A 144,179-nucleotide genomic window follows, 5' to 3' on the forward strand; every position below is an offset into this window, starting at 1 on the left:
GTTCACCATCAAGGAGCAGATGTTGACTTCTCCAGCCTCAGTTTCCACACCAGTAACAGTACACCTTCTTCCAAAGAGTCAGTGAAGCCACAAAAAAGTTCATAGCTCAAAATGGTAGCCATACTGGACCTTCTCAGCAAGAAGTCAAAATAAGACAAAGTTCCTTTCTATTCCTGAACCCAGAGCTCTTTGTATACAGAGAAAAGAAGACAAGATGAGTTGGTGGGGGTGGTTGCTCGTCTTCCCAGTCCAGGTCTAATGGGCCATCAGCATTTCTCTTGGACACTGATAAAGGAGGAAAACTCAAAGCTCAATACAAGGCATGACATCTCAGCCACTGCCAGCCTCCCCACAGGGAACAAACTTTGTGTGCTTCAGTAGCCACCCACCTGTCACTTCCCCTCAAGCCTTTTTCAAGCCCACTTGAAGCTTCTTAGCTTCATGATCTAATCCTCTGGTTATCTCTGCTTTCTCTGATGTAATTTCCAAAACATGCCCAGTTTTTCTGCTGTCTACTCACTTTCCATCCTGGGCAAGGACCCTTTGGGAGGCTTCTACCTGGCTGTCCTTTGCTGCCCCCAGATCAGTCCATATCCACCACCCCCCTCCAGAGTGGTGAAGACTCTGCCTCACTCACCCAGTGCTATGGAGGGTCTCCTCACCTCCACCCTTGATGCGTGGAAATGGTTCCTATCAAGGTCCCAGGACTTGTAAGTAAACCCAACCCATGCACACATCTAGACCCTCAAGTCTCTGGACAGTGCACCACCTTTCACATCTGAAGGCACATAGAGATCAAAGGGAAAGCTGTTTTCACCTGGAGGTGATTTGCCCCCTCCTCCAAGGTTAGAGGAAGCCAACATTTCTGCCAGCAGAGCCTCCCAGCACCTGGGGCTCAGGTGGGAAGCTCTACTCTGCAGCATCCCAGATGCTCACCTGCACCTCCCTTGAAAGTGCTTCTCTCCCAGAGGGTGGGGCCCTACACTCCCTACCTTTCTCCAGGAGGCAAAGCCAGGCTTACATGATTAGGGACAATCCTCCACATACTATTTATTTTTTGTATATGGACTACAGAATTAATAAATTTTAGACATTATAAAGCACATGCAAAAATTATGTTAAAGAGGAAGATGTGCTCAATCGTGTCCAGCTCTTTGCAGCCCTGGGAACTGTAACCTAACAGGTTCCTCTGTCCATGGAATTCTCCAGGCAAGAATACTGGAGTGGGTAGCCATTCCCTTCTCCAGGGGATCTTCCTAATCCAGAGATTGAACCTAGGTCTCCCACATTGCAGGCAGATTCTTTACCATTTGATCCACCAGTGAAGCCCTGGTAAAGCATAAAAAGGCTTTATTTTCTCCATCCTTGTCTTCAGTCAGACTCTGTCCCTGCAGGACATCTCAAGCAGATGTCCAATCCTATTAAAAGCTTTAGTCTCATATCCATTTAGTGACTATTTCCTCTGCCCTTGGCCAGCCCAGGCCAGGCCTCTGGGTTCTGCAGAAAAATGAGTACAGGGGCTCTGCACTTCACGCCCCTGCCTCTCTCCAGTAAGTCCTTTTCTCCCTCAAAGGTTGGCCTCCAGAGGAGGGTGAGGGAGAGGCGTGACCATCACTTGCTGACCGGGTGCTATGCTACCCTCTCTCAGGCCATCTGTGTAACCAGGCACCTACCACATCTCAGGCACTCTGCTCTGTGCTGGGGACAGCACTGGGCAGTAGGAAGAGGAGGTGACCCAGACAGATAGCAGCACATCCTTGCTCTTCACCAGCTCCTGGAACGTAGGAATATCTTCAAGCAGGGAGGCTAAGCCATATTGTAGGGAGGCAGGCATCCACTATCAGGGTTATTTCCTGCCACTCCACATACTGTCCCCACACCCTTTGCCCCATTCTTCGACCATCTGGAGGCTGCAGGCAGCTCTGTGAATACAGACTCATCGCATACTGCCCCCCAAGATTCCTTTTGAGCAAAAACACATCATCACAGGCACCCATGCTGCAGGACGAGTGACCCACAACACCACCCATAAAGCCACATATGAAAGATTAGATTAAATAGCTGAACACTCTCTCCTGAATTAGAAGACTCAATATTGTTACAATGCCCATACCAAAAATCCCAATGACACTTTTAACAGGGAAAAAAATACCCTAAAATTCATATGGAATCTCAGGGGAGACCCAAAAGTCAAAACAATCCAGAAAAAGAACAAAGTTGGAGAGCTCACATTTCCTATACTACAAAGCAACAGTAATCAAAATGGTGTGGTACTGTCAATGAAACTAAGCCATGCCCATGGGGCAACCCAAGACGGGCAGGTCATGGTGGAGAGATCTGACAGAATGTGGTCCACTGGAGAAGGGAAAGGCAAACCACTTCAGTATTCTTGCCTTGAGAACCCCATGAACAGTATGAAAAGGCAAAATGTTAGGATACTGAAAGAGGAACTCCCCAGGTCAGTAGGTGCCCAATATGCTACTGGAGATCAGTGGAGAAATAACTCCAGAAAGAATGAAGGGATGGAGCCAAAGCAAAAAGAATACCCAGCTATGGATATGACTGGTGATAGAAGCAAGGTCCAATGCTGTAAAGAGCAATACTGCATAGGAACCTGGAATGTCAGGTCCATGAATCAAGGCAAATTGGAAGTGGTCAAACAAGAGATGGCAAGAGTGAACGTCGACATTCTAGGAATCAGCGAACTGAAATGGACTGGAATGGGTGAATTTAACTCAGATGACCATTATATCTCCTACTGAGGGCAGGAATCCCTCAGAAGAAATGGAGTAGCCATCATGGTCAACAAAAGAGTCTGAAATGCAGTACTTGGATGCAATCTCAAAAATGACAGAATGATCTCTGTTCATTTCCAAGGCAAACCATTCAATATCACAGTAATCCAAGTCTATGCCCCAACCAGTAATGCTGAAGAAGCTGAAGTCGAACGGTTCTATGAAGACCTCTGAGATCTTTTAGAACTAACACCCAAAAAAGATATCCTTTTCATTATAGGGGACTGGAATGCAAAAGTAGGAAGTCAAGAAACACCTGGAGTAACAGGCAAATTTGGCCTTAGAATATGGAATGAAGCAGGGCAAAGACTAATAGAGTTTTGCCAAGAAAATGCACTGGTCATAGCAAACACCCTCTTCCAACAACACAAGAGAAGACTCTACACATGGACATCACCAGATGGTCAACACCGAAATCAGATTGATTATATTCTTTGCAGCCAAAGATGGAGAAGCTCTATACAGTCAACACAAACAAGACCAGGAACTGACTGTGGCTCAGATCATGAACTCCTTATTACCAAATTCAGACTTAAATTGAAGAAAGTAGGGAAAACCACTAGACCATTCAGGTATGACCTAAATCAAATCCCTTATGATTATACAGTGGAAGTGAGAAATAGATTTAAGGGCCTAGATCTGATAGATAGAGTGCCTGATGAACTATGGAATGAGGTTCGTGACACTGTAGAGGAGACAGGGATCAAGAACATTCCCATGGGAAAAAAAAATGCAAAAAAGCAAAATGGCTGTCTGGGGAGGCCTTACAAATAGCTGTGAAAAGAAGAGAAGCAAAAAGCAAAGGAGAAAAGGAAAGATATAAGCATCTGAATGCAGAGTTCCAAAGAATAGCAAGAAGAGATAAGAAAGCCTTCCTCAGTGATCAATGCAAAGAAATAGAGGAAAACAACAGAATGGGAAAGACTAGAGATCTCTTCAAGAAAATTAGAGATACTAAGGGAACATTTCATGCAAAGATGGGCTCGATAAAGGACAGAAATGGTATGGACCTAACAGAAGCAGAAGATATTAAGAAGAGGTGGCACGAATACACAGAAGAACTGTACCAAAAACATCTTTATGACCCAGATAATCACAATTGTGTGATCACTCACCTAGAGCCAGACATCCTGGAATGTGAAGTCAGGTGGGCCTTAGACAGCATCACTACAAAAAAAGCTAGTGGAGGTGATGGAATTCCAGTTGAGCTATTTCAAATCCTGAAAGATGATGCTGTGAAAGTGATGCACTCAATACGCCAGCAAATTTGGAAAACTCAGCAGTGGCCACCGGACTGGAAAAGGTCAGTTTTCATTCCGATCGCAAAGAAAGGCAATGCCAAAGAATGCTCAAACTACCACACAATTGCACTCATCTCACATGCTAGTAAAGTAATGCTCAAAATTCTCCAAGCCAGGCTTCAGCAGTATGTTAACCGTGAACTTCCAGATGTTCAAGCTGGTTTTAGAAAAGGCAGAGGAACCAGAGATCAAATTGCCAACATCCACTGGATCATCGAAAAAGCAAGAGAGTTCCAGAAAAACATCTATTTCTGCTTGATTGACTATGCCAAAGCCTTTGACTGTGTGGATCACAATAAACTGTGGAAAATTCTGAAAGAGATGGAAATACCAGACCACCTGACCAGCCTCTTGAGAAATCTGTATGCAGGTCAGGAAGCAACAGTTAGAACTGGACATGGAACAACAGACTGGTTCCAAATAGGAAAAGGAGTACGTCAAGGCTGTATATTGTCACCCTGCTTATTTAACTTATATGCAGAGTACATCATGAGAAATGCTGAACTGGAAGAAACACAAGCTGGAATCAAGATTGCTGGGAGAAATATCAATAACCTCAGATATGCAGATGACCACCTTTATGGCAGAAAGTGAAGAGGAACTAAAAAGCCTCTTGAAGAAAGTGAAAGAGGAGAGTGAAAAAGTTGGCTTAAAGCTCAACATTCAGAAAATGAAGATCATGGCATCCGGTCTCATCACTTCATGGCAAATAGATGGGGAAACAGTGGAAACAGTGTCAGACTTTATTTTTCTGGGCTCCAAAATCACTGCAGATGGTGACTGCAGCCATGAAATGAAAAGACGCTTACTCCTTGGAAGGAAAGTTATGTCCAAGCTAGATAGCATATTGAAAAGCAGAGACATTACTTTGCCAACAAAGGTCCGTCTAGTCAAGCCTATGGTTTTTCCTGTGGTCATGTATGGATGTGAGATTTGGACTGTGAAGAAGGCTGAGTGCCGAAGAATTGATGCTTTTGAACTGTGGTGTTCGAGAAGACTCTTGAGAGTCCCTTGAACTGCAAGGAGATCCAACCAGTCCATTCTGAAGGAGATCAGCCCTGGGATTTCTTTGGAAGGAATGATGCTAAAGCTGAAACTCCAGTACTTTGGCCACCTCATGGTAAGAGTTGACTCATTGGAAAAGACTCTGATGCTGGGAGGGATTGGGGGCAGGAGGAGAAGGGGATGACAGAGGATGAGATGGCTGGATGGCATCACTGACTCGATGGACGTGAGTCTGAGTTGAACTCCGGGAGTTGGTGATGGACAGGGAGGCCTGGCGTGCTGCGATTCATGGGGTCACAAAGAGTCAGACACGACTGAGAGACTGAACTGAACTGAACTGATGGTACTGTCATAAGGAGAGACATGTAGACCAATGGAACAAAATAAAGAGCCCAGAGATAAACTCTTGCATATATGGACAAATCATCTTCAACTAGGGTGTCAAAACCACACAGTGGGGAAAGGAGAATCTCTTCAATAAATGGTGTTGGGAAAACTGAATATCCTCATGAAAAAGAATGAAGTTAGACCCTTACCTTGTGCCATATATTGATAGAAAAATTAATTCAAAATGGATTAAACATCTAACTTTAAGACCTAAAACTGCAAAATTCTTAAAAGAAAAACACAGGGAAAAATTCTAGATTAGATTTGGCAGTGATTTCTTGGATTTGGCAACAAAAGCACAGGCAAAAAAAAAAAGTATATATATACAAGTGAGATCACATCAAAGTTAAAAATTTCTAACAGTAAAGGACATGGTTGACAAAAAGAAAAAGCAACCAGATTTGGATAAAATATTTGCAAACCATGTATCTGATAAGGGGCTAATATGAAAATTATATAAAGAACTCATAAAACTTAACAGCAAAAACACCCCCAAACAACCTGATTTTAAAATGGGCAGGATTTCCCTGGTGGTATAGGGGATAAGAATCCACCTGTCCTTGCAGGAGACACAGGTTTGATCTTTGGTCCTGGAAGATTCCACAACTAACCCTGTGCGCCGCAACTACCGATCCTGCTCTCTAATGCCTACAGGTCACAATTACTGAAGCCCATGCACCTATAGCCCATGCTCCACAAAAGAAACCACCACAGTGAGAAGCCCACACACTGCAACAGAGTAGCCCACAAGTAGAGAAAGCCCGGGCACAGCAACAAAGACCCACTGAGTACCCGTTTTATTGGAGTACAGTTGATTTACGTATTGTGTTAGTTTCAGGTGTACCCAGAGTGATTCAGTTATACACACATGTGTAATTCATTCTTTTCAAGATTCTTTTCTCATATCAGTTCAGTTCAGGTCAGTCGCTCAGTCGTGTCCGACTCTTTGTGACCCCATGAATCGCAGCACGCCAGGCCTCCCTGTCCATCACCAACTCCTGGAGTCCACTTAAACTCACGTCCATCGAGTCGGTGATGCCATCCAGCCATCTCATCCTCTGTCGTCCCCTTCTCCTCCTGCCCCCAATCCCTCCCAGCATCAGAGTCTTTTCCAATGAGTCAACTCTTTGCATGAGGTGGCCAAAGTACTGGATAGGTTACCCCAGAATACTGAGCAGAGTTCCTTGTGCTATGCAGTAGGTCCTTGTTGGTTATCTATCTTTTATATGGTAGTGTGCATGTGTGTTCATCCCAAGCCCCTGATTTATCCCTTCCCTCCCACATTTTGTTTGACTTTATTTAAAATGGAAGAATAGTGGAGGGAGGCAGGAGGCCATGGAGATCTATAGAGGAAGTAACTGAGGCTCTGAGGGGTGAAGCAGCTCTATAGCCAGGGCTCGCACCATTGCCACCAGCCCCGGCCCCACCTCCGCAGACCCTCTGGATGCCTCAGATTAGGGTGGAGGCATACACAGGAGGATGTTGGTTCCAGGTTGCCTTGCCCTCCCAGCAACAGCATTGGCAATTTCCCCTCTTCCAAGAAACTTTATTTTCTTAAAAGATCTGAACTTTTCTTTCTTTCTTTCTTCGGCTGTGCTGGCTCTTTGTTTCTATGCACACTTTTTCTCTAGTTGTGGCAAACTGGGGCTACTCTCTAGTTGCAGTATGTGAGCTTCTCATTGTGGAGGCGTCTCTTGCTGCAGAGCACAGGCTCTAGGGTGTGTGGGCTTCAGTAGATGTGGTGCATGGGCTCAGTGGTTTTGGCTCCTGGGATCTAGAGCACTGACTCAGTAGTTGTAGTACACAGGCTAGTTGCCCAGCAGCATGTGGGATCTTCCTGCATCAGGGATTGAACCCATGTCTCCTGCATTGACAGGCAGATTCTTTACCACTGAGCCACCAGGGAAGCCCCTGAACTTTATTTCTATAAAGAGCATTACACCCTGAAATTTTGAAAGTAAAATGACAGCATAAGAAAATAAAAGTCAAATGGGTTGAAAAAAATTATTTACAAAGTTTTCCACTTTACTATGCCAAGAAGATGACTTCTCTAATTAGCCTTCAAGTAAGGAAATATCAAAGAAGATAATTGCTGTCCTAATTCTATAATCACATAGCAGGGGGAAAAGGGAAAAGGGAAGAATTTACAACATATGATGATGCATTTGAAAAGGAAGTAGGTGTGTGAGCATATATATTTGTATATGCATAGAATATTTCTAGAAGAATGTACAAGAAATGGTGACATTCATTGCCTCTGGGGAAGTGGTGAACAGGCTGGTGGGAGGAGCAGGGAGACAGGTAAAAAAGGACTGATTTTTCATTATAAACATTTTGTAGTGTTTGGTTTTTCTGTCATGTGTATTATTTTTTTCCTTTGAAGGAGATTTTGGTTTAGTTTGTTCTATTTTGTCTGAGAAGGCAAATATTATCAACGAAAGAAATGGCAATGACTTAGTCATAGTCTCACATCATATCAGCAGATTTACTGGGAGTTTAAATGCAAATGAGAGGTGGCCCTCGACTTGGCTACTTAATGGCACAACTATATTACCAAAGACCAGGTCCTTTCTATCCTACTCTACTAAGTGTGTAGACTTAATTCTCAGACTTCCTGTTCTTAAGAGCCAGGCATATGATAAAAGAAAACAATTCCCCAAGGTAGAATAGATGCTATCTCTTCCTTTCATTAAAGTCCCTCAGCAGATGTACCCATATATCTCACTGGCCAAATTACTCCACATGTCCACACCCAAACTAGCCACTAGTTTGGCTTGGTTTTTTATATATTGAATACCTTTTGTATATATGTGATACAAATTCTTCGTGTGAAACTATCTAAGCTCCTTCACCCAGAGTCCTAGTGGTCATACAAAATTCAGAGCATTCAAGGATTTGAGGGTTGTACAATAGGAAATCACTTTGATCAAAGGATATTCATAAGATGTCTCATTTGATCAAATGTACTGTTGACCAAGAAGTTCATTTCATCAAATGTACTGCTGACCAGCTTGTTAGTGTCCTCCATCAACTTCTTTACATATGAATTCTTCATCAGCTCCTCTCCACTCTTTGACTGAAGGCCTTTCCTTCAACTTGTATAGCTTTTGGCCAAAGCTCTGGGGGCCCATGATAACAAAGTGTTCCATGTCACTAGTAAGGAAAAGGGACCACCTCAAACATCTTAGACTTCGGCTTCCCTCGTGGCTCAGTGAAAAAGAATCCGCCTGCCAATGCAGGAGACATGGGCTCGATCCTTGGTCTGGGAAGATCCCACCTGCCTTGGAGCGACTAAGCTCATGTGCTACAACTGCTAAGCCTGTGCTCTAGAGTCCAGGAGCTGAAGCTACTGAGCCCACATGCCACAACTACTGAAGCCTGTGCACCCTAGAGCCCATGCTCTGCAGCTAGAGAAGGCACGGCAATGAGAAGCCTGCTCACTGCAACTGGAGAGTAGCCCCCACTCACCGCAACTAAAGTCCAAGTAGCAGTGAAGACCCAGCACAGCCAAAAATAAATAAGCAAAACATCTTAGACTCAACTAGCCCTTGTGAAAATAGTCATTCTTTAACAAATGTTCTTCAATCCAGAAACAAAAGTTGTAGATAACAATTTTTATATGTACCTGTATGTGTGTATATATATTATATATGTAATATATAGATATATTTTGCTGCACCACCCTACTTGTAGGATCTCAAGTCTCTAACCAAGGATTGAACCCAGGACAGCAGTGAAAGCCCAGAAACCTAACCACTAGGCCACCAGGGAACTCCCCCTAAATATGTATTTTTAAAGAGATTCAAAATGTTACTTGTAAAGAAGACATTAATAATTTACAACAAATTAAATCAGCCCTGGGATTTCTTTGGAAGGAATGATGCTCAAGCTGAAACTTCAGTACTTTGGCCACCTCATGCGAAGAGTTGACTCACTGGAAAAGACTCTGATGCTGGGAGGGATTGGGGGCAGGAGGAGAAGGGGACAACAGAGGATGAGATGGCTGGATGGCATCACTGACTCAATGGATGTGAGTCTGAGTGGACTCCGGGAGTTGGTGACGGACAGGGAGGCCTGGTGTGCTGCGATTCATGGGGTCGCAAAGAGTCGGACATGACTAAACGACTGAACTGAACTGAACTGAATATGTCTCTTACTAAGCAAAGACACAGGCAGCAGTTTTATCAAGTAGGTTGTGATAAAGCAGTGAGATGCTGGCAGCTACACATGGAAATGCCAAGGCTGCAGACAGATGCAGAAGATGACTCAACTAGCACAAGGCCACTGCCATTTACAGCACGATTTTCTAACATGGTGAACAACTCTTGATAACCTTTCAACAAACTACAATGCAGTCATTCCTTGATTTATACAATAGTTACATTCCTAGGAAAGTCAGGTTATGTTAAAAAACATGCACAAACCAGGGAGGGGGGATGAAATGGGAGATCAGGATTGACGTATACACATTTCTATGTATAAAATAGATAACTAATGAGAACCTACTGTATAGCACAGGGAATTCTACTCAGTGCTCTGTGGTGACCTAAATGGGAAGGAAATCCAAAAAGAGGGGGTACGTGTATATGTATCACTGATTCACTTTGCAATACAGCAGAAACTAACATAACATTGTAAAGGAACTATACTCCAACAAAAATTAATTTAAAAACGTGCAAAGAGATATCTAGAGTATGTTTATGTCAAATGGATGAAGTTTCAGTCTTAGAAATGGGTTTTTCACCTGCATCAATGTCTCTGCTGCTGCTGCTAAATCATTTCAGTCGTGTCCGACTCTGTGCGACCCCATAGACGGCAGCCCACCAGGCTCCTCCGTTCCTGGGATTCTCCAGGCAAGAACACTGGAGTGGGTTGTCATTTCCTTCTTCAATGAAGGAAAGTGAAAAGTGAAAGTGAAGTCTCTCAGTCATGTCCAACTCTTCATGACCCCATGGACTGCAGCCTACCAGGCTTCTCCATCCACGGGATTTTCCAGGTAAGAGTACTAGAGTGGGTTGCCATTGCCTTCTCCCATCATTGTCTCAGTTCAGTTCAGTTCATTTCAGTTGCTCAGTCGTGTCCAACTCTTTGTGACCCCATGAATCGTAGCACACCAGGTCTCCCTGTCCATCACCAACTCCCAGAGTTCACTCAAACTCACGTCCATCGAGTCAGTGATGCCATCCAGCCATCTCATCCTCAGTCATCCCCTTCTCCTCCTGCCCCCAATCCCTCCCAGCATCAGGGTCTTTTCTAATGAGTCAACTCTTCACATGAGGTGGCCAAAGTATTGGAGTTTCAGCTTCAGCATCAGTCCTTCCAATGAACACCCAGGACTGATCTCCTTTAGGATGGACTGGTTGAACCTCCTTGCAGTCCAAGGGACTCTCAAGAGTACTCTCCAACACTACAGTTCAAAAGCATCAATTCTTTGGTGCTCAGCTTTCTTCACAGTCCAACTCTCACATCCATACATGACCACTGGAAAAACCATAGCTTTGACTAGACGGACCTTTGTTGGCAAAGTAATGTCTCTGCTTTTGAATATGCTATCTAGGTTGGTCATAAATTTCCTTCCAAAGAGTAAGCGTCTTTTAATTTCATGGCTGCAATCATCATCTGCAGTGATTTTGGAGCCCATAAAAATAGTCTGACACTATTTCCACTGTTTCCCCATCTATCTGCCATGAAGTGATGGGACCAGATGCCATGATCTTACTTTTCTGAATGTTGAGCTTTAAGCCAACTTTTTCACTCTCCTCTTTCACTTTCATCAAGAGGCTTTTTAGTTGCTCTTCACTTTCTGCCATAAGCGTGGTGTCATCTGCATATCTGAGGTTATTGATATTTCTCCCGGCAATCTTGATTCCAGCTTGTGTTTCTTCCAGCCCAGCGTTTCTCATGATGTACTCTGCATATAAGTTAAATAAGCAGGGTGACAATAAACAGCCTTGACATACTCCTTTTCCTATTTGGAACCAGTCTGTCGTTCCATGTCCAGTTCTAACTGTTGCTTCCTGACCTGCATACAGGTTTCTCAGGAGGCAGGTCAGGTGGTCTGGTGTTCCCAGCTCTTTCAGAATCTTCCACAATTTATTGTGATCCGCACAGTCAAAGGCTTTGGCATAGTCAATCAAGCAGAAATAGATGTTTTTCTGGAACTCTCTTGCTTTTTCCATGATCCAGCAGATGTTGGCAATTTGATCTCTGGTTCCTCTGCCCTTTCTAAAACCAGCTTGAACATCTGGAATTTCACAGTTCACATATTGCTAAAGCCTGGCTTGGAGAATTTTGAGCATTATTTTACTCACGTGTGAGATGAGTGCATTGTGCAGTAATGTCTCATGGGACATCAAAACATCATATGGAATACTGGGCCCTTCTCTCAAGCACTGTCCCATACCCTGTAAGATATTTGGCATTCCTAGACCCCTCTCATTCAATACCTACAGCAGGGCCCTCCTGCCCAAAATAAAAGTCCCCACTAATTTCCAGAACATACTTAGGGAATGATATTGCCTCCTTGGCTCAGACCAACCAGCTCTCCTGGTCCATGTGACTTCAGAGCTGGGTGATACCAGAGCAAAATTGGGTTCTGTAAGAAACACAGAAACACCAGGGTTTCCCTGGTGTCTCAGTGGTAAAGAATCTGCCTGCCAATGCAGGAGATGAAGGTTCAATCCTTGGGCCCGGAAGACTCCCTGGAGAAGGAAATGGCAACCCACTCCAGTATTCTTGCCTGAGAAATCCTATGGACAGAGGAGCCTTGTGGGCTACAGTCCATGGGTTTGCAAAAGAGTGGGACACAACTTAGCAACTAAACAACAGGAAACACAGAGGTTGACAGGTAACATGCAGTCTGCTAATCACAGGTAACATTTGGACATAGTTGCTTCAGCATTGACAATATATATGTACTTTTTTCAAATAAGTGCAAATAAGAATATCTGATTTACTGAATGGGCAGAACTCAGTGGGCACAGAGAAAAACAGCTCTATTTTTTCTCCCAGTGCTATATTTTCAGCTCTGCCCTGTCAGCGCACTTTTCCAAGACCCACAGCTTTTCCGTCACACTGAGCTTCCAGAACTGGAGTAGTATTTTTAAGAATGAAAGTGCAGCCTTGTCTGCATCAGGACTCAGTCTGGTGTCAGCTTCTTCTCTCCGCCAGCTCAAACCACCCCTGTGGTGCAGAGGGAAGGATAGGCCTGCTCTCTCACATCTTCTCTACCTCCCTCCCTTTCGGAGCCTGACTCCCAGGTTCAAGGTCAGGAAGAAGGAGGTGAGAAAGAGGGGCCAGGCTTAGAGGAGTGGTGGTGGGTGATTTGTCCCCCAAATCAATTGGACTACCCTGGTGGCTCAGATGGTAAAGACTCTGCCTGCAATGCAGGAGACCCAGGTTCGATCCCTGGGTCAGAAAGATCCCTTGGAGAAGGAAAAGGCTAGCCACTCTGGTATTCTTACCTGGAGAATTCCATGGACAAAGGAGCCTGGTGCTATAGTCCATGGGGATCACAAAGAGTCAGACACAACCACGTGACTAACACTGTCACTTTCCAAGTGGGTTTGGAGGAATCACCTCCTCAAAACACCCAGGGGATGTTTGTCCTCCATAAGAAGTTCATCAACATGAATGATGTGCTCGATGACTGATCTTTGGTTCATGCTCACAGCCTTTTCCTGGGGAACCCCTTCCCCCAGCAGGCCATATTCACAAGTGGGCTTTTTTGAGGGCAGCTTAGCCTGGCTTCTGGGAGCTCCATTTAGCTCCTGAGAAACAGCAAATCTTTGCCTTGCCCAAGAGTGAAAGTACAGCTTCCCAGCACTGGCCCTCCCTGCTCACCATCACGGCTGCTCCAAGGCAGATCTCCACCTTAAGAATTCTCCACAAAGGAAGCAAGAGTCTACTCAGGTTTCATTCCCAACTTTCAGGCACCCTTGCCAACAGGTAAGGGAAGTCACTTCAGTCGTGTCTGACTCTGTACGATCCCATAGATGGCAGCCCACTAGGCTCCCCCGTCCATGGGATTCTCCAGGCAAGAACACCGGAGTGGATTGCCATTTCCTTCTCCCATGCATGACGGTGAAAAGTGAAAGTGAAGTCGCTCAGTCGAGTCCAACTCTTAGCGACCCCATGGACTGCAGCCCACCAGGCTCCTCCATCCATGGGATTTTCAAGGCAAGAGTACTGGAGTGGGGTGCCATTGCCTTCTCCACCCTTGCCATGCCTTCCCTCAAATTTCTCATTGGTCAGTCACCCTGGTTCTCTGTGGGGATGATCATTCAGCTAAAAGGGACATATACCATTCTCTCCTTGTACACACCCCAGACTCCACAAGTTATTCTCTCAGAGCCCCTTGGCTTGGCTTAGCTTGCTCCCTTTGCTTCCTTGTCCCACAGGAAGAGAGGGGGCAAACAAACACATTCTGTCCATTAACTTCAGCAAATTTCTTTTTAATCCTCTGTTTTTAAGGCTTGGGAGATAAAGAAAGGTTAGAAAATTACAGAAAAAAACTCTGAGACAACCCCATCTCCAGTCTAGATCTCTTTCCTCTGAAGTAGGTATATAAAAATCCAATACTTTTTTAGTAGTAATCTTGTATGTATATACATAACACATGCTTATATACATATGCACCTACACACATATTTATATAAATCCATTTAAAAGAATTTATTTTATGCCCAGAAAATATATACTATTGTTTTGGTGGTTTTGTTATTTCCATAAATGGTATCTTGCTGTATGTATTCTTCTGCAACCTGGTTTTCCCATACAATGTGTTGAATATGTTTGAGGTTTTGAGGCCTCATCTCGCATTGTCTTGGCCAGGCTTCTGTGTAATAGTTGCTGTGGCAACCAGGAGCTCCCAGGTGTAGCCTGACAACTTCGCCTCAGCTGCACTTCACATGTCTTCAGCCCCGGGTGTTCTGGTGCACTGGTTAACCCTCCCTTGGGCAATCCTTGACCAACGGGAGATGGGAGCCAATGGATCAATAATCCATACTTTCAGACCTCCGGCACACAATGATTTTATAGTATATCCTACTTGGTTTCTCAGGGGGTCCCCGATTCACCCGAGCCTCAGTTGCCAACAGAAATCATCAACTTAATAACACACCCCCGTATTGGCTTTCCTGCTTCCCCATTTCATTCTTCTCAGTCCCCCAACTCCTAATCCCAGAAATCACTTCCCACAGTAAAGTACCTAAATGTAATCATTTGCTTCAGCTGTTTGGTGGAAACCAAGCTAAAACACTAAATTAAAAATACTGTTAAAAATAAGTCTATATGGATCTACTTGACTGGTTCTCAAAATGTGGTCTGGGGACAAAGTTCCTGAGACCATTTCTGGAGGTCCCTAAGGTCAAAGTCTTTCATAATCACACTAAGAATTTATTTGCCTTTTTCCACTCTTACTTTCTCACAAGTCTACAGTGGAGTTTTCAAGAAACTATATTATATATGGAAGTGCAATAGTCTGAATTCAGAAGCAGGTATAAGAATCCAGCTGTCTTCTAGTAAGCCAGAATTTGAAGAGATTTGGGGAAAAAAATGTAATATAAAGCAATACCACTCTTCTCACTACATTTTTTTTTTGCTTTGGAAAATACATCCAGTTTTCATTTAAATGTTGCTTATATTATTATAAATACTATGTTAACATCAAATGGGCTTATTTTTATGAATTGATAAGTATTTTAAAACTTTCTCAGCCTTATCATTTCCAGTGCTGTAAATATTAGTAGATATAACCCACATAAGAGCTTCCCAGGGGGCACTAGTGGTAAAAACATTGCCTGCCAGTGCAAGAGACAAGAGAGACACGAGTTCAATCCCTGGGTCAGGAAGATCTCCTGGAGGAGGGCACAGCCACCCACTCCAGTATTCTTGCTGGGAGAACCCCGTGGACAGAGGAGCCTGGAGGGTTACAGTCCATAGGGTCGCAAAGAGTCGGACATGACTAAAGTGACTTAGCACAGCACAGCACACATAACCCACATAAAAGCTTTTTGCTGCTGCTGCTGCTGCTGCTAAGGTACTTAAGTTGTGTCCGACTCTTTGCAACCCCATGGACTGTAGCCTGCCAGGCTCCTCTTTCCATGGGGATTCTCCAGGCAAGAACACTGGAGTGGGTTGCCATACCCTTCTCCAGGGGATCTTCCCGACCCAGGGATTGAACCCAGTTTTCCATATTGCAGGTGAGTTCTTTACCATCTGAGCCACCAGTGAAGCATCCTATATCAGATATGTTTCCTATATCAGTACACAAAGAACACATTTCTTTACACCTGCTCTCATCAACAATTTATACTATCCAACTTCAATTTTAACCAATACAATGGCTGAAAATTTTTCTCACCATCATTTTTATTTGCATTTCCCTGATAACCGGTGAGGTTGGTCCTCTTAATGTAATTACTGGCCATTTGTACCTTCTATTTTATGATTGCTTGTTTGTATCCAATGCTCATTTTTCTATCAAATGGTGCTCTTTTTCTTCTTGGTTTGTGGTAGTCAGTCCTTCATATATTTTCTATGTTAAATCTTTATTATATCTGTTGCCAATATGCTTTTTCATTTTATTACTTATCTTTTAGCTTTGTGTTTTCTTTTGACATGTCAAAGTTGTTTGTCATAATTTCAAATTTACCAGTTTATTCCTGTAAATCTTTTCTTCAAGTTTGAGTTTTGTTTAAAAGTCTTTCCTATCCCTAAACCATAAAAGTGTTTTCCTGTATTATTTTCTAATGCTTTTTATTGAAGTATCATTGACATATAACATTATGTTAGTTTCAGGTGTATGATATAATGATCCAGTATTTGTATATATTTCCAAATGATTATTATAATACTTCTAGTTAACATTTGTCATCATATATAGTTACAGAATTTTTTTTATTGTGATGAAAACTTTTGAGATTTACTCTATTTTTTTTTTAATTGGAGTATAGTTGCTTTACAATATTGTGTTAGTTTCTGCTGTACAACAAAATTAATCAGCTATCAGTTAAGTTCAGTTCAGTCGCTCAGTCATGTCCGACTCTTTGCGACCCCATGAATCGCAGCACGCCAGGCCTCCCTGTCCATCACCAACTCCCGGAGTTCAACTCAGACTCACGTCCATCGAGTCAGTGATGCCATCCAGCCATCTCATCCTCTGTCGTCCCCTTCTCCTCCTGCCCCCAATCCCTCCCAGCATCAGAGTCTTTTCCAATGAGTCAACTCTTCTCATGAGGTGGCCAAAGTACTGGAGTTTCAGCTTTAGCATCATTCCTTCCAAAGAACACCCAGGACTGATCTCCTTTAGAATGGACTGGTTGGATCTCCTTGCAGTCCAAGGGACTCTCAAGAGTCTTCTCCAACACCACAGTTCAAAAGCATCAATTCTTCAGCGCTCAACTTTCTTCACAGTCCAACTCTATGTATGCATATATCCCTTCCCTTAAAAAAAAACTACACTCTTTAGCAACTATCAAATATGCAGTACAGTATTATTATGTATTGTCATACTGTATATTATATCCCCAGGACTTGCTTATTTTATAACTGGAAATTTGTACCTTTTGACTCCCATATCCCATTTTACCATTTATAATATTTTTAAATATTATTATTTAACAATTAAGTTTTTAATGTGCTTGGAATGTTTCATTTGTTTACAGTATAGGTTAAAATCTAATTTAATTTTTTTCCATGTGGCTATTCAGTTATCCCAATATAATTTATTAAGAGCCTGTCTTTACCTCATTGATTTATGATGCCAAGCTCTAACATATAACAAATTCTCATGTATACGTAGCTTCTCTATCCTATTCCATTTATCCATTTGCCTAAAGCTGCTCAATATTATACTATTAGGGTTAAATAACTTTGTAACAGTTCTTTTTATTTATTATTTTTAATTGGAGGATGATTGTTTTACAATGTGTGGGTTTCTGCTATACATCAACATGAATCAGCCATAGGAATACAATGTCCCTTCCCTCTTGAACCTCCGTCCCACCTCCCACCCCTTCCCACCCTGTCACACCTCTCTAGGTCGACACAGAGCGCCAGGCACATGACATAGCAGGAGAAGGAAAGGGTGTAACAGGGCTTCTTATCTGATACATTCACTTTTCCTCATTATTCTTATTTTTCAGAATTATCTTACTAGCTTTTGCCCACTCAACCTTTTAGATTAATTTTAATGTCAATTTGCCAAGTGGTGTTAAAAATTTTGTTGACAGTATCATTTAGGATCATATTAAATTTATAGATTAATTTGGGAATAATGATTTTTTACAATATTGAAACTTCTAAATCATTTATTTGAATCTTCTTTCAATTTCTTCAATAAACTTCAAAAAATTTTTACATAAAGTTGTTACACATTTTTGGCTAGGTTAATTCCAAGATCAGTTCAGTTCAGTTCAATCACTCAGTCGTGTCTGACTCTTTGTGACCCCATGGACAGCAGCACGCCAGGCTTCCCTGTCCATCACCAACTTCCAGAGCCTACTTAAACTCATGTCCATCGAGTCAGTAATGCCACCCAACCATCTCATCCTCTGTCATCCCCTTCTCTTCCTGCCTTCAATCTTTCCCAGCATCAGGGTCTTTTCAAATGAGTCAGCTCTTCGAATCAGGTGGCCAAAGGATTGGAGCTTCAGCGTCAGTCCTTCCAATGAACACTTAGGACTGATTTCCTTTAGGACTGACTCTCAAGAGTCTTCTCCAACACCACAGTTCAAAAGTATCAGTTCTTCGGCACTCAGATTTCTTTATGGTTCAACTCTCACATCCATACATGACTTCTGGAAAAACCGTAGCTTTGACTAGAGGGACCTTTGTTTGCAAAGTAATGTCTCTGCTTTTTAATATGCTGCCTAAGTTTGTCATAGCTTTTCTTCCAAGGAAAACGACAATGTAACTCCAAGATACATTATAGTTTTGGGGGTTTTGCTGTTTGCTTTTTTAACTATAGTTTTGATTGTGTTTTTTCCTATTGTCTTATTAGTTGATTATAGCTTGTATATAGAAATGCTATTGGTTTCTCTATGTTGGTTTTATATCTAGTCATTGTTTTAATCTTAAACTTTCCTTTTATTTGTTGTGAATTCTTTGAAGATGATAAAATCACCTCTAGATCATAATACTTTGTCTTTTCTTTCCATTTCTTTATACCTGTATTCCTTTGTTCTGTCTTATTGCATTATTTAAACAACATTCATTAGTAGTGATTGAGGATGTTATTATCCTGATGGGAATCAATGGTGGTCAAGGCAGTGGAGAACTGAGTGCTTTCAACTTGGTCATTAGAGTTCCTAGTGCCAACAGGGTTCCTCTATCAAGAGTAGACTGAGGGACTCCCCTGGTGGCCCAGTGACAAAGACTCCAAGCTCCCAATGCAGGGGGCCTAGGTTTGATCCCTGGTCAGGGAACTAGATCCCACATGCCGCAACTAAGACCCAGCACAGCCAAATATATGTATAAATTTTTTTTTTAAGAGTAGACCAAAAGAAAAGAAAAAAGAGTAGACAGAGAAGCAGAAATTTATTCTGAACAACACTGGGACCATTGCCTGGAACTATAGAGGAAGGAAGTAATGGCATTTAGGGAGCTGTCACAGACACAGCCTACCTCTTGAGACTTCTACCGTAGAGAAGCCTGAGAGGACCAGTGTGAGATTTGTTCTTACTTCATGAGCCAGGTCTCAGGAACAACAACCACAGGTGTTTATGGACTAAATCGGTGAATGTTTATCGGACTTTGTAAAGAAGAGGGCTCACTGCCTTTGAAGACTAGGATAGATTTCAAACTATCTAGAGAGAATGAGGGCTTGGGGGCAGTTCTTGTCTTTCCCTGCATCACCTAAGGTCTGTCTTCTTTCTGAGCCTCTGCTGAGCTGGCTGTTCTCTGCTCAGCTCTGCTCCCTGCCCCTGCTTCAGGATTCACCGGCATGTTCCACCACACCGCCTTGACGTTTTATTTTCCTATGTCAGTCTCTCCTCAATGTTTCTTTTCCTGATGCTGAGGAAGCTGGGTGAGAGGTTCTATTTCCGCTTCTCCTTTTTCCCCTCTTTTTTCTCCTTCATCTTCTCCTTACTTCTATCTTGTCACATCTTTCCTCTGGTTTTTACTATCCTGCTTGCTCAAGGGTGTCCCCAGACTGTGACTAAGCTGGTACAGGGTCAAGTATAATGTGCAAGGATTAAAAGCAGGCTAGCACTAGTGGAAAGCCAGTTTGATCTAAAGCCAGCAAGGGGTTTGGAATCACAGAGAACTAAGTTCAAACTCCAACTTTGCCAGGTACTAGCTGGGGGACCTTATGCAAGCCACTTACCTTCACATTTAACATCTGTAAAACGGGGATAATAAGAACAACCTTGGACTTCCCTGGTGATCCAGTGGTTAAGAATCCATCTGCCAGCACAGAGGACAGTCGATCCCTGGACTGGGAAGATTCCACATGCCTCAGAGCAACTAAATCCATGCTCCATAACTGAGTCTGCACTTTAGGGCCCATGCACCATGACTACTGAGCCCGAGTGCAGCAACTACTGAAGCCCGCACACCCTACAGCCCATGCTCTGCAACAAGAGAAGCCATTGCAATGAGAAGCCCGTGAACCACAATGAGGAGAGGCCCCTGCTTGCTGCAGGTAGAGGAAGCCCACTCACAGCATCGAAGACCCAGTGCAACCAAAACAGAGTAATTTTTAAAATTAAAAAAAGAATAGTCTCATTCTAGGATTGAGTTAATCACGTGAAATGCTCAGAACAGTGCCTAGTATAATTGTAAGTGATCAATAAATGTTAGCCATTGTTATTTCACTCCGCATGGGCAGACTAGAACACTTTTCAGAAAAACGAAGTCATCCCTCTATTAGTTTCCTAGGGCTGTCACAACAAAGTACCACAAACTGGATGGTTTAAACCAACAGAAACTTATTCTCTTACAGTTCTGGAGGGTAGAAGTCCAAAATCAAAATGTTGGCAAAATCCTTCCTTGTTTCTTCCTAGTTTCTGGTTGTGGCCATCAATCCTTGGCATTACTGACTTTCAGCCCCATCACTCCAATCTCTGCCTCCACTATTATATGGCATTCTCCCTGTGCATCTGTGTCCAAATTTCTCCTTTATTATAAGGACACCAGTTATGTTGGATTGTTGTTGTTTAGTCGCTTAATCATGTCCAACTCTTTGTGACCCCATGGACTCTAGTCTGCCAGGTTCCACTGTCCATGGGATTTCCCGGCCAAGAATATTGGAGTGAGTAGCCATTCCTTTCTCTAGGGGATCTTCCTGACCCAGGGATGGAACCTGTGTCTCCTGCATTGGCAGGCAGATTCTTCACCACTGAGCCACTAGGTAAGCCCTATGTTGGATTAGGACCCATTCTAATGACCTCATCTGAACTACAGAAGACCCTATTTTTAAATAAGGTCACATTAACACATACCAGGGTTTACAGATTTAATGTATCTTTTGAGGAAAAACAGTTCAACTCATAACTCTCTCCAAATGTTTTTATATTCATCTTCTTGGCACACAGGTTGCTATCACTAGGTGAGCTGGGATGGAGGCCTGGACTGAGAAAGCAAACAACTCTTTCATTTTCAACTTTGGCATTCCCACCCACCACCAATTCCTAGACTTCCAAAACTGCCCTGGGGAGTTCACCCATTTTTAAGGTTGTCACCTGCTTGCAATGACTCCAGTAATATCTATTTCCAGGACTGATATTATTTTGCAAATGTTGTCACTCAGATTTTAGATACAATCAGACCCATTGAGGGCAGTATGGCTGTAAACAAGATATTAGAAGATAAAAGTCTTTCCCAATTGCTTCCTGTAGGCTTCCTTCTGAAGATTCCTCCTTCATCTCTACTTTTCCATGTCTAAAGCTAAACTCAGCATTCCCCCAGTCCTGCTTGTGCCCTATACCAGCCTCTCAGGACACAATTCTTCCAGACCAGGCATCTTGGAGTCACCCCGACTCCTCCCTTATTATAATAGTTCCCAGTACTTATAGCTCCGAGACCCCAGTGAGGGAATGTCCACAAGTTTTATCTTCAATCTTTCAAGAAGCTAAATGGAGTCCGTGTCCATTATAAGTTCTCCAAATTAATCAGAGTTCAAGTTCTTTATTGTTGTCTGATAAAGTGTCAATTCTTGGAAATAACACAGCTATGTAATGATGATCAGAACCCCTGATTGGCTGTATTTGAAACAGAGTTCAAGCAGAGTTCCCTGCTGTCTGTGTAGGTGGCAATGCTCCTGGTGGACAAAGGGTGTCACAGATGCAGGACAAGACAAGAAGGCCAACTTCTTGTTGCTCGATTTCTTCAGCAAGCTGCTCAACTTCCAGCAGAGGAACTCTGGGACTCCAGGACCCAGGATTTTCTCCTCCCTGACTCCGTCCCCCAACCCTCTCCCCCTCACACACATACATTCCTATTCAGTGAAATCTGCCCTTCAGTTCTCTATGCTCAGATCTGATGATTCTCCCAGTCCTTTGTGGGTCTTTCAGTCTGCCCAGATTTCTCCAAGACAGCATCCAGAAATGGCCTAAGCCACTGAGACTCCCCAGCAGGCTTTGGACTCCAGGTTCCATCTGATTTTACCTTAACCTGCTCTCTGAGCTTCTAGGCTCGACTATCTCCACAAAGATGGTCCCAGTGGGGGCTGACCAAGTGATTATAAGCTGTTCCCACCTATTTCCTTCCCTGTCTTCCTTCTCACCATCCCTCCCCACTCCCATTCATTCTCCTTGCCTAGATTCTCCACACCCTGATTATGCAAAAGGACTTGGATCCAGAGGCTCCAGGCTGTCCTCACTTAAGGGGGTGAGTTCGAGATAAGATAAATTAGGATCCTCTATGTGGGGTCGCACAGAGTCGGACATGACTGAATGGACAAAGCAACAGCAACAGCAATCAACTGAACTGAATTGCGGTGAGCCCGGGACTAACTGCCTTTCCTTCTCTGGATGTTTGAACCAGGAGATTTAGGTCTCTCCTAACTGACAGGCCATGCGGAACAGATCTGGGGCTTAGAGGTAGGAAGTATATGGAGTACTGAAGTCCTGATTTGTCCCTAGACTCAGTCTATAGGCAGGGGGAAAAGGCCCCAGAGGGAACCTGCATCGAGCGTACCTCCACTGTGCAGTAGTTCGTGTGCAGAGACCACAGGGCGGCACTATGAGATGGAGCCCTTCCAGCTGACACGCTGTCCTGATGCCTCTGCCCCAGCCCCCACCCTCTCCTAGTTCTGTCTTCTCATTTTCTCTTCAGTCCTTGAGCAGTGGTGGTTCACATGAAGGGCTTGTTAAAACACAGCTTGCTGGGCTCCACCCCCTGACCTCCTTATTCCTAGGTCTGACAGGTATCCAGGTGCGGCTGGTCATGGGAGCATCCTCTGAGAACCACTGCTCCCGACAGAAAGCTGGAAGCTCAGAACCACCTGAAGGCCATCACTGAAGGAATCAGGATGTGTGCTCCTGAGGGCAGGGGCCAAGACTGACAGCGCTCTGCACCAAGCGCCTGGCCCTGAAGCTGCCATGTGACTATGGGACTGAAATGGCATGGGAAGTAGGCAGCAGATGGGCGGTGAAAAGATTGGGAGAGGACTGCCAGGAGGGAGAGGGTCCCAGGTGGGTGAGCTCACCATAGAGCTCACCACAAACCATTGTTCTGAGTCCCCAAAAAATCTCTGACAAATATCTCAAGTTTCACAAAAGCAGCTCAAGGAAGAAGCCCCCTGCTACCTTCCTGCCTTATCCTTGGAAACAGGATAAACAGGAGCCTAAGTTGAGGGTCCTGGGGTCCTCAAAGAGTCAGGGCATTGTGGACATGTCCACATGACTCACTCAGCTTTCCTCATGGATATGCCAGCATAGGGCTCTCTGCTCACAAGAGTGAACTTACCACTGAAGATGGGGGTGAACAGATTTCCCGGAGCAAAGCCCACCAGAACTAGTTCCCTCTCTCACTGGGCTCCTCACCAGCCCTCTTCCTCTCTGCTGGGCTCTCAGAGGCACAGAGGAAGGAAGGTTCAGTCTCTTCGGCTGCTGAGATACAGTCTAAGCAAGCCAGGACAGAGTTCCAGAGAAGGCAGAGAGCAAGATCTCCTGGTTCCACAGAGAAAGGATTTGTGGTGGGGACTGTAGTCTCTCTGCAAGTTAAAATGTGAGGCCGGGGTGGAGTGGGAGGTGGAGGGGGGAATGGGGTGGGTTGGAGGAAGGGATAGTTAGCGAGTTTGGGATGGACATGTACACACTGCTCTATTTAAATGGATAAACAACAAGGACCAACTGTATAGCACAGGGAGCTCTGCTCAATGTTAGGTGGCAGCCTCGATGGGAGAGGAGAGTTGGGGAGAAGGGATTCAAGTATATGTATGACCGAGTTTCTTTGCTGTCCACCTGAAACTGTCACAACTTTGTCAATCAGCTACACTCCAATACAAAATAAAAAGTTTAAAAATAATGAGGCAGCACTGCCTTCCTGATTGCTCTTTGTTCTCCTGGAGAGATGGCTGCTGAACTTCTGAGACAAACAGAAGCTGCCAGCAAGAAGGTTGAGGACAAGCTGGAGACGGGCTGAAATGGGACTTGAACTCAGGGGGCTGGGCTCTCAGAAAGCATAGGAGTGACAGGCAAGGGCTGGACTGGGTATGGCTGCCTGAGGTCTTCCAGTCCAGGTCTGCCAGGAGAATTCACTCATATGCCCCAATTCCAGACGGAACAGTTTTCAACGCAGTCAGTGGCCATCTTGGTAAGACTCTCTCAGACCTTGAAGAAGACCCGAATATGGAGACGTTGAAACAGGAACTTCAGAACAAGAACAAAGCCTTCCTGGACAGTGAGATTTACCAGATGATGACTCTCGGTGGCACTATAAGTTCTAGTGTTTTGAGTCTGCTCTGTGGGAAGCTGTTGATCGGGCCTCTCTGACTCGGGCTGGGTCTTGAGCTGCTAAAACTTTTTTTAAAGGCTAAAAACATCTGGAATTGGGAATGGTGAGGATAATGAGATGAGCTCTATGGTGCCCTAGCTGCAGTGAGGCAATAGATGATGGGCTTCCCTGGTGGCTCCGATGGTAAAGAACCTGCCTGCCAGTGCAGGAGAAGTAAGAGACACAGATTCGATCCCTGGGTCAGGAAGACACCCTGGAGGAGAAAATGGCAACCCACTCCAGTATCCTTGCCTGGGAGATCCCATGGACAGAGGACCCTGGGGGGCTACAGTCCTGCTGCTGCTACTGCTAAGTCGCTTCAGTCGTGTCCAACTCTGTGCAACCCCATAGACAGCAGCCCACCAGGCTCCCCTGTCCCTGGGATTTTCCAGGCAAGAGTACTGGAGTGGGGTGCCATCACCTTCTCCAGGGCTACAGTCCATGGGGCCGCAAAAAAGTCAGTGACTAAACGAGTTAGCGACTAAACCATCAATAGATGATGCACATATTGTAATTATCAGACAGAGACTTTAAAGCAAGTGTAATAACAACACTGAGTGGTAAACTCACTTAAATTAATGGAAAAAATGCTCATCAGAGAAATAGAGACTGTAAAAAAATTGAAATATGATATCAGGCATAAAACACTCATTGGACAAATTTCAATAAGCAAGATGGAAGTGACAAAGGAAGAAGTTAATGAACTTGAAAATAAGCCAGTAAAAGTTATACTAACTGAAGAAGTGAAATGGGGGAAAAATGATTGAAAAGATAAACAGAACCTTAGGAACCTGTGGGACAATATTGAAGATCTAATGTGTGTGTCATTGAAATCCTAGAAAAAGAGGGAAAACATAGCAGTGCACCACAAATTTAAAGAAATAATGGTCAAAATGTCTCAAACTGGGAAAAGACATAAACGAAAAGAAGCACATAAACTGGAGGAACTCAAAGAAAACCAGCCATACACATCAAACTGAAACTACTGACAAAGATTAAACAAAAAATCTTAAAAGCAGTCAGAAAAAAATGACACATTACTTATAGGAGAACATTTGAACGATCACAGAGGTCAAAGGATGGTAAGACATCTTCTGTGAAGTGCAAAGACCTTCCAACTCAGAATTCTATATTCGGTGAAACTATCCTTAAGGAATGAAGGCAAAATAAAAATATTCTCAGATGGTGGAAAACTAAGAGAATGTATCACCAGCAGCCCTGCTATGAAGGAAATTATTGGGGCTGAAGGGAAACTATGCCAAAGAGAAACTGGGGACTTCAAGAATGAAGGAAGAGCAAAACAAACATAAATATCTGTATAAAATATTTTCCCCCTCTTAAGAAGAGGTGGCAAGAATACACAGAAGAACTGTACAAAAAGATCTTCACGACCCAGATAATCACAATGGTGTGATCACTCACACTCACCTAGAGCCAGACATCCTGAATGTGAAGTCAAGTGGGCCTTAGGAAGCATCACTAGGAACAAAGCTAGTGGAGGTGATGGAATTCCAGTTGAGCTCTTTCAAATCCTGAAAAGATGATGCTGTGAAAGTGCTTCACTCAGTATGTCAACAAATTTGGAAAACTCAGCAGTGGCCACAAGACTGGAAAAGGTTAGTTTTCATTCTAATCCCAAAGAAAGGCAATGCCAAAGAATGCTCAAACTACCACATAATTGCACGCATCTCACATGCTGGTAAAGTAATGCTCAAAATTCTCCAAGCCAGGCTTCAGCAATATGTGAACTATGAACTTCCAGATGTTCAAGCTGGTTTTAGAAAAGGCAGAGGAACCAGAGATCAGATTGCCAATATCCGCTGGATCATCGAAAAAGCAAGAGAGTTCCAGAAAAACATCTATTTCTACTTTATTGACTATGCCAAAGCCTTTGACTATGTGGATCACAATAAACTGTAGAAAATTCTGAAAGAGATGGGAATACCAGACCACCTGACCTGCCTCTTGAGAAACCTGTATGCAGGTCAGGAAGCAACAGTTAGAACTGGACATGGAACAACAGACTGGTTCCAAATAGGAAAAGGAGTTTGTCAAGGCTGTATATTGTCACCCTGTTTATTTAACTTATATGCAGAGTACATCATGAGAAACGCTGGGCTGGAAGAAGCACAAGCTGGAATCAAGATTGCCGGGAGAAATATCAATAACCTCAGATATGCAGATGACACCACCCTTATGGCAGAAAGTGAAGAGCAACTAAAAAGCCTCTTGATGAAATTGAAAGAGGAGAGTGAAAAAGTTGGCTTAAGGCTCAACATTCAGAAAACGAAGATCATGGCATCTGGTCCCATCACTTCATGGAAAATAGATAGGGAAATAGTGGAAACAGTGTCAGACTTTATTTTGGGGGGCTCCAAAATCACTGCAGATGAAATTAAAAGATGCTTACTCCTTGGAAGGAAAGCTATGACCAACCTAGATAGCATATTCAAAATCAGAGACATTACTTTGTCAACAAAGGTCCATCTAGTCAAGGCTATGGTTTTTCAAGTAGTCATGTATGGATGTGAGAATTGGACTGTGAAGAAAGCTGAACACCAAAGAATTGATGCTTTTGAACTGTGGTGTTGGAGAAGACTCTTGAGAGTCCCTTGGACTGCAAGGAGATCAAACCAGTCCATTCTAAAGGAGATCAGTCCTGGGTGTTCATTGGAAGGACTGATGCTGAAGCTGAAACTCCAATACTTTGGCCACCTCATGCAAAGAGTTGACTCATTGGAAAAGACTCTGATGCTGGGAGGGATTGGGGGCAGGAGGAGAAGGGGACGACAGAGGATGAGATGGCTAGGTGGCATCACTGACTCGATGGACATGAGTTTGAGTGAACTCCAGGAGTTGGTGATGGATAGGGAGGCTTGGCATGCTGCAATTCATGGGGTCGCAAAGAGTCGGACACGACTGAGTGACTGAACTGAACTGAAGTTCTTTAAAATATACATGAGTGCTCAATGCAAAAATTATAATGGTTTATGGAGCAGTTTTCATGTAAGACATGTAATACACACAATAACTATACAATGGTGGAGGGTAAAGGACTTGTATAGTTACTTTATCTTTTATTTGAAATGGTAAAATATTTAACTCTAAATAGACTACAAAACGGAGAAGGCAATGGCAACCCACTCTAGTACTCTTGCCTGGAGAATTCCATGGATGGAGGAGCCTGGTAGGCTGCAGTCCATGGGGTCGCTAGGAGTCGAACACGATTGAGCAACTTCACTTTCCCTTTTCACTTTCATGCATTGGAGAAGGAAATGGCAACCCACTCCAGTGTTCTTGCCTGGAGAATCCCAGGGATGGCAGAGCCTGATGGACTGCCATCTATGGGGTCGCACAGAGTCAGACACGACTGAAGCGACTTAGCAGTAGCAGTAGCAGAAGACTACAAAAGGTTATTTATTGCTATGGGTTGAAATGTGTCCCCCAAAATTAGTATGTTGAAATCCTCAGATGTGACCTTATTAAGAGATAAGCTCTTTATAGAAGTAATCAAGTTAAAATGAGGTCATTAGGGTGGGCCCTAATCTAAGATGACTGTGAATTTAGAAAAAAGAAGAAATGTGGACACAAAGATAGAGACACAAGGAGAATGCCATGTAAAAGTTAGAGTTGTGCACCTCAAGCAGAGGAACTACCAAGCTAAGTGAGAGGCTGCAACAGACCCTTCCGTGCTGCTTTCACAGGGAGCGTGGCCCTGCCCACACCTTGATCTCAGACTTCAAGCCTCCAGAACTGTGGGAAAATAAATCTCTGTCCTTAAAGCTACCCAGATTGTGGTTATTTGTTACAGAAGCCCCAGGAAACTGACACAGTTATATACTTTGTATCCTCTAGAGCAATCACCAAAAAGGGGGAAAAAAAAAACAACAGAGATAAAAAGTCAATATGATAAAATCAAATACTAAGGAGGTTTAAGAGGGAGAGGACATATGTATGGCCGATTCATATTGATGTATGGCAGAAACCAACACAATATTGTAAAGCAATTATCATCCCATTAAAATTAAATAAATGTTTAAAAATAAAATAAAAACAGGAGATTCTGTCTCAGAAAAAATCAAATATTAAAAAACATTCACATAATAAAAAAAATGCAGGAAAAAAAACAGAGTAGGAAGGGAGAAAAAAATAGAAAATAATAAAATGGTAGAACTAAATCTAACCTTTATCAATAGTGATACTAAATATGAATGATATAAACCCCAGTTAAATAGCAGAGATTATCAGATAGAATTTTTTTAAAGACCTGACCATATACTATTCTCAAGGGAAAAAAAATAGGTATAAAAACATAAGTATGTTGAAAGTAAAAGGATAGAAAATGATATGGCAATCAAAAGAAAACCAGAATGATTACATTAATATCAAAGTAGTCTTCAGAACAAGGAACATTATGCATAAACCATAACATAATGATAAAAAGATCAATTAAACCTTAAATATGTATGTACCTACATACATGCAAGGAAAATTGGTTGGACTGAACAGAGAAATACACAATTACACTTGGAGACTTCACACTGCTCTCACATTAATTACTAGAAAAGATGGGCAGCTAATTTGTAAGGACATAATTTGGCCACCTGATGAGAAGAACTGACTCACTGGGAAAGACCCTGATGCTGGGAAAGATTGAAGGCAGGAGGAGAAGGGGACGACAAAGGACGAGATGGTTAGATGCCAATACCGACTCAATGGACATGAGTTTGAGTGAGCTCTGGGAGTTGGTGAAGGACAGGGAGGCCTGGCATGCTGCAGTCCATGGGGTCGCAAAGAGTCAGACACGACTGAGCTACTGAACTGTAGGACACAGAAGACCCGAATAGCACTATTAACAAGCTTGGTTTAATTGACCCAACAACAGAATTGTTTTTGTTTGCACATGGACCACCTACCACAATAAAACATATTCTAGACTGTTTGGGGAGGGAGGGAAGCTTTTTTAAAGAACTAAGATTATACAAAGTATCTTCTCTGAGCCAACTAATAAAATTAAATTAGAAATCAATAACATAAAAATATCTGGGAAATTTCCAAATATTTGGAAAATAAACTATGCACTTCTAAAGCAATTCATAGGTCATACATGATATCAACTCCCTGGTGGCTCACATGGTAAAGCGTCTGTCTACAATGTGGGAGACATGGGTTCGATCCCTGGGTTGGGAAGGATCCCTGGAGAAGGAATGGCAGCCCACTCCAGTACTCTTGCCTAGAAAATCCCACGGACAGAGGAGCCTGGTGTCCATGGGGTCACAAAGAGTCGGACACGACTGAGCAACTTCACTTTCACATGATATCAATAGGCAAATTTGAAAATATTTTTGATTGCATGAAAACATAATAAATCAAAAGTTATGAGATGCAGCTAAAGTAATGCTTCTGGTGAATGTATAGCATTAAATGATTATATTAGAAAAAAAAATGAGGTCTCAAATCAGTACTCTAAGCTTCCACCTTAAGAAACTGCAAAAATTAAAGCAAATTAAACTCATAGCCAATAGAGGGAAAAAAATAATACACATAAAATTAAAAACAATCCAACTGTTTCACTGAAACAACGAATTCAAAATAATAGAATTGATTAAACCAAAAACTGTTTCAAGAGGATCAGTAATATTAAATTTCTAGCCAAACTGACCAAGAGAATAAGACAGAAATTTCCAAAATCAGGAATGAAAAAATGAGCATAGATGCAAAAATCCTCCATGAAATATTAACAAATTGAATTAAACACGATATTGAAAGGATACCATATCATAATCACTTAAGATTTATCCCAGGAATACAAGATTTTCTCAGCTTTCAAAAATAAATCAAAGTAATTAACAAAATCAAGAGACTAAAACAGAAACCATGTATGATCATCAAAATAGATGCAGGACAGGCATGTAGCAAATTTCAATATCCATTCATAATAAAGAGAAAACTCTCAGCAAACTAAGAACAGGAAGGGACATCCTTAACCTGATCAAGGGCATCTAGAAAAAAAGTAAACATCTTGCTTAATAATGAAAAACAGGAGGCTTTCCTCTGAGATCAAGGACAAGGAAAAGATGTCCACTTTCACCGCTCTTATTTAATACCATTTGGAGTTCCTAGCCACTGCGATAGGTGAAATAAAGAAATAGGCACAGAGATTGGAAAAGTGAAATAGAACTTAAATTCTTATTGGCAGATGACATGATTGTCTACATAGAAAATCTCAAGGAAAATGGAACAGAGGCCTGAATATACCTAAAACTATAAAATTTCTATTAATAAAAGAAATCACTAGAGAAATATTCACGATCCTGGGTTAGCAAAGATTTCTTAACATGACAATCAAACCATGATTCACCAAAAACAATTGATATATCAGACTTTATTAAAAATTAAGAACTTATTCTCAGTGAAAGACACTGCTCAGAGAATAAAAAACCAAATCCAGAATATGAGAAAATGTTTGCAAAACACATTTCATAAAAATAATTTGTTTCAGAATATAGAAAGAACTCAAAACTCAAAGCAATTCAATTTTATTTATTTATTGTATGTACTTATTTCTTTATTCATTGATTTATTTTTGGCTGTGTCAGGGCTTCACTGTGGCACGTGGGGTCTTTTGTTGCAGCTTGTGGGCTCCTCTCTAGATGTGGCTCACAGGTTCCAGAGTGTGTGGGCTCAGTAGTTATATCACTGAGGTTTGGTAGTCCTGTGGCATGCGGGATCTTAGTTCCCCGACCAGGAATCGAACTTGTATCTCCTGCATTAGAAGGTGGATTCTTAACCACTGAACCACCAGGGAAGTCCCCCAATTTTAAATAGGCAAAAGATTTGGACACTTCCTCAAATAAAATACATGGATGGCAAATAAGCATATAAAAATGTGCTTAACATCATTAATCCTTGCACGCTTAGTCACTCAGTCATATCCAACTCTTTGTGACCCTATGGACCGTATCCCACCAGGCTCTTCTATCCATAGGATTCTCCGAGCAAGAACACCGGAGTGGGTTGCCATGCCCTCATTCATGGGATCTTCCCAACCCAGGGATCGAACCCAGGGATCTCTTATGTTTCCTACATTGGCCGGCAGGTTTTTACCACTAGTGCCATCTGGGAAGCCTTAGGGAAATGCAAATCAAGACCACAATGAAAGATGATTCTGCCCTAACAGAATGACTTAAAAAAAAATACAGCTGCTGAGGAGGAACTGGAGCTCTGACACATTGCTTGTGAATATAAACATACAAATACAAATAAATGTATTCTATACATACATACTTGTGTATACACACACACATGCAAACGAATGATTCTCTCATTGCTTTTTGTGTGTGTATATACAAATAAAAACATATCTGTATATGTATACATTGTTCAGTCACTAAGTCATGTCCGACTCTTTGCAACCCCATGGCCTGCAGCATGCCAGACTTCGGTGTCCTTCACCATCTCCCAGAGTTTGCTCAAACTCATATTTATTGAGTCAATGATGCCATCCAACTATCTCATCCTGTGTCACCCCCTTCTCCTCCTGCCCTCAATCTTTCCCAGCATCAGGGTCTTTTCCAATGAGTTGACATCAGGTGGCCAAAGTACTGGAGCTTCAGCTTCAGCATCAGTCCTTCCAAAGGATATTCAGGGTTGATTTCCTTTAGGATTGACTGGTTTGATCTCCTTGCTATCAGTTCAGTTCAGTTCAGTTCAGTCGCTCAGTCGTGTTCAACTCTTTGTGACCCCATGAATCACAGCACGCCAGGCCTCCCTGTCCATCACAAACTCCCGGAGTTCACTCAGACTCACGTCCATCGAGTCAGTGATGCCATCCAGCCATCTCATCCTCTGTCGTCCCCTTCTCCTCCTGCCCCTAGTCCCTCCCAGCATCAGAGTCTTTTCCAATGAGTCAACTCTTCTCATGAGGTGGCCAAAGTACTGGAGTTTCAGCTTTAGCATCATTCCTTCCAAAGAACACCCAGGACTGATCTCCTTCAGAATGGACTGGTTGGATCTCCTTGCAGTCCAAGGGACTCTCAAGAGTCTTCTCCAACACCACAGTTCAAAAGCATCAGTTCTTCTTGCTATACATACGTACAAACTCGTATGTTGCTTGTGTATACATACATACAAAATGGTATAGCCACTTTGGAAAAGAAATTGGCAGTTTCTTATAAAATTAAACACAAAATTTATCACATGACACAGCAATCCCACTCCTAGGTAACATATGAAATGGAACATATGTTCACACAAAAACTTGCACACAAGTGTTTAAAATGACTATTTATAATCACCCAAAACTGGAAACAACCCAACACTTCTTTCAACTGATGAATGAATGAGCACATTGTGTTCCATTCACACAATGAACTACTACTCAGCAATAAAGAGAAATGAACAACCGATAGATTCAACAACATGATGAAATTCAACGCATTATGCTGAGTGAAAGAAGCCAGATTCAAAGGAGTGCACATGTAGGATGCTATGACAGTTTGGAAAATATCGTGGACATTTATGACATTCTGGAAAGACCAAATTATAGGAACAAATCAGTAATTGTCAAGGACTAGAGACTAGGGAAGGAAATGACTACAAAGGGCCAGCATGAGGTCATCCTGAGGGGAAGTGGAACCGTCCTGTATCTTGTGTATGGGATGATTACATGACTACATGTTTTTGTCAATGTCCATATACCAATGAAGTATGAATTTTCCTCTAATTTAAAAAAGTGGGGGGAAAAAGGGGGGGATATTAAACCTGACTGCAGTGGGGCAGGAACTAACTAGGTCAGGGCTGTAGTGGGATTTGGAACAGGGGTTAGAGTGATGGTTAGGGATAATGTGATGGAGCAAACCTCAAAGGAACACTGGGGAGAGGGATGGGGATGGACAAGGAACCCGTGGAGGACCCATGAGGGCTCCAACCAGCAAGGCGATGGGGGCTGAAACCCTGCCACACATCTCAGACATCTCATCCATGGCTTCTTCCACTTGATGTGTCTGACAATCATTTGGAGAACACATCAGTCAAACAAGCCCCTGCTGGTGCTTTCCACATGCTCCCTGGTGAAAAATGGGTACCTCTTTTGGAAGGGCAGTTGAGAAGGTCCCTGCACTGGCCATGTGCCCTGAGAAACCAAAGGATGGGGTCAGGACTGAGAACAACTTTCACATTAATGTGACAAGGGAAGGGTAGGATGCTTCTACGGTGAGGTTTTCAAAGAAGAGTCATGCATTACTCAGTAAAACCTTTCATGAGCACAGATGCAGACTCAAAGGGTGATGCCAGACACAGCTCACACAGTTGTCGTGGGAGGTTGGACATAGAGTTGTGTGTTCCAGCAGCAGGCAGGAGGGGTCTACCACATCCTGATGACTCTACTCCAGTTTTTTCTCTCCTTCCATTTCCTTTATTGCACATAAAGCCACTAATGCATGTGCACAAGTGTATCACAGTTTTATTTATTTGCTACATGGTCAATGATTCATTTTGATGGACATCAAATGGAGATGAATAAAAATGGATTTTGTAGAAATACTCCCTTTCTTCATTACCGATTTGCTCATTCCACTTTTATCTTCTAGTAAATTAATTGTTATGCTGTCACTGTTTAACAATAACAAATTCTTGTATATCTTATTTGGAGAATTTTCATACTTTCCATTTTTTGTAAAGCTGAGAAGTGTTTTCTAACTTTCTGGCATTTGACCATTTCTTGTAAGGCAATCTGCCTTTAGCTGGGGATACAACACGCTAAGTAGAGACTTCTTCCTTCAAGTCAAGTATGCGTGTGTGCTAAGTCGCTTCAGTCGTGTCTGACTCTTTGTGACCCCATGTACTGTAGCCCGCCAGCCTCCTCTGTCCATGGGATTCTCCTGGCAAGGATACTGGAGTGAGTTGTCATGCCCTCCTCCAGGGATCTTCCCAACCGAGGGATCAAACCTGAGTCTCTTACGTCTCTTGCCTTGGCAGGCAGGTTCTCTACCCCTAGCACCACCTGGAAAACCCCAAGTCAAGTATCCGGGTTTCCAAATACAATTCTGATTCAGGGGTTCTGGGGCAAGGCCCAGGAATCTCTATATGAACAAGTGTCAGAAGTGAGGCTGATGCTGTGGAAGTCCACCAGCCTGTGGGAGATTCTCTTCTCGTCCAGAGACGGAAAAACTGGGGTCCTGTCCTGTGTGCTTGACTGGAGCTGGGAAGCTCCTCGTGGGGCTGCTCCTGACTTGTTTTTGGAGGCAGGAAGATAAAACAGTTACCTAAAACAGTGCTTCCTGCCCAGAAGGCACAGCAGAAGGAGGAAGCATGGTTCTGCAATACTTTAGTGCCTTGGACAATGGACCATGGGAGGGGTGAGTGGAATTCAGGGCCACAGGCACCCGGGGGCGACAGCATGAGGGATGACCAGGTCTGAAGCCACAGAGAGGCACATCAGGGTGGCATTTCCATACGACACTGTGGGTTCTTTGTAAAAGATTCGGGGGTATGCAAAAGGAGGGTTCCCTTCTATTCTCTTCACACTCTATCCACTGGAAAACTAGTTCTTCCTCCCAGGGCTGTCCTAGATACCAGTAACCCCACTTTTCTTCCCCCTAAAAGTCCAAGCAAGAGCTCTGGTCTGCGCAGTATGCCAAAAGTCAGGTGTAAGGACATGAATTGCAGGGGCCAGGAGATGGATGAATTGACTTTCAGGCAAAAGCATGTGTTTCTCCTATGCAGCCACCTTCTCCGCCAAGCCTAGTGTACCCCCATCCCAGCACATGGACCCCTCCCCAGGTGGGACCGTGAGTCTTGCCCACCCAGGGAAGACACCATGGTGCCCCTTTAACATTTAACACCCTTCCCTCCCCCCCACCCCCAGGGAACACTCAAGGTCTTTCTTCCTCCTTCTGTTCAGGAGACAAAGGCTCTTCCACCGTCATGGGTAATTTCAGGCTCTTTTTAAGGTAAAGTTTCTCATCACACCTAGCCTGACATACTTACTTGCCTGGCTCTGCAGATTACTCAGAGAGCGGGGCACAGACAGCAGTAGCCCAGGGAAAAATTCCACTCCTTCCAGATCCATTTTCCAATTATTTCTTTATACCATTTACTTGATGGCCAAATCTAGTGTCATCCCATATTTTATGGCCATAAGTAGAACCACGATAAGGGGAAAATGGCTTTGTGTCACTGTCAGTGAGGGCCCGGCCTCCTCCGAGCCTGGAGGGACTAAGGATGCTTCCACACTCCCCCGTCTCTGCCTCTGTGCACCTGCCACACCTCCAGGATCAGCTACCCTTGCCCACATTGGAAACTTGAGCTCTGTTCATTCCTGGCCCCATCCACACAGCAGCACACCCCACCCCCAGCCTTACAAAGCCTTTCTCACGCTGGCCCCCTCTCAAGTATATTCTCCTCTCTGTCCTCACCTTCCACCTGCGTTGTTAGTGACTGAAACTATCCACGGCGAAGCATTGTGCCAAGTGCTTTTCTAACTATTGTGTCCTTTAGTCTTTGTAACAACCACATTTTACAGATCTAGACATAGAAACCAGAGAGGTTAAGTGATTTGCTCAAGGTCACACAGGCAGGAAGTAAAGGTACTACAGCCTGAAGCCAGCTTCTGATTCTAAAACCTGTGCTCTCAATCAGTGCCCTGACCAGCCTCTCATAGGCCACCAGGGGTCTCCCCAAACCAGCCCGTGGCTTCCCTTGGCCTCAACCTCCCTGATATCCAAGTAACAATTGACCCCTCTGACTGCTGAGATCTCTTTGCCTCTCCTCTGTGTCTCTTCCCCTCCACCCTCCCTTCTTGACCATCAGGACCCCATCCCTTCCTCCACCCCAGGTCAGATCTTTAGCCTCCTTCTCCTCCCCTTCTACTTTTACTAGCTGGCTCCAAGTTCCAACTCTTATTTCTACCCCTTGTCTGTCCACCCTTTTTGAACAGCTCTCCCCAAACTTCTTTGCAGCTCTAGATGTGTGTTTGCAACGCTTCACCTTTCCTTCCCACACTGTCTTTGCAACCAGTGGGGCTGGAGATACCTGGGCCCCCCTTTTCCGGCCTACACGGGCTGGAGAGTCCAGGATCAGCTTGGCTTCCATCCCTCTCGCCATACTCTGCACTGATGGAATTGGTTGTTCACACTTCCCTCCCTGTGAATTCTCAGCCTTCATCCTGAGGTTTAGGTGTCACCTGGAGGCCATTGAGAGCTTGTAATCACCATCCTCTTCAGGAACCTGCAGCCTGGGGATGGGTACTAGTCCTGGAACCCCTCGTCCGAGCCAAGACTTCTGTGCTTTGCTGGCCAGTCGAGTTGGCTCACAAAGGGCTAGTCCTGGACTTGGCTCCGATGCCACCCCTGCCTGGAAGCCACCCATCTTAATTGGGCATTTTCTGCTCTGCACTCTGATAGCACCTGCACTAATCTTAATACATCATTGTTCTGTGCTACGTGCTGGGGACCCTGGTGTGGAGAACACATGGCCCCAGTTTTATTGGAGGAAACAGACATAGAGAAAATGCACAGGGTGTGTCTTAGGTTTGCATGCAGAAGGTTGACACCTGTGAGGGCATGACGGAAGCAAGACTGGACACAGGGCAGACTTATACTGAGCTGCAGTCACAATGGAGTCCTCAGCTAATTCTATGAGGAACGCTGAGCTGATGGCCCTTCAGAGCTGTCTCAAATGAGGCAAGAAGATTGGCCTTTACCCTGCTCCCAAGCCCTAGAGTGTGGGCCGCTCCCATCAAGGGTGTGGGCCTTAGGCAGGGCGTCTGGCTCCAGCTGAAGGCAATTGTCAGAAAGGACTGCAGTGATCCTGCCATTGCAGCCAATACTTACTCCAGGCAGCTGGAGAAGCAAGTGCCTCTGCCTAGAACGAGGGTCTGGGTAACACAGCACAGCATCCACTCCAGGGCACACACAGGGATGCCTAAAGAGGGGATGGCCAATTCTATTTTGCAGGGAGAAGAAATAAGAGGACAGTAGGAGATCCCATGTGGTCTGGGTCTTGGTATGCACATACAGGTCTTTGCTGAGTAAACCATCCAAACATCTTCAGTTCCGTCGGCTCTTCCTCATATAAACATGGCAATAATAGCTCATGTTATCTCTGCATTTGCTATGGGTCAGGCCCTGTGCTAAGCTCTTCACCTGCTTAGTTCACCTTTACAGCACCCTAGGAATTAAGTACTGTTGCTCCCCTCATCCTACACAAAAGGAAAGCAAGGCTCAGAGAGGACAAACAACTTGGGCAAGGTCACGCAGTAAGTAAGAAGGGGCTCCCTCTGCCTCAAATGCCTGCCCTTTCTCACTAGTGACCTCCCTTCATCCTTCAAAGCTCAATCTCCACTCGTTCTATCAAGCTTTCTTCATTCCTTTAGGAACATCAGGGGTTTCCCAGATGGCGCTAGTGGTAAAGAATCTGCCCGCCAGTGCAGGAGACATAAGAAACATTGGTTCAATCTCTGGATCAGGAAGACCTCCTGGAGGAGGAAGTAGCAACCTGAGTAACTGAGCACTCAGGAACATCAGGTCCCTGCACCTGGCCTGCAGACAGTAAGCTGCCCCAGGGCCACACACCTTGGTTTGTAGCCCCTTCACCATACAAGACAAGGTCACCTAGGAGACTCCATCCAGCTCTCTGGCTTTACTGGTTTAAGTGGGATTTCATTTCTCTTATTCTGGACTCTGGCTTTGCTCACACTGGGCAAAGGGGCTAGAAACCAAAGTGGTTAGGGTTATTCATCCAGGGCAGCTGAGCTGCACTGGGGCCTGAGCTTGTAGTCTGCAGTCGAACATTATGCTGTTCTCACCTGCACCCTGGGAAGCTGCCTCTCCTTGGCCTGTGCTGGTCATCTGGTCTACCCAACTGAACCAAGTGAGACTGGGTAGGTTCAAGAATCCCTTCTGCTGTGAAACTCTGCTCTGAAAGAACACATTCACTGCACTCCCAAGGGGAGCACCAGGAACAGTCCATATCTGTTTTGTCCCCACTGGTTGTCATGGGTCCATTCCTCAGAAGCAGGCCCTGAGATGGGAGTTCATGAGATTGGCTAAGAGAGTGCTCCCAGGAGAAACCAGTAAGGGAGCAGGAGGAGCAGAACAGAAAAAAACGGAAGAAGACGGTGCTTTGGGCAAAATTCTAGACTCAGCTCAATGTCAATTACACCACTTGAGGTACGGTAGCTAGGCTTTCACGGACCAGCACTAGTCTTGCACTCAGCCATCTGTGCGTGTGTGCAGGCAGTGTGGCTTAAAAGCCTGAAGGCTTCAGAGTCACAGGTGCAGAGCCTTAGACGACATGCCCTTCTACCCCGGGGGATGGGTGCACAGGCACAGATAAACACATCTGAGGGGATCAGAGCCATATCCTCTACACTGCAGTAGGGATGCTCACCTCCCCATACAGAACAGGGACCAGGCCTCTGATTCCCTGTAGTGTGTTGCTCAGCCAGCGGAGATCAGAAGCTGCCCAGGCACCCAGGGAGATGATGCCCAGAAGGCTCTTGTTTTCATTGTCTGTGCTCATCAAGTTGATCGAACTGATTTCACTGGAAGGAAGGGACACTTAAGTTCAGCAAGATTGGAATCCAGGGAGAAGGGAAGATTTCATTTTCCCCAAGACCTAGGAATTGAAATTTAGAAACTCTGGAAGTGCAGTCTCTGAGATGGCAGGAACCCACGCTTTCATCTGAACGCCTCACCCACAGATAACAGATCTTGTAGGGGAGGTCTCTAAGGAGGCTGACCTTACATCCTGAGGCTTCCCACCTTAGTAAAGACCTCCAGCTTTAGTCCACACGGAGGCAGAGGAACCACTCCTGCTGGGATGGGAACTTAGAGGAACCAGTGATGCAGAAGACCAGAGTGCTGACCCCTGAACGCTCACCCTGGGGATGGCCAGCCCAGAATATGGCAGCTATGGATTTCTCCTCTATCCTGACAAACGGGGGCTTGCAGCCAGCTTAACTGGCTTCCCAGGGGGCGCTAGTGGTCAAGAACCCTCCTGTCAATGCAGGAGACATAATGAGATGCTGGTTTGATCCCTAGACCAGGAAGATCCCCTGGAGGAGGGCATGGCAACCAACTCCAGTGTTCTTGTCTAGAGAATCCCATGGACAGAAGAGCCTGGTGGGCTGCAATCTATAGGACCGCAAAGAGTCAGACACGACTAAAGTGACTTAGCATGCAAAGCAAATAAAATAATGTGACATTCTTTCACCCCCAGCAAGAACAAATCCCTTCCTCAGTGCTCCTACATGTAGAGGGCATTTCCCTGATAATAGGAAATAGTAGCTACCCTTCCTCCCTGGGAGACCCTAATCTCCTTAGGGGAAGGAGGATGGTTCCTTCCGGCGTTTCTGCATCCCGCGTACATGGGCCCAGCACAGGGCAGCTCTGTAATAAGTGGATCTGCTGTAACCAGCCTTCCTCCGCATCACAGTATTGTTGGTTGTTTGCATTTCTACATCCATTCTCATCACCCTGTAGCTATCCGAGCACATATACCAGTGCCAAATTTAGAGAAGGTACTCATAAATGTTTTATGAAAGAAGAGAGGGATAGATGGCGGGAATAGCTGGATGGACAGAAGGACTGACAGATGCAGGCTAGTGAGCTAGTGAAGGAATGCTTGCTCCAGAGTGATGTATTTGGGCCGCTGCCATTTCCTGTTGGCTGAGCAATGAACTTGCCACAGGGCCAGTCAGTTTGAAATGCAGGGGAGTGCACGGCCAGAGGAAAGTTCTGCTGTCTCTCCTTTACCCTGAAAGCCACCACCCCGAGGGCTAAGGGAGGCCCTTGAGACCAATTCTGCCATCAAAAGGGAAAAACCCTGACAAAATACTTTGCATTCAGAAAATGAACATTTATAACACACCCAGAGAACTATGAAAATATCTTCCCAGCCAAGTACCAGGCATTGCTATCTTGGTGGTTTCTGATGAGCAAACACATCACCTCTCCTACCTCCCCACATTCCAGATACCCTGAGGTATGGAACCAGAACCCATTTTCATACATTGCCCTTGGGAGTGCACGTTGATACAGCCTCTACTCAAGCGCAGTTTGGCAATATCTGATAACATTTTTAATGTGCATACTAGTAAATCCAGGCATTCTACTCCTAGGAATTTCTCCTCCAAATACAGTGCATGAGTGCTTGCTCAGCCACTCAGTCATCTCCAACTCTTTGCAATCCCATGGACTGTAGACCGCCAGGTTCCTCTATCCCTGGAATTTTCCAGACAAGAATACTAGAATGGGTTGCCATTTCCTACTCCAGGGGATCTTCCTGACCCAGGGATTGAACCTGGGTCTCCTGCATTGGCAGACGGACTCTTTAACACGGAGCCACCTAAGAAGCCCAAATACAGTCACATACACCAAAAAAAAAAAAAACACCAAAACTGTAAGAGCAAAGCATGGAAACCATCAAACTCTCCATCCAAAGGGGACTAGGTAAATAAATAAGGTGTATATTCTGCAGCTATCACAAAGAATGAGACTTCTAGGTGCCCTGACATGGAGGGCCAGTGTATCACCAAGATACACTGCTAAGGGAAAAAAAACAAGGTGCAGATCCACATGCATCATCTTTTGTGTGTGACAGGCTTATCTAGCAAGACAGGAGGAAGGTGATGCCTCGTGTTGTCACTTCTTGAGAGCAGCTTGTGGAGGGAGAGGAGAGGGAGAAGAGTGCGCTAATTCAGGTCCTCTTGTGGCCTTGGGATCCTCAACCGCTCACTTCAGAGTCCGGGGGTGAAGTGAGCACTCACCACTTTGCAGAAGTGTCCTCTTCTGATCAAGTTCTCTTTGGTCCTGACATCTGTAGGATGCGTCAGAACACAGACGTCGGAATGCCCACTAAGATGCTGTCTGGAGATGCAGGGCACTACTGGGCCAGACTCACCTCTCAGATATTCCTGGAATGCAAGAGATCAGCCCTGGGCCCAGCCTGGGGTTTTGGGAGGACTCAGTCTCAAGCTGCCTTCTCATGGGCCATGAGCTGCTTGCAGCTTGGACCACATCCTACGTAGGGTGAGTGCAGGGAGGCCAGGAGAGGACAGAACACAGAGTAGGAGGGACCCAGTATCTGGACTACTTCCCCATGTTTCAGGGAAGGGCCACGGTGTAAGTCTTGGAGAAAGTTAGCCCTGCCTCCTCCTGGAGAGCTGGAAGGCCCTGACTTGTTCCCTTTAGCCTGGGCAGCCGATAGCTAGATGATGCCCAAAGTTCAGATGAAAGGATCTCCCATCAGGGATTTAGCCTAGAGTGAGTGACACTTGGAAGCAGGGCTGGTCAGATGGCTTGGGTGCAGCAGAAGCAACAGGGCCAGTAGTGGTATCTGGTGTCCATGCTGATGGCCACAGAGTCCTGTCACATGGCCTCAGCTGTCTTCCTGGTGGCCTGTGGTTCCAGCTCATTTCCCTGGTGCCTCCCTCGATTCTGTAAGGACCCATATCTTGCTCCAGACAGTCAGAGCACAGGTCTATTGTGGGCAACCCAGAACCCTCATGGTCACAGAAGGGGAAGGAGGGACAGAAGCAGAGAGGGAGGGAAGAAAGAATATGAGGCTGCTACTGAGAAGTTGCTGTATAACACAGGGAGCTCAGCCTGGTGCTCTATGATGATCTAGAGGGGTGGAATGGGGGGGTAGATGTGGGAGGAAGGTTCGAGAAGAAGGGAATAGAGGTATGCTTATGGCTGATTCATGTTATTGTGCAGCAGAAACCAATACAACACTGTAAAGCAATTAACCTCCAATTAAAAATAAATTTTAAAAAATTGAAAATTAAAGAATATGATAGTAACAGACACTTCTGTGGCATGTGGAGGAATTTAAGGCTTTTTCCAGCCCACTGCCCACCATCCACAGAAGCCTGGACAGATTTCATCACCCCTCTCGTTATGCTTTTGTTCCTGGCACGCGTCCCTGCTCTAATACTTGTCACCTTGGATTTATTAGTTACACGTCCGCTGCCTTCACTTGCTTGTAGGTGTTTGGAGGGCAATTCATGCTTTCTCTCCCTGGGACTCAATTTCCCCATCTTTAAACAAGGTAAGATTATCTCCAAGGCTATTTCTTTTTTGTTTGTTTATTTGTATTTTTTAAATTAATTTATTTATTTTAATTGGAGGCTAATTACTTTACAATACTGTAGTGGTTTTTGCCATACATCGACATGAATCAGCCATGGGTATACATGTGTTCCCCATCCTGAACCCCCCTCCCACCTCCCTCCCCATCCCATCCCTCAGGGTCATCCCAGCGTACCAGCCCTGAGCACCCTGTCTCATGCATCGAGCCTGGACTGGCGATCTATTTCACATATGATAATATACATGTTTCAATGCTATTCTCTCAAATCATCCCACCCTCGCCTTCTCCCACAGAGTCCAGAAGTCTGTTCTTTACATCTGTGTCTCTTTTGCTGTCTCGCATATAGGGTCATCGTTACCATCTTTCTAAATTTGACTGTTATGTGGGTTGGTTCATGCATTCAACAAAGCTTGCCTTTCTGGAAGACTCTAGCTGGGTTAAAAACTTGGGGAAATTTAGGCTCAGAGAGAGGAAAGACAAACCGCTCAAGGTTAAACAGAACCAAAAGTATGGACACAGTGTCCATATTACTGTAGGACTCCAAATTCTACGTGAACTGGTGCTTGTTCTTTAAAGAGTCCTCATCTCTTGTACTCGAGAGTTTATTTGTAGATCAATACCCATTAACGTTGAGGGAGGACAGCCAAGTCCCCAGCAAAAGCCAGGTCTTCCTTGATGTGTCCAGAATAACTGGGAATCACCCTCCAAGTGGTGTGGTAAGTCAGCAGAGGTGCTCCAAGCCCGCCCTGCCCACCCCCTACCCCAGCCAGTCCTCTAGGACTTCCTGGTGAATCACCCAAAACACCGACTGCCTTCTGAAGACAAGTAACTTCTCTCTCATTTTACTATAATAAAATGGGCATAGTTGTTGAACAAATGAATACATGAACCTCAATTTTTCTCTAAGTGAGAAGGTTGGACTGGAATTAACAAGAGATGCCTTGAAGCTTCTTCTAGCTCTGACATTGTCATCTGTTGTTCAGTGGGTGTGCAGCTGGGTTATGTAAGGTCCTGGCCTCACCAACTGTTTGGAAAAATCCTGTCTTTTTTCCCCAGCCAGACAACGATGGCCTGAAGGCAGGGGTTTTGCCAATCCTCACTGCTGCTGCTGCTGCTAAGTCGCTTCAGTCGTGTCCGACTCTGTGCAACCCATAGACGGCAGCCCACCAGGCTCCCCCATCCCTGGGATTCTCCAGGCAAGAACACTGGAGTGGGTTGCCATTTCCTCCTCCAATGCATGAAAGTGAAAAATGCAAGTGAAGTCGCTCAGTCGTGTCTGACGCTTTGCAACCCCATGGACTGCAGCCTACCAGGCTCCTCCGTCCATGGGATGTTCCAGGCGAGAGTACTGGAGTGGGTTGCCATTTCCTCCTCCAATGCATGAAAGTGAAAAGTGCGAGTGAAGTTGCTCAGTAGTGTCTGACTCTTTGCGACTCCATGGACTGCAGCCTACCAGGCTTCTCTGTCCATGGGATGTTCCAGGCAAGAGTACTGGAATGGGTTGCCATTGCCTTCTCCACAGTCCTCACCGGGTATGTGTCAATGTCTGTTGATGGTGTGGTGGGGGTCTCAGCACTGGCCCACTGGGTCTGTCCCTTGCTCTAGTGCCCCATCTCATACTCCCTTCACCTCCCCTCTGACTACAGCAGGGCCTAGTCTGCTCCCAGCTCAGAAGCACAGGACCGCTAAGGAGCCTTGGAGCAGTCCTCCATGGCCATAAGGCTGGAGGATCTGCAGAATCACATAAACTCCCCAGAAGCTTCTAGCAGGATGGACATCATGTCAAGCAATGTACCCTTGATTTGGCTCCCCCCTCTCCATTTCACTCCCCCAGCCCCACACTCAGCTCCCTGAGCTCTCCCTGCAAATACAACACATGCACACTGGCCTGAGGCTCTGCCCAAAAATATCTCCAGATGTTGTCGTGTCCCCTGCTGGGGTGGTGGAGCCGGGGGATGGGTATAATTGGCACAGATGAGAACCACTGGGTTAATCAGAAATCATTCAAGAAACATACTGCAGTTTGAGAGCTATTCACAGGAGAGAGGTTATGCCTATGGGAGCTCTGAGTGCCTCAGTTCCCTCATCTATAAAATGGGGGTGGTAGTCACAGAGCCCACCTCATGGGCTGACCATAAGACAGTGAAATCATGTATGTCAGACCACATATAGGACAGAGTCTGGCACTGTAAGGGCCGTGTGAGTGTGACGTCTCATAGCTAGAGCTAGAGTAAGTGCTTCTTTTAGGGGATCTTGGTTTTTCCTTTCTGATTTCCTATCCTAAAGGAAAATAATGTAGGCAGAAGTTAACACGCATTCAACAAAGGACAAGAAGGGGTTGGCAAAAGGCATGACCATTCTGCACAGCTGGCTAGAGAGATGGCCTTGAAACCCAATGGAGGGCCACCCAAAAGTTCTGGAATCCAAGCTTCTTGAATGTGCAGGGGCTCATGTTTTCCTAGCCAGTCCACACAGTGGTCTGCTCCCACCCAACAGTGAAGCAAACACAGCTCCAGTTCCACGTCCTAGGTGCCCGACATGGATTCAGGCTGCTCCCCTTCCCGCAGGCCCCAGAGCATGCTAACCACAAGCAGGTGTTCAAGACAGTCGCTCATGAAAGTCTGAGAACCCAGGGCACATAACTGACGTGGGGTTGGGAAACTCCCAGCGGATGTCCCACAGCACACTTCCTAACAAGAAGCTCCTAGATTCCACCCTGTTTCAGGAACCCTTATCTCTTTAGATCTTCCTTTTGCCTGACTCAGCTCTGGCTCCTCACCCTCTCTCCCAAGTGGCAAGTGGCCTGAAATGCAAAATTCCTGTTATTTAAAATACAAGAAAATTTGGACTTCCCTGGTGGTGCAGTGGTTAAAAATCTGCCTGCCAATGCAGGGGATATGGGTTCAATCCCTGATCAGGACGATTCCATGTGCTGCAAGGCAACTAAGCCCATGCTTCACAACTACTGAGCCCGTGCTCCGCAACAAGAGAAGCCACAGCAACGAGAAACGCATGCACCACAGCAAGGAGTAACCCCCACTCGCCACAGCTGGAGAAAGCCAGCACACAGCAACAAAGACCCAGGGCCAGTGCAGTCAAATAAATAAAAATACTTTAAAGAAAATGAAAAGGAAAATGTATCTCCCATTAGTCTGATGCCTGTGCTCCTAGGTGTGAGGTGAAGGATTAAACAGGAGTTTGACTTTCATGGCCAAGGTGGAGTCCCAAAGGGGCAGACCTCTTTCTCTTTCCCTCTCTGAGATGAATTCTGCTTTCCTCCTGGCCCAGGGCACTCAGACTGTAGCCTGTGTTAAGAATAATATAATTCTTCACATTAAAGAAACATCTAACACAAAAGAGATGAAACTGCCCACTAAGTGGTGAAGAACTCAAAACAGAGCGAGCTGGTATGAAGCTTGGCTAGGGTGTCTGGGTGTGTAATTATGACTACATTCTTGCATTCCAAATGCTAGGAGGTATGGAGGCTCCCACTAAAGAGGGGAATGACAGGTCCATGGCTCCCCACCTGCGATGCTTCCTGAGTGCCCAGAGCAATAACAGAAAGCTCAAGTCTTGCTGCTTGCCACCCCTGCCCAGTCCCACTCCCTGCTCCTGCAGTGCTCCCAGCCCCACTCAGCCTCTGGTGGCTGGCCCCTCAGTGGGCAGGGTTTTACAGAAAGTCAAGTTCAAGTTGGAGCCATCCCAGAATGGTCAACATAGAACAGCCCATGGGCATTATCAGCTACCACCATTTCAGTGCTCTGATAAGAAGCTTAGAGCAGAGTGACTAAGTTCAAAGGCACCCAGCTAGGTTAGGGAATCTGGGTCCCACTGAGATGCAGGGTGGATGCCTCAGACCCCAGGTACTCCCTGGGGTACAGGCTTGAGACGCTTGTGGCTGGACAGTCTCCCATCTGTTTCTCACACAGGCCCCAGTGTACAGACCCCCAAAGGCCACAACCCACCACTGCACCACAGCGACCACAGCACACTGGCGGCCCCGCTTCCTGACCAGCTGCACGTGGCCACCAGCCAGTGTTGGCAAATTTCAGTGTACATCTTAATTAGAGGATTAGGTCAACAAGCTTTTTCTTTAATGAAGTGGAAGAGAATAAAAGTTTAAATATCAGATCTTACCACATGTGGTGAGGATATATTTTGTCTCCTCACACTTTTGTTTCAGGTATGGATCTATAAGCTATATATAAGTAGGTATGCATTGGGCCAGATTGTATGACTCCAAGAAAAAGCCTGAAATCCCTGGCTTTATACCCATTTGACAAACCAACCATCCATCAAAAGCTTTCAAATATGAAGTGGTGATGGGTTAATCACTAAGTCGTGTACGACCCTTGTGACACCACGGACAGTAGCCCGCCAGGCTCCACCATCCAAGGGATTTTCTAAGCAAGAATACTGGGGTGGGTTGCCATTTCCTTTTCCAGGGGATCTTCTTGAGCCAAGGATCATATCTATTGCATTGCAGGTGGTATGGACATTTTTCAATTGAACGTGAGCCTGGCAGAAACCTATGGTTCAGGTGCTACCTACCTCAGCAAGGGGAGGGTGTTGAAGACACATTCAAGATCCATGCTGCACTGAGCTGGCCTGGTTGAAGCACTGCCTGCCACATGGCTTTCTCAGCTCTCACTGCTGGGAGATCTGTGTCCTCGTCTGAGAAATGGGCAGATGGTAAGGACCATCTTGGAAGGGTGCTGAAGACATTAGAAATAATGGAAGTGGGGCAGCTGGCACATGCACAGGAGAGCCAGCTGGTAGGCAAGGGGACCCCATGCCAAGCAGAGGAAGCATCAGGTGCTCTGCCCCAGCTCAGGTGAGCTCTCTGCCCAGGAGTGTTTACAACCAACTGGACTTCTGCCTCAAGGAAACACATTTGGGGGCTGACTGGAGAAGATGGGCCTGCTTCAGAGCGTGTGCCACAGGGCGGAGGGGGGACACTCTCGAGGTGAGAGAGCAGAGCCTTGAAAGAGGTCAAAGAAGTCTTCCCAGATCTGAGGCTCAGTGGAGGCCATAAAAGAGAAGCCCCAGCCCTTGGGGTCACTCCCTCAACCACACTACTGAGGAAGGCTGCTATGGAGGCAAACTCCATATCTTTTCACTCTTTGCTTTTCCAAAAGCTCCGCCCACAGCGGCCAGCCTCTAGGGCTGAGGTCCTGCATTTGAGCCTCTGAGGAGATTTTTCCTCTTCAAAACGCATTACCCCTGCCTGTGGTTAATTTTTCAACAGTCACTCGCCTTGCTAATGGTCTAGGAAATGGACTGGGCCTCCAACCCTGCCTAAGTGCTCAGGCACCCCCACCTCTGCCCTGATTGGGCAAGAAGCCCGTGCTGCCCCTGCAGCCCAGATCGCCACACTGCCAGTCACTGCGGTTTGCCCTCTGCCAAGAACTTGAGCCTCTGCTTTGGGGTTTGGCATGTTATTTTACCAGTAATTGTACCTGGTCCCTACATGAAATGGGGTTTCTCTGGTGGCTCAGATGGTAAAGAATTTGCCTGCAATGCAGGAGACTGGGGTTTGATCCCTGGGTTGGGAAGATGCCCTGGAGAAGGAAATGGCAACCCACTCCAGTATTCTTGCCTGGAGAATCCCATGGACAGAGGAGCATGACGGGCAACAGTCCATGGGGTTGCAAAGAGGCAGATACAACTTAGAGACTAACACTTTCACTTTTCACTGCATGAAAAGCCTGGAGAAGTGAAAAGCTGTGTCATAGTTAGGGAACCAGTCAAATTCTCTTTTTAATTGCTTTACTGATGCGTGGGCTTTTCTCTAGTTGCTTCAAGAAGGGGCCAGTCTCTAGCTACTGTGCATGGGTTTCTCACTGTTTTGGAGCACCGGCTCTCGAGTGTAGGCTGAGTAGTTGTGGTGCAGGGGCTTAGCTGTCCCTTGGCATGTGGGATCTTTGAGGATCAGGGATCAAACTCGTGTCTCCTGCATTGGCAGGCAGATTCTTTACCACTAAGCCAGCAGGGAAGCCCCAGTCAAATTCTGAAGTAAACGCTGCTTGGGAGGAAATCTCAGCGTTCTGGGGTTGGCAGTAAAAGGAGACTGGATGCTGGGCGCAGGGACCCCACACTTGCCATCAGTTCTGCCTGGATTCCCCAGCCCCTGCCAGTCCTGCCCATTCCTTGTCACCACCATACCAGCCTTAGGGCATTCTTCCACCCCATACTTGACTAGTCTGCAGGCCAGAGACCAGGGTGGAATATATGGGTCTCTGAGCCCATCAGCCTGTGATCCCAAAAGAAAGTGCCCTTGCTTTTTAGGCTAAAGTCTTTGTAATACGAGTTCCTACCACCATCTACCCAGAATGTTAGCCCGTCTCAAAGTACACCTGCCACCGCCCCCCATTATTTCTGAGTATTTCCCAGAAATAAAGAAGACTAAGTGCCAAAGAACTGATACTTTTGAATTGTGGTGCTCTAGAAGACTCTTGAGAGTCCCTTGGACAGCAAGGAGATCAAACCAGTCAATCCTAAAGGAAATCAACCCTGGATAGTCACTGGAAGGACTGATGCTGAAGTTGAAGCTCCGATACTTTGGTCACCTGATGAGAAGAGCCAACTGATTGGAAAACACCCTGGTACTGGTGTCAACTACAAATTGGCACTTTCCCAGAGCACTTCCAACAACTGAACAACAAGGGCATTTGCCATCTGCCTCTGTGGAGATTGAACCCTGTGCTACTGCAGCTGTTGACCTTCAACACTCACTCAGGGAATTCAGGGTGGAGTGAGGCACCCTGTGCTCCAGGGAACCTGGTGGGACAGGTCTTTAGATAGCTAGACATTTTCAGAAACAGATTTTATGATCCCAATCCTTTTCATTGTTCAGCAGCTCAATTGTGTCCAACTTTTTGCAACCCTATGGACTGCAGCACACCAGGCTTACCTGTCCTTCACCATCTCCCAGAGCTTGCTCAAACTCATGTCCATGGAGTCAGTGATGCCATCCAACCATCTCATACTCTATCGTCCCCTTCTCCTCCTGCCTTCAATCTTTCACAGCATCAGGGTTTTTTTCCAATGAGTCAGCTCTTTGCATCAGGTGGCTAAAGTATTGAAGCTTCAGCTTCAGCATCAGTCCTTCCAATGGATATTCAGGACTGATTTCCTTTAGGATTGAGTGGTTTGATCTTCTTTAGTCCAAGGGACTCTCAAGAGTCTTCTCCAACACCACAGTTCAAAAGCCTCAGTTCTTCAGCACTCAGCCTTCTTTATGGTCCAAGGTCACATCCATACATGACCACTGGAAAAACCATAGTTTTGGCTATACAGACTTTTGTCAGCAAAGTAATGCCTCTATTTTTTAAAATGCTGCTTAGGTTTGTCATAGCTTTTCTTCCAAGGAGCAAGCATCTTTTAATTTCATGGCTGCAGTCACCATCTGCAGTGATTTCGGAGCCCCCAAAAATAAAGTCTGTCACTGTTCCCATTATTTCCCCGTCTATATGCCATGAAGTGATGGGACCAGATGTCATGATCTTCATTTTTTGAATGTTGAGTTTTAAGCCAGCTTTTTCACTCTCCTCTTTCACTTTCAAGAGGCTCTTTAGTTCCTCTTAGCTTTCTGCCATAAGGGTGGTGTCATCTGCTTATCTGAGGTCATTGATATTTCTCCTGGCAATCTTGATTCCAGCATTTCTCATAATGTACTCTGCATATAAGTTAAATAAGCAGGGTGACAATATACAGTCTCAATGTATTCTTTTCCAGATTTGGAACCAGTCTGTTGTTCCATGTCTAGTTCTAACTGTTGCTTCTTGACCTGAGTACAGATTTCTCAGGAGGTAGGTAAGGTGGTCTGGTATTCCCATCTCTTGAAGAATTTTCCACAGTTTGTTGTTATCCACACAGTCAAACTTTTTAGCATAGTCAATAAAGCAGAAGTAGATGTTTTTCTGGAATTATCTTGCTTTTTCTATGATCCAACGGATGTTGGCAATTTGGTCTCTGGTTCCTCTGCCTTTTCTAAATCTAGCTTGTACATCTGGAAGTTCTTGGTTCACGTACTATTGAAGCCTAGCTTGAAAAATTTTGAGCATGATCTTGCTAACAGGTGAAATGAGTGCAACTGTGCAGTAGTTTGAACGTTCTTTGGCATTACCCTTCTTTGGGATTGAAATGAAAACTGACCTTTTCCAGTCCTGTGGCCACTGCTGAGTTTTCCATATTTTCCAGTCCTGTAGCCACTTTGAGCAAACTCCATGAGTGCAATACTTTCACAGCATCATCTTTTAGGATTTGAAATTCCATCAGCTGGAATTCCATCACTTACATTACCTTTGTTCTCAGTGATGCTTCCTAAGGCCCGCTTGACTTTGCATTTCAGGACGTCTGGCTCTAGGTGAGTGATCACACCATCGTGGTTATCTGGGTCATGTAGATCTTTTTTGTATAGTTCTTCTGCATATTCTTGCCACCTCTTCTTAATATCTTCTGCTTCTGTTAGGTCCATACTGTTTCTGTCCTTTATTGTGCCTATTCTTCTTATCTAGAAAGGCACTAAATCCCTTCATGATGACATCAGATCCTCACAACTAGCAGAAAATCTCTTGCAAAGTAAGCGCTTGATGGCATTGAACTCCCCCTTCACCAAAATCTTCTATATTGACCTTCCCTCACTACCTCTTCGGAGCAGTCTCTCAGAACTAACTGGGATGCTATCTCCTGGGCTGCAGTCCTCATTTTGCCCCAAATAAAACTTAACTCACAACTCTCACATTGTACATCTTTTTCAGCCAACACTGGGAAAGACTGAGGGCAAGAGGAGAAAGAGGCAACAGAGGATGAGATGGTTGCATGGTGTCACTGACTCAGTGGAAAGAGTTTGAACAAACTCCAGGAGACAGTGAAAGACAGGGAAGCCTGGCGTGCTGCAGTCCATGAGGTCACAAAGAGTCAGACACAACTTAGTGACTGAACAAAGACAGATTTCCCAGAAAACTGCTACCAAGGGCTCTTGCATGAGACCCTTTCTCTAGCCTCTGGTCTGACCCCTACATTTGCCAATGACCATATGAGATGGTCACATGTGCACTCATGTGGGCACAGCTCTCTCCACTGGGGACCACTGATGACCCCACTGGCTTTGGAGAAGGAATGGGATTGCTGATTGCCTCCAGCACAACTAGGCCCAACCATGACTCTGAGCAAAACATCCCTCAAAGTTTGAAGATAACTTAAGCCCAGCACTCCTGGCTCATGCAAACCTTACAGCTCACACTCACTGCATGATCTTACAACTTACTGACCTTACAACTCCACTCAGTTCTCAGCTGTGCCCACGTGATCCCCTAGAAATGAAACTGGAACAAGGAAAGGCTGGAGAGGGGAAGAAGGAAGTTGCAACTCAATCCCCACTGGCTGGAACTCTTGCTCCTCCTTACCTGAACACTCAGATCAGCACTCTCTGGCCTAGTGGGGAACCTCCTTGCCCAATTCTAAGGCCCCCTGCTTTCCCACCCCCAGATTAGCTTCTTTCCCCATGATTTGACCAGCTGATAGAAATCCATTCTTTGAAGCAAGAAAACGAACACATCCCTAGCCATCCACATGTTGTAGTTATTGCAGTGAAAAAGAAAAAAAAAAAAATGAGCTTTTTTTCTTTCCCTTTCCTGAGAACAAAGAAGGTAAAGAGAACAGTGAGCAGGCGAGAACATTCCTAGTTTTTTTTACTTTAACTGCTTCTAACTCTGCATGTCTCAAAGTTTGCTTTTCTGCCCTCTAACTCTAAATTTTTAAAGCAATGGGAATACCAGACCACCTGACCTGCCTATTGAGAAATCTGTATGCAGGTCAAGAAGCAACAGTTACAACTGGACATGGAACAACAGACTGGTTCCAAATAGGAAAAGGAGTACGTCAAGGCTGTATATTGTCACCCTGCTTATTTAACTTATATGCAGAGTATATCGTGAGAAATGCTGAACTGGATGAAGCACAAGCTGGAATCAAGATTACTGGGAGAAATATCAATAACCTCAGATAAGCAGATGACACCACCCTTATGGCAGAAAGCAAAGAAGAACTGAAGAGCCTCTTGATGAAAGTGAAAGAGAAGAGTGAAAAAGTGGGCTTAAAACTTAACATTCAGAAAACTAAGATCATGGCATCTGGTCCCATCACTTCAGGGCAAATGATGGGGAAACAATGGAAACAGTGACAGACTTTATTTTCATGGGCTCCAAAATCACTGCAGATGGTGATCGCAGCCAGGAAATTAAAAGACACTTGCTCCTTGGAAGGAAATTTACGACCAACCTGCTGCTGCTGCTGTTAAGTCGCTTCAGTCTTGTCCGACTCTGTGGGACCCCAAGGACGGCAGCCCACTAGGCTCCTCTGTCCCTGGGATACTCCAGGCAAGAACACTGGAGTGGGTTGCCATTTCCTTCTCTGATGCATGAAAGTGAAAATTGAAAGTGAAGTCGCTCAGTCGTGCCTGACTCTTAGCGACCCCGTGGACTGCAGCCCACCAGGCTCCTCTGTCCATGGGATTTTCCAGGCAAGAGTACTAGAGTGGGTGGCCATGACCAACCTAGACAGTGTATTAAAAAGCAGAGGCATTACCTTGCCAACAAAGGTCCGTCTAGTCAAAGCTATGGTTTTCCCAGTAGCCGTGTATGGATGTGAGAGTTGGACTATAAAGAAAGCTGAGCACCGAAGAACTGATGCTTCTGAACTGTGGTGTTGGAGAAGACTCTTGAGAGTCCCTTGAACTGCAAGGAGATCCAACCAGTCCATCCTAAAGGAGATCAGCCCTGGGTGTTCATTGGAAGAACTGATGTTGAAGCTGAAACTCCAATATTTTGGCTACCTGATGTGAAGAACTGACTCATTTGAAAAGACCCTGATGCTGGGAAAGATTGAGGGCAGGAGGAAAAGGGGGTGACAGAAGATGGGATGGTTGGATGGCATCACTAACTCAATGGATGTGAGTTTAAGTAAACTCCAGGAGATGGTGAAGGACACGGAAGCCTGGTGTGCTGCAGTCCATGGGGCTGCAAAGAGCTGGACACGACTGAGCAACTGAACAACAACAACCTGCTTCCCACCTTTGATGAATGAGGGTTTCTGGAATGTCAGGAAAGCTTGTGAGGGGAGAGCTGAGCGAAGACTGGGCCTCGCAGCCACAAAGTTCAGGTCTTCCAGCCAGGACTGGGCCAGGTCCAATGGGCAGCAGGTACCCAGGGTCCTAGCATTCTCCTTCCATCCCTCCAGGCTCTGGAATCCAGGGGATTGATTGGGGCCGAGAAGGACAATGAACCAAGGATATAGGTGAGGGCAGATTGGGGAATTAATGTGTGTTCAAGGCCTAATTTCACCATCTGCATGTAGTTTCCTCCCCTGCTGTCATCAGCTCCATTTTACAGATAAGAAAACTGAGGCTCAGGTTTCAACTTCAAAAGCCTTGTCACATCAAAAGCCTTGTTCTCTCCAGGTGTCCAAGGCAGTGGGTGGGCCATAAGTCCTCAGTCACTTCCCTTCCTGGATTCCAGAAAGCAAGAGATTTGATTTTGGCTAAATGACCTTTTTGAATGCCCTTTTTAGCCCCGGCCGGACAACTGCTTGGGCAGTTGCTTTGATCTCTGATTAAACATGCAGCCCTTAGCCCTGAGGGAGGAGCTCTGAACACACAAGATTTACCAGACTTATTTTGTCCCCTAAGTACACTTCACCCCCTCCCAGCCTCTCATATGCCTTTTATGATCCACCCCCGATGGCTTCCAAGAGACAGAAAGGAAGTGGTAGGGAGTGGGCACCAAAATACACCCATCAGCTTTCAATCCCAGCTCCACCACTTTCTGAGCTATTTCACATCAAGTAGGTGATGTAGGGACATCTCTGTAGCTCAGATGGTTTAAAGAATCTGCTTGCAATGCAGGAGATCTGGGTTTGATCCCTGGGTCAGGAAGATCCCCTGGAGAACGAAATGACAACCCACTCCAGTATTCTTGCCTGGAGAGTCCCATGGACAGAGGAGCCTGGTAGGCTACAGTCTTGGGGTCACAAAGAGTTGGACACGACTGAGAGACTAACAATACAATGCAATAGGTGATGTAACCTCCCCATACCTGTCTCCTATTGGAAAATAGGGAGAATGTTCTGTGAAGATTGTTGGGCTGTATCCTGTGGGTCTGCAAGCCTTGTAGTTGCCCAACCCCAAGATCAAAGAAAGAGCCCAGAGACAGTGACAGAGACAGCAGTGGTTTATTGGACAGGGGATCTTACGCAGAGGGTCCTGGAGAGACCCCCCACAGTGTGTGAGAGATGGTAAGTGAGACATGACAGCAGTTTTTGAGGAAAACTCAAAGGAAAAGGAGAGGAAATACGCAGAGGAAAAGGCTAGTATTTATTGACATCAGGTGGGCTCATCAGTTACCAGTGACTAATTAATTTAAAAGGATTAGATAGTTACGTGAATGAAGCAAGGTCTGGTTGAAGAGGGGATATACAGAGAGTAAGAGAACAGCTATCTTGAATGACCTGCTGTTGACTGAAAAAGATGCACAATTTGAGAGTTGTGAGTTAAGCTTGATTTGGGGCAAAATGAGGACTGCAGCCCAGGAGACAGCATTTCAGATAGCTCTGAGAGGTTGCTTCAGAGAGGTAGTGGGGGAAGGTCAGTCCATACAGTTATGGTGAAGGGAGAGTTCAGGGCCATCAATGCTTACTTTACAAGAGGTTTTCTGCTAGTTGCCAGGATCTGATGTCATCATGAAGGGATTTAGTGCTTTTCTGGATATGAGGAGATGCAAGGATTGGGATCATAAAATCTGTTCCTTAAAATACCCACCTATCTAAAGACGTGTCCCACCAGGTTCCCTGGAGCACAGGGTGCCTCACTCCACCCTGAACTCCCCTCGGGGAGTGTTGAAGGTGAACACCTGAAGCAGCACAGGCTTCGATCTCCACAGAGGCGGGAGGCAAATGCCCTTGTTCAGTCACTGGCAATACTCTGGGCAAGTGCCCATTTGTAGTTGACACTGCCCATACAAGGATTATATGAGTTAACACAGTTAACACGCTAGGAACAGGGCCTGGTATAAAGCATGCTTCAGAAACTCTTAGCTATTATTATCACACACACTCATGCCTCTTCAAATCTTCCTGGGCCCCCACAGCCAGCAGGACAAAGCCTCGATTTTCACCCAAAGGCAAACCAGGCCTCTCTTCATCTGTCCCCTTTGTCCCCAGCCCCATCTGCTGCAGCATCTTTCAGGGACCCCCAGATCATGCACAGGGCAAGCCCTGTTCACAGGACTCACAAGGCATTGGGGGAAGTTTCACACACTTAAGTTTTCAGACACCTTGAGCTCGCAGGGGCAGGGAACTGGGCAAGAAGTTTCTACAGTCAGCCTGGAAGCTGACTAGAGGGCCCACAGTGCCCACTGACCACTATGAAAGGAGGGTGGAGTGGGGGAACTGGCATTCACTGGGGGTCTTTGACATGAGTTGAGAGGAGAGCTAGTTCCCTGAGGGCTTCTCAGAGACAGTGAGAGTTTAGATCAGGACACAGAAGGAAGAAGACTTTCCCAAGGGGGAGAAGAGAGGCCTGCTAGGAAGTGCATTTCTTATGGAAATGACTCTTTTCAGTGGTCTGCCCACTTCACTCTTCCTTTTCCTCTTAATTGATTGACAACCTTTTAATGAACACCTGCTATGTGTCAGGCGTTTTCCTGGCAATTTATCACATCATTCTTACAATCACCTGAAGGAGATCTACGCTCTCATTCTGCAGCTGAGGAAACCAAGTTTGAATCCTGGCTTCAGTCTGAAGCCAGGTCAGTATGTTGCTTTGTCCTGCAAATGCCTCTAAAGACCAATCCCTGGTCCCTCTCCCCGCTGGAGTCCCCAGCCTTGGGGCCTTGGTTCTTGGAGGATATACCAGGACTTGGGCCGCTATCTCCCTTATTTGTCCTGCAGGGACCTAGCTTCTCACATGCTGCCAGGGAATAGCAAATGTTTACACGACTCTGAGGATCACAGCCCGCTTTTGCACATCAGTGAAACCGGGCAGTACACTGGAAAGAACCAGACTCTTGAAAACCTACCTGACATTTCACAGACCTGCTTCCAGGCTATGCAGATCTCATTGGTGGAGCCTCACCTCTGAGAGGCTAGGGCGGCTCATAGGACTCCACCTAGGAGGGGCAGGGCAAGTGTTTCCCCATCCAGATTCATCTTCCCTCTGACCACACTAACATGGACTTCTCCTGCTCTGCCCCTGACTGGGCTGACCCCAGCCCTTAGCACAAAGGTGTGCTGGCCATTGCCCACAGGAGCCGTGCACCTGGTGAGGCAGCGGGAGCAGAAAGACCTGTGGTTGAGGCAGACCTGGTTCAAATCCCAGCTCTACTTCTTCACTGCATGATGCTTTCTTCATCTGAAAATGTGGCTCATTCTATTCACCTCACAAGGTCTTGATGGGGCTTAAAGCACGTGATTTAAATGTGGCACAGGCCTTGCCTCAAGCTTGTGTTACTGTTGTTCAGTTGCTCAGCCTTGTCGGACGCTTTGTGACCTCATGGACTGCAGCACACCAGGCTTCCCTGTCCGTCACCATCTCCCAGAGCCTGCTCAAACTCACATCCATTGAGTCAGAGATGCTGAGATGGGAATCTGAGTTCTTGTCTGCAGAGCTGAAGAACACAAACACTCACGGTAGCAAGTGAATAGGATTTATTAAAGAGGAGGAAAGTACCAACCTATCACTGAGAGGGGGTAAAGGGTACCCCCAAGGTGGGACTTAAAACGGTTTTTATATCCTTCCTCAAATTATTACTAACCAATTATTATTCTAACCAATAATAACCATTATTTCTAACCAATCAATTTAAAGTCAATTTAAACCAATCAATTTAAGTCAAGATACTTAAAATCTTTATGGTTTCTCCTTGGATTAAGTCACCACCCTTTTTCACGCCCTCTGGCCATTTTACCAAATGTATGGGTTTAAGATTAATGATCTTTAAGAATTTTCCAGTTTGTTGTGATCTGCACAGTCAAAGGCTACCAGACCACCTGCCTCCTGAGAAATCTGTATGCAGGTCAAGAAGCAACAGTTAGAACTGGACATGGAACAGACTGGTTTCAAATCGGGAAGGGAGTACATCAAGGCTGTATATTGTCACTCTGCTTATTTAACTTATATGCAGAATACATCATGAGAAATGCTGAACTGGATGAAGCACAAGCTGGAATCAAGATTGCCAGGAGAAATATCAATAATGATATGAAGATGACATCACCCTTATGGCAGAAAGCAAAGAAGAACTAAAGAGCCTCTTGATGAAAGTGAAAGAGAAGAGTGAAAAAGTGGGCTTAAAACTCAACATTCAGAACTGCCTTATGATTCAGCAATCCCGCTGCTGGGCATACACACTGAGGAAACCAGAAGGGAAAGAGACACATGTACCCCAATGTTCATCGCAGCACTGTTTATAATAGCCAGGACATGGAAGCAACCTAGATGCCCATCAGCAGATGAATGGATAAAGAAAGCTGTGGTACATATACACAATGGAGTATTACTCAGCCATTAAAAAGAATACATTTGAATCAGTTCTAATGAGATGGATGAAACTGGAACCTATTATACAGAGTGAAGTAAGCCAGAAAGAAAAACACCAATACAGTATACTAACGCATATATATGGAATTTAGAAAGATGGTAACAATAACCCTGTGTACGAGACAGCAAAAGAGACACTGATGTATATATCAGTCTTGTGGACTCTGTGGGAGAGGGAGAGGGTGGGGAGATTTGGGAGAATGGCATTGAAACATGTATAATATCATGTATGAAATGAGTCGCCAGTCCAGGTTCGATGCACGATACTGGATGCTTGGGGCTGGTGCACTGGGACAACCCAGAGGGAGGGTATGGGGAGGGAGGAGGGAGGAGGGTTCAGGATGGGGAACACAGGTATACCTGTGGTGGATTCATTTCAATATTTGGCAAAACTAATACAATATTGTAAAGTTTAAAAATATAATAAAATTAAAAAAAAAAAAACTCAACATTCAGAAAACTAAGTTAATGGCATCTGGTCCTATCACTTCGTGGCAAATAGATGGGGAAACAGTGGAAACAGTGACAGACTTTTTGGGGGGGCTCCAAAATCACTGCAGATGGTGACTGCAGCCATGAAATTGAAAGACGCTTGCTCCTTGGAAGAAAAAGTATGACCAACCTAGACAGCATATTTAAAAAGCAGAGACATTACTTTGCAAACAAAGGTCCATCTAGTCAAAGCTATGGTTTTTCCATGTATGGATGTGAGAGTTGGACTATAAAGAAAGCTGGGCACAAAAGAATTGATGCTTTTGAACTGTGGTGTTGGAGAAGACTCTTGAGAGTCCCTTGGACTGCAAGGAGATCAAACCAGTCAATCCTAAAGGAAATCAGTCCTAAATATTCATTGGAAGGACTGATGTTGAAGCTGAAACTCCAATACTTTGGCCACTTGATTCAAAGAACTGACTCATTTGAAAAGACCCTGATGCTGAGAAAGATTGAGGGCAGGAGGAGAATGGGACAACAGAGGATAAGATGGTTGGATGGCATCACCGACTCGATGGACATGAGTTTGAGTAAACTCTGGGAGTTGGTGATGGACAGGGAAGCCTGGCATGCTGCAGTCCATGGGGTCACAAAGAGTTGAGCGACTGAACTGAACTGAAGATTAATAATCACCAGTTGCTTTTCCCCCAAGCATATGGAACAGAATCCAATTACTGCCATTCCCTGGATCTGAGTGCTGATAACTTATCAGACTAAAGAGACATTCCAGGAATTCAGAACAATGGAGTGGATGTTTACTGAAAACAAGACCAAGGTCTCAGAGTTCTACACTGACTAGTAATGTCTACTTCAATGCTAATCCAATCATCTCGTCCTCCATCATCCCCTTCTGCTCCTGCCTTCAGTATTTCCCAGCATGAAGGTCTTTTCCAATGAGTCGGCTTTTCACATCAGGTGGCCAAAGTGTTGGAGCTTCAGCTTCAGCATCAGTCCTTCCAATGAATATTCAGGACTGATTTCCTTTAGGATTGGCTGATTTGATCTCCTTGCTGTCCAAGGGACTCTCAAGAGTCTTCTCCAACACCACAGTTCAACAGCATCAGTTCTTTGGTGCCCAGCCTTCTTTACGGTCCAAATCTTTTACCCATACATGACTACTAGAAAAACCATAGCTTTGACTATACAGACATTTGTTTGCAAAGTAATGTCTCTGCTTTTTAACATGCTGTCTAGGTTTGTCATAGCTTTTCTTCCAAGGAGCAAATGTCTTTTAATTTCATGGCTGTAGTCACCATTTGCAGTGATTTTGGAGTCCAAGAAAATAAAGTCTGTCACTGTTCCATTGTTCCCCACCTATTTCCCATGAAGTGATGGGACCGGATGCCATAATCTTTGTTTTTTGAATGTTGAGTTTTAAGCCAGCTTTTTCACTCTCTTCTTTCACCATCAAGAGGCTCTTTAGTTCCTCTTCGTTTTCTGCCATAAGGGTGATGTTATCTTCATATCTGAAGTTATTGATATTTCTCCTGGAAATCTTGATTCCAGCTTGTGTTTATCCAGTCCTGCATTTCATATGATGTACTCTGCATATAAGTTAAATAGGTGGTGGAACTTCAAAAATGTCACTTCCTTACCCTCCTCCCTTTTGGAGCCAATACCCAGGAAGCAGAGAATTAGGCAGGATGAAAACATCCCCAGGCCTGGAAGGAAGGCTTATCTAGCTACTGACCACAGTGCATGTACAGATAACCCTGAGGTCAGTGACCCCACCTAGGCCAGGAGAGGCTCTGACACCGCTGCGCTTGAGCAGTCTGGGCTAACTCCACACTCCGCCCACACTGAGCTGAGTGAGCTGAGTGAGCCCTGGCCACCAGGCTCGGGCCCAGGGGAGAAGGAGCAGCACATGGAGAGTGGGCAGCTGGTGAGCAGAGCCCCTGCTCCAGGCTGCGGTAAGTCCCTTGACATGGAGGATAGCCCCTTGCACCCCCAATCAGGTGAGTTGGGCACAGATGGGGAGGGAGAAAGCAGGAAGGAACATAGTATGGGTGTCACTGAATCCCACTACTGACGCCCCAGTGCCGCCTAGCTGGTCGAGCTTTCTTTTCTTAGTAACTTTGGGCAGACTCATCTGTCTCCCAATCCTTCCACCTTCTCAAAAATCCAGCAGAGGATGGGAATGAAAGGGTAATGTTTGCCCAGGGAGAAATGAATTTGCCATTGTAACAAACAGATGTTACCTATTTATTTTCCTTAAACAATCAGCTTTTTCCAAAAGCAATTTTGAACAGCTTATAAAGAAGAGCTTCACAATAAGGTTAATAGTAAATAAGACTTGGGAAATCATGCTGCTGCTGCGAAGTCACTTCAGTCATGTCCAACTCTGTGTGACCCCACAGACGGCAGCCCACCAGGCTCACCCGTCCCTGGGATTCTCCAGGCAAGAACACCAGCTGAGCTACTTTAAATTCTACTTTAAAGCCCATGGTGGGCTGGGGTAAAAATAAAGTAGAACTTAAGGTAGCTCGGCTGGTAAAGAATCCGCCTGCAGTGCAGGAGACCCCGTTTCAATTCCTGGGTCGGGAAGATCTGTGGAAAAGGAATAGGCTACCCACTCCAGTATTCTAGCCTGGAGAATTCCATGGACTGTACAGTCCATAGGGTTGCAGAGTCAGACACAACTGAGTGACTTTCATTAAATGTATTTAGTAAAGATAAGATAAGCATGAATACAGGTCTGAGTATCCTAGTGTCCATGGTAAAAAGGGAAATAGGATCAGCAACTGGAAAGGAAGATGCATACTAGTCTTATATTTTTTTCCTAGAGCTTTATATAATAGGCATTGAGCATTGTGAGAAACAGGTCATTTACTTCATATTTCTAAAAATTCAGAAGCAGATGAAATCAGGCTATTTGGCTCATAAAAGCCTTTGAGAGAGCAAAGGGAATGGTATTAAAATACCATCCCATTAAGGTGAATGCATTCCAATATAGGTTTCTGATGGTCAGATTGGCCTGGGTGTTCAGCGAGTTGTCCCTTTCCTCATCTGTGCTGTAGACCCACATTTCTCAAACTTTAATATGCATGCAATCTCCAGCAAGTCTTTTGAAAATGCCTTTCTGATTTAGATCTGGGGTGGGTAGTTCTAAAAAACTCCCAGGGTACCACGTGTACCATACTTGGAGCAAGGAGCTAAAAGCCCAGACTTCTCTAGCTGTGCACCTATGCGGTTCCCCCAGCTGAAAGTAATGCAGTGCTGCCATGGTTCCCACTGACCACAGATGTCCAGCCCCAAGCCATGACTCCCGACGCACACAGAGACTAAGTGCCTACCATGTGTCCAAGCGCCCTTAGCAAAATGGCTGTTCCTACCCACCCTTCCCCTAGTCTTGGATGTGCCCACCCCTCCCCCTAAAAGCACCTGCCTCTAGAACCTTGTTCATGCTCTTGTGCTGCCACAGTTAAATCTCTTGTGGATACAGTCTCTCGTTCCACTGAACTCAGAGAGCTTTTCCTCTGGAGAGAGCTCATGTTGCAATAGAGGACTAGAAGGAGGGCAAGACTTACACCAGAGTGCCAAGCCCTGGGTGCAGGGGCAGAGGGTTGAGGGCCCTGTTAGTCACACCTTATAATGCCTTACAATATTGGCTTGAAATAATCCATGACATGAAAGAGACTGTAAGCTTAAACCCTGAGCACACTTCTGCAGCTTGCCTCCCCTTCCAGCACCTGTCCCCCACAGCCCACCCCACCCCATGCCTGTGACCACTGCCTCACCTCTGGGTGGTTCCAACAAAGCTTTATCCACAGGGTCATCATGGAAGAAGACACAACCCCTCCATTTTCCCTTGAAATCGCTTCCCTAAGTTGCAGTCCCACTCCCTCCCTCACAGAAGGAAGCAGTTCCCTGTGCCCAGAGGCTTGGTTTGGGGAGTCTCACCTTGCCTGGGCTGGGCAGTGGAGGGCAGGACACCTTTTCTGGGGCCGCAGCCCAGCCTGAGCACATCTAGGTCCAGGTGGCCTGGCTCCCAGCCAGGCTGTCAGAATACATCTGGCACACGGCTTCTAGTGACCGTCTTGATTTAGTAGTCAATTAGAGTATTTATTTTGTGAAATGGATGTGTTTTGTCCGAGCTTATAAGTGCTGGATCAATCCAAGAAGCTGAGTCTGAACTATGTCCTTCTCTCTGGGCCAAGTAGGAGATAAACCTAGATTCTCTTCCCGGATACTCTCATCTTCTAAGCCAAAGGAGTAGCCTTGTCTGCAGGAAAAAGAGCAATCTCAGGAGACTGACATGCAGGGGCTCCATATCCAGATATCCACCAGCACATGTGCTGAGCACCTCCTGTGTGCCTGCAGTGCCAGCTCTGGGGCAAGCAAAGGAGGAGACCAGATGTGGGGGGAGTCCTAGGCGAAGCTTCTTGGAGATGCTGGGAGGTGCAGAAGGTTGAGAATGGCCAAGCATTCATTCAATAACTGTTTACAGGGCACCGACTATGTGCCAGGCTCTGATCCAGGCACTGGGAATACAGAAGTGAAAGAGGCAGATAAAACTCCCTGCCCTGAAGGAGCTTACATTTCTGTGGGAGCAGAACATTAATGAACAGCAAACAGAGAAGGTGTGTCTTATAGTGAGTTAGAAGGAGAAAAAAGGGCTTTCCTGGTGGTTCAGTGGTAAAGAATCTGCCTGCCAATGCAGGAGACATGGGTTCAATCCCTGGGCTGGGAAGATCCCCTGGAGTAGAAAATGGCATGGGATTATTCTTGCCTGAATAATCCCATGAACAGAGGAGCCTGGCGGGCTACAATCCATGGGGTCACAAAGAGTCAGACATGACTAAGTGACTAACACACACTAGAAGAAGAAAAAGGCTAAGTGAAAAGAAATAGGGCAGGGTACCCAGATGAGGGATGCAGATAACTGGGTGAGTCTCACAGAGGTGATGTTATTTCTCAAGGATCCAAAGGAGGGAGGGAGAAGGCCAGTGTGGCAGGGCTGAGTGATAGCAAAGAGAAGGGAGCCGGAGACAAGGTCCTGCTGGGCCTGGTCGCCATAGAAAGGACTTTGCTTTGACTCTCAGAGACCAGGGAGCCAGGGGCAAGTTCTGAGCGAAGGAGTAACACAATCTGACAAACGTCTCCGAAGGATGGCTCCAGCCACTCTGCCCTTGGCCTAGCCGTGGACACGAGTCTGGCACAGAGGAGGTGCTCGACCAGTGTCAGGGCACCATCCTCCCCCCGGCTCAGGAGATGGCACATCTGCTTCCCGGAGTTGGGCTCCAGGAAACACTGATTCAGCTCTCAGCCACACTAGGCCCCACGTCAGGTGAGACAGACAGGCCAAGCATCAAAGGCCAGTGGCGTGGATGGTGCTCTGTCCACCAAGGTGCTTGGCCTCAGCAGGGTGTTCACCTCTCTCCCTCCCTGTGCCTTTCAGGCCCCTCATTGTTCTCTTGTACAAGTTCATGCTCCACTAGGACATTCCTCTGTGTATCTCTGCTGCTCCAGCCTTTGCCCTCTCTCCAACTCATGGGGAGCCCCTCAGAGGCCTACCAGGACTCTTTGGAAGGATGCTAGATAGATCCTTTGAGAATATTGGAAGACCTCTCCACATCTCTGTTTCCCAAGCTACATCTCCTTGTGCTCCAACTCCTCTGGAGTAACAGGAAGGGTGCTCAGAGACCCTCATCAGACAGAAGATATTTAAAGAGCACCTACTGTGTGCAGGGCACCATGTGAGGGGCACCAAAGAAGGCTACCTGCTCATTCCTGTTTCCCCAAAGTCACTGCAGAGGCAACCTCCCGTCCTAGGGCCAGAACCAGGCATGGGGCAACTATGTCCCCAGCACTTGGAATACTGTGATATGGTGCGGTTCCCTGAGTGTGGAATGCACAAAGGACCTATGAGAACTGCCTCCAGAGCTCAGAGAGGATGTTTTCCTGGGGCAGGGTGAGACAGGAGGTGGGAGAGAAGCCGGGCCTCAGGGTCTGGCAGAGTGGAGAGCTGGGGTGGGTGGGTATTTTATGCAAGAGGAAACCTGTGGAAGTGAGAAAGCACAAGATGCTGGTGAAGCGAGAGGACAAAGAAAAGGACTCTCACCCCACCACCTGGCCAGAGCTCTGCCTCTCCCCCTCATCGTGCTCCCTGAGGTCTAGTTGTGGGGCCATTCTTGAGGCCCAGCCCCCTGCCTTTCTGGTTTCTGGGTTCAGATGGTCCCTCCCTAGGACTTATCTCCCCAGAACAGCTTGGGATCCTGGAGTATTTTGAAGCTCTTTATCAAGGGCTGGCAGAATATGTCCTAAAGGACTAATCCAGAGAGAGTCCCAGGGGTCAGGCAACCCCCAGTCAGCCTCCCAGAAGATGTGTGACATTGGTGCCCCACAACGATCAGAGCCCCTGTGTCCTCACCTGTGGAAGGAGAGGAATGGTGGTCAGCAGCACATGATGTGAGACTGCAGGTGAGAAAGGGCTTCAGATGACAGCGCACAGCTCTAGAAAGGTACCTGAAAGATACCCTCACCTTATACCTGACTCACGGCTGTGCTGGGAGGCCACCATCATGGGGGAGTGGAGGACAGCGCCCAGGGCTAAAGGCCATCTGTCTCAGGGTAGGGTGGTAGTTTCAAGCCTAGAAAGTCTAGATGAGGAGACTAGGGCCCTCCCAAGGGCCCTCCCCCAGTTCCCAGGCCCTGGAAGTGAGGACTCTGAAGAAGGGTCAGAGGTCTGCGCTAAGGGTAGACCAGGAACAGAGGAGCAATGGAAGCACAGAGGCCTGGATGCAGCCTAGTGGAGAAGGGGGCCTCTGCTGCTGCTTCCCTTGCAGGATGGAAGGAAGCCAGGTTGAACTGGTACCTTGCATCTTCCCACCTGTGTGAACTTGGCCTGCCACTTAACCTGGCATTATGAAATGGACGTGGCTTTGAGGTGTCCCTCGGATGAAGGGAGCCAGCTGGTCCCAGAAGTTACCAGATGCCCTGCTTGTCCTGGTTAAGAGTTGCCCACTTTAATGGGGGAGATAGAGGTGTTCTTGCCTGGAGAATCCCAGGGACGGGGGAGCCTGGTGGGCGGCCGTCTATGGAGTCGCATAGAGTCGGACACGACTGAAGCGACTTAGCAGCAGCAGCAGCAGCATAGAGGTGTAGTTCCGGAAGTTTAGGAACATTAGGCCGGGGGAGGGGAGGGTCGTTTGTCCCTGCGGCCCACCACCACTGCTGGTGCCGCAGGGTGGGATCGAGGACCCTGCAGCTCCCCGATTGCGGTCCCGGGGGAGGTGGCCAAGCCGGATAAGCAGCAGCAGCCGGCAGGCGGGCGGCCTCCTCCCGCACAGGTCCGGCCCCGCGGGCGGGCGGGGCACCGGGAGAGGAGGAGCCTCCGGGCCGGGCCACCGCCTCCGCCGCCGCGGACCTGCTGCCGCCGCTTGGAGCAGCGGCGGGCCTAAAAGGTGAGTGACCCCTCGCCCAGGTCGCCGCGGGGCTGCGCCCTGCCAGGGACCCCGGCCCCGGAGGCTGCCCCGTAGCCTCCTGCGCCTGAGCCGCCCCACGCATGCAGGAAACCTGGGCGACTGGGACCCAGCCACGTGTGCCCGGCGGCAGCGAACCCGGGTCCTGGGTCCTCCACTCCCTGTGTGCCTTCCTTCCCAACCTCGTGCGCCACCCGAGGTGGGCAGGGCCGGGTGCTCGCAGCGCAGGGGCGGGACTGAAGGGACCTAGCTAATTCCCCGGGATGCTGTGTCCCGCGCCCCACCCCGCGGACCCGCCGAGTCCACAGGTCCCGCGTTCCCCGCTGCCCCTGCCCGCGGTCTCAGGGGAGCGCCCGAGCGATGGGCGGGATCTTCTCGCCAGGGCTCCCAGCCCTGTGCCTGCCCCGGGCGGGGCAGGCGGCAGGGGCGGGGGCTCCCGACCTTGACCGGGAAGAGGCTGGGCTGACCAGTGTCCTCTGCCCGCGGAGCTCTTGCCTGGCAAACTTACCGGTTTCCCCGAAATTGGGGGGGCAGGCTGCCCAGAGAGGCGTGGTTGGAACTTTGCTCACTCTGGGTTAGATGAAGGGGAGGGTACGACGAGTTAGTATGTCCTCTGAGGACCAGGAGGCTGGGTCCTCAGGGAAAATGCAGACAAGTCTTGTTGGAGCCCTGGCAGAGGACTCTGGGGAGAGGCCTCAGAGGTTTCCAATGCCGCCTCTGAGACACAGGCTGCAGATATGGATCCTGGAAATACAGGGAAGTGTTTCTGTCCACCAGAGTCCAGTGATGATATGATTAATAGCAGACATTTATTGTGCACACCTGAATTCTTGCTTTGCACACAGTATTCCAGTTAATCCTCAGTATGGAAAGGCACCATTATTATCTCATTTAAGATGGGGAAACTGAGCCTCAGGTAGCATGGGTGTTTTATAAGGATGCTGCTGCTAAGTCGCTTCAGTCGTGTCCGACTCTGTGCGAACCCACAGAGGGCAGCCCACCAGGCTCCCCTGTCCCTGGGATTCTCCAGGCAAGAACACTGGAGTGGGTTACCATTTCCTTCTCCAATGCATGAAAGTGAAAAGTGAAAGTGAAGTTGTTCAGTCATGTCCGACTCCTAGCGACCCCATGGACTGCAGCCTACCAGGCTCCTCCATCCATGGGATTTTCCAGGCAAGAGTACTGGAGTGGGGTGCCATACAAGTACTAAGTTGCAAAAGTAGGATTTGTACACAGATTTATCTGACTTGAGAGCCGAGAGGGTGCTACTACTTGGAGAGATACGTCATGCTCTCCGAGGATTGTGGCAGCCTGAAGAATCCCAGGCTAGGGGCCAGAAAATCCACAGGACCAAAGAATTTTACCTGGGTGTGAACCTCAGTCACCTGCATGGTTTCTTAAAAATACAGATACCTATGTCTTCCTTGTTGGCTCAGTGGTAAAGAATCCACCTGCCAATGAAGGAGACATGGGTTCAATCCTTGGGTTGGGAAGATCCCCTGAAGAAGGAAATGGCAACCCACTCTAGTATTCTTGCCTGGGAAATCCCACGGACAGAAAAGCCTGGCAGGCTACAGACCATGGGGTTGCAAAAGAGTCAGACACGACTAAGTGACTAAACAACAACAAGGTCCTACCCACAGCAGGCCGAGTCCAATTTTGCAGAGTGAACCCCCCTAGCATCTAGTCAGGAGTGCCTGGAGGGCTAAGACCGTATCTAAGTCATCTCTACCGTCATCTGTATCCCCAGTGGCCTCCAGAGGGGCCAGCTTGGAGCAGGTGCTTTTGTTACCGAGTACAAGTTCACTCTTCTCTCCACACAACATGCCAATTAACCGAGAGATGAGGTGTTGAGGCAAGGAATACGACTTTATTTGGAAAGCTGGCTGACCGAGAAGATGGCAGACTAATATCTCCAAAAAACCATTTTGTGGGGTCTGGGTGCTAGGTTCTTTTATAGAACCAGAGAGAGAAGCAGTGAGGAACTAAGGCAAAAAAGCAGAATAGAGGCAATGAGGAAGTAAAGTAAAAAAGGCCATCAGTCTTGCAAAACATCTCTGGGAATGGCCAGCCTTGGGAAAGGGATATGCTATTCTCGTCTTTCTTACAGCTGTTCACTGGTGGACAGGTTCAGATTATCTCCTAGGAGCTGAATAAGGGCGCTTTAGATTAATAGTCAGGTAGAGGGACAGGGTTCTCTGAGGCAGGCCCTAACGTATGATTATAATAACAAAAGCGATGAAAAGCAAGTCAAAGAAATAGATCCAATATGAAGTCAATTGACTCTCCCCTACAACACTTAAGCGATGTCTGATGGATGAATGGACTTCGTGGGGCAGGGGCTATCACTGGGATAGAAAAGTTTTCCTGAAGGAGACCTTGAATGATGGACAAGTGACCTCAGCCAGGCCTGGGGGAGGAAGGCCTGGAGTTGGCATGTGGTGACCCTGGCCTCAGAGTTTGCAGGGAGCTCCCTGCAAACTTAGACCAGGCCACTTGTTCATTGGAGGGTTGGACAGACGGCCTCAAGCTTGTTGAGCTCCTCAGGACCAGGCCTGGTCACACTGGGACCATAGGTATGCCCTCTTTGGACTAGAGATGCCAAACAGATCAACTCCTCTCCCCTCCAAGTTTTCTTTCCTTAACTCAGGGCCCTTCCCTTGCAGGATATATCAGAGTGTTGGGCAGGGCTTCAGAGAGTTAAAAGGGGAAATGTTAGGACTAAAGTCCATAGCTGCAAACCTGAACAGTGGAGTGGCTGACTGCAGAGGAGGGTGCCTGCCTTCGCAGTCATCACAGCCCTTTACCATGTGGCCTAAAGCACGGCCTCCGTTCTCTGAACCTGTTTCATCTACAAGACCTTACTAAGGGCTTGGGACCTGATATTCCTATAAAACAGGAACAATAATGCCTGCTGGGGGAGGATGCCCTGTGTGATGGTGCTGAGGTTTAGGACTACAATAAGTATCAGACCCCTTCCCATTCTCCCAGGGTTTGAGTGAAAAGCAGCTGGGAACCTTACAGGCTCATTGCTCCTCTTGTCTGAACCCCTCAGTTCACTAGGGCATGGCCTCCGTGGTCCCCTTCTCTGTTGCAGACCTGGTCTTGAGCCCAGGTCTCAATCTAGTTTGGGTTATAGAACTTGGAGGTGGGAAGGCGAGGGGTGGGGACAAGGCACACTAGGTGGTTTTCAAACATTTGGCTACAGAAGACTCACTTCCTCCTATCTGTGCCCCAGAGCTGGGGCCACCTACCTGTCCAACCTGATCTGCCGTTCCCAGGCCTCTGCATGTCAGCCCTTCATGCCTTGGCATACAGCGAGCACCACTTCATACCTGAAATTCGATCGTCATCGTCAGTGAATAGTCAGCTCCCCACGTGCCAAGCATGTTATAGGTGTGAGCACACTTGAACCTTCCAACTGTCCTGTGAAATAGACAGTGCTGTTCTCCCAGCCTTATGACTTTCCCAAGAACACATGAGACTCCATTCTTTTGACACCAGATTTGTTCTCCTAACCACTGACTATAACTACTTGTCCAAATTTTGCCTAATTGTTTCTTCATTCAACATCTACTGAGCACTAACTTGGTGTCAGGCACTCAGGACCTGGTTTGAGTCCCACTTCTAGCAGGATGAGTGTAGGTTGTCATTTATAGTCACACGAAAACCAACACCCTCCACTTATCTCTGAATATGAGTGGGAGAACTGAGGCCCAGGTTCCACAGCTAATGGGAGGGAGCCAGGATTCCAAACCAGAGATGGCTTCTCCCTGAGCTGGAGGTATTGACCACTGCCCTGGCCGGATCAGTGGCTGCAAATTTATGCAGAATCATAAACCCCTGCATTGTCTCTTCAACCCAGAGCAAAAGATTTCCCCTGTCCTCAGGCATGGAACACTGTCACTGGAGAATTACCTGACACTCAACTCTTTCCAATCAGTCTGTCCTCATCAGTCACCATTGTCATCTGGCAAAGCCTGCAACAGGTGAGCCCTAATTGGCCTGCAATCAGGCAGTAACTTCTCACTTCCTCTTCTGCTTAATGAGATCCAGGTGGGGTCAAAGCACAGCACATTTTTAAGCCTTTTAGAGCTATCCAATTAGGAGATTAAACTGTGAAAAATGCAGTCTCAAAACTATCAAATGAGTCCAGGTAAATGTAAAGGAGTTTATGGACTGGTGAATGGGCCTCCTAAGTCTTCCGTGGGGAGTAGGCTGTCTTGGTTCAAGTGCAGACAGCATGTTTCCCAGAGCCTGTGTGCCGTCTGTGATGGGAGGACCCATGATTGTAGCAACCAGTGCTTCTGGTGGCTGTCAGGCTGTGGAAAGGGGAGGCCTGTGATCTGACTGGTGGGCTTGGGGAGGTGACAGCATGCCCTGCTGTTGGGGTGAAGGTCTCTCTGAAGGTGAGTCATTCAGAGCTGACAGCTGAGAATGTTAAGGGGCTTCAGGTGGCCCTGTGAGATGGGCCCTCCAGGTAGATTTTGTGAAAGACAGGCTAGCCAAATACAGTGCCTGTGGAGTCACCCCAATGGACCTTTTGAATCAAACAGGTCTGTGCCAAGCCCAGGTGCCCAGCCAGATGTGTACATGGGTCAGTATTGCACAGATACGGTGGGGTGGGGGTCTGCCAAATGAACCATAACCTGGTGTGGGGCTGAGCCTCTCCTGGAGGTCAGAGCAGGCCCTTTGTGGCTGTGTATAGAGATGGCTCCACACTGGCTGGAAATCAGGTGGCGCCTGGAATTTTTAGGGAAGAAACAAGACATGCTGAGCCAGGTGGCCAAGGGTTATGATGAGAGTTCAGGGGGTTCGATCTGGGAAAGCCCTGCCCTCCTGATGTTCCTAGATTAGAAGGTTGGAGGCTGGAGATCTGACTGCTCTGTGAGTTCTGGCTTGGTGGCCTTTGTCCTCTCGTAATTTTGCTGTGGACTTCCTCTGTGGCTCAAATGGTAAAGAATCTGCCTGCAATGCAGGAGATGGGGGTTTCACCCCTGGGTCAGAAAGATCCCCTGGAGAAGGAAATGATAACCTGCTCCAGTATTCTTGCCTGGGAAATCTCATAGACAGAGGAACCTGGCGGGCTACAGTCCATGGAGTCACAAAGAGTTAGACATGACAGAGCGACTAATCAACAACAAAGTTTTGCTACAGCTCTTCTAGAACATCCTGCTCTGGCATGGCTCTGTGTGACATGTGAAGGGAGGGGGAATCACAAGATGGGGGGAGCTCAGGACACAACTAGGGGCTTGGGGAGAACCCCAGGGGGCAGGGCATCACGGCTGGAACCATGGGGGTGCTGCTCATGCCTGGAGGGTTTGCTTTCAGAAGGAAGTGTGGTTTCCTGACAGGGCAGCTTCTCCAAGGGGCTGTGTAGGTTCACAGGAGTGGAGAGCCCTCAAGGAACTTAGAGTCGACTGGGAAGCCAAATGAGGATACAAAATGCTCCTAGGCAGCGGAAGGGAAAGAGTCCAGGGCTGCATGTGGGCGGTGGCCTACAGCAGAACACAGGCCATGCATACAAAATAACAGTTCTAAGATGTACGTTTGGGAGCTTTCATGCTTACTGTCTTACTTAACCATCAGAACAGAGAAGGAAAGTAGCCTGCCCAAGGTCACATAGCTGGTACACGGTCAAACCTGAATTCACACCTAGATCTGTCTAACTAGATCCCCCATGAAGACAGCTGCTTCTGTATTCAGAATGAGGGAGATGGGTGGGGGGCTGTGGCGGGGTGGGTGCCTTGCATGCCCAAGGGCTCAGGCTAGATCTTCAGGGAAGAGGAGTGTCAATGGACAGAAGGAAGTCAAGACTTCAGGTGGAGGTGATGGTACTGGCAGAAGAGGGGGGCAGCGGGGATTGGAAGGAGGGGTGGCAGATGAGTTGAGCAGGGGAAAGCCAGTCTGTGCATTGCTGGTCTAGGCTGGACTCTGGAAACATTCCACAATGCCTCTCCGTGCCTGCCCACAGGGTGAGACAGAGGAGCCCTAGCAGAGAACCATGCAGGCCCTGACCTATTGCTGGCAATGAGTAAACCTGTCTGGAAACCAGGGTGTGTATTCTGGTCATCAAAGGCCCAGATGCCCATGGTTCCTCAGAGCTAGTTTCCCAAAATCACCAGTTTTCCAACAATTTGAAAACAATCAAAAGTACTTGTCATAAGACTGAACTTGGCATAGTTTACTTCAATGATACAAAAGCTTCCACACCTCTGGCCTCCCCCTGTGCTGCTGGTGTGGCCTGGCCTCCAGGGTCACTGCACAGACAGGCCTTCCCCGTCCAGGCTAGGTCCTCTGGACAGTATTGTCTTTCTGTTCGTCCTTCTGTCTGTCTCTCTGTCTGTCTCCCCACTGGAGAGAGACACCAACTAGCTAGTAAAGATGACTGTGAAGACTTGTTGGCACCGAATGTAGAGAAAATTAGCACTAAGCCAATGACAACCACAGTGATTGCAATAAATTACCCCCTGCAGCAATTGGTAAATTGCCATTTTCTGCAGCCATTATGTTTGGCTTTGTATCTGAGAAGTAAAGGCATCTCTCTCTCTCTCTCACACACACACTCACTCCTGTGGTGAGGCAGTCTGCCCTGCGTTGGATGACATTTATTCATTTTATGTATCCTGGGTTCTGCTGGCTGTCCTGCCTCAGTTCCTGTAGCAAAGAGACTTGAGTCTGAGCCACTAATTATCACCAGTGAGGTTTCCTCCCTAAACAGGAAGTATCAGGCCAGAGCCACTCGCTCGCAGTGCACTCTGAAACCAAGCATCAGTCACTATCCTGTTCACTCCCTGCAGCCAGGAACCAGAGTGCAGGCTGAGGCAGTGGCAGCCCAGCTGTCCAAGCCCCTGGCAGTCCCATGCCTTCTGAGCATCTGCCTGAGTTCTGTGTTCCAAGCCAAAGTCAGGCAGCTTACGGGTCAGGGGGAGACTCCAGGAAGAATGGGTGGCCAGATCACAGTGGGGCTGTCAGGGGACGCATGCGTCAGATCCTCGCATCGGCCTGTCGGGGGTGAGTCTGGTTATAGGGTGCAGAGCCACATGGCCTGGGCAGCATGTGGGGCCCTCTCTCCAGCCCCTCCAATCCTGGGCTGCTTGAGTGTACCCCAGCATCTCGGGGAGCCCCTGTTTTAGAACTGGCACCAAAGAGTATCATCTGGTGATCTTGCCAAAATGGGAAATCTTATCATCTGCACATTAAGTCATAAACCTTTTCAAAGTAAAGGGTTCAAGGATTTATCACACACAGTGCCTTCAGTTAATGTGAGCACTGGCTTTGTGGGCTCTGGTGTGTTAAAAAAAAAAAAAGGTTAATGTTTATGATATATTTTTGTGGAAGGCAGGTCCATTTGGGAATTGTAAATTTTACTTATTAGTAACCACTTCTGGGTTGCTTTATCAGAGAACTGCTGCTGTAAGTAGTCCAACCGGATTTTTTTTAGAATGTTTCAAAAATCTAAATGTTTGTAAAAAGCCCTATAAATTTTTCATTCACTTCTGTTTTGCAGGCAGTGTGGTGATAAACCTCTCTTTTCTGTCCAACCAAACTTGCATATATGTCTTTGTGTGTGTACAGGGTTGTGTGTGCACGCATGTGCACGCACTCCTGCTTTCTGTTATTCTCTTCTGTAGGAACTTCTCAGCCTTCCTTTTAAAAATATAATGATTTTTTAATGATGTCTAAATAATGATTCCAGGCAGTATTACAAGAAATCTAACAGTAAAATGTTTGTTAGAGTCCATCAGAAAGGGAAAATGCCCTCAGAAAAAAAATAGAAACGCACCAATTAGATGTGTGTGTCTGTGACCCAGCTTTTAAACCTGTACTTGAGATGGCATCTTCTATGCTGTCTCCTGTCAGGTCAGCTGTGGGGGTTTGGGGGGCGGGCAACTGGACACAGGTAGACTCTCCTTCTTGCCCCCTGGACCCCTCAACCTGAGATCAGGGAGGGAGGGCCAGTGCTGCTGTGGTCTAGAATCTAGGACAGAGGGCAGCCCTGGATCCGCAGAAACAACTTGAGAATGAGGTTGGAAAGTATGGGTTTGGGCAGCTCAGCTGGGCAGAGGGAGAGCAGAGAGGAAGCCAAGCCACCTCAGAGCCCCATGTAGACCAGACGACTGGCTATTACTCACACCCATGTGAATGAGCAGGACTGGACAGGGCTGGGGTAAGAGCCACTTAGGGGCCTTCAGGAAGTCCTGACTTGACGTCAGCTTTCTCATCTGTAAAATGGAAGCAGTGATACCCTGAGTGTACAAGTCCACAGTTAAAGTCTCTCCACTGTGTGAGTCAGACCCCACCTCATCGTCGCTTCTTTGACTCCTGATTGTTGGTGATGTGGCATGTGCCAGACACTTGCTGGGTACTGGGCTGTGACTTCCCAGCTGCATCTCAGTAGGGAAGGGCTGACAGACCTCATAGCCCTGGGGAGACCCAGATTTCTACATGCCGTGGCTTTAGGGGCAGTCATGTGGAGGGAAGAAGGAACTAGGGGACTTCCCTGAAAACCGTATCTATTTGCATAACAAGTAGCCGGCTTTGTACTTATTGTCTCTTTCAGATTTATAAAATGGGAAAGATTTTGTCGGAGGTGTATTCACTTTACCAGACTGGGAAATGTGAATTATTCATATCAAAGTGTATTCATTTTAATATTAACATTAGCACATGGGGAAGGGCGATGGAGATTTAAGGAGGCTAGGAACTCTACCACCATCCACCCCTTGGGCCTCTCAAAGAAAGTTCCTACCATTATATGCTGGTTCCATCCTGTTAGCATGCTGCAGGGAGCCAAGGGGACCAGGGGAGGGAGGTTAATCCTGCCTCGAAGAGGAGGTAGGGTGAGGGCTTCACAGAGGAATGGCCTTTCTGCTGGACTTTGAATTTTGTCATTTTGAAGGAAAAGACTTTTCAGGCACAAAGATTAAGTCTATGACTTGATCAGGAAAAAGCATAAGGAAGGATGTCCAGAGTCAAGACCATAGGCCAGGTGGGTCTTGATTGGGAAAAGCCAAGGAATTCATCTGCCAGAAGCCACAGCTGTGCCTCACCTGCCCCAGGTACTGTTCCCTGATGGAGAGGGCAGATCGCTCTGAATGGTTGCCACCTCCTGGCTCAGAGATTCATGGACCCTGGAGCCATTGGCCCAGCATCCCTGAAGCCTCCTTCCCTGGGTTTGTCCTTACCAGGCTGCACCCTAATGTGTCTCAGATGTGGTGTTTGATTTCCTACTTTGGCCAGAGTTGCACAAGCTGAACTGCATCATTCTGTTTCTTTGCAGTGTGTGAGTGCAGCTATGCATTGGTCTTCTGTGTTACTAAGTTCATCGAACAGTGAAATGTCTGGCCAGTTCTAACAGTATAAGCAAGCTACAGTAGGACTTCAAAACTCATCATGTGATTTAATCCCCTCTGGGCAGAGGAGGACCCCAGCTAGGTGCTGGGGTGAACAGCCAGGGCTCATTCCCAAGCACACTCTGCCCTCGGGCACAGAATCTAGCAGTTAAGTCATCCAAACCACAAACATTGATTGAGCACCTACATGGTGCTAGGCCCCAGACCAGATGCTAGAGACACAGAAATGAGTCCAAAGCGGCCCCTAGTCTGGCGGGGTGATAAACGAGCAAACCGGTATGTGTGGTCAATGGTAATGTGACAGGAGTGCAGACTGAGTCACGGAGCACAAGGTGCCCCTGTCCTTCAGGGCCCAGGAGGAAGCCAGGAGGTGCTCCCAGGACCTCCCGGACCAGTTCTTTGAGCTCTCAGAGACTTCTAACAAAAGTCAGAGTTCTGTGTGGAGCTGGCCTGTGGCAGGTGGTTGGGATGGAGTGGCGTGACAACCATCCCCACACAGAGCAGTTGGAGAGTGGAGGCTGAGTCCCACTGTCCCTAAGAGTTCAGAGGAAGAGGCCCCTGAGGGTCAGTTTCAGGCACCCCAGAGGCTTTCTGGAGAAGGTGGCCCATCAGCTGGGCAAAGCCAGGAAACATGCACCCCAAACCCAAGAATCTGGCCATGTGAGGCAGGCTGAGCTGCTTGGCCAAAGTCTGGGGACCTGCCCTTTCCCTTCCTCTATCCTCCCCAGGGGCAGGGGAGCCCCCAGGGCCAGGTGGGCCCATTTCTGGATGTGCAAAGGTACATCATGGCAAGGGGAAAGGGTGGAGGCAGCAACCAGCCACAAGACCCATCTGGCCCCAGGAGTTGCAGCACCAAGTGTCCCTGGAAAGCGAGGAGCCATCCAACCCCCATCGCTGAGGCGGCAGATTTCAGTTGCCGCTGCCTGACAGCCTCCAACCTGGCTGGCTTAACCGGTCCATAGGGAGCTGGCTGCTTCCACATGCCAGCACCCTGACCTCACTGGGCAGAGGCAAGTGTTCCTCCCTGGCTCCCACAGTGCTGGGCACGCCCTCATTCAAGCACTTTTCTCCTGGCCATGGGGTGTAGCCGACCTTTCCCCTAAGAGCCTCAAGAGGACAAACCGTCTTTTTAGCCACCTGCCAGAACACCTGGAGAAGGAAATGGCAACCCACTCCAGTATTCTTACCTAGAGAATCCCATGGACAGGGGAGCCTGGTGGGCTGCTGTCCATGGGGTTGCACAGAGTTGGACACGACTGAAGCGACTTAGCAGCAGCAGCAGCAGCCAGAACGCCTGCTAGGTATGCAGTGGGTATTCAGACCAGGGTTGGCAGGACCAACCTTTACGTAAAACCACACAGGATGTGCACTGCACAACTCCAGAGGGCACTGTTCGCATGGATCGCAATGTAAACGGTGCCCCTGGGGTTGTGAGCACAGGGCCCCTTGCTAGCGTCTTCCCTGCTTTGCGCCACTGGCCTTGGTGCTGACCACCGGGACTTCCTCCCTCCCCCTTGCAAGCAGCACTGACCACTCTCCTGCCTCTGTGCTGACGGTGGGTAGTGATGAACTGTGCAAGTGAGCATTTCCTCCAGGCCTGGCTGTCAAATCCTAGTGAAAGAATACATGGATATGGATATGACTTCAGGCCATCTGAATTCTTGGTCCTTCAGGAAACTAAGTCTTCTGGGGAGATCACCCCAGTTGATGTGTTGGGGGCTCCTGGGTCCACAGGATCCGTGTGGTCTCCTGGTTTCACTACTCTCTTCTCCCTCAGTGGGAGAGGTGACCCCCTGCAGTGGGCCTGGTGACCCACACACAATCCGGGGAGGGGGCCATGGGAGCAGTTTGCCTGGAGGGTTCACCTCATTGGCTGAGTGGGCAATACCACTATAGCCTTGACCGCCTTCTCTTTACCAGAAAGAGCCAGCTTTGGGAGGCCAAAGTGTGTGCAGGGATGGGGTGCACCTGGCCCTCAAGACTGAAAGGAGTATAAGAAGAGTTAATGATACCTGGGGTCCTGGGGGTCAGGGAGGCTTAATGAAGGAGTGGCCTAAAGGTTAGGCCTGACTATAAGAATTCAAGGAAGAAGTCAGATCGGAAGTGGTTCTTACATGCAAGTAATTCATTAATTCACTTGCCCCTCACACAGACCTTTTGTGAGCATCTGCTGCAGTGTTTTTAGCCTGTGGTCCTAGGACCAGTAGCATCAAAAATCCTGGGGATGCAGCCCAGCAGTAGGTTTTTGCTTTTGTTTTTGGCCGCGTGGCACTTGGGATCATTTGTTGCAGAGCACGGACTCTCTAGTTGTGGTGTGCAGGCTCGGTAGTGGCAGCTCCTGGGCTTAGATCCTCCGTGGCATGTGGGATCTTAGTTCCCCTGAGCAGGGATTGAACTCGCGTCCTCTGCTTTGAAAGACTGATTCTTAACCACTGGACCACCAGGGAAGTCCTGCTCAGCAGTATGGTTTCTTTTTTTTAATACATATGTAGTTTTATTAATTTGTTTTTGACCATGCTAGGTCTCTGTTGTTTCCCTGGCTTTTCGGTAGTTGTGGTGTACGGGCTTCTCGTTGCGGTGGCTTCTCACTGAGGAGCACAGGCTCTAGGGCTCAGGCTTCAGGAATCACAGCACGTGGGCTCAGTAGTTGTAGTAGATAGAATATGGGCTTAGTTGCTCCATGGCATGTGGGATCTTCCTGGATCGGGGGTTGAAACCCATGTTCCCTGCATTGGCAGGCAGACTCTTCACCATGGAGCCACCAGGGAAGTCCCACCCAGCAGTATGTTTTACCAAGCCCTCCAGATGACTCAAGTGTAGCTCAGGATTGACCTAATACATGCGAGGCACTGGGCTAAGTGCTGGGACTACAGAAGTAAATTTGACTGTTCTTGCCCTTGGAGTCTGGGGAGGACAAAGGCAGGAAAGAGAGATCCTGTCAGTGCAAAAGGGCTGTTCTCAAAGAGCATGAAGGCAGAGTGGCTGCTGGTGGGGTTTGATCTAGGAGCTGGGGTTGCTGGTAAGGGCTGCTGGTGGCCTGTCAACACCAGTGCCTTGAGCTCCATCCCTGGGAGGGAGCCTGGTGCTGAGACTAGCAAAGCCCGGTCCCTTGGTGCCCTGCCCCTGACCACCAGCCTCTCTCCACTGTACCCCTCCCTGCTCAACTACCCCCTGTTACTTCTTCCTGAGCCCCAAAGAGCAGCATGACTTTTCCTCCAATTGTCTCAGTGAGAAGTGTGTGCAGATATCCAGACCATTACCTCAGAGCGTATTTTTAGAAAACTTTAGAGTAAAATTTTCCATTCAGCAGAGAACACCATTTATTGATTTAGGTGCATTTATTTCTGCTTTACACAGATCAAAGGTTTTTAAAAATCCTAGGCAGAGAGGAACAACATGAAACTCATATGAGTTCTAACAGGCTCAGATCGTGGCACTTTGCTACCGCCTATAATCCTTACTATGTTTCATTAAAGTAAGTGACATCACTCCATTGTACAGATGAAGAAACTGAGGCTCAGAGAGGTAAAGTGACTTGCCAAGGCCACCCAGCTCGTAAGTGGTACAGCTGAAATATAACCCCATAACTGCCTGTGTTCTTGCTGGCCCACTTTGCATTTTCCTAAGGTGACTGATCCTGAGTAAATCCAAATGTTTTACAAGACCACACTCTGCTAGGCAACCTCCCAATGACCACTGATGGCTCTCAGGGGCCGATCTTCTGCCTAATTAAGGAAGGGATGAGTTTGGTGGGGAAAGATGAATGTGTTGGACCTAATGCAGGCAGATTGGCAACTGTGTGCTAGTTTCCAGCTGCAGGTCCTTATATAAACCCTCAGCCACTATGAGGAGCCGATGATGCCTGTCTGTCCCCACTCACTGGAACACACGTGCCCTATTCGCTGACCCATCCCAGGAGCTGGTAGGTGAGCCTCAGGCCTTAGCGCCCTTCCTTGCAGGCCATCCACTGTGGCTCTGGAACAGCTGTCTGCTGACATGGGGTGGAATGCAGAGAAGTAGTTGTGTGGGCAAAAGCTGCAAGGCCCATTCAGAAGCAAAGAGGACTGTTTAGCCCATGGTACTATCTACCTTTGGGGCTTCCGAGGTGGCTGAGTGGTAAAGAATCGCCTGCAATGCAGGAGACATGGGGTTGATCCCTGGGTCAGATCCCCTGGAGAAGGAAATGGCAACTCAGTTCAGTATTCTTGCCTAGGAAATTCCATGGACAGAGGAGCCTGGTGAGCTACAGCCCATGGGGACGCAGAGAGTCAGACACAACTGAGCGACTAAACAACAGCAACCATCTCCCCTACAGCAGTAGTTAATAGTGTTGATTACATAAGCCTCACTTTTCTACATGTCCTGGGGCTTAGAAACCTCAAATTTTGAGAACAACTAGGAGATAACTTGGGAAGGTTGCAGAATCACCAACACTGATGTCACAAAATCCATGCATTAACTCATGAGCAGTCCTTAAACTCTCACCAAAGCATGTTTGCTCTTAGTTTACACATAGTAACAGGCTGTGTAGTGTCTCAGGTTTTTTTGTAACAACTTTATTGAGCTATAATTCATGTACTATATAATTCATCCATTTAAAGTAAGCCACCCAGTGGTTTTTTAGTATATGCACAGAGCTGTACACCCATCACCACAATTTTAGAACGTTTTCATCACTCCAAAAAGAAACCCTGTACCAGTGAGCAGTCACTCTTCATTTTCCCCAACCCCGTACCCCCCGCCCCCAACCTTAGTTCCTGGTAGCCTCTCATCTACTTTCTGTCTCTGTAGACTTGCCTGTTTCTAGGCATTTCATATAAATGGAATCATACAGTATGTGGCCTTTTGAGACTGGTTCCTTTCATTTAACATAATATTCTCCAAGTTCATAATGTTGTCATGTGTATTAGTTCTTCATTCCTTTTCACTATGAATGTTATTCCGCTGTGTGCATGAACCACGTTTTATTTATGCATTCATGAGTGGCGGCCATTGGGGTGTTTCCTCTGGGTTTATTGTGAATGTGCTACTGGGAACATTGGTGCACACATTTGTGTGTGTATATATGCTTTCATTTTTCTAGGGTATCTGTGTTCCTACAAGTGGGATTGCTGGAGTATATAGAAACTCTGTTTAAATTTCTGAGGAACCTCCAGACTCTCTTCTCCAGCGGCTGTACCACTTTACTTCCCCAATAGCAGTGGATGGGGGTTTTGATTTCTCTATATCCCCACCAACAATTTTTATCTTTGTCTCCCTCTTTTTTTTTTGGTTAAGCCATCCTGCTGCTGCTGCTAAGTCTCTTCAGTTGTGTCCGACTCTGTGTGACCCCATAGACGGCAGCCCACCAGGCTCCCCCGTCCCTGGGATTCTCCAGGCAAGAACACTGGAGTGGGTTGCCGTTTCCTTCTCCAATGCATGAGAGTGAAAGGTGAAAGTGAAGTTGTTCAGTCGTGTCCGACTCTTAGCGACCCCATGGACTGCAGCCTACCTGGCTCCTCCATCCATGGGATTTTCCAGGCAAGAGTACTGGAGTGGGGTGCCATTTCCTTCTCCAATGCATGAAAGTGAAAAGTGAAAGTGAAGTTTCGCAGTCGTGTCTGACTCTTTGCAACTCCACGGACTGCAGCCCACCAGGCTCCTCTGTCCATGGGATTTTCCAGGCAAGAGTACTGGAGTGGATATAAAGTGATACCTCATGGTTTTCTTGATAATTTGCTTTTCCATGGGGGCTGATCATGTTGAGCATCTTTTTGTGTGTTTCTTGAAAACCAGTATATCTTTGGAGAAATGTCTACTCAAATCCTTTGCCCAATTTTATATAGGCTGTCTTTTTAATATTGAGCTCTAAGAGTTCTTTATATACTTAGAAACAAGCCCCTCATTGGATATATGGCTTGCAAAATTGCCCTGTCATTCTGTGGGTTGTCCTTTCACTGTCTTGATAGTGCGTCGTCTGTATTTCTTGTCCACAGCCAATTAGCAGGATCTTGGAGGGCTTTAATTAAGAGGCAAGCAGGCTGACAGCTGTGATAAATGTCCTGCCAGTGAGGGAGGAGGTAAGCCTATAACACAGTCAGGAACATCCCTTCTTGCGGCTCAGGTTGATCTCTGGGTTCTGGGTGAGGATGTGCTTGCCTTCTCTCGAAACAGGCACTGCATTTTGGAAGGATTTCTGCCCCCAAAGGACAAATAGAGTAAGTTTTGAAGCTGGAAGCTCCTGTGACATGTATCTCTAGTCACAAATATGCATGGAACATCTGCAATGTTTCAGGCACAAGGCTGGGTTTTAGAAGTCGGGTCATGGAACAAGCATGGTGATCTCTACCTTCTCAAAGTTGACTGGGGCAAGGCATGGGGACGCCAACAGACAAGGACCTAGAGAAGCCCCCTAGGTCCCTAACCACAGGCAAAGCCCAGGTGTGTACCAAGCTCAGCTAATCCATGCCCACTGAGGGAAGCCAGGCGGTCTTCCACCATTTCACAGATGAGGAAACTGAAGGAACTTGTCCATGTCTACTTGTGAGGAAATTGTCAGGATGGAACCTAGAGTTTCAGCCTCTGAGAGCCATGATCTTCATCTCTATGCTTTTTTAGTCTTTTTTTTTAAGTTCTGGGTAAGAATTTGCATTTTCATTTATGAATTGCCAGCTCCCGGGTGCTGGCTGTGGACACATATACCCTTTGCCCCAGGGCCACGAGCTATCTGTGGATCCCTGCTCTTCAGCTCCTGGGCCTTTTCTTACACAGGCTCATCTTTCTAGAAGGCTTTACTGAGCTCAATTGCACATCTTTCAAGGCTCAGCTCAGGCCCACCTCCTGCAGGAAGCTGCCCAGCTGCCCTGTCTGTAGGCAGGGTCCTCTCCCAGGGGACCGTGTTCAGTTGCCTCTTGTGCATGTCACTCCGTGGGGACCCCAGTGTCTGGAGGGTGTGAACTTCCCCGGGGGTTGTCAGGGATCATCCCTGGGAGTGGGAAGAAAACTTAGAGCTTCTGTTTGTTTTTAAATTTTTAGCCTTATCTCTTTACATTTATGTGTGTTTATATATGATTTATTCTGTATATAACATTAGAGTGCACAAGTCATACTAAAATATACTTAATTTATAAATAAATAGAGCAGTTCTGGTTTGACCCCTGGGTCGGGAAGATCCCCTGGAGGAGGGCATGGCAACCCACGCCAGTATTCTTGCCTGGAGAATCCCATGGACAGAGGAGCCTGGCGGGCTACAGTCCATGGGGTCACAAAGAGTCAGACATGACTGAAGTGACTTAGCACAGCACATACATAGAATTACAGGAATGTAAGCCCCCCAGATTTAATGTTAAAATTTTAAAATAAAGCTCGAACACAACTGTGGGCCACTTGAGGGCAAGAATTGTGCCATATTCCTCTTGCAGTCCATGAGGCCAGAAATATTAGCTAAGTTGGCCTCTGCCCTGGGGGTGGAGGGGGTGGCATCCCAGGTGGCCTGCAGACCCTCCAGCTGCAGGGTGCCAAGCTGGCACCCCTGCCCCCACCCACATCCAGCCCCAAAGCAGTGCCTTCGTGGCTGCAGCCTGCTCCAGCCCCTGGGGTTTGACGGGCGTGTGCCGCCCGTGTGGAAGGGGCTGCAGCGCTGTCCATGCCCTGACTGCCCACCTCTGAAGGCCTGTCTGAGAGCAGACAGAAGCTGGCAGGCAGGCCTGTGGGCCAGGCCTGGCTCCCAGCCACAAACAACCCATGTTGTGGCCCTGCCAGGAAGGAGGAGTGGCAAGCAGGGCAGAGACCCAGAGGGGACTGGGAACTGAGGTTTGTGCCAGTTCCTGCACAACCAGGCCTGCATGTTGTTCCGTCCACAGTTTGAGAAGGGGAGGCGGGAAGGTGTGTATGTGCAGGCCGCAGGCCCCAGCTGCCCCAACCCAGCTGCAATTTGATCCCCTCCCTTCCACCTCCCCCAGATCTGTAAATAGAATAGCAGGGGAGCCAGGGCCCAGGCAGGGTTAGGCCCTCTCACCTTTGGGTCACATGGACAGGCAACAGGGGCTCCGCCAGACCTTTGGGGCCTCCAGGATCCTACCACATGCCCTGCCCTTGCCAGAATCATGCCAGCTGCAGGCCTCATGCTGGGCACTGGGAGGGCCGAAGAATTCTGAAAGGCCCGTGAAGCTCTTCAGAGGAGAGTACACATAGATACACACACACACACACACACGTACATGTACACGTAGCACCAGTCAGAAAAGGTGGCTCTGAGCTCTTGTTAACTAATTTTACGCTCACAACAGTCCTTGGAGAAAGATGCAATTTGTGTCCCCATTTTAAAGGTGAGAGGACTAAAGTGCAGAAGCACCTGGGTGGTGAGCAATGGGCGTGGCTATGATCAGAACCTGGCACCTCTGCCCAGGTGGCTGGCCTTTTCCTGTCCCGAGGACCAGATTTTGGACGCAAGAAGCACTTTGGAGGTGTTTCATGTTTGGTTCCCATTTACCCTGAGGCTCAAAGCAGGGCCACTGAGGACGATAAGTCTGGATGTTTAATAGGTCCCTAGATGTTCCAATGTTTCAGGGTCAGTTCAGGGCAAAACTGGGACCAGCCCCAGGTCCCCCAGTCCGGGGCTGTGGCTTCCCTCAGCTTCAGCTGTGTCACCTCAGATCCCTGACGGGAAGCAAATACAAATGAGGTTCTGAGCAGTGAAGCCTGAGTGCCAGCCCTGAACACTTCCTCCCACCTCGTGATGCTAAGTCTGGGGATAAACACAGACAGGATTCCAAGTCCAGACCTCACTGACTTCTCTTTGGGCTGGTTCATGTTTACTGTGAGGCTGTCGATCACGCGGAGCTCTTCAAGGACCAGCAGAGGCTGTGTGTGCCATAATGTTGTCGTTGGCTGCCCCTTTGGAAGCCCTATCCCGTCTTTTCCTGCATCACCCAACACACACACAGACACATGCAATTATAAACCACTGGAGAGTGGGGAGTGTTTCTTATTCATCTTTATGCTCCCAAGAGTGTTTAGCACATGGTAATTGCTCAGGAGATGGGAAGGAGAAGGGGAGAGCAAAGCCAGAGGAAAGGCTTCTGTTCATGAGGGGACCTGCTTGGGATCCTCCAAATCATTAGCAAACATGAAGGTGACCTGGAGGCCTCAGTGTGGTGACTCTCCCTCCCATAGGAACAAAGCCTGCTCTGGCGCCGGTGTCTCCAGGTGGCTGGAGCAGGGACTGGGGAGACCCCAGGGAAAGCTGGGCCATAGGGAAAGCTGGAGTCCCTAGAGAGGGATGTACAGTTATCTTGGCCCAAATCCCTGATGCTAGCCTGGGAATCTAAGGTCGCCTGAAAAGCCCCTGTCACCACTCACCCCTCTTCCTCAGGTGCAGAGGCACTGGGAGGGTCACTGCATCCTTCCATCACCTCATCCCTGCCGCTGGGACAGTGCTGGCACCCAGGGTCTGCTTCATCACCAGAGCCGCCATCCACCCAGTGCTGGCTTAAGTGCTGAGAGAGCACTGTTCTGGATGCTTAACACATATTGGTTTCTTCACTGCTACAACCCCCCCATAATGTGTGCTGTTATCAACTGTAGTCACCATGGTGTTCATTAGATCTCCCAAACATACTCATAACTGAAAGTTTCTACCCTTAGGCCAATATCTCCCCATTTCTCCTGGTCACCGGTCTACTCTCTACTTCTAAGTTGGGGTTTTTCAGAACCACATATAATTGGGGTCATGCAGTATTTGTCTTCTGTATTTGGTTTATTCCACTTAGCATAATGTCCTCCGGGTTCATTATATTGATGCAAATATCAAGATTTCCTTCTTTTTTAAGGTTGAATAATATTCCATTGTACTCATACACCATATTTTCATTATCCTTCATCCATGGACAGACACTGAGGTTATTTCCATATCTTGTCTACTACGAATTATGCTGCAATAAACATGGGGTACAGACCTCTCCAAGAGAGTGATTTTCTTTCCTTTGGTAAATATCCAGTAGTAGTGTGCTGGAGCATCTGGTAGTTCTATTTTTAATATTTTGAGGAGTCACTGTGCTATTTTCCACAATGGCTGTATGAATTTACATTCCTACTAGCAATGCATCAGTTCAGTTTAGTCGCTCAGTTGTGTCTGACTCTTTGCGACCCCATGAATTGCAGCACGCCAGGCCTCCCTGTCCATCACCAACCCCCAGAAGGGTTCTCTTTTCTCTACATGTGTGCCAACACTTACTATCTTTTGACTTTTTGACACTAGTCATCCTAACAGGTATGAGGTTTTGATTTACATTTTCCTGATTAGTGATGTTAAGTATTTGTTGACCATTTGTATGTCTTCCTTAGCAAAATGTCTGTTAATTCCTTTGCATTTTTAATTGGATTACTTGGGTTTTTACTATTGAGTTGTATGATTTCCTTAAATATTTTAGAAATTAACCCCTTAATGGATATGATTTACAAATGTTTTCTTCCATTCCATAGATTACCTTTTCATGTTGTTGACTGTTGATTCTTCCTTTGCTGTGCAAAAACTTTTTAGTTTGATATAGTCAAACTCAATTTGTTTGTTTTTACTTCTGATCTTTGTACTTTTGGTGTCAAATCTAAATGAAGTCATTGACAAGACCAATGTCAAGGAGCTTTTTCCCAAGTTTTTTTCTAGGACAGTAATACAGTTTCAGGTCTTGTTTTTTTTTTTTTTTTTTTTGAGTGTGAGTCTTTAATCCATTTTGAGTTGATTTTTCTGTATGATATGAGATATGGGTCCACTTTCATTCTTTTCCATAAGGATGTCCAGTTTTTCCAAAGCCATTTATTGAAGAGATTGTCCTTTCCCTATTGCATATTCTTGACCATATATGCATGGGTTTATTTCTGGGTTGGCTATTCTGTTTTGGTTTATGTCTGTTTTATGTCAGTAATATATTGTTTTAATTACTAAAGTTTTGTAATATAATTTGAAATCAGGAAGTACGATGCTTCCAGCTTTGTTCTTCTTGCTCAAGATTGCTCTGGTTATTTCAGATCTTTTATGGTTCTGTATGAATCTTAGTATTTTTTTTTTTCTATATCTGAAAAATGTCATTGGAATTTTTGTATAGATTGCTATGAATCTGAAAGTCTTTTAATTTATTAGCATCTTCTTCAATTTCTTTCATCAGTGTTCCATAGTTTTAAGTGTACCAGATCTTTCCCCTCCTTGGTTAAATTTATTCCAAAGTATTTTATTCTTTAAAAAATATTTATTTATTTGTTTTATTTGGCTGCATTGGGTCTTAGTTGCAGTACACATGGGATCTTTTGTTGTGGCAAATGGGCTTAGTTGCCCCAAGGCATGTGGGATCTTAGTTCTCTGACCAGGGATCAAACCAGCACTACCTGCATTGGGAGGCAGATTCTTAACCACTGGACCACCAGGGAAGTCCTTGTTAATGGTGCTGTATGGGACTGTGAAGAAGGCTGAGCACCGAAGAATTGATGCTTTTGAACTGTGGTGTTGGAGAAGACTCTTGAGAGTCCCTTGGACTGCAAGGAGATCCAACCAGTCCCACCTAAAGAAGATCAGTGGGTGTTCATTGGAAGGACTGATGCTAAAGCTGAAACTCCAATACTTTGGCCACCTCATGCGAAGAGTTTGACTCATCGGAAAAGACCCTGATGCTGGGAGGGATTGGGGGCAGGAGGAGAAGGGACAATAGAGGATGAAATGGCTGGATGACATCACCAACTCGATGGACATGAGTTTGAGTGAACTCCGGGAGTTGGTGATGGACAGGGCGGCCTGGCGTGCTGCCATTCATGGGGTCACAAAGAGCCAGACACGACTGAGCGACTGAACTGAACTGAACTGATGGGACTGTTTAGTGCATTCCTTTTTCAGATAGTTCATTGTTGGTATATATACAGCTTATTTTTGCATGTTGATTTTCTATCCTGCAGCTTCACTGGATTAATTTCTTAGTTTTAATAGTTTTTTGGTGGTGTCTTTAGAGTTTTCTATATATAAGATCATGTCAACTGTAAAGAAAGACAATTTTATTTCTTCCTTACCAATCTGGATGTCTTTTGTTCTTTTTCTTGTCTGATTGCTCTAACTAGGACTTCCACTACTATGTTGAGTAGAAGTGGCCAGGAGTGGGCATCCTTGTATTATCTCTGATGACTTAGAGGAAAAGCTTTCAGCTTCTCATGATTGAGTATGATGTACGTGTGAGCTTGTCATGTATGGCCTTTATTATACTGAAGTACATTCCTAATTCTGTATCTAACTTGTTGAGAGTTTTTATCATGAAAGAATGTTCACTTTTGTTAAATGTTTTTTCTGCATCTATTGAGATGATCGGATTAATTTCATCCCTCATTCTTTCATTATGGTACATCACATTTAAAGGTTTGCCTATGTTGAACCATCCTGGCATCCCAGGGATAAATCCCACTTTGATCGTGGTGTAGGATCCTTTTAATGTGCTGCTGAATTCAATTTCTTAGTGTTTCATTGAGGATTTTTGCATCTATGTTCATCAGGGATATTGGCCTGTAATTTCCTTCTCTTGTACTGTCCTTATCTGGCTTTAGTATTAGAGTAATGATAGCATCATAAAGTGAGCTTGGAAGTGTTCCTTTCTCTTCAGTTTTTTTGAAGAGTGAGGAAAGGATTAGCATTAACTTGTCAGGAAATCTCTGGAAGAATTCACCAGTGAAGCCATCCAGTCCTAGGCCTTTCTTTGTTGGGAGAGGCTTTGGGGTCTTTTTGTTTGTTTGTTTGTTTGCTTATTATTTTAAAATAGTCACAATAAATCCATTTTATTTTAAAATAGTGAGATATTTTCAGGAAAATGATATTTTCCAAAACAAAAAGTAATGCGAACAGAGGCATTGTTTTATATTTTTTAATATCTCCTTAAGGGCTGGCTTAATATGAAAGAGCTGGATTCTCATGTTTCTGCATTCACTGTGGGGCAATATTTGATTAAAATATATGAAGAAAATCCAGCCTCACAGAGACATGTAGTTAGGAAAGGGAAGAGTGTCTTAGTAACTTCTTTATCATTATAGATATTCTTCTTTGATTCAGCATCTATCTAGTCAGCTAAGTCAGAGAGTTTTTTAAATCACTGATTCAATCTCCTTACTCATTACTGGCCTATTTAGATTTTTTATTTCATCATGAGTCAGTCTTGGTAGATAGTATGTTTTTAGGAATTTATCCATTTTTTTGGTGTTGTCCAATTTGTTGTCATATAATTGTCCATAATAGTCTCTTATAATCTTTTGTATTTCTGTGATGTCAGTTATAATGTCTCTTTCTTTTTTATTTTATTTGAATCTTTTTTTTTTTTTCTTAGTGTATTAGCTAAAGGTTTGTCAATTTTCTTTTCAGAATACCAGGTCTTCATTGATTTTTTTCTATTGTTTTTCTAGCTTTTGTTTCAATTATTCCCACTCTGATCTTTATTATTTCCTTCCGTTAACTTGGACTTTGTTGTTCTTTTTCTAGTTCCTTGAGATGTAAACTAAGTTGTTTTGAGATCTTTCTTTTTTCTTCATTTTGGCATTAAGCTATACTTTCCTCTTAGAGCTGCTTTTGCTTCACTTCATACTTTTTGGTATGTTATACTTCCATTTTTGCTTGCTTCAGATATTTTCTTTTTTAATTTCTCTTTTGATTCTTCCTCAGCTTATTGGTCATTCAGGAGTATGTTAATTTCCACATATTTGTGAATTTTCTAATTTTTCTCCTGTTACTGATTTCTAGTTTCATACCATTGTGGTCGGAAAAATACTTGATGTGATTTCAGCTTTTTTAAATCGTTAAGATGTGTCTTATGACCTAACATATGCTCTATTCTGTGACGTGTGAGGAGAATGTCTATCGTGCTGCTGTTGGATAGAATGTTCTCTATATATTTGTTGGGTTCATTGGGTCTAAGGTATAGTTCAAGTTCAATGTTTCCATGCTGACTTTTCTTATTTGTCTGATCCATCCATTATTGAAAGTGGGATAGTGAAGTCCCCTACTGTTATTGTTGCTATTTTCCCTTGGGGTATGTTAATATTTGCCTTATGTATTTAGGTGTTCTATCTACCATAATTTTAAATTAATGATGAGTTTAAATCATATTTGGAGAGCCCTTTCACAATTAAACTTGTGATGTGACATTGGTCATTATTGGTGACAAAGCTGCAGATAGGCCAATACTACTGTGCTGCTGCTTACATTCATACTGAAGAAAATAGCAACTTACAGCTAGAAGTCGGTGACAATTAAAACAAATAACTTTCCCACCCAAGTGTACTGTAAATTTGTAGCCCAAATTCAGGGGCCCAGTCTTAGGTCCCATTCACTGTCAAGTCCCACTCCAGTCCTATCCTCAGAGAGTTGTGGTGTTCGTTCGTTCATTCATTCAGTAAGCACTGAACACCAGCTCTGTGCCAGGCCTTGTGATAAATGGTAAGATCCACAGTCAAATAAGATGAAGTTGCTATCTTTAAGCTGCTCACTGTCTACTTAAGGAAGAGCATCAGAGATACCATTCCAAAATGCAGAGTGTAAACAAGCACAGGAACGCATCGTCTACCCTTCCTAGTAATCCGATAAACCCAATGATGCTGAGGTTGGGGTCACTCCCGGATACTAACACTGGCTATTACATAATGCCTTTGAAAAGACATGCATAGCATTGATCATAGAAATTCCATACCCTTCTTTCCCAGCACACTCACTCTCACAAATTTGTACCAAACAAATAATTCAGGACAAAGGACAGAGTAGAATGCAGAGGTCCTTCCCTCTCCTCTTCTGGAATCTGTGAGCTCCTGAAGAAGGGGCTGGGACTTATTCAGCTTGTGCCCCCATGCTGCCACATATTAACACTGAAAGGTCTGTTGGGTGAATGTTGGACCATCATGCAGTTCTGATGGACAGAGAGGGAGCTGGTAGGAGGGGCAGTCCACAAGCTGACCAACTTCCTGTTTTCTCTTCTAGCCACCAGAACATCAGGAAAGATGGACAAGCCGCTCATCAGCCACCACCTGGTGGACAGTGATGGCAGCCTTGCTGAGGCCCCCAGTGAGGTTCCCAAAGTGGGCATCCTGGGCAGCGGGGACTTTGCTCGCTCCCTGGCCACCCGCCTGGTGGGCTCCGGCTTCAGTGTGGTGGTGGGGAGCCGCAACCCCAAACGCATGGCTGGGCTGTTTCCCTCAGCAGCGCAAGTGACTCTCCAGGAGGAGGCGGTGGGCTCCCCGGAGGTCATCTTCGTGGCTATGTTCCGGGAACACTACTCCACATTGTGTGGCCTCAGTGACCAGCTGGCTGGCAAGATCCTGGTGGACGTGAGCAATCCCACAGAGCAGGAGCACCTGCAGCACCATCAGTCCAACGCTGAGTACCTGGCCTCCCTTTTCCCCACCTGTGCAGTGGTCAAGGCCTTCAATGTCATCTCTGCCTGGACCCTGCAGTCTGGTCCAAGGGATGGAAATAGGCAGGTAAGTGCTGGAGGAATGCCAGTCACCATAATAAATGTAAAAGGCTAAGTTTCATTGAAGGCCCTTGATGAACCAGGCTCTTCGTGTACGTTATCTCAGCTCATCTCACATGACTGCAAAGTTCCATTTCGCAGAGTAGGGCAGTGTGGTGCAGAATTGTTAATGAGCTTACTTACACCAGGTCCCATAACTTAGTGAGCTGGGGTTTGAACTGGAAATCCATGTTCTTCTATTGTAATTTGATTTCCAAGAAAATAAGGAGGAAAAGGTTGATGGCTTTCTTTTTACTATCTGGAGCCTAGAACAAGAGAGATTTTGCTTTTAGGATTGGACTTAGAAAGAAGAACCTGCGCCAGGTCCTGAGGAAGCAGGCAAGTCCCAAACTTTATCTCATCTATTCCAAGGGCTTCCAAGAACTGAGCAGATTTCTCAGAATAGTTAATAGCAGGTTTTTCTGGAAGTGGAAAAAGGCTCCAGAAACAGCCATTGCTGCATACAGTTGTTGGCAAGAGGGGCTCTAACCAAGACAAGATGGTTTCTAATGTCAAGAGGCCACCTGCACTTTCCTGAAGGAAGGATGCCAGGCTCCACATGTGTATGAGACCCTCTTCCAATGAGTCCAGCTCAGATGGCTCCTCTGCCAACTCCATGCCAGGCTGTGGGACAGCCCAAGGTACCCAGCCCCTCTAACTGGAGGGTCCTCTTTACAGCCTGCATCTTGGGACTCTCATATATGGACAGGCAATGGACAGTGGCTGAATGTAGAATAGCAGAGCCTGGAGGGAGCAGAACCAGCAGCTGGCTGGGGAAGCCTTTGAGGTCAGCTTTGGCCTCGGCCCTACCTCATGTCATCAGGCACAGAAAGGGCATTCCTTCTGAGACACAGAGGTGAGAACTGATGCTCCCAAACTTCAGTTTCCTCACCTGAAAAATGTGGACAGTAGTACCTACTTTCAGGCTTGTGGCAATGCTGAGGGATCACATGTGTTAAGCCTGGTACATAGTAGGTCCTGAGTCAGTGTTGGTAGAGCAGCTGACCACAGCAGTGTCAGCAAGCCACATGGAGTGTTTGGGACCAGAGGACACCAGTGGACCTGCCTGGGGGCTCACAGAGGGGAGCAGTGGGCTACAAGGCAGGGGCTGACTTGTGGATTGCCTTGTGTGTTGTCTGAGAGCTGTAAGGGGCAAGAGGACATGGTCACAGAGGACACTTGTGGACTGAGGGATGGAGCTGCAGCCACAGCAGCACGTTCTTGGCCATATGCAAAGTCCAATAGCTGAGCAACCCTCAGGGCAGGCCAGAGTCCTCAAGGCACCTATTCCAAGGGCTCCTGGGGGCTGCCTAGATGGGTGTTCTGCGTGTGGATGCTGATGGCTATGAGCTGGGTGAGATGCTCACTGTTGAATGAGTGTTGGCCATTATCCCTGAGTAGCGGGCACTGCTGGGTCAGAGACTGGGAGACCACAGGGAAGAAAGGCCTCTGGCCTGGGAGTCAGGGCCACCTTCTGCTCCAGCTGTACCTTACCTGGCAGTTTCCTTGGCTATTCAGTGAGGAGTTTGGCCAGGAGGCTCTCTGAGGCCCCACCCAGGGACCCCATCTGATGCCTCCCACCTCCCTCCCCACAGGTGCCCATCTGCAGTGACCAGCCGGAAGCCAAGCGCACTGTCTTGGAGATGGTGAGGGCCATGGGCTTCACCCCTGTGGACATGGGGTCCCTGGCCTCAGCCCGGGAGGTGGAAGCCATGCCCCTGCGCCTCTTCCCAGGCTGGAAGGTGCCCGCCCTCCTGGCCCTGGGGCTCTTCATCTTCTTCTACGCCTACAACTTTGTCCGAGATGTGCTGGAGCCCTACGTGCAGGAGGGCAAGAACAAGTTCTACAAGCTCCCTGTGTTCGTGGTCAACACAACGCTGCCCTGCGTGGCCTACGTGCTGCTGTCGCTGGTGTACCTGCCCGGCGTGCTGGCAGCTGCCCTGCAGTTGCGCCGAGGCACCAAGTACCAACGCTTCCCCGACTGGCTGGACCACTGGCTGCAGCACCGCAAGCAGATCGGCCTGCTCAGTTTCTTCTGCGCTGCCCTGCACGCGCTCTACAGTCTCTGCTTGCCGCTGCGCCGCTCCCACCGCTACGACTTGGTCAACCTGGCCGTCAAGCAGGTACGGCCCTCGTGAGTCATCTCCTGCCAGTCATGGTACTGGGTGTCCCGTAGGTACAGTGTTCCACTTGTCATCTGCCAATTCTTCCCCATGGGACAGCTGTAAAGAATCTGCCTGCTGATGCAGGAGAAGGAGATGTGGAAATGTGGGTTGATCCCTGGTTGGAAAGATCCCCTGGAGTGGGGAATGGCACCCCACTCCAGTATTCTTGCCTGGAGAATCCCATGGACAGAGGAGCGTGGCGGGCTACGTACATGGGGTCACAAAAAGTCAGATATAACTGAGCACACATGCCTATGGCTAAGGAGGAAAAGAAAACTGTGGAGAAGGGTGGGGTGTGATTTTAAAGGGTGGTGTAGGAGACCTTGCTAAGTAGGTGATATGTGAGCACAGGTTGGAAGGAGAGCAGCTGCCTGGCACCTTTGAGGAACAGCAAGGAGGACCTCTTGGTGGAGCCCAGGGAGGCAGTGGTGGGTGAGGCCTGGGAGGCTGAAGCCACACCAGAGAGGCCTTGAAGGCCAAGAAAGGGCTTTGGCCTTAGACTCTAAGCCAATGAAAGGTTTTGAGTAGAGGATTGATGATCCATCTGGGGTTTTAATTGGCTCACTCTGCTACCAGGTGGAGAAGCTAGAAGATCTTCTAACTTGATCAGATGAAGATGCTGGGAGACCAGTTAGGAGGCTGTGCAGAAACCCTGATGAGAGGCGATGGAGGCTTGGAATGGGGTGGGGGCAGCAGAGGGGCAAGAAGGTACTGAAGGCATGTTTTGAAGCCTGAGTACACAGGATTGCTGTAATAGACTTGGGATAGATGAGGTGCTCAGGTTCTCAGCCTGAGTACCAAGGGGGATGGAGTTACCATCATCTGAGATGGGGAAGGCTGCAGAAATATGTTTTTTGCGGGGGGCACAGTAATTATGCATTTAGGAAAGCCAGATGGTGCTCTTTTGCCATCAGGATTCCTGGGAATGCAGGGCCTTCAGCCCAAACCAAATAGCACCACAGGCAGCCTCCCCTGGCACCTGTACCTACAGAAATAGGCCCCCTAGATGCTTCCTCCTGGTTTACAAACTCACAGGGCCTGATTCTGACTCCAAAGCTCAGGTCTGCAAGCAACACTGCTGTTCTTTATTTTCCTGAACCTGCTTGATTCTCCCTCTAGCCCTCAGCCTCTGGCCTGGTGGGTGGGTCCTACACACTCCAGGACACTTAAGTCACCCAATGAGACCCTTCTCATCTACCCCTGGTTCCAGCTGCAGTTTTGTTCTTGCTTGGGAAGCAGGGATCCTACTGAGGCTGTGCCCTCCCCAGGCACATCTGCCATGCAGCCATCCCCTCAGAGGCCTGGCCACTTCCCAGAGCAGGACTGTGGGGGCAAGGTGGGGCCGCTTCCTGGGAACCACAGACCTCAGCCCCTACTCACTTGGGTTCCTGCCTCTCTGCTCTCAGTTTCTCAAATGCCTTTGTCCTTCCCCACCCATGGACACCTGGCATCATTGCATCTGTAGGCTTGGGCTTTCATAAGAGAAAGTTGGAACCCAGACTTCAGGTGAAAAAGCAAGACACCTGCTGGCAACGAGAGAGAAAGAGAAAAATAATGGTCACACACTCTTTAAAAATAGCTTACTGTATTCTAAGTAGCATTCTAAGAGCTTTACATACCCAGCATGAATTCATTTAGCTCTTATCTCTATAAAGTAGATGCTGTACTACCCTTATTTTACAGGTGATAAAACTGAGGCACAGAGAGTTTAAGTTACTTGGCCAAAGTCACACGGCCAGTGAGGGGCTGAGGTGGGATGCAGATCCAGCCATTCTCTTCCAGATCCATGTTCACGCCCATGTAATTTCTACAGGGAAAACAAGTCCAAATTACCAGTTGAGTAAGTGATCCCAGAGCTCATTCATTCACTGAGTTCTACTCTACCAGGCCCTAAGGCCACAGGAAGAAATAGGACAGTCTCATCCTCCCCTTAGCTGGCATGGGGTGGCGTGCAGGCCTGCAGGCCAGAACTTTGGACTCTTGTTCTCTAGCATCACTGATGAGAACAAAGAGCTTGACCTTGAGCAAGTCATGGCCCCTCCTTGGTTCTCAGCACCCTGATGTAGATGGAGGTCTTACCCAGTGCTAGTGGTTTTGATGCTCTCTGATATTCTCCCACTGGGCAGGAGGCCCTGCATAGCCTCTTGGGGTATGCTGCCCAGGAGGTGGCAGATCTGGGTGGCAGGCATTTCAGGCAGCGGGGAGGGAAGAAGGTGATGCCCTCTTCCCACCAGAGCATGAGGCAAACCCTTGGCTGCCCCTTCCCCTGCTCACCCTCTGACTGCCACTCTCCAGATTCTCCGCCCTGCAAAGGCTCTTTCTGTTTTTAATTCAATCATTTATTTATTTTTGGCTATGCTGGGTCTTTGTTGTTGCATGGGCTTTCTCTAGGTGAGGCAAGCAGGGGCTACTCTGTTGCCTGTGTCCAGACTTCTCATTGCAGTGGCTTCTCTGGTTGCTGAGCACATGCTCTAGGCACACAGGCTCAGCAGCTGCGATGTGCGGGCTCTAGGGTACTCCGTTTTCAGTAGTTGTCACTCATGGGCCCTAGAGCTCATGGGCTTCAGTAGTGGCTTGCAGGCTCTAGAGTGTGGGCTCAGTAGCTATGGCACATGTGCTTCTTTGCTCTGCAGCATGTGGATCTACCGGACCAGGGATCAAACCCATGTCTCCTGTCTCATAGGCAGATTCTTATCCACTATGCCACCAGGGAAGTCCCCAAGGCTCTTCTTGATATTATGTTAATATAGTTTTGCCATGATGCAAATACCAAGGCACAGAGGGGCAAGTGCAAGGTCATTTTCCCTGGGTTTCAAAGCCCTGTAAGGCTGCAGGCCCCAGTGGAGGTTGCCAAGCAACCATCACTCCCACAGGATGGGATCAGAGACAGATAGCAAAGTCAAGTGAAGGGGCCAAACCTTGTTCTGCAGTGTTCTGTAGTGCAGAGCCAGGGTTGCTGTGGGTATGTCGGGGGCGGGGAGGCCGGTTAACAGCAGAGTAGCCCAGAAGTAGGATGCACACCCAGGAAGTGATGAGTTGCCTGAACCTGGAGGTTTAGATACTGGATAGTCTGCAGGTCAACCATGCCCTCAGGCTCCAAGACTGGGCATCTGAGGTTGTCCTGCATTCAGCCCCTAACAGCAGGGCTCTGGGGGCAGTTTGTGACCTGTGACTTTTCCAGTCTGCTCTCAGGCTGCCCTCTCAGGGCCCACCTTGGCTGCCCGACTGGAGGGAAGGGAGCACGCTAGCCTGGGCACAGGAAACACAGGTTTCCTTTAACCCCAAGTCCACAGAATTGGAGACGCAGCTGTACACCAGCTGCAGAGAAGACCTCTAAGACTATGTTTGTTGATATTATTAATAGTATTACCAATGGTAACTACTACTTTCTGATTTACATCTATGGTAAATCATATTTTATTTACTAGTGCTTTCTGATTTACTTCAATGGTGCCTTAGAAATACATTTTAAGATCAAAATTAATATCAAAGACAATGTTTTATGCACACATTCTCTTCTCCTTCCTCTCACCCCAAATCTAGTCTAAGCTGTCAGGGAGAACCATCTAGATCTCACGTCTGACCATGTCACTACTGAAAAGCATTTGGTGACTCAGGATAAGGACAGACCCTTCACAATGCATCTGGGCTCTATCCCCAGCCTCATCTCCCCAATGCTTCTTTGACACATCACACTCAGGTCCCATACTGTCCTCAGAATGGGCAGAGCTCATTCCTCTAGCTTGGACACCCCAACCTGGGACAGCTTGGCAGTCTGACAAACTCCTATTCCTCCTTCAAAACCCAACCTCTATTAAGCCTCTCCAGCCACTCTCCCGTTCCCCATTCCTACCTCTGTTTTCTGTTGTGTTTGGCCCATATTTCTATGATATTTCTTTTGCATCACTGTATAATCACTCATCTACATGTCTGCCCAGCCTAGATTTCCATGACTGGATGGGTCTTCCACCCCTTGAGGTCCATGGTTCCTAACACAGAGTCCCAGTGCATATTCACTGAGTGACTGTTAACTTGGCCACCATGAAGCTAACACCAGGCATCTCTTACGAGAAGCCTGGGTAAAGCTTGGGGAAAGACTAGTCTAACTTTCCAGCTGCCATTAAGACCAACAGCACCAGCCATTTATTATATTAATCATCTACTATGTGCCAGTCACTTCTCACTTCACAAACATCATCCATTTAGTCTTTGCAATAACAGAGAGAGGTGCTGGTACTCTGGAAATCGACTGCCTGGATCTCATGACTGACCCCCAGCAGCAGACCCAGCATTGGAACCCAGGCCTTGGGACAGCGAAGCCATTCTCACCAGCACCCTAGACTGACCCTTCTCCTGCTTTAGCATAGTCTCCGGGTTTGGCTGGAGGTCAGCATCACCCTCTTGCCAACCACCACCCACTCTTGGGACATGGTGAGCCTTCTGGGTCTCCTGTCCCTGAACCCTTCTGCCTCTAAGCTGAAACCTACAGGGAAAGGAAACGTCATGCGTGGATGCCAGCATTCCATCTCTTGTTGATGAGCACTGTCCTCATCGTGTCAAGGTGGACAGCTTAATTAGCTCTGAACACGGGAGAATCCCTAGGGGAGTAGAGAGCTATTGAATCTATGTCCCGGTTAGCCGTGTGTGACCCTGGTCACTGGGAGCCCTGAGAACAGCACTATGGTTGGATGAGACCCCCACGGCCTAATATCCAGATGCTCACACAGGTTCCTCAACACCCATTACTCCCTTGCCCGCCTCACCCAACCCCTTCCCAGCATCACTGCTGAGTGGAAATATTAGGAAAAAAACAAGACATTTTGCAAGCAAATGTGGTGTGTGTCATCATCCAGACTCTTGACTTGTGACATTAACTGCCTAATCTTACCAAAAGGCAGAAGGGAGTGACTAATGAAGTATATCTGAAGAACAAACAACTCAGAACATGGGGATGACTTACAAGCGGCAGTTGTTAGCCATGGGAAGGTGTGAGTAAGCCTCCACCAGGCTCAGGTAGGAGGGAGACCTCCCAGCCCCCTTCAGGGTAATATCTGGCCCCGCCTTCCCTAGCTGGTGATGACATTTGTTTGGTAAGGGAGCAAAATTCTAGGATTTTAGACACGAGCTCTTCCTGCTCTGTGGAGAAACAGGCCCAGAGCTGGAGTTGCCCAGAGTCTCACAGGACTTGTGGTCAGGGTGAGAACCTGGGTCTCCAGACTCCTGGTCCTTTTGTGGCTTAATGACACCAGCGAGAGCCAGCCTGCCCTGAAATAGAACCGAGTCCATCATTTTTCACAAACTACAGGAAAAGTATTCAATGGATGTCATTTGCTCAGTTTCTTTCAACTTTTTCTCATAAGCTTTTCAACCATTTTTGCTCAGCCCACTAGATTCATTTTTATTATTACATCTTCTAGCTGCACTTGGGTTATTTTTTTTTTCCCTCTGCTGAAATAGTTTCTCAAAAACCTGACTGACTCTGTTTTGCAAAGTGGAGATGTGCCTGCTAAAGCCTGGTCATATTTCCTAAGGGAAATGCTGTTCCTTGTCCTGTGGGTAGAATTGAAGCACCAGCATTTCCCAGTGTTCTGAGAGAACACCTTGACTTCCGGGAACTCTGCTACCTGGTCTAGTTGGGAAATGATAGTTTTATAGAAGGATCTGTCAGCCCTGCTTGGAGGGGGCTCAGGCGCAAGAGCACTCCCCGTGGGGAGGAAGGAAGTAGACACCCTCTGGGCCTGCAGTGGCTCATCAATGGGTGCATCCCTGGAGCTCAGTGGGGCATCCGGAACTCTGTGAGGGCAGGTGTCTTTGTTCTCTGTGGCCCAGGGCCTAGCACACAGTTCAGTTCAGTTCATTCGCTCACTCATATCTGACTCTTTGTGACCCCATGGACTGCAGCACACCAGGCTTCCCTGTCCATCACCAACTCCCGGAGCTTACTCAAACTCATGTCCATCGAGTCAGTGATGCCATCCAATCATTTCATCCTCTGTTGTCCCCTTCTCCTTCTGACTTCAATCTTTCCCAGCATAAGGGTCTTTTCAAATGAGTCAGTTCTTCACATCAAGTGGCCAAAGTATTGGAGTTTCAGCTTCAGCATCAGTCCTTCCAATGAATATTTAGGACTGATTTCCTTTAAAATTGACTGGTTGGATCTCCTTGCTGTCCAAGGGACTCTCAAGAGTCTTCTCCAACACCACAGTTCAAAAGCATCAGTTCTTCGGCACTCAGCTTTCTTCACAGTTCAACTCTCACATCCATACGTGACCACTGGAAAAACCATAGCTTTGACTAGATGGATATTTGTTGGCAATGTAATGTCTCCACTTTTTAATATGCTGTCTAGGTTGGCCATAGCCTTTCTTCCAAGGAGCAAGCATCTTTTAATTTCATGGCTGCAATCACCATCTGCAGTGATTTTGGAGCAGTCTGACACTGTTTCCACTGTTTCCCCATCTATTTGCCATGAAGTCATGTGACCAGATGCCATGATCTTAGTTTTCTGAATATTGAGCTTTAAGCCAGCTTTTTCACTCTCCTCTTTCACTTTCATCAAGAGGCTCTTTACTTCTTCTGCCATAAGGATGGTGCCATCTGCATATCTGAGGATATTGATATTTCTCTGGGCAATCTTGATTCCAGCTTGTGCTTCGTCCAGCCTGGCATTTCTCATAATGTACTCTGCATATAAGTTAAATAAGCAGGGTGACAATATACAGCCTTGACATCCTCCTTTCCTGATTTGGACCCAGTCTGTTGTTCCATGTACCGTTCTAACTCTTGCTGCTTGACATGCATACAGATTTCTCAGGAGGCAGGTCAGGTGGTCTGGTATTCCCATCTCTTGAAGAATTTTCCAGTTTGTTGTGATCCACACAGTCAAAGGCTTTGGCTTTGTTTTTCTCGGACTCTCTTGCTTTTCTGATGATCCAACAGATGTTGGCACAGTAGGTGCTTCTTAAGTGCTCATGGGTCTGCTTGGTGAGTGGATCTTGGCCCCTGCTGTGTAGCAGTGGTTGATGTCATGGCATTCCAAGCGCAGGTTGGAAAAGAACTTCCAGACACAGAGCATTTCAGATGGGAGTGAGTTTATTAAGAACAAAGAGTTGAGGTAATGTGGGGGCTGTGAGCACCATGGGCCAATCTCCTGACAGACCAGGGAGAGCCAACGGGATGCTGTTAGAACAGCTGGTCGGCTCAAGGGACAGCTGATGCTTTACATGGGTTGGTAGCCAATTTTTATGGCCTCAAGACAAAGAAAATTCCTGCTTGAAGGGTGGCATTAGGTGATTGGTTTGAGTGCAATAGGGTGAGTACCAGGGTGGAGGGTTTGGGAGGAGGGGCATTTTTGCCTAATTTGGAGTCAGGAATCTGGCCCGTAAGGATCAGGGTGGGTTTTTGGCAATGGTTACAATGAGGCTCAGTCAGTTCCAGAGGTGACCTTGGATCTGGGCTCTGCATCAAAGGCCTCACACCTGTGACCTCAGTATGGGACTCCACAGTTGAGTCAAAGCTGTATTTCTCAAACAGAAATAAGGAGCTGGGTGGGAAGATGAGAGCTGGGGCTAGTAAGGAAATGTTGAGGGGTTTGGTGTCTGTGTGTGTCTGGAGTATGAACCAGTGATGGGGGCAGCTTGGGGGACCAAGGGTCCCGGGTGAGACAGGCTGGGATGGGAGGTGGGCAGCAAGGGCAGCAGCCCACCCAGCTGATGGGATTCTGAGCTGAAGAGCTCCTCCCTCCTCTGGGGACTTGGGCACCCGAAAACCTTGAGAGATGGTCATGTTTGGAGGTTCTTTGTGTCTTATCAAATTCTCTGGCTCCTTACTCTTGGCTCATGTGGCTGCTCTGGTTGACTGGCCCCAGGCAAATTTGTGAAAGCCGTGGGGAGGGAGCCTTGTCTTCGGAGCCTGCTGCCTGGTTCCTAATCTCAGCTCTGCCATCTCCTGAGGTGTGTGTGACCACAGCAAGGTAACTTGATCTCTGTGCCTCGTTTCCCTCATCTGAAAAATGGGGACAGTAATGAACTCTCCCTCACAGGGTAGTTCTAAGGATCAGGTGAGCTGATACTTGAAAAGCGCTTCAAACAGAGCTAGACACACATTACATGAGGTGGAAAGTAGAAATGTTGGTTGTATCTGTGTTTCTCCCATCCGAAATTCCTCACTGGCCCAAATCCCAGGGCATCGACCTTGGCCAGTGTTCATGGTTTTCCTTCCTTCTATACCAGGTCTTGACCAATAAGAGTCACCTCTGGAATGAGGAGGAAGTGTGGCGGATGGAGATCTACCTGTCCCTGGGAGTGCTGGCCCTTGGCATGCTGTCCCTGCTGGCTGTCACCTCACTGCCATCCATCGCGAACTCACTCAACTGGAGGGAGTTCAGCTTTGTCCAGGTAAGGTAGCCTGGGCCCTGCAGGCGCCTTCCCATCCACATGCTGCCTGGGCTTTCATAATCTGTGCAACAGAACCACTCTTTCCGGTGTCCTGGGAGCCTGGCAGGCTCACCCAGGTCTCCTGAGAAAGGGGCTGCCTGGGACCAGCTCATCCTCACAACATCTGGGGAAGCCAGACTTAGGCACGTGAAAAAATCAGATGGCAGAATGCTGAACCCTGGACTACACGTTCTCAGTTTCTGCAATTCTTGGGCTTCTGAAACAAAATCCTATAACATGGAGTCACTGGATGTGTCACTGATCTGGCTAGGGAGTCAGCGAGCCCTTGAGTGAATCTAGCGGCCCACCTAGCACCCTCAGCTCAACCGGGCCCTGTTATTCCCTTTGACCTCTTGATTCATGCAGAGTGGATGGGAGGTGAGCATGAGGGTCTCCAATTTATAGGAAATAAACCACAGCATTTCCCAAAGGACACTGCTCCTATGAAAAAGGACATGTGGGGTCAAATACATTTGGGAAAAGATCCGCTGCCCCCTGAATTAGTCACAATACACTTTGGCACATCAAATTAATGTCTACCACAGGCAAACCTTGTTCAGCCAACTTATTTGAGTCGTAGCACCCTCCCTACCCCATTCCCCCACCACCGCCACCCACATAACAGCTATCTACACTCTACAGAACACACTTGGGAAGCTGCTACTAGTGGCAAAGGTTCTTCATGCATTTATTCACTCAGTGTTTACTGAACACATACTCTGCACCCAGCATTGTGCTAGCCTGTGAACAAGCCAGGCGTGCACGTGTGCATGCCCAGTTGCTCAGTCATGTCTGACTCTTTGTAACCCCATGGACTGTAGCCCTCCCAGGCTCCTGTGTCCGTGGGATTTCCCAGGCAAGAATGCTGGGGTGGGTTGCTGTTTTGTCCTCTAAAGCCAGGCATAGCCATGTTTTAATTTTAAGGACAACTGGGAAGGGACATTTGCATTCCTCTGGCATCGCCCACTGTTCTCCATACAGAGCACGTGGTCAACCCCCGGTACTGACACACTAACTCACCCACTCCAGTGATGAGTGCTGACTAATACTGGGTTCTACCATCGACGTGGTATCAGGGCAGGGAACAGCTATCACTTCCGCCCCCACTGCCAACAAACATCTGTTGCATATCTTCTCTGTGCAGCAAGGACACAGCATGAGATTCCAACAGGAATACCAATGGTGTGGTACTCTTATATAATCCCAATTTATTGTTCCTAACTGGGGACACATGCACACCCTAGAACGAAACAGAGTCGTGGTGTTTTATATCAGTTTCTGACTCTCACTGGCTCTGTTCATCTTGGAAGGTCTCTGGAGGAATGCTTAGGCCTGACTACATGCTGGCAAAAGAGGGGAAGAAAGAATTTTATTTATCTGCCACTAATCCTCATGTGTCAAACACACAAATCTGGGATTTTCCAGTTCCTGCCTGGAGTCTGCAAGGGTGCATGGTTTATCCACAATTAAAACAGGCTGCAGTTTGCTCCCCTCACCAGAAAGTTGCTTCCTTAAGCAGCCATAGATTACAAGCCCCGGCTCCTGCTGCCAGAGAAAGCCGGGGGATTTGGTTTTGTTAGCAAAAGCTGACAGGGACCTCAGCAGCCGCTCTGCTTTACATACTGAAGAGTTGAAATACAAATAGGAAAGTCCTGCTGATGCTGCAGGAAGAGGGGGGTGGAAAGCCAAGAGAGGGGTGGAAAGGCAGGGTTTTACTTGTGGAAATCCAGTGCCTACATTCTGTCCTCAAATGCTTTATCTCTCAAGAGTGCTGACATGGAGGAGGAACAGATTTGTTCCAGCTCTGGAACCATAGGCAGGCAGATCATGCACTCTCTAAGCCTTGCCTTACTTACACTCTTGTGAAGTGGAGTGAATTCCCTCCAGAGGTGCTGCGACTCACTGTGCAAGATTATGTGTAAAACACAAATACAAAGTGATTTGCCATTATTCTCAGGGCATGTGGCCACATTTCCATGATCACTAAGCTACCAATTGCCCATTTCTGAGCCCAGTAGAAAGCAGCAAGAGACTGAACAGTTGAGTCACTCAGCACTCAGGGGAGGCCAAGAGACTCCCCTGAGGGCCTTAGAACAGTCCAAGGCAGGGTTTGCAAACTGCAGTGGGCACTCATTGATGGGTCATGAAATCAATTTTGGGGCTACAACAAGCTTTTTAAATAGAGTAGAATGTCTCCCAAAATTTCAGGGCACTTTACATGTTCTAAGCACAGACATCTCTTTTTCAGTTGTATCAGCTCAGTAGTTATAGATACATATGTGGATAGACGTCATTGTGTCCTGGGTGGTAATGAAAATGCGATTCTTATGGTGAGCTGACATCAAAAAGTCAGAAGTCACAGAGCTCTTGGAGAAATGCAGATACCCAGGACTACCCCGATCTATGGGTTGGCTCTAGAATCTGTCTTATAAGCTCTTTGAGTGACTTAAGTGCATGCCATGCGGTGTGTGACAGTCTCTGAGATGGTGGAGCCAGCAGACCTGGGTTTCAGTTCCAAGACCACTACTGACCAGCCCTGCACCACTAGACAGTTTCTTAGCCTCTCCGAGCATCCTGACTGTGGCCTGACTTGTCTGTGTCCGCCTCCTGTAGTCACTGGGAGAATCTCTGTTGAGGACATGTGTAGTGCATGACACACACACCCAAATGGTGGCTGTATACTCTCTGAGGTGAGCTTCTCCGTAAGGTAAGTGCTGTTCTGTAACAAGGAGTACCCTAATCACATTTCCTCCCCAGCTGAGAATGACCACAGCAGGTCACCAGGGCCTGGAAACTGACTGTGGAGACAACGTGGTTCCCAGTGGGCCTGGCCTGACCCCTGGGTCTCTAATGATTTACTGAGCTACAAGCCATCAAAACAGTGTGTTGATTCAACAAGTTGACCTGTGCTTACGTTCCTGAGGCTGTTTTCAATAAGTTTTTAATTTGGGGTTTTGTTTGTCTGGGTGTTTTTGTTGCTATTATTTGGGGCTGTGCCAGCTACTCCTACTTAAGCCAGTTAAACATTGTCAGATTGCAGAATACCCAGGTCAGTGCAACTCAACTGGAAGAGAAATTAGGGTTCAGCTCTTAGCACCTCAGTTCTGCCCCATAGTTAGAGGAGCTTTCTATGGCCTTGCCTGCTCTAGCCACTTGCCTGAAATGATAGCAGAGGTCTGCTTTGATCCCAGCCTTGTGAGCAATGGTCCAAAGCCCCTTCCCACCACAGTAACTGAGCACTGGCAGGAGCCAGCAACAACTGGTGGTTTCTTTCTCACTAACAAGCTTACATATAATAGAAATGGCCTTAGCTTGTTGTGGGGGTCATTAATTGCCCCAAGACCATGCCTCCCTTTGGCTGTTCTGGGATTTTTAAATTGTTCCCAAGGAGAGTGAGTTTTAGGGAAACAAACTTGCTGGAGTCATCCAAGCTTCTCGTTGGGATTGGAAAGTCAAAAAGCCCTTTGTCATTGGCCGGTCTTTGGCTGTCAGCCCTCTCTGTGAGCCATCAGCCCGAGGCTGGGGCCTCCTGCCATCTGTCACCATGGGATTCTGGATAGTGAAGGGAAAAGGATGTCTGAATGGGAGCAGGTCTTTATTGTCTCCCAGGGCATGTCTTGTTTGCCCAGCACAGTCCATCACTCTCCAAATCAGGGCCAGGGACAGTGGAGAGCATGGGCAAAACACTGGAGCCCCAGGACACGTCACCAAGGGAGGTGCTTAGGCCTCACTGGGGCCGCCAGGACTCGTTCCTGGGCCAGGGTGGGTTCTCACTGCTGCAGCATCTGGGAAGGTATCACAGTGCAGAGTGTGAGCCCATTCACACTGGGTGGGTCTTTGTCAAAGCAACAGAAAGGACTGGGTCCACCCCCATCAAACAGCCTGAGTAGAGGGGCCACGAAGACATCTCAGCCTCAAGCTAGAAAGTCTCAGGTGAGGAGAATCTCCCAAATTGGTGATTCTTAGTCCTGTCTGCCGGAGAAGGCAATGGCAACCCACTCCAGTACTCTTGCCTGGAAAATCCCATGGACAGAGGAGCCTGGTAGGCTGCAGTCCATGGGGTCGCTAAGGGTCAGACACAACTGAGCGACTTCACTTTCACTTTTCACTTTCATGCATTGGAGGAGGAAATGGCAACCCACTCCAGTGTTCTTGCCTGGAGAATCCCAGGGATGGCAGAGCCTGGTGGGCTGCCATCTATGGGGTTGCTCAGAGTTGGACACGGCTGAAGCGACTTAGCAGCAGCAGCAGCAGCAGTCCTGTCTGCAAACAGCATCATTGCGGAACTTGTAAAAACTACCAATGTCTGAGCCCCATCCCAAGCCAATTTAATCTGAATTCCCAGGACTGGCACTTGGGCATTAAGATGTTTCCCAAGCTCCCCAAGTGATGTTACTATGCAGCCATATTTAGAAACACAGTCTCCAGCTATGAAAAGGCACATCCCAGCCATCTCAGCAAAACCCAGTGAATTCATCTGAGTAAGGAGAGCAGTAGTTTGGGACTTGAAAGTTGTTTGGGAAATATCGGGGTGGTTGGAAGGCTAGTTGAAGATTTATTTCTGATGGAGAATTACTCTGTGGTCAGATGAGGACTCTGGGCTTATAGTTAGCACTCTTCAGGAGCCTACTTTCAGTTACTTGGGCTATATACCAGAAGTGGAATTGCCAAAGCACATGGTGAGTGTTCTTTAATTCACTGAGGAATCACCACACCATCTTCTGTTGTAGCCGCATTCTTTCCACTCCCACTAGCAGCAAGTGTTCCAATTTCTCCACACCCTCACCAACACTTTTCTTGTTTCGTTTTGTTTTTAATAGTAGCCCTCCTAATGGATGTGGAGTGGTTTTGATTTACATTTTCCTCATGTTGGGCATCTTTTCATGTGTTTACTGACCATTTATGTATCTTCTTTGGAGAAATTTCTATTCAAGTCCTTTACCTATTTTTGAGTTAGGTTGTTTGTTTTTGTTGTTGTTGAGTTTAAAGTGTTCTCTATATATTCTGGATATTAATCCCAAATATTTTCTCAATGCTGGGAACTTCTTTAACCCGAGTCTTCATTATCAATAGATCAGAACTTAGAAAAAGTTAGTGTGGTTCAGAAGTTGCTAGGAGATTTGGAATTCTGGACAGGTCTGGAAGTGACTCTGGTTACATGTGACTCACAGTCAAGAAGCCTCCCATTTGGGGGCCAACCATTTTCATCTGATAACTGAAGTACCTGTGGGTAGCACAGAGCCAACCATGGCCTTTCCCAACAGGCTGTACTGAGCCAAGAAGTTGTTAAGGATGTGATAAAAAGATCCTTGAAGTGGTCACAAAGCCAACAAGAACCAGAGATGGCTAAGGAAGGATAGAGATGGGATCTTTTGGCAGCTAGTATTTTTTTTCTTGTTCAGTCACTAAGTCATATCCAACTCTTTGCAACCTCATGGACTACAGTCCGCCAGGCTCCTCTGTCCATGGGATTTTCCCAGGCAAGAATACTGGAGTGGGTTGCCATTTCCTTCTCCAGGGGATCTTCCCAACCCAGGGATCGAGGTCAGTAGTTGCGGCTCCTGGGCTCTAGAACACAGGCTCAGTAATTGTCATGCACGAGCATAGTTGCTCTGAGGCTTGTGGGATCTTCCCCAATCAGGATCGAACCCACGTCTCCTGCTTTGGCAAGTGGGTTCTTTACCACTGAGCCACAAGGGGACCCCAGCTAGTATTTTACTTAGGGTTAAAACGTTATACTTGTGAACCTATTTATGAACTTGTATGTATAGCCATTAGAAAATATTTATTATTACTATTTTTAGTAGAAGCATTACAAGCAATTCTTCTGAACCAGTTACTGAGGTTCACCATCTTGGGTTTACACTGGAGTGGGTATAAGCAAAGCGCTGCCCATGCTAGTGAGGAGTAAGCATGAGGTACGGTAGTAAAATCAGACCCACTTAGAGCCGTGTCTGAGGAGAGTGAAAACAAGACAGCATCTCTCAGCCAAGCCCCTGGATTGATGCTGACAAGCTGGGCCTGAAGGAAATCCAAGAGGCCAATTATAGCTTCTCCGTGGAAAGCTCAAAACCAACCTGTAAAAAGCACCCTCAGGTACCATCAAGCTGCCACATTTCAATTAGACCCTTGCAGTGTCTCCTTGGAGAAAATGCACGTGTGTTCATTGCTTGATGGGTCATTGCATATTCCTTATGCAGTGAACACAGGTCTCTCCCACCAGGACTCTCTCAGTGCCCTGTACCCCCTCCCCAACCTCTACAAAGCCCTAACCCTAGGTGCGCTCTGCTCCGCACTGTTGCCTGCCAGGTCTGGGGGCTGCAGAATGCTGCATCGATACAGCGCTTTCCCCACAATTCTGACTTCAGCTTTTTTAATCACTTCCTTTTCTCTGAGGCTAATGAAGTGACTTGCTGAGGGTCACAGTGTCAGTTGAGGATAGCACCAACAGTAAATCTGGAAGGCGTCATTTGTAGTTTGCAAGAAACCCTGCCTGCAAAAAGATTCCCAGAGGCTAGAGTTACAGATCAGCACTTCTTGGCTATTTTCACATTGTAGTCCCCATAGAAAGTCGTATTTATATAGCACTTGGGGTGATGAGCTGCTCGTGGCTGGAAGTCATCCACAAAAGCCCACACCTGGCTCAAGGGTGGGACGCTCTGCTGTAAGATGGCCTGGACCATGTCCATTCGGATTTGTGATGGTCTTGATCTCCTTAGCATCACTAATCTCCTTCCAGGCAGGAGAGTAATCCTGGTAGGGTTTGTACCTGGGGTGTTTGTAGCTCAGAGCACGGGCAGGAAGTAAGGGACCAGTACCCATGGGCAGCATCTCTGTGGTGCTATGGGCTTTGTATACAGCATGAAGACACCTAGCCTAGAGGCCCCTGAGAGCCGTCTTCACTGTTGGTGTCAAGGGAACTTTTTGCGTTGTGTTTTATCTTTTCTTCTTTTTGGCCATACCCCACCCAACAGCTGGAGAAGGCAATGGCACCCCACTCCAGTACTCTTGCCTGGAAAATCCCATGGATGGAGGAGCCTGGTAGGCTACAGTCCATGGGGTCACTAAGAGTCGGACACGACTGAGCGACTTCACTTTCACTTTTCACTTTCATGCATTGGAGAAGGAAATGGCAAGCCACTCCAGTGTTCTTTCCTGGAGAATCCCAGGGATGGGGGAGCCTGGTGGGCTGCCTGCTGTCTATGGGGTCACACAGAGTCAGACACGACTGAACTGACTTAGCAGCAGCAGCACCCAATGGCATGTGAGATCTCAGCTCCCCAACCAGGGATGGAGCCAGCGTCCCCTGCATTGCAAGGCAGATTCTTAACCACTGGACCACCAGGGAAGTCCCTGTGTTTATCTTTAAATCAACTTAAAATCCACTTGTCTTTCTCCTGGCCTTATCTTATGCCAAATATTATCTGTGAAATTATGATTTTGATATGCTAGCAGACACTTATTACTCTATATGCATGAATATATACACAAAACTACTAATGTGTTTTTAAACTTCTTTGAATTTAATTCCATCTTAAGTCCTTTGGCAGCCACTAGAGGTATGAATAATACAGTTTGGGGAAAAGCATTGTTGTTTTATTGAATCCTTCTGAATCAATCAATTCTTACACATTGGCATATGAGCATTGTTCCCGTTTTTCTGTTGGGAAAACTGAGGTTCAGAGAGTTTGGGTAGTAATAAGATCATGCAGAGAGTGAGTGACGGTGCTGGGATTTGAACCCAGAGCCCCACTAAAGCCACCCTGCTTCCTTCCCCTCTGTCATTGATCGCTATGTCCATCCTCACCCTTAATGCAGCCTTCTTTTCCCCTGCAGTCCACTCTGGGCTTTGTGGCTCTGGTACTGAGCACCCTGCACACGCTCACCTACGGCTGGACCCGCGCCTTTGAGGAGAGCCGCTACAAGTTCTTCCTGCCCCCCACCTTCACCCTCACCCTGCTGGTGCCCTGTGTTATCATCCTGGCCAAAGGCCTGTTTCTCCTGCCGTGCATCAGCCGCAGACTCACCAAGATCCGGAGGGGCTGGGAGAAAGATGGCTCCGTCAGGTTCTCACTGCCAGTGGATCACGCCCTGGCCCAGAAGACAAGCCACGTGTGATGGGCCTGCACCCAGCTCCGGGGAACCAGACGCAGGCAGGACAGTGCCCGGAGTTTGCCAGGACTTCTCAATCATGCAGGACAGCAGAATTACACACAAGTTGGTGGGCTGAGGTCTGGATTCCTGGGATGTGTGCAGTAATATTCAGAATGACACGCCTGTGTGTGATATATATATGTCCACATGTATTTCATATAGATAACAGGATTTACAATTACACTTACTTAGCTTAAAAGTTGAGTCCCTGAGATTTCAACCTGTAGATTTCAAAGCCAGTGCCAGATGTTAGGAGAAGGGCAGCTGACACTTGTAACATCTGCAGAGCTGAGCAGATGTGGCACAGAAAAGGCAATGAGAGGCTTGTACTTTGATGATTGCATCCATGTGTGCGCCTCCCTGCTCCCTGCCCATTTTGCTACTTTCCCTAGGCGTTTGCAGAGCTGAGGCTCTCGGGTAGCAGGGCAGACAGGAGCTCTGCCTGGAGCCCAATCCAGGTGCACAGAGCTGACCAGTCACCGGGGAGCAGGGTGCCGCCCTTCCTTTGGCTGCAGCAGGAGACCAGGTGGGGTTGAGGGCACTGGGGGTGAGCCCAGGTCTGTGCCCAGGGAGCCACCTGAAGGTTCATCCTTTGCCAGGTTAGGAGGTGGGAAGGGGGAACAACTGGGGCTGAGGCTGCTACCCCTAATTCTCCCTGAGCTGGGGAGATTCTTTTTCCGAAAAGTCAGAAATCACCCCGCCAGCTGCAAATTGATCCTCCTGTGGGAGTGTGAAATCACCTCCTTACCGGAGCCACTAATTAACCCTGTCTTGAGAACAAGTGTACTTTTTTTTCTTTCTTTAAGTTGGTGATGACTGTTCTTTAAACCACTGTGCCTTCTCACCTTGTAAATCATTAGTCTGAACGTCTCCCCAAGAGCAGACCCTCTAAAAGTTGGTTCAAGGGGGAGGGGAAAACAAGGCCTGCTTTTCTCGGGGCCCCAGCCAGAGGGCTGAAGGATGGATAGTCCTCACTGAATTGTCCTGTGGAAGGACACTGGGGATTTTTTAAATTTCCTGCTGCCGCCAGGCAGAGAACCTGCCTTCTGAACACCCCAAAGCTACACTGGCTCCAGGTTTTTCCTAATGCAGGGTTATGTTTCAAAATAGCTGTGGGGGGGGTAAGGTGGCAGGTCTTTTCCACCAAAGCTACAAACTGGAAACACTGCTGCCCCAAAGCACAAGAGAGGCCACAGAACATGTGTCCTTGGATTGTATGCTGTCCCTCACTGATTCATACTGAAACTTTTTATTTCCCCTGTAGAGAGAAACAGCTGTTCTCGGCTAAGCCCCCAACCCCTGGCAGCATCGGAATGATGTGTCATCTCTGAACACAATGGGGTATGGTCCTGATGGAAGACATCAGTGAGATGTACCCTGAAAGGGGACATTGGTCATGCTTATATTCTTAGGTCTCCCAGGCCAGGGGGCATCCTGTTGTTCTATCACAAAGTCGTGTCCAACTCTTTGCAACCCTGTGGACTGCAGCTCGCCAGGCTCCCCTGTCCTTCACTATCTCCCAGAGTTTGTTCAGATTCACATCCATTGAGTTGGTGATATTATCTAACCATCTCATGAAATAAAGAGAGTCAGCTGGCAAAAGCTGACCCAGGAGTGCCACAGAACGAATGCTCCTGCCTCCCCATGGAGACTGCATGAGCTCATGTCTGTGGAGCGCATTAGGGTCCTTGAGTAAAAAGGAAAAAAAAAAAAAGGAGCCAAGTGCAAGCATATCTCATTAGGCCAGTGACTGATGGAGGGAAAGCAGTGCAGACAAAACTGCCTGCTTCCTGCGGATGTTTCTGTCTGCTGCTCAAGAGCCGAGCGGCATGAGCTTACCTCCCAGATGGGCCCTGATGGAGCGGCAGCCTTGGCCTCAGAGAAGCTCACTGGAAAGGTGGTGGGCGAAGCAGAGATTTCAGCATTTGCTTGACAAAAATGCCCATCAATTTCCTGCTGATAGGAAGCAGGGAGAACATGGGCAGCTGGGACTCACCAAGGATTGTCAGCCCAACTCAGTATTAGCTGCCCTTTTTCTCCGGCCCTCCCTGAGCCTGGGATGTTTCCTTACACCAAAGATGCTGACACAGAGCCAAGTCTAATATGCTCCCTCCCCTTCCCTGCCCACCTTCTGCTGCAGGTGCTCCTCAGGGGGGCAGGTGCAGCAGAGGACCTGACCACACCCCAACTGGACAACCCGCTCATGAAGGGCAGGGTGGGCCGTGTGTTTGGCCTTGACCTGGTGTCATCTGCTGCTCTTCCGTACCTCACCAGGCAGCTGACAACAGCACCCCCATGAGAATAAGTCACTCCCTTCCAGCCTGGGAAATTCTCTGTGCCTCTAGGTACAAAAGTGCCTGAACCAAAGTGCTCTGGAAACCTGAAATGCCATGGTATGAGGTTGAACGTTTAAAATCTATGCTATTGAAACTGTATGTTTTGTTTTTACCTTGAGGAGCTTGTCTGAGAAGCAGCAAAAATAAACACCTAGCCTTCCATGAATTTCAGGCTGTTATGTCTGTCTCATTGATCACCTGCCCATTCACTGGTTCACCGGCCCAGTGGGCCTTCTGATTAGAATATGCTCTGAATCAGGCCGTGTGCAAGGTGAGCACAGAATGATCTGGGTTAGCACTCACCTCTGAGGAAGGGACATGCAGACCTGCAGCAACAAGGCCAATGAGGACACAGAGGAGATCCAGGTGACAGAGTGCTGGGGTATTGAAAGGCGTACCAGGAAGACTTCCTGGAGGGAGGAGTGTCTGTGCTGTGATCTGATTAGAGCAGCAGTGCTCCTCAAACTATAATGTGCACAGGAGTTGCATCAGGATCTCGTCCACACCTCGATTTGGATCCATGGGTCAGGAATGAGGACTGTGCATCTTAATAAGCTCCCAAGTGCCACACATGATGCTGATCCCCGAACAGAGTAACAAGGGTTTCGATGGCTTTCTTAGTCTCTGCTGTGCTACAGTCTACAGCCCACAGCCAGTGCATGCCTGCTCCATTAAGCTTCCCCTGGACTCTGGTTCCCTGGCTGCCCTGGTGAGATACTGCTGATGCTGCTGCAAACCCTTGGTCTCTTAAAAGTAGAGGGAGAAAACACCCCACTGGCCACAGTCTTGCCCTCTGTGTGCTTCATGTAGGGTGCTCCCAGGCGGTCCCACATATCGGCTCTGGGTCCATCAAGAAAACAAGGAACTCTTCACAGAACACCCACCTGTCACGCAGTCAAGGTTTTCTCCTGAAGCAACCAGAATTGTCTTGTACCAGGAAATAAAAAAGAAACCCATGTGCGGAAAGCAATCTAGTGGTTGAAAACCATTTCTTGGGAACAATAACCAAAAGATGACCTTGCCATTTTGAGCCTGTGAAAAGAGTTTTCCAAAATAAGAACCACGGCCAGAAAAAAACTTCACTACAAATAATTTTCAATAGAAAAACAAAATCTTGTACTTGGAGGTTTGCAAGCATGCATCCTCCCATGCATAAGGCTGGGAGAGGTAAGTTTAAAAAGAAGGGATAAAGTAGATGAAAAAATATCCATTATTTTGGTAGCTTGCATAAGCACTAAGGAGCAACCAAAATAACTCATATTAGTTAAAGAGAATTATCATTCAGCTACTTGAGAAGCTGAATGTGTTTCCAAAGTAATGAAGGGGGACGCTGGGAAGTACAGAAGCTCACTCGCACTGGATCTCTTTAGAAAGAGGAAGCTGGCACTGCTACAGCAGAAACTCTCAATCTCACCAGACTAGCACCAACTTTTTCTAACAAATATGTTGAAAATTCCTTTCTATGAATGAAATTCAGAAATAATATAAACTACTACATGTAGTTTTTTCCCAACCCAGGGACCATACCCAGGTTTCCCGCATTGCAGGCGGATTCTTTACCATCTGAGTCACCAGGGAAGCCCTTTAAATCAACATAAGGTCTTAAGTGAAATATAAAGTAGAAACAAATCCAAAGTAATTTACGCTAACATATCAAACCAGTCAATCCTAAAGGAAATCAGTCCTGAATATTCACTGGAAGGACTGATGCTGAAGCTGAAACTCCAATACTTTGGCCACCTGATGTGAAGACCCTGATGCTGGGAAAGATTGAAGGCAAGAGGAGAAGGGGGTGAAAGGATGAGATGGTTGGATGGCATCATCAACTTGATGGACATGACTTTGGGCAAGCTTTGGGAGTTGGTGATGGACAGGGAAGCCTGGCATGCTGCAGTCCATGGGGTTGCAGAATAGGACACGACTGAGCAACTGAACTGATATATATGTGTGTGTGTGTGTGTATTAATAATGAGTAGAAATTATTATAAGTAATAATCTTACAGTCAGTAAGTTGGTATTGAGAGAAACTCAATGATATTCAACTAAACACTGTTGACCCTCTTTAAAACTAATGTTTTAAAATAAGGGCTAAGAAGTGTAAGAGAGAGAGAGTGTGTGTGTGCATGTGCTCATGTGAATGTTGGAAACAGTGTTGAATTCTATGGAGAAGTCAAGTAGGGTAAAAACCAGTAAATGTCCACTGAATCTGGAAATATGGAAATTTTAGGGTGAGAATTTCAATGGAATGTTGGGGATAAAGTAAAGACTGGGAATGAGTGAGAAGTAAGGAAATGGAGGCTAGTTCTTCTAGATACTATTTTAAGATTTGGCTGTAAAGTAGGGGAGAGAAAGGGTTGGAGAAATGGGGGATTAGAAGGAGAGTTGGTTATTTTTTCCCATGGTTCTGACCTGAACATGTTTTAAATCTTTCTGGAAAAGAACAAGATGAACTGGAGTCTTTCAAGAAGAGAGAGAATGAGGTCAAAGTTCTAGAGGGTATAGGAAGAGATAAGGTCTAGAGCATAGGTGACTTTAGTGCATATATTTGAGAAAAACTACCCCCCAAAATTGGGCTTACCCAGTGGCTTGGTGGTAAAGAATCTGCCTGCAATGCAGGAGCCGCTGGTGACACAGGTTTGATCCCTAGGTTGGGAGGATCCCCTGAAGGAGGGCATGGCAACCCACTCCAGTATTCTTGCCTGGAGAATCCTATGGAGAGAGGAGCCTGGTGGGCTACAGTCCATAGCATCGCACAGAGTCAGAAATGACTGAAGTGACTTAGCAAGCACACACACACCCCAAATTTGGTAACAAAGGCACAAGTAGGCAGTCTTTGAACAAAGACCACCCTCCTCCCTCTTCCAGCTCAGTGAAGACTCCAGACTTGTGCAGCCAAGGACATAGGGCTCCCTCTCCTCAAGCTACCATTGAAAGGGCCCTATTCCTAGGACAGGCAGAACTTCAGTGTTTCACATCCTATCCCTAGCTGCCTATCAGTTCATTTGCTCAGTCATGTCTGACTCTTTGCAACCCTGTGGACTGCAGCATGCCAGGCTTCCCTGTCCATCACCAGCTTCTGAAGTTTGTCCATGGAGTAGATTATGCCATCCAACCATCTCATCCTTTCACCCCCTTCTCCTCCTAGCTTCAGTCTTTCCCAGCATCAAGGTCTTTTCCAATGAGTCAGTTCTTCACATCAGGTGGCCAAATGATTGGAGTTTCAGCTTCAGCATCAGTCCTTCCAGTGAATATCCAGGACTGATTTCCTTTATGATGGACTGGTTGGGTCTCCTTGCAGTCCATGGGACTCTCAAGAGTCTTCTCCAACACCACAGTTCAAAAGCATCGATTCTTCAGCACTCAGCTTTGTATATAGTCCAACTCTCACATCATACATGACTACTGGAAAAACCATAGCTTTGACTAAATGGACCTTTTTCTCCAAGGCTAATTCTAAGCAAGTGTCATTGAGAGGTGGAGGCTCCCTTCTTATGTTCAACCCCCACATTTAGAATAGAGGTTATACCCCAGATGTGGCATGCTGAGAATACTGGGGCCCACCTGCCTTGCCTCATCCTATGTGATGGCTTCATGCCAGGAGAGACAAGACAAAGGGGCTACAGGCTGCTGCCAGCACATTCTAGTGATCACTCAGAGAAGAAGTATGATTCAGAGAGAAGCTTGTCATTGTCCATGCCTGCAGCTCTAGAGCCCTGGCTCAGTGATTTCGGCTGGGTGAGAAGCAGATTGTAAAATAGGTAGTTCCTAATCTCTTCCCAAAGGAACCGATTTCAGTTTCAGTAGAGCATGGAAAACTTCAAACCTAACAGCACAGTGAAGGTTTTGGTGAAAGACAATGAGAAGGAGATTCATGGATTTTTAAGAAAACGAACCTAAACTGTAGGATGGCTAGTTTATGAGAGACTCATGGAGTAGGACCGCTGGGAGGAATCCTCTTAGAGTCAGAATATCAAACATACCTCAGAAACTATTCTTTCAAAGAGCCACACTTTGATTGGATTAGTTTGTAGGACAATTTATGCCCTAGGGCATTATTAGAAACAATAGAGCAATAAGCTTGCAATTAGTGGGGTTTAACAACTGAGTGTTGTCAGGGACAGAAAGAGCACTTACCAATATCACTATCATCCCAAGGTGTGGAAGTATCCAAGTTGTGTCTTCTGATGCCGAAAACTCAGCCTCTGTGCACTGGTGCCAAATCAAATCTTGGAGACAGAGTTGGGGTGAATTAGAAAAGAAGAGCTTTATTGCTTTTCCAGGCAAAGGGAGACATGGCAGGCTCCTGCCCTTGAAAACAGTCCAAACCTGGGAGGATTTGGTGAAGAGTTTTATAGCAATAGTTCAAGAGTGGGCTTGCTGATAAGGATCAGGGTGTGTGCAGGGCCTGCACTCCTTTAATCTGCTCTCAAGTAATCTCTTGATGAGCTTCTCTGGTTCCTTTAATCTGACTTCAGATGGTCTTCTCTAGAATGAAGAACTGCTGACATCTCGCATTTGTTGGGGGTTTAGTTCTATAGGACTTCCCTGGTGGCTCAAACGGTAAAGCATCTGCCTACAATGTGGGAGACCTGGGTTCAATCCCTGGGTCGGGAAGATCTCCTGGAGAAGGAAATGGTAACTCACTCCAGTATTCTTGCCTGGAAAATCCCATGGACCTAGAAGCCTAGTAAGCTACAGGCCATGGGGTCACAAAGAGTTGGACATGACTGAGCGACTTCACTTTTTCACTTTAGTTCTATAAAGAGCTTAAAGATATTGCTATGCCTATGCAGGTCAGGAAGCAACAGTTAGAACTGGACATGGAACAACAGACTGGTTCCAAATAGGAAAAGGAGTTCGTCAAGGCTGTATATTGTCACCCTGTTTATTTAACTTATATGCAGAGTACATCATGAGAAACGCTGGACTGGAAAAAACACAAACTGGAATCAAGATTGCCAGGAGAAATATCAATAACCTCAGATGTGCAGATGACACCACCCTTATGGCAGAAAGTGAAGAGGAACTCAAAAGCCTCTTGATGAAAGTGAAAGTGGAGAGTGAAAAAGTTGGCTTAAAGCTCAACATTCAGAAAACGAAGATCATGGCATCCGGTCCCATCACTTCATGGCAAATAGATGGGGAAACAGTGGAAACAGTGTCAGACTTTATTTTTCTGGGCTCCAAAATCACTACAGATGGTGACTGCAGCCATGAAATTAAAAGACGCTTACTCCTTGGAAGGAAAGTTATGACCAATCTAGATAGCATATTCAAAAGCAGAGACATTACTTTTCCAACAAAGGTTTGTCTAGTCAAGGCTACGGTTTTTCCTGTGGTCATGTATGGATGTGAGAGTTGGACTGTGAAGAAGGCTGAGCGCCGAAGAATTGATGCTTTTGAACTGTGGTGTTGGAGAAGACTCTTGAGAGTCCCTTGGACTGCAAGGAGATCCAACCAGTCCATTCTGAAGGAGATCAGCCCTGGGATTTCTTTGGAAGGAATGATGCTAAAGCTGAAACTCCAGTACTTTGGCCACCTCATGGTAAGAGTTGACTCATTGGAAAAGACTCTGATGCTGTGAGGGATTAGGGGCAGGAGGAGAAGGGGACGACAGAGGATGAGATGGCTGGATGGCATCACCGACTGGATGGACATGAGTCTGGGTGAACTCTGGGAGTTGGTGATGGACAGGGAGGCCTGGTGTGCTGCGATTCATGTGGTCACAAAGAGTCAGACACGACTGAGCGACTGATCTGATCTGATCTGATGCCATCCGGAAAGAAACAGGACCCTGCCCCAAGGCTGCACTGTTGTTTCTTGGCTGTGTTTTCTTTGTCTCTGAATCTCCTCCCTTCCCTGATTAGCAACTGTTTGAATCTGCTCTTTGGGACACAGGCAGGGAAGGTCATGGAGGTTGGGGTCTGTTCCCTACAAACAAGGAATGGGGACACAGAAATGCTTCTATACCCAGGAGCCCCAGAGGGTCTTGCTTGGTTTCACTCCCTGAGGAACAACATCAGAGACTTCACACTTTATAGGATGGAGAAAATAATATTGCTAAAATAATCCAGTCACTAAAAAACAGGCAAACAAAAATAACAGATCTTGGTTGGGGAAGAAGGGAGACGAGTACCCAGAGTCCTACAATATATCATCTCAAATGTCCAGTTTCTAACAAAAAATTATGAGGCATGCAAAAAACAAGAAAATGTAACCCATACACCTTGGGAATAAAAGAATAACAAAAGCTGCCTCTGGAAACAACCAGATATCAAATTTCACAGAAAGGACCTCAAAATACCCATTATAAATGTGTTCAAATATGAAAGAAAAATGAAGATATTCACAGATAAACAAAAACTGAGATAATTCATCACTAGTGAACCAATCCTACAAGATATGCTAAGGGGATTTTTTTTTGGACTGAATTAAAAGAACACTAGACAGCAACTCAAACTCAGATGAAAAGTAAAGAACATCAATAAAGGTAACGACAGGGGTAAACATATAAACATATTTTTAATTTGTAATTTTCTACCATGTGATTTAAAAGACAACACATAAAACAATAATTATAATCTGAATTGATGGGCACACAGTGTATAATGGTGTAATTTGTACAACAATAAACAACACAAAGGAGATAGGATGGAATTAAGGCAATGGCACCCCACTCCAGTACTCTTGCCTGGAAAATCCCATGGATGGAGGAGCCTGGTAGGCTGCAGTCCATGGGGTCACTAAGAGTCGGACACGACTGAGCGACTTCACTTTCACTTTTCACTTTCATGCATTGGAGAAGGAAATGGCAACCCACTCCAGTGTTCTTGCCTGGAGAATCCCAGGGACAGGGGAGCCTGGTGGGCTGCCGTCTATGGGGTCGCACAGAGTCGGACACAACTGAAGTGACTTAGCAGCAGCATAGGGGCAAAGTTTTGTATAATACTGAAATTAAGTTGGTATTAACCCAAACTTAAATTGTTATAAATTAATATGTTAACTATAATTTCAAAGACAACCAGTAAGAAAATAATATATAGTTAAAGAAATGACAAGGGAATTAAAATGGTACACTACAAAATGTCTATTTAACACAAAAAAATAAATAATGGGGAAACTGAGGCACAAAAGAGAAGATATATAGAAAACAAATGGCAAGATGGGAGACATAACTCCTACCTTATAAATAACTACATTATATGTAAAAAGATCAAACACTCCATTTAAAGGGCAAAATGGATTGTTTTAATGAGTTAACTATCTGTTGGCTACAAGAGAAACACTTCAGATTCAAGGTCACAAATAGGTTGAAAGTAAAAGGATAGAAAAAGATACTCTATGCAAACAATAACCAAAAGAGAACTGTCATGACCATATGAAAAAAGACAAATAGACTTAAGACAAAATAATTTAATGGAGTCAGAATCTTAAAAAAAAATCAATATATCAGGAATATATAACAGTTATAAAGATAAATGTCCTACCAACCCCCCAATACATGAAGTAAAACTGTCAAAACTGAAGAGAGAACTCGACAATTCAAAAATAATAGCTGGTGCCTTCAATAGCCCATTTTCAGGGATGGGTAGAAAACCTGACCAAAGAACAATAAGAAAATCCAAGATCTGAACACTATAAATCAGACTTACACATATCTATAGAACACTCCAACAACAGCAGTGTACACCTTCTTCTCAACCACACATGGAATATTCCCCAGGACAGACTATACATTAGTTCCAATAAAATTTACCGGTTCCAATAAATTTTAAAAGACTAAAATCATACAAAGTATGTTCTTCACAATGGAAAGAAATAAGAAATCAATAACAAAAATAAATTTTATGAATTCAACATATCTGGAAATTAAACAACATACCAATGGATCAAAGAAGAAATAACAAAGAAAATTAGAAAATATTTTGAGTTGAATGAAAACAGAAACATACCAAAGCTTATGGTGGTTTAGCCACTAAGTCATGTCTGACTCTTGCAATCCCATGGACTGCCAGGCTCCTTGTCCATGGGATTCTCCAGGAGAGAATACTAGAGTGGGTTGCCATTTCCTTCTCCAAAGCTTAGGATATAACTAAAGCAGTGGTTTGAGGAAAGTTATAGCAGTAAATACCTATATTTAAAAAGACTAAAGACCTCAAATCAATAATCTGAATAAACTAGAAAAACAAGAGCAAGCAAAAATCCCAATAAAAAGGCAGAAGAAAGAAAATTATAAAGACTGATGTGAAAATAAATGAACTAGAGAATAGAAAAACAATAGAATCAACAAAACCAAAAAATTGGCTCTTTTAAAAAATCAACAAAATAGACAAACAAGACTGATCAAAAAAAAAACAGAAGCCTTAAATCAGTAAAATCACAAATGAAGTGGGGACATTACTACCAACCTTACAGAAATGAAACAGACTATAAGGGAATACTATGAGCTACTATATGCCAACAAATTAGATAGTCTTCCAGGGCAAATTCCTAGAAAGTCACAAGCTACTGACACCAAATCAAGAAGAAACAAAATCTGAAGAGATCTATAACAAGTAAAACAATGAATTAATAATCAAAATTGTTTAGATTACTTCCTACCCAAAAAAAGTCCATGACAAGAAGGCTTCACTAAATGGATACTGCTGCTGCTGCTAAGTCGCTTCAGTCGTGTCCAGCTCTGTGCGACCCCATAGACAGCAGCCCACCAGGCTCCGCCGTCCCTGGGATTCTCCAGGCAAGAACACTGGAGTGGGTTGCCATTTCCTTCTCCAATGCATGAAAGTGAAAAGTGAAAGTGAAGTCACTCAGTTGTGTCCGACTCTTATCGACCCCATGGACTGCAGCCCACCAGGCTCCTCCGTCCATGGGATTTTCCAGGCAAGAGTACTGGAGTGGGGTGCAAATGGATACTACCTAATGTTTAAAGAAAATTAACAATAATCCTTCATAAACTCTTTCCAGATATTAAAAAAAATATGTATACACTTGCTATTATGGGTTGAACTGAGTACCCCCTGAAATTCACATATTGAATTTCTAACCCCCAGGACCTGAAAATATAACCATACTAGGAGAGTGTATCTTTACTGAGGTAATTAATTAAACTGAGGTTATTAGAGTGGGCCCTAATCCAATATGTGCGTATCACATATTATAGTTATGTGTAACATATTAGGCAGAGGAACCAAAAATCAAATTGCCATCATCTGTTGGATCAAAGAAAAACCAAAGGAATTCCAGAAAAACATCTACTTCTGCTTCATTGACTACACTAAAGCCTTTGACTGTGTGGATCACAAGAAACTGTGGAAAATTCTTACCGAGATGAGAATACCAGATCACCTTACCTGTCTTCTAAGAAACATGTATGCAGGTCAAGAAGCAACAGTTAGAACTGGACATGGAACAACAGACTGGTTCCAAATTGGGAAAACAAATACGTCAAGGCTGTATTATTGTCACCCTGCTTATTTAACTTACATGCAGAGTACATCATGAGAAATACTGGGCTGGATGAATCACAAGCTGGAATCAAGATAGCCAGGAGAAATATCAACAACCTCAGATTTGCAGATGATACCACCCTAATGGCAGAAAGCAAAGAGGAACTAAAGACCCTCTTGATGAAAGTGAAACAGGAGAGTGAAAAAAAATGGCTTAAAACTCACCATTCAGAACACTGAGATTATGGCACCTGGTCCCATTACTTCTTGGCAAATAGATGAGAAAACAATGGAAACAGTGACAGACTTTATTTTCTTGGGCTGCAGCCAAGATGGTGACTGCAGCCATGAAATTAAAGATGCTTGTTCCTTGGAAGAAAAGGTATGACCAACCTAGACAGCATATTAAAAAGCAGAGACATTACTTTGCAAACAAAGGTCCGTCTAGTCAAAGCTATGGTTTTTCCAGTAGTCATGTATAGATGTGAGAGCTGGACTATAAAGAAAGCTGAGCACCAAAGAACTGATGCTTTTGAACTATGATTGATGTTGGAGAAGACTCTTGAGAGCCCCTTGGACTGCAAGGAGATCCAACCAGTCTATTCTAAAGGAAATCAGTCCTGAATATTCATTGGAAGGACTGATGCTGAAGCTGAAACTCCAATCATTTGGCCACCTGATGTGAAGAACTGACTCACTGGAAAAGACCCTGATGCTGGGAAAGATAGAGGGCAGGAGGAGAAGGGAACAACAGAGGATGAGGTGGTTGGATGGCATCACCAATTCAATGGACATGAGTTTGAGCAAGCTTCAGGAGTTGGTGATGGACAGGGAGGCCTGGTGTGCTGCAGTCCATGGGGTCGCAAAGAGTTGGACAGGACTGAGCAACTGAACTGAACTGAAGATATAGATGCAGACATAGAGAACAGTTTGTGGACACAGTGGGGAAAGGTGAAGGAGGGATGAATTGAAAAAGTCACACTGAAATATACACACTACCATATATAAAATAGACAGCCAGTGGCAATTTGCTGTATGAAGCAGGGAGCACAAAGTCGGTGCTCTGTGACAACCTAGAGGGGTGAGATGGGGTGGGAGGTAGGAGGGAGGTTCAAGAGGGAGGAGATACATGTATACCTATGACTGATTCATGTTGACGTATGGCAGAAACTAACACAATATTGTAAAACAATTATTCTCCTATTAAAAATAAAAAAACACAACTGATTAAGAATAGAAGGGAACTTCCTCACCCTGATAGAGGGCAACTATGAAAAATCCATAGCTAATGTAGTGGTCAAAGACTGCTTGATTTTCTCCTGAGATCAGGAAAAAAACAAGTATATCCACTCTTCCCAACACTGTAAGGAGTTCTGTCCAGGGCAATTAGGCAGGAAAAGAAATTAGAAGGCATTCAGATTAGAAAGGAAGAAGTGAAATTATGGCAGTTTAGAGATGACATTATCTTATATATACGAAATCCTAAGGAATCCACTAAAAAATTGGAACTAATAAACCAATCCAGCAAGGTTATAGGATACAAGATCAATATGTAAAAATCAGTTATGCTTTATGTCCTAGCAATAAACAATACAAAAATTAAATAATTCCATTAATAATACCACCAAAAAGACTAACCTACTTAAGAATAAACTTAACAAAAAGGTGTGAGTACACTTAAGTACACAGAAAACTATAAAACATTACTGAAAGAAATTAAATAAGCACTAAATAAGCAGAAAGACATCCTATCTTCATGGATTAAAAGACTTAATGTTAAGATGACAGTATTCCCCAAATTGATCTACAGATTCAGTCAATCTCCATCTGGCTTTTGTGGGCTTTTTTTTTTCCAATAATTAATAAGCAGATCCTGAAACTCATATGGAATTTCAGAAGGCACAGAACAACCAATTTTGAAAAGAACAAAAGTTGGATGACTTACACTCCCCAATTTCAAAACTTACTACAAAGCTACAGGAAATAAGACTACAGGAAATAAGACCTATCAACATATAGGTCAATGAAACAGAATTTGGAGTCAAGAAATAAACCCATATACCTATGGTCAATTGATTTTAAACAAGGGTGCCAATTGATGGTGAAAGAATACCTTTTCAGCAAATGGTGTGACAACTGGATAGTCATCCACTAAAGAAAGAAATTAGACCTCTCTCTCACACCACATATAAAAATTAACACAAATGGATCAAAGACCTAAACATAAGAGCTAAAATGATAAAATTCTTGGAATAAAACATAGATATGAATCTTCATGACCATGGATTAGGCAATGGTTTCTTTCATATGACATACAGAGCATAGAAACACAAGACAAAATAGAATTGTAATTAAAAACTTCTATACTTCAAACAACCTCACCAAGAAGTGAAAAAACAACCCACAGTATGGGCAATAATATTTGCAAATTGATAATATTGAGTCTGAGCTCTGCAACAAGAGAAGCCACTGCAATGAGAAGCCAGAACACCGCAACTAGAAAGCAGCCCCCACTGACCACAACTAGAGAAAAGCCTGCACAGCAATGAAGACCCTGCACAGCCAAAAACATAAAAATAAATTATTTTTAAAAATTGCAACTGAGGAGGAACTGCCAGAATTAGAATCCACAAGGAGCGGATCAGGGAAATAGAGTAAAGGGAGTGGGAAGAAGAGCCTGATAAAAGTAATCTGGAGATCGCAGGAAGTGAGGTGCCAGAGTTCTTTAATACTTAACAGAAACTACAGAAGAGGATGCTCTAAAGTTGTAAAAGTAGAACAACTCTTAAATTATACCTCCTTCCTATAAGTTCGGGGAAACCTAATATCATGTATGCATAAGTAAGAGAAAAGGATTGAAGTCAAATCCTGTATAGTTATTCAAAGAAAAATGAGGAGCAGAATAACATCCCTATAGATAATAAAAGCATGCCAGAGAAATGCACCGATGAAAACAAAAGCCTAATCATTCAAAATGGCAAGAGGAGGGAGAGGAAATGGAATGGGGACTTACAGATGAAAGGAGATCTAGAAAAGACATTTTAAGAAAGAAAAGATAAACAGGCAAAGCTAAACTGTAGTGCTTAGGAATGACAGTGCAACAAAGAAAACTGCAGAGGTGATTAGCACAAAGTCCAACTGAAGGAGGGCATGCTGCCTATTGTGGGCTTTGAGGTCAGAGTAAGTCGTCTTGCCAAGGGGGTATTTAAAATGAACTTTTCATTTTTTATGCTATATATACATGTATATATGTATATACTGTTATTTTAACAACCAAAACAATTTTTTAAAGAATGTTCATAGCCATATTGTTCATAATTGCCCCAAACTAGAAATAACCCAAATTCCATTGACAGGTGAATTCATGAATAAATTGTGCTATTCAGATGATGGCCTGTTTATTATTCTGCAATGAAAATAAACCACCTATTGCTCCAATGAAGCTTAGAAACATAATATGGAGTGAAAAAAAAAATAGTAAAAAACCATAAGCTATATGATAGCATTTTTTATAAACTTCAGAAACCAAGCAAAAACTAAACAACACTCTGATTAGGGTTACATACATATGTGACTTTTAAAACTATCTTAAGGAAGCAAGGGTGGTAAACATAAGATTTAGGATGGAATACACATATGGAGTTTTTTAAAGTACTCTTTTAAAAAGCAACAAAATGAGAAACCGAAAATTCAGGGTGGTTTTTATTTAGAAGGAAGCAAGAAGGATGGGATAGGAAAGGTACCCACAAGCTTTTCTCTTAAGCTCAGCAGTGGGTTAATAGTGTACTTTCCCATTCTTGTTTCATAATCTACAAATATGTTTATATTAAGAGTTTATCAGCTCTGGACACAAAGAATAAGAAATTTTAAATGTAATTATCTCTTTCATCCACCATTCATTCATTCATTCATTCAGTTACTTAACTCATGGTTACTGTGCACCCACTCTATGCCAAGCACTGTGCTAAGTTCTAGGATGGAGCAGTGAAAAAACAGACACTGCTATTCCCCTCTCATAGCTCACAACTTTCTAGGATTTATCATGTCACTGGAGATGGGGAAGATTGTGAAGCAGCTTTTTAAAAATCTACAGAACTAAGAGCCAGTACAATCCATAATCAGAGCAATTAATTTCAGGATAACTGGGAGATACCTTCTTAGCATCACTTGAAGGAGGTTATTTTAAAAGTAACCAGCCAATACATCCAGAAAAGATGAAAACTCCAATTTGAAAAGATACGTATACACCAATGTTCATAGCAGCACATTTATAATAGCCAGGACGTGGAAGTCACATAACTGTTCATTGACAGACAAATGGGTTTTAAAAAATGTGGTGCATACATAGAATGGAATATTACTCAACCATTACAAAGAATGAAATAATATCATTTGCAGTAACACGGATGGACCTAGAGATTATCATAGGCTTCCAAGGTGGCGCTAGTGGTAAAGAACGCACTTGCCAATGCAGGAGATATAAGAGACACAAGTCCCATCCCTGGGTCAGGAAGATCCCCTGGAGAAGGAAACAGCAACCCAGTCCAGTATTCTTGCCTGGAGAATCCCATGGACAGAGGAGCCTGGTGAGCTACAGTCCATAGGGTCACACAGAGTTGGACACGACTGAAGCAACTAAGTGAAGTAAGTCAGACAATGACAAATATCATAATATCACTTTTTTGTGGAATTAAAAAAAATGATACAAATGAACTTATTTACAAGATAGAAACACTCATAGACACAAAAAACAAACTTACTGGAGTTCCCTGGTGGCACAGTAGGTAAGAATCCACCTGCCTGTGTAGGGGACACGAGTTCCATCCCTGGTCCGGAAAGATGCCACATGCTGGAAAGCAACTAGGCCCATGCTCTCGAGCCTGGTAGTGAGCCCACGCACCACAGCTACTGCAGCCCACATGCCCTAGAGCCCACAGGCTGCAACTGCTGACCCTGCACGCTTCAACTACTGAAGCCCGTGCACCTGGAGTCTGTGCTCCGCGACAAGAGACGTCACCGCAGTGAGAAGCTGGCACAGCGCAACTAGAGAGTAGCCTCCACTCTCTGCAGCCAGAGAAAGCCCGCGTGCAGCAATGAAGACCCAGTGCAGCCAAAATAAATACATAAAAGAGAAAACAAACTTATGGTTACCAAAGGGGAAAGGAGTGGGAAGGGATAAATTGGTAGTTTGGGATCAATATATACACACTGCTGCTGCTGCTGCTGCTGCTGCTGCTGCTGCTGCTGCTGCTAGTCGCTTCAGTCGTGTCCGACTCTGTGTGACCCCATAGACGGCAGCCCACCAGGCTCCCCCATCCCTGGGATTCTCCAGGCAAGAACACTGGAGTGGGTTGCCATTTCCTTCTCCAGTGCATGAAAGTGAAAAGTGAAAGTGAGTCGCTCAGTCATGTCCGACTCCCAGCAACCCCATGAACTGCAGCCCACCAGGCTCCTCCGTCCATGGGATTTGCCAGTCAAGAGTACTGGAGTGGGGTGCCATATACACACTACGTATATAAAATAGATTTTTAAAAAAAGGTCCTACTGTATAGTACAACTATATTCAATAATCTTATAATAACCTATCATGGGAAAGGATCTGAAAAAGAAAAGATACACACACACACACAAACACACATATATACACATATGTATAACAAATCACTTTGCTGTATACCTGATACTGCTGCTGCTGCTGCTAAGTCGCTTCAGTCGTGTCCGACTCTGTGCAACCCCACAGATGGCAGCCCACCAGGCTCTGCCGTCCCTGGGATTCCCCAGGCAAGAACACTGGAGTGGGTTGCCATTTCCTTCTCCAATGCATGAAGGTGAAAAGTGAAAGTGAAGTCGCTCAGTCGTGTCCGACTCCTAGCGACCCCATGGACTGCAGCCTACCAGGCTTCTCCGTCCATGGGATTTTCCAGGCAAGAGTACTGGAGTGGGGTGCCATTGCCTTCTCCATACCTGATACTAACACATTATAAATATTTCAATTTAAAAAATTATCTAATTACCAGCCAACAGAAGACAGCAGAAACACTAGGCAGGAACTCTTAAGACAGTGGTTCCCCAATACTACCAACTTGGCTCCATGAAGAAGCTTTCATTTGTCTTAAAAATATACTATACACATGTACACATGTTTGTGCACATGAACATACATGCACACAGATTATTCCAAGCTTATGTCCTCCCTATGTTTCTTTGTTATGATCTCCTTTCATTTGTGTATTGACAATGCTAAAGAAGCATTGTTGAACTTTGCAACTACTTAGGGAAGTAATGTGTTTACCTGATGAAATAAAGAGCTGACAAATGTAATCAATCTCTAAGATTTAAGTTATTTATTATTTAAATGCCAGAGTCTGAGACTTATGGTCAAGAGTTATGGTCAGACCCAACATTTTTTTTCTGAAAGAGAATGTAGGAAGACTGAGTTCACCCTTAAGGAATAAGTAACTGAGAGTGTAATATCATGGCTGAGACCTTGCTGGGTTTTAGGAGCAGCCTGGCCTGGTCTCCCAGCCCAGGCCCACCCCTGTCAGCAGGGTGGCCTGAATAAGTTCTATAGAATAGCCCAGACTCAGCTTCCTCATCCTGGGATGAAGATGAAACCCACCACAGAGGCTGTTGTGAAAATTTAAAGAGATAATACAGGTTAAAGAAAATAAGATGAATGAAAAAAGATGTGCTACATATATACAGTGGAATATTGTGAAAATGAAAGTGTTAGTCGCTCAGTCCTGTCCAACTCTTTGTGACTCCATGGACTGTAGCCCACCAGGCTCCTCTGTCCATGGAATTCCCCAGGCAAGAATACTGGAGTAGGTTGTCATTCCCTTCTCCAGGGGCTATCACTCAGCCATAAAAAAGAATGAAACATTACCATCTGCAGCAATGTGAATAATAGAGATTATTATACTAAGTGAAGTAAGTCAGAGAAAGACAAATATCATATTCTACTTATTTGTGGAATTAAAAAAAAATGTTTCAAATGAACTTATTTATAAAACAGAAACAGACTCACAAAGAAAACAAATTTATGGTGACCAAGTGGGAAAAGGGTGGGGAGGGATGAAATGGGAGTTTGGGATTAACATATACACACCACTGTATGGAGGACAACAAAGTCCTACAGTACAGCACAGGGAACTATATTCAACATCTTGCAATAACCTATAGCGACAAAGAATCTCAAAAACACACACACATAAAGCTGAATCACCTTGCTATATGCCAGAAACTAGTATTTTTGTTTGTTTTGTTTTGCCTTTGTAACACAACATTGTAAATCAACTATATTTCCATTAAGAAAGAAAAGAAGGAATGGTGCTGATCAAGCTGTGTGGCTCCATTCCTGGTCCATGACAGCAGTGCAAGCAGCACTGTGCACATGTGTGTACCTGTGAATTCATGTACATACTATTACAAATACATCGTCTACTGCAGCAGGAGGTCTCTACAACACAGTCAACCTGCAAGAAGTTTTATCTGCAGCCCCAGGGATCCTCCAGGTGCAGTGCATTGTGTCTGAGGTAGAGTGCTTAGTCGGCCAGTCACTTTCTCTCCTGCAGGCCAGGGGAGCGACCAGCGACGCTCATTTTAGTTCACCATCACCATTTCTGCCATTTACAAATAGTACATGAACCTCATTTTCTTCATATCATGTTTTTTGAATCGGCTCATTTTTTTTTTTTCCCCTTGACTATATCAATTTTTAAAGCATTCCTTCTGGAGAGGCAGCAGTGCACAGAGGTGAAGAACACAGTCTGGAGTCAAGCTGCCCTGGTTTCAACACTGCTTCTGCCACTTCCTAACGTGATTTAACTCCCTTGTGCCTCAGTTTCCCCATCTATGTGATGAGGGTGGGCTTCCCAGGTGGCGCTAGTGGTAGAGAACCTGCTCGTCAATACAGAAGACATAAGAGACCTGGGTTTGATCCTTGGGTCGGGAAGATCCCCTGGAGGAGGGCATGGCAACCCAGTACTCTTGCCTGGAGAATCCCACGGGCAGAGGAGCCTGGTGGGCTGTGATACACAAGGTCTCAAAGAGTCAGACATGACTGAAGTGACTTAGCATGGACACAAGCATGATGAGGGTGATTATAATTCTTATCACAAAGGCTTACAATCAGGTTGTGAGAAACAAAGGGCTGTCTCTTTACAAAGTGTTTGAAACAGGCCTTCCATAGAATAAATGCTATATGAGTGTTTGCTAAATAAATGCCTCTAATGTAAATGGAAAACCAGTACTACCTTCCATAAAATCTTAAAACAAATAAAATCTTAGAAACAAAAGAGGGTTTACTAAGTCTAGCTAGATATTTACCTGCTAAAATGCTTAGTGGACTGGCCCTGGTATCTTTAAAAACAGAAAACAAACAAGAAAGAATCAGGCGAAGGAAGTCGTAAGCACCAGAGTGAAGCCTCTTCTCCACTCAACCAGAAAAGCAGCAGGGCAGATGAAACAAGAGTAACTTTCTCAGTGCACCACCACCAGAAATTATCCCCAGACACACTAGGAGTCGGCTGGATGTGCTCTGAAAAGTTCTGGAAAGGCCATTAAGATAGGAAAGTGAGAGGTATTCCAAGGAGCACATGTAAATGAAAAATGAAACCAGGCATTCCTGTGTTGATCTACTTATCACAAATATCCCTGTATTAAGAGTAAAATATTTTACACTGATAGGTTGGCTCCAAGGCAGAGAATCTGTTTTCACCTTGAACTGCAGCTCCCTTGTACAAGGTGCTGCCAGTGAGCCTGTCACTCAAGCCTCCTCTCCATCCTTCATCTAGAGGTGACTCAGCACCTCCCAGTAGGTGATTCCAGGTGACAGCCTACAGCCAGCTTGCCTTCTCTTCTCTTTTGCAGGCAGAGTGGGCTTAATTTTCATGTATTTATTCTTGTAGCCACCAGCGTCACCTGAGATGGATGGCTGGAGGGTAGCAATAGATTTGGGATCTTGGCACCTCTGAACCTCCTGTCCTGTGTGCCCAGGTTACAAGGGCCTGTAACCTGTCAGTCTCAATGGGTCCTGATGGATGGGGTGAGCACCTTATACAGCCTCCTTCCATAAGAGGATTAAAGGTGATGTTTAGAAAGCACAGCTCCATCCCTGGAGGGAAGATGCCAAGAGATATCAACACACAGTTCTGCATAATCAGTTCAACACCAACACAACAAAAATGAGAAAGGAAGATTAAAAACTAATCCACATTTCATAGCACTGAGGGGTGTGATGAAATGGGGAACAGAGTGAAAGCATGAAGCCCAGAATCACAAAATGCTCTCATTTCACTCTTTTAAAACCTCAAGACTGAGGTAGATGATTCCAGCCCTTGGGAGAATTCTTCCAAGGCCCTAGGAAAGAGTATCCAATTCAGAGTTTCTCTCCTTGTGGATGAGCACAGGAAGGGCTGGAGAGTTGGCCACGTTAGGTGAGTGTCTTGAATAATTAAGGGGCCACTCATAGTTGAGTGATGCCCTGATAGGCCCATGTCCCAACCTGGGAAATCTCTCCTCGGGCCCCTTGATGGAGAGGAGGGGATTCCAGAGAGATGCTGGTGACCACCTCCCTTGAGGTGTCAGGCAGGATGCCCCTGGAGGCACCAAAGAGCAGCAGGGGCAAGTGGAAGGTACAAGGGTCAGCACTCAGCAGCCTCTGCGGGCATCACCCTGAACTCCCAGTCTTTGGTTTATGTAATGTGCTCACTCAACCCAGTGCAGCAACCCCCTCTCCCAACATTCCTGGGTGTCCAGCTCTGGGTTAGCTCTGGTCCTGCCTTTCTCCTCCCTCTGTCCTTTCTGTACCCCTCCCACCTGCTGCCCTTTCTCTTTGCCATATCCCATAACTAATGTACAATGTTTAAAGATTAACACTGGAGGGTTTTTCCACTTCTAGGTTCCATATTATCAAATTCAAAAAATCAGAAATTGGGCTTTGCTGATAGGACTGAATCTTGGAAACTGAGACTTCTCAGGAAGTAGAGAATACAAGCCCTATTTGCACAATGAAATGACTACAGACATTTGGGAGCACAACTAAGACATCCAGGGGTGATTTCTTGATAGAATCGGGGCTTTCTGCTCACCGATGATATGAAAATGGCTTCAAACATCAAACTCACTTCTCTTCTAAGCTCCCTCCTGGAGCTCCTAGAAGCCTTCCATAATCACCTAGCAGCCAACCTCAGTTTCTCCATGCCCTCTCAGTCTGCGTAATCAGAAGAGACCACCTCATTAACCAGTGAGAAGGAGAGTGTACTTCTAGCCAATGACAAGAGCTATGTACTCTTTGAAAGAGGAGAGTAAAAAAGGTGGCTTAGAACTCAACATTAAAAAAACTAAGCTCATGGCATCCAGTCCAATCACTTCATGGCAAGTAGATGGGGAAAACAATGGAAACAGTGGCAGATTTAATTTTCTTGGGCTCCAAAATCACTGCAGACAGTGACTTGCAGCCATGAAATCAAAAGAAAAGCTATTACAAACCTAGACGGCATGTTAAAAAGCGTAGACATCACTTAACCAACAAATGTCCATATAGTTAAAGCTATGGTTTTTCTAGCAGTCATATACAGATGTGAGAGTTGGATCGTAAAGAAGGCAGAGCCCTGAAGAACTGATGCTTTTGAACTGTGATGCTGAAGAAGACTCTTGAGAGCAACTTGGACAGCAAGGAGATCAAACCAGTCTATCCTAAAGGAAATCAACCCTGAATATTCATTGGAAGGACTAATGCTGAAGCTGAAGCTCCAACACTTTGGCCACCTGATGTGAAGAGTGGATTCTGTAAAAGATCCTGATGCTGGTGTTGACTAAAAAAAGATGCACAATTGAGAGTTGCAAGTTAAGTTTTATTTGGGGCAAAATGAGGACTGGAGCCCAGGAGGCAGGATCTCAGATAGTTCTGAGAGACTGCTCCAAAGCGGCAGTGGGGGAAAGTCAATATATAAGGTTTCAGTGAAGGGGGAGTTCAATACCATGAAGCACTCAATTTACAGAAGGTTTTTGTAAGTCAGGACGATCTGATGTCACCATGAAAGGGTTTAGTGCTTCTCTAGATATGAGGAGATGCAAGGATAGGTATCATAAAATCTGTTCCTAAAAACATCCAACTATCTAAAGACCTGTCCCACCAGATTCCCCGGAACACAGAGAGCCTCACTCCACCCTGAACTCCCTCAGGGGTTGTTGAAGGTCAACAGCTATAGCAGCATGGGGTTCAGTCTCTGTAGAGGTAGATGGCAAATGCCTTTGTTTTTCAGTCATCGGCAATGCTCGTGATAAGTGCCAGTGTAATTGACACTGGGAAAGATTGAGGGCAGGAGGAGAAGGGGACAACAGAGGATGAAATGGGTGGATGGCATCACTGAATCAATGGACATGAGTTTGAGCAAGCTCTGGGAGATAGTAAAGGACAGGGAAGCCTGGCATGCTGCAGCCCATGGGGTCACAAGAGTGGTACATGACTGAGCAACTGAATAACAACAACCCCTTGCTATGCCACACCACGAACAAGCACCAGACAGACATCTGACATTTAATCCTAATGACACCTCACTTGGTAGGCACCATGAGCCTAATGCTACAGATGAGGAATGTGGGGCTCAAAGTAAATTTCTCAGAGTCATGTGGACCCCAGGGCCTCTGCTCTTAACTATCATGTTACTGTATCATATACAATCCCCAGAGGCCTCAGTGGGTCACTGGATTTGTGTACCGTTGATTTAGGTATATACTGTCAAATTATCTCCACCCCAAAATACTGCTCCAGGTTTCCTCAGGCTTTTACCTGAGAAAATATATTTATATGGAAATACTGATATACAGCAGCCCACATTCGTTTTGTATGCTATGCATTTACTTTTGCAGCCTAGTGGCTAAAATAATTTTCATGTTTGAAACTTAAAAACATATGCATGGAAAGAATGTACTGTACAACACAGGGAATATAGCCGATGCTTTGTAATAACTGTAAATGGAAAGTAACCTATAAAAATTATTTTAAAAATTTTTAAATTTTAAAAAACGTATACATGGATAAAAATATAAATAAGTAAACACACATGAGTATAGCCAACAGAATCTTATAGTTGTCAATTTTCTAAAAGATTTAACCCAGAATTTCACATGAATGAATTTAGATTTAACTATTTATAAATGATACATGATAGTGGCTGTACAGATCTCCAGGCAGTTAATTAGCTTTGGTTTTTCCTTCTGTGAATAGGCGATTTAAAATCATTGTCCCAGGATTGTAGAGAAGATCAGACAAGGGCATTCATATCCAAAACACCCAACACAGCTTTCACTCAATATTAGTACTGTAGCAATTTCCTTATTAGGATTCTTTAAATAAGATATATACATTTGTTTGCATATTCTTACTAAATTCTTAAAAACCAACAGTCAAATCCAATTCATCTATAATAAAACCATGTACTGTGCATAAAATCATTTGAAAAGAATGACACAATACTATCAACTGACATTTTATTTTACATGATAGAGTGCCATAGTCTCAGTACAAAGTGACCTTAACTGCTTAAAAATTCCTTCCTTATTTTTACTGCAACAAATCATATGGTGAAGGAAGACCTTCATCAGGGTCATGCAACTCAGAATGGCTTCTTTGGGGATACGTGCAGGTACCTTTGGGGACTTGGGAGGAAAGTCTTAGTCATTTTTCAAGAGAATATGTTTTTATTTATTTGTTTATTTTTCGAAGGACTGTCCTATATAAGGGATTTAGAACAGTTTTTTTGGCTGTGCTGGGTCTTCCTCACTGGACACGGGCTTCCTCTAGTTGCGGCAAGTAGGGACTATTCTCCAGTTGTGGTGCATGTCCTTCTCGTGGCGGTGGCTTCTCATTGCAGAGCTTAGGCTCTAGAACGCAGGCCCAGTAGCTACGGTGCGTGGGCCTAACTGCCCTGAAGCAGGTGGAATCTTCCAGGACCACGAACGGAAGCCATGTCCCCTGCAATGGCGGGTGGATTCTAAACCACTGGAGCACCAGGGACGTCGTTAGTAATTGGCTTTCCCCCTACAGGATGTGTCCCATCTCCCCTTTTAAGTGTCAGGTCCTCAATAGTAGGGACCCTATTTTTTCTGTCTTTTGTCTCCCACCCCCAGATCAGATCAGATCAGTCGCTCAGTCGTGTCCGAACTCTTTGCGATCCCATGAATCACAGCGCTACAGGCCTCCCTGTCCATCACCAACTCCCAGAGTTCACTGAGACTCACGTCCATCGAGTCAGTGATGCCATCCAATCATCTCATCTTCTGTCGTCCCCTTCTCCTCCTGCCCCCAATCCCTCCCAGCATCACAGTCTTTTCCAGTGAGTCAGCTCTTCCCATGAGGTGGCCAAAGTACTGGAGTTTCAGCTTTAGTATCATTCATTCCAAAGAAATCCCAGGGCTGATCTCCTTCAGAATGGACTGGTTGGATCTCCTTGCAGTCCAAGGGACTCTCAAGAGTCTTCTCCAACACCACAGTTCAAAAGCATCAATTCTTCAGTGCTCAGTCTTCTTCACAGCCCAACTCTCACATCCATACATGACCACAGGAAAAACCATAGCCCTGACTAGATGAACCTTTGTTGGCAAAGTAATGTCTCTGCTTTTGAATATGCTATCTAGGTTGATCATAACATTCCTTCCAAGGAGTAAGCGTCTTTTAATTTCATGGCTGCAGTCACCATCTGCAGTGATTTTGGAGCCCAGAAAAAAGTCTGACACTGTTTCCACTGTTTCCCCATCTATTTCCCATGAAGTGGTGGGACCGGATGCCATGATCTTCATTTTCTGAATGTTGAGCTTTAAGCCAACTTTTTCACTCTCCACTTTTACTTTCATCAAGAGGCTTTTGAGTTCCTCTTCACTTTCTGCCATAAGGGTGGTGTCATCTGCACATCTGAGGTTATTAATATTTCTCCCGGCAATCTTGATTCCAGCTTGTGTTTCTTCCAGTCTAGCGTTTCTCATGATGTACTCTGCATATAAGTTAAATAAACAGGGTGACAATATACAGCCTTGACGAACTCCTTTTCCTATTTGGAACCAGTCTATTGTTCCATGTCCAGTTCTAACTGTTGCTTCCTGACCTGCATACAAATTTCTCAAGAGGCAGATCAGGTGGTCTGGTATTCCCATCTCTTTCAGAATTTTCCACAGTTTATTGTGATCCACACAGTCAAAGGCTTTGGCATAGTCAATAAAGCAGAAATAGATGTTTTTCTGGAACTCTCTTGCTTTTTTGATGATCCAGTGGATGTTGGCAATTTGATCTCTGGTTCCTCTGCCTTTTCTAAAACCAGCTTGAACATCAGGAAGTTCACGGTTCACATATTGCTGAAGCCTGGCTTGGAGAATTTTGAGCATTACTTTACTAGCATGTGAGATGAGTGCAATTGTGCAGTAGTTTGAGCATTCTTTGGCATTGCCTTTCTTTGGGATTGGAATGAAAACTGACTTTTTCCAGTCCTGTGGCCACTGCTGAGTTTTCCAAATTTGCTGGCATATTGGGTGCAGCACTTTCACAGCATCATATTTTCAGGATTTGGAATAGCTCAACTGGAATTCCATCACCTCCACACCCCCCCAACTCAAATCAACAGATACATGTACACAGGTAATGCATGTCCAACACTGTGTCCATGGGGAGAACATAGATAAACAGCAGAAATTGTGGTCCTAGCTGAGAGGCACAGATAATCTCAACAGGCAATTTTGGCACTGGCTGAGCCAACCAGATATTACTGCTGGTATCTAAATTTCTTAATATAAGTTCCAGAAAGCCAAGTAACTTTTAGAAAAGTATATGATGCAATAAGGAAAGCAAATCCATCCATTCATATATAAATAAATAGAACTATAGCTTTATTAAGTCCTGATATGTGCCAGGCAAGGGAACCCCAACAGTGAATTAGACTCAATCCTCAATCTTGGCGAGAGCCCTGTCTTGTTAGGAAGATGAACATATGAAAAAGCAAGACCATGGTGTGTTGTTATAAGCTCTATAAAAACTGGCCAGGACCTGGTGAGGACCCAAAGGAGAGCACACAGTCTAGGCTACTGGCCATGAGGTGGTGGGAGGGGTGGGTCAGAAAAGATCTCAGAGATGAGGTGATCCTTGGCCTTGGCAGTGTCTCCCAAGGTGAATGCCTGTCTGGTGGAGGAGAGGTGGAACATTCCAGAGAAGCCATGGCAGCATGGCATGTGCAGAAAAACAGACACTGGGGACAAAGGAGTGCTGTAGGTGAGAGGAGGGGCATGCCAGCTCACATAGCAAGAGAAAAGGTTGGAGATATGCCTCGAGATTAAACCAAAAAGTCCCCAGCACCACACTAGAGCGTGTACTTCATGCTGAAGGAAACAGGAACCCATCATCAGCTGGTTTTAAGCAGACAGGAACATAGTCAGACTTGAATTTTTTTAATTACTTTTTATTGGAAGACAATTGCTTTACAATGTTGTGTTAGGTATATGTATACATATATCCCCTCCCTCAGGGGCTTCCCTGGTGGCTCAGCAGTAAAGAATCTGCCTGCAGTGCAGGAGATGTAGGAGACAAGAGTTCAATCCCTGAGTCAGGAAGATCCCCTGGAGGAGGGCATGGCAACCCATTCCAGTATTCTTGCCTGGGAAATCCCATAGACAGAGGAGGCTGGAGGGCTATAGTCCATGGGGTTACAAAGAGTCGGACAGGACTTAGCTACTAAACAACAAATCCCCTCCCCTTGAGCATCCCTCCCATACCCACCCCCACTCCACCTCGCTAGGTCATCACAGAGCATGGGGCGGGGCTCCCTGTGCTATACAGCAGCTTCCCACTAGCTAATTTACACATGGTAGTGTATATATCGGAGAAGGCGATGGCACCCCACTCCAGTACTCTTGCCTGGAAAATCCCATGGACGGAGGAGCCTGGTAGGCTGCAGTCCATGAGGTCGCGAAGAGCTGGACACGACTGAGAGACTTCACTTTCACTTTTCACTTTCATGCATTGGAGAAGGAAATTGCAACCCACTCCAGTGTTCTTGCCTGGAGAATCCCAGGGACAGGGGAGCCTGGTGGGCTGCCGTCTATGGGGTCGCACAGAATCGGACACAACTGATGCGACTTAGCAGCAGTGTATATATGACAATGCTACTCTCTCAATTCCTCCTTCCCTCTCCTTACCCGCACCATATCTACAGGTCTGTTCTTTATATCTGCATCTCTATTTCTGCCCTGAAAATAGGCTCATCAGTATCATTTTTCTACATTCCATATATAGGCATTAATATATGATATTTGTTTTTCTCTTTCTGACTTACATTTTTAAGAGATTATTCAGGTAATACGCATGACAGATGGACACACTGGATGAGAGTCTGCAGGACAGTCTCCTGCAGACAGAATGGTGTCTCAATGATCAAGATGAAAAATAATGAACGCCCAAAGGAAGGCAGAGGAAGTGGAAAGAGAAAGGGAAGGCAGTCTTGTAAGATGTCAATTCCAAAAATTTTGAGCTGTCTCATCTTGAGGAGCTATCAGAAAGCAGTGAAAGGCAAAGAAGGATATCATTTGCTCCAGTTACAATTAGCAAGTATTCTGCAGTGCAGCTGGTGATTCTAAGGATCCTCCCTCTTAACCTTAGAGTCCCTCCTGCCTTCCGTACGAAGACAGAGTGATAGCTGGTCCTAAGCAGACTCTAAACCCTAGCTCCATCACTTACTAGCAGGGTAACCAAATACATAAATCTATTAATATTAGTAGCTGCACTCAGTAAATGCTAGCTGCTCTTGGAACTTGACTGGGTCTCTCTTCTGATGGCCTAGCTTGTCCTGCAGAGGTTGCTCACTCTTGTTGTGGAAAAAACACTCAGACTTAGCATTTTAAAAATATGACTTTTGTCATTCGTGGAAGGTCTATATGAAAGGAGCAACCACCAGGCAGAAGCCAGGCAATTAGCACACCCCAGTCCTTATCATGTCAGTATCACAGATCCCCCTATATACACAGTGCCAGTCAAGATCCACCCTCCCGGCCACCCCTGCCAGGAGAGCCTTGTGCCCACAAGTGCACAGACATCAGAAGGTATTTGAAAGGACGGCTAATCACATATCCATCTAAAAACAAGGGGGATCTCAGTTTTTGTTCAGAAGAACCTGGGGATTGTGACCTTGAAGACATGGAAAGAGGACATGATGTTTGTTCAAAGATATTAAGGATCATTTTGGACTACTTGAGTTTTTAACTAAATATGTGATATGACATTCTGGTGGTTATGGAGGAAACTGATTTCCTTAAAAGCTTTTCGAGGTAACAATAAACCTCTCTTCACTCCTGAAGAAGGACATTAGATTGGACAAAATTTGGTGTTTTTTTTTTTTTTTAATAAAACAGAATTGCTCTCACTTAAATTTCAATTTCTTATAATAATAGAGCTGTTCTTCAGTTAGGTAAGCTGGGAGGATGATTTGTACCATATAAATACTTCCCTCAAATATTCAAAAATTAGGATCCCAAATTCATTGGCAGAAATCACAACAGTGGCTTTTAATGGTGGAAAAGAGGGGAGAGACCTGAAAAGGGGCATGAAGGAAATATCTGGGGGCATGGGCACAGTCTGTAAAGATACAGATAGGGATGTAAGTTGTACATTTGTCACAACTCATGGAACTGTCCACTTAAGGTCTTTGCATTTTACTGTATGTAAATTATACTTCAATTTTTAAAAAGGAAACAGGGAAAGAAGCTTGCATGCAGACTTCCAGTTAAACATGATGGACTGAACATATTCATTATATCATCTCCTCTGGAAACTCCACTAAAATGAGGATAAAGGGACAGGATAGGTATAAGCCCATAAAGACAAAGAGATTAAGATAGTTCATCCCATTTTTGAAGATGGAAAGTTTATAGAGGAGTAGGAACTGCCAGAGTTAAGATGCTCCTAGTAAAGTGCCCTCAAAAAGTGATAAGAAGCTGGCTTAATTCACCTTTCTGCATCCTCAGAACCTCAGGCCATTCCCAGACAGGAGACTGGAGATTTATCCTCCAGACCCTGGGCCCTGGAGCACCATTCAGAAGGTCCCATCCATCCACAGAGCACTTTGAAGAAGTTGTTTGTAATGTAACTTCAAGCTTATAAGCTTCAAACTTCAAGCTTAATGTAAATGGACAGACATTGTGATAAATACCTCTACCACACAGAAACTGAGAAAAAGAACCCAGAGGAAACAGAAACCATGTAAGGAACAGAATAAGACATTTCAATAAAACTACAAGCAACATCTTTAGATCACAAGCTGGAATTAAGATTGCTGGGAGAAATATGACACCACCCTTATGGCAGAAAGGGAAGAGGAACTAAAGAGCCTCTTGATGAAGGTGAAAGACGAGAGTGAAAAAGCTGGCTTAAAACTCAACATTTGTATTCAATATCATATTCTAACACATATATACAGAATGTAGAAAAATGGTACTGAAGAATCTATTTACAGGGCAGCAATAGAAGCAGACATAGAGAACAGACTTATGGACACGGGAAGAGGGAGGAGAGGGTGAGATGTATGGAAAGCGCAACACAGAAATTTGCATTACAGCCAACGAGAATTTGCTATATGACTCAGGAAACTCAAACAGGGGCTCTGTATCAACCTAGGGGGGTAGGATGGGGAGGGAGATGAGAGGGAAGTTCAAAAGGGAGGGGATATATATATATATATATATATATATATATATACACACACACACACACCCCTATGGCTGATTCATGTTGAGGTTTGACAGAAAACAACAAAATTCTGTAAGGCAATTATCCTTCAATTTAAAAATAAATAATTTTTTTTTAAAGTCAATGAAAATAAAGCAATGTCAATAATAATTTAAAAAAAAAACTCAACATTCAAAAAATGAAGATCATGGCATTGGGTCCCATCACTTCATGGCAAATAGATGGAGAAACAATGAAAACAGTGACAGACTTTATTTTCTTGGGCTCCAAAATCACTGCAGATGGTGACGACAGTCATGAAATTCAAAGACACCTGCTCCTTGGAAGAAAAGCTATGACAAACCTAGACAGCATATTAAAAAGCAGAGACATTACTTTGCAAACAAAGGTCTATATAGTCAAAGCTATGGCTTTTCCAGTAGTCATGTATGGATGTGAGAGTTGGACCATAAAGAAGGCTGAGCACTGAAGAATTGATGCTTTTGCACTGTGGTGTTGGAGAAGACTCTTGAGAGTCCCTTGGACAGCAAGGAGAGTCAACCAGTCCATCCTAAAGGAAATCAACCCTGAATATTCATTGGAAGGATTGATGCTGAAGCTGAAGCTCCAATACTTTGGCCACTTGAGGTGAAGAGCTGACTCATTGGAAAAGACCCTGATGCTGGGAAAGATTGAAGGCAGGAGAAGGGAACAACAGAGAACGAGATGGTTGGATAGCATCACCGATTCAAAGGACATGAGTTAGAGCAAGCTCTGGGAGATGGTAAAGGACAGGGAAGCCTGGCATGCTGCAGTCCATGGGGTCACAAAGAGTCGTACATGACTGAGCCACTGAACAACAAAAAATAAGGCACTAGTCCTCTCAACAGCTTCCTATAATCTAAAAGCAGATGGCACCTTCAAAACTCTAAGCATCAGTGTTTCAGTCTAGACTTTAATACCTACCAGTGTCTGAAAAACAAAACAAAACAAAACAAAAAACCAGCCATTTTCAAACATTTCAAAACACAGACCTTCTATGTGCCCATTTTTGAAAGAAAGTGAAAGTTGCTCAGCCATGTCCGACTCTCTGCGACCCCATGGACTATACAGTCCATGGCATTCTCCAGGTCAGAATACTGGAGTGGGTATCCATTCTCTTCTCCAGGGGATCTTCCCAACCCAGGGATCCAGCCCAGGTCCCCTGCATTGTAGGCAGATTTTTTGCCAGCTAAGCCACCAGGGAAGCCCAAGAATACTGGAATAGGTAGTCTATCCCTTCTCCAGTGGATCTTCCTGACCCAGGAATTGAACTGGGGTCTCCTGCATTGCAGGTGGATTCTTTACCAGCTGAGCTACCAGGCAAGCCCATTTTGGGGAAGCTACTATTAGGTTGGTGCAAAAGTAACTGAGGTTTCAGATCCTGAATTTTAAATTATTATAACTAGGCTTAAACACATGCTTATTAATCAAAATAGGAATCTTTACAATCAACACATTTTGCCAACAAGAAATAAGTTTGTTTATGCCTGTAGCATACTTCAAGATTCAACGAAATCTTGGAAAGCATTTTCCATGTTCTGCTGGTTTTGAAAGCATTTTCCCTGCAAAAATTGTCAACACGCTTGAAGAAGTGGTATTCAGTTGATGCGAAGTTAGGTGAATATGGGAGATGAGACAAAACTTTGTAGCCCAATTTGTTCAGCTTTTGAAGTGTTGGTTGTATGCTGTGTGGGCGGTGCTGTCGTGGAGAATTGGGCCCTTTCTGTTGACTAATGTTGGCTGCAGGCATTGCAGTTTTCAGTGCATCTCATTGATTTTCTGAGCTTTCTTCTCAGATGTAATGGTTTTGCCGGGATTCAGAATGCTGTAGTGGATCAGACCAGCAACCAACCACCAGTGACCATGACCCATTTTTTGGTACAAATTTGACCATCGCTGATTGTCGTATATGTCACAATCCAATCAAGAAATGATTCATTATTGTTGTGTAGAACAAGAGAAGACAACACTTCAAAATGACAATTTCTTTAAATTGCAGTCACCTCATGAGGCACCCACTTATCAAGCCTTTTCACCTTTCCTATTTGCTTCAAATGCCAAACGACTGTAGAATGGTCAACATTAAGTTCTTGGGCAACTTTTCATGTAGCTGCAAGAGGATCAGCTTCGATGATCCTCTCAGTTGATCACTGTCAACTTCCAATGGTCAGCCACTACGCTCCTCATCTTCAAGGCTCTCATCTCCTTTGCAAAACTTCTTGAACCACCACTGCACTATATGTTTTTTAGCAGTTCCTGGGCCACATGTGTTGTTGATGTTGCAAGTTGTCTCTGATGCTTTATGACCCATTTTGAACTCAAATAAGAAAACTGCTCAAATTTGCTTTTTATCTAACATCATTTCCATGGTCTAAAATAAACATAAATAGCAAGCAATAAGTCATTAGCAAAAAAACATAAAGCAAAAAATGAGCACTGAAATGATGTATAACATAATCACATTTATTTAAGAATGTATTCCAATATCAAAATGCAAAGATCAACAATGCAAAACTGCAGCTACTTTTGCACCAATCTAATAGAAGCTGTGATACAGTGCAAGAAGTGAGACAAAAAAGGATAAAGCATTCAGGAACCAAGAAGACAGGAAAACAAGGAAGGGAGCCCCAGATGATAGCCCCCTGTAATATTTTTACAGCAGACCCAAGGAGCAGCCCATCCGGTCACAGCAGGACAGAGGTCTTAAGATTCAGCAAGCCACGGAGAAGAGGTTATCTGATATGCTTCAGCAGTTGGGAAAAAACTAACAAAAGCCTTAGACCACTCTGATGGGGAAATGCTATACATGTGAAGGGGGAAAGCATTTACAAATTCCCAAGAAAAGGCATAATCATGGTATACAATCATGAAAATAAAGGATAGAAATGTGAAAGGAGCATAAGAGAGTTAAATCCTCATCTATTTAAAATAGGTGAGTCAATTCCCGTCTACAGTAGAAAGTCAATAGATTGTTCCCCAAATGGGCAGATCAAGGAAAGGAACAGGAGCAGATAAGATGAAACATGAAGAAAAATAGCAGAAGGAACTAATCAAGAGTTTAAAGTAGCTGCTCTGGGGACTTGAGACCAGAGAGAGGAGATGGAAGCTAGTATAAGGCATTACTACTGTCGGACATTATTTTTTTTAACTTGGTAAGATAAACATATATTTTTTAATTCTCCCCCCCCCAAAAAATAGGTGTTTCTTTTGATAATTTGGCAGGAGAATTTAATTCTGTTCTCCATTTTTATTAAATTATCATTTTGGTTGGTAACCAAGAGGTTACATTGCTCCTCCTTAAACATTAGATTATATGAATCTGGTATACTGTGTTCAGTTCAGTTCAGTTTGGTCGCTGAGTTGTGTCCGATTCTTTGTGACCCCATGGACTGTAGCATGCCAGGCCTCCCTGTCTATCACCAACTTTCAGAGCTTACTCAAACTCATGTCCATAGAGTCAGTGATGTCATCCAACCATCTCATCCTCTGTCATCCCCTTCTCCTCCTACCTTCACTCCTAACATCAGTCTTTTCAAATGAGTCAGTTCTTTGCATCACGTGGCCAAAGTATTGGAGCTTCAGCTTCAGCATCAGTCCTTCCAGTGAATATTCAGGACTCATTTCCTTTAGGATGGACTGGTTGACTCTCATTGCTGTCCAAGGGACTCTCAAGAGTCTTCTCCAACACCACAGTGCAAAAGCATCAATTCTTCATCGCTTAGCTTTCTTTATAGTCCAACTCTCACATCCATACCTGACTACTGGAAAACCATAGCTTTGACTAGACGGACCTTTGTTTACAAAGTAATGTCTCTGCTTTTTAATATGCTGTCTGGGTTGGTCATCACTTTTCTTCCAAGGAGCAAGCACCTTTTAATTTCATGACTGCAGTCACCATCTGCACTATTTTTGGAGCCCCCAAAAAAAGTCTGTCACTGTTTCCATTATTTACCCATCTATTTGTCATAAAGTGATGGGACCAGATGCCATGATCTTTTAGTTTTCTGAATG

General features: G+C 45.8%; 1 protein-coding gene across 1 annotated transcript; it reads left to right on the forward strand.

Moving 5' to 3' along the window:
- The first annotated feature begins 60,424 nt into the window (after nucleotides 1-60,424).
- On the forward strand, nucleotides 60,425-112,143 carry STEAP3 (STEAP3 metalloreductase). Its single transcript, XM_061439733.1, has 5 exons — nucleotides 60,425-60,568; nucleotides 90,356-90,855; nucleotides 92,483-93,010; nucleotides 101,284-101,448; nucleotides 109,324-112,143. Exons 1-5 carry the CDS (start codon nucleotides 60,478-60,480, stop codon nucleotides 109,603-109,605), a joined length of 1,566 nt encoding a protein of 521 aa, XP_061295717.1. The 5' UTR covers nucleotides 60,425-60,477; the 3' UTR covers nucleotides 109,606-112,143.
- The last annotated feature ends 32,036 nt before the right edge of the window (nucleotides 112,144-144,179 follow it).

The sequence above is a fragment of the Bos javanicus genome, chromosome 2 (assembly GCF_032452875.1).
Source record: "Bos javanicus breed banteng chromosome 2, ARS-OSU_banteng_1.0, whole genome shotgun sequence".
Taxonomy (NCBI): domain Eukaryota; kingdom Metazoa; phylum Chordata; class Mammalia; order Artiodactyla; family Bovidae; genus Bos; species Bos javanicus.

Bases quoted from the DNA above. Each gene is read 5' to 3' on its own strand.
- STEAP3 (XM_061439733.1), top strand. From the start codon at position 60,478: ATGGAGAGTGGGCAGCTGGTGAGCAGAGCCCCTGCTCCAGGCTGCGGT. The intron at 60,569-90,355 runs GTGAGTTGGGCA...TTTCTCTTCTAG, and splicing joins CCCCTTGCACCCCCAATCAG to CCACCAGAACATCAGGAAAG. The intron at 90,856-92,482 runs GTAAGTGCTGGA...CCCTCCCCACAG, and splicing joins CAAGGGATGGAAATAGGCAG to GTGCCCATCTGCAGTGACCA.